Raw genomic sequence first — 144,179 nt, forward strand, 5'->3', positions numbered from 1 at the left:
TAACTTAATCGAATGCTACAGATAATACCTATTATAGGAAATTTGGAAAACAGAAAAAGGAAGAAAATAAATTTGTAATTCCAGCAGGCGGAGATAACAGCTACTGAGAATTTGCTGCATATATTTTCAGGCCTTTTTCTATTAACGTGTATGTACACACACATGGACGTATTCATACACATATGTACATATCTGTTTACATCAAAGTCAGGTCATGCTTTATATGAAGAACTTTATATCGTTCTTTTCTTTTCTTTTGAAGGTTTTATTCATTTATTTGAGAGAGAGAAAGTGTGCTGGAGAGAGGGAGAGCGGGAGCAGTGGGGAGGGGCAGAGAGGAGAGCGAGAAGCTGGAGAAGCAGGCTCCCGGCTGAGCAGGGAGCCAGAATTGACTGGTGACTCAATCCCAGGACACTAGGATGGGGATCTGAGCTGAAGGCAAACCCTTAACCAACTGAGCCACCCAGGCGCCCTATATCTTGGTATTTTCAACAAATGAAACAATGTAGGATTTTTAAAGTTGTTACATTTTCTTGGAGAACAATTTATTTCATATTTATTTATTTAGAGAGTGCCTGGGGTGAGTGAAAGGAATGGGGTAGAGGGAGAGAATCTTAAGCAGGCTCCATGCCCAGGGCAGAGTCCCATACGGGCTTGATCTAAGACCTTGAGAGATCATGACCTGAGCCAAATTCAAGAGTCAGATGCTTAACCAACTGGGCCACCCAGGCCCCCTTGGAAAACAATTTCTTTTTTCTTTTTTTTTTTTTTTTTAAAGATTTTATTTATTTGACAGATGGAGATCACAACTAGGCAGAGAAGCAGGCAGAGAGAGAGGAGGAAGCAGGCTCCCTGCTGAGCAGAGAGCCCCATGTGGGGCTCGATCCCAGGACCCCGGGATCATGACCTGAGCCGAAGGCAGAGGCTTTAACCCACTGAGCCACCCAGGCGCCCCGGAAAACAATTTCTAATGGCTACATGGATTTTTATGATATAGGCATGCCAACATTTACTTAATCATTTACTCTATTATTGGAAATCCAGGGTGTTTTCAATTTTCCTCACTGAATATTATTTTATGCGGATCTTTGGGTTTATCTCTTTTAGAACAAATCCCAGGCATAGAATATTTCTTTAGGATTTTGCTGCATATTATTACATACCCTACAAAAAGTTGTACCAATACACTCCCAGCTGTAATTCAACCTGAGAAGTCTCTTTTCCCTTATTCTTCCATTTATATTATTTGTTAAATTTTTTTTTCTTTTTATTTTATTTGTATGAGATGATGGATATTAACTAAACCTACAGTGATAATCACTTTATAATACATGTAAGTCAAACCATTATGCGGTATACTTTAGGCTTACACAGTGATGTATGTAAATTATATCTCTAAAATATTGGGAAAAAAATAAAGTTCAGCATATATATTAAAAAATCTATGGCAGCTTGATAGGCTAAATATGGTCTTCTATTTGAATATTCATTATTTTGATTGCAATAAAAATTAAACCATTTTTCCATATATTTGTTATCTATTTGTGTTTCTTCTAATGCCAGCTGTTTGTACTTTTAATTATGACATTCGTCATTTGCAAACTGATTTGTAAATTTGTAGGAATTCCCTATTTATCTTGAGTATAAACCCTATGTTTTATGTATTGACAATATTTCCCGTTTTTCATTTTCTTTAGCTTATGATGGCGCTTTTTTCCTCTAATGCGTCATGAAATGGCACCCATAACTCCAGATTTGTTTGAGCTGAACTACTTTACAGTGGGGGCGGCCCTCATTGTAGTTATCTGAGAGGATGAATGGAGGGGACACAAGGAGGGTTTGGGGAGTTAAAGGTGAGGGTTTGGAAGTCTTCAGCACCTCTGGTTTCCCATGGCTATTTCCATTCTAATTGCTGAGATTATACCTTTTTCTGGATCAACTCACAAATTATAGCTTCAAAAGCAATCATAATACAGAATCTGGTTGTATTGATCCATATGTTGTCTGTGTAAGCACTGTTCAGGCTGACGTTGAGCAGGCTAAGATGGCTGGCTACAGTCAGAAGGCCTTCTGGTTCGTAATTGTATTCTTACTCTGCTTTGTTCCAGACGCCCTGGCCCAAAGCCTATCTCCGTGCTCTCATTGTACTTCCTTGAAAAGCTGCAAGAACTAAACACACTTTAACATATTATCCTTGTTTCCAGACTATTCACTTCTTAACCCTTCTGCTTTGACATAACTATTTTCTTCAATGGTCTGTAACTGGCCCACTCACCTCCAGATACAAATTTCTAGGGTGAAACGAGAAAGCAATTCAAGGTGCTCTAGCAAAAGCTGGGGATTTATTATAAGCCTTTAGGGCAGGAAAGATAGCTAAGACTCATGAATACCAGGCAAGAAACCAAACTGTTGTTGGAAATTCAAGAAATTTTATCTTCTCTCTTGTATCTGCTATCATTTCATGTCTGCCTTGTTCTTTCTTGACTGGCTTTTTTTTCTAGACTGGCTTTCTTCTTCTCTCAAGTCCCTCCAATAGTCTAGGGATAGCTGCTCATGGTTTCCAGTTTAAGATGGGGGTCCATGAAAAGACCGACTTTCTTCCTCTCCGTCCTGAAGGGGAGCAGAATATTTTACTCAAGTACAAGGATTATTTTGAGCTGAAGGCAACTAAGAGGCAGATAAAAGAAAAGCTTGTATCTTCCCCCATTTGCCTAAAAAGCAGGACTTGAATTTACAAAGGTATCCCACTCTACCAGACAGGATAATGGCTACTCCCCAGGGACAACTTTAGACCTTCATCAATAGAGAAGGCTCACTGATTTAAACGTGCATATCCAATCCCACTGCCCCTCACTGGCCTTCCCCCACCTCTTTCTTTGTCTTCAGCTGAAGATGCGATCTAAACCATAATTCTGAGCCACCCCTTTGAATCACTTATTTTCCCCTGGGTATCTCCCATTTATACATGAGGTACACATGTTAATAAACTTCTGTTAGTTTTCTCTTGTCAATCCGTCTTTTTTTTTTTTTTTAAAGAGTTTATTTATTTATTTGACACAGAGAGAGACAGCGAGAGAGAGAGGGAACACAAGCACAGGCAGAGGGAGAGGGAGAAGCAGGCCTCCCGCAGAGCAGGGAGCCCAAGGCGGGGCTCGATCCCAGAACCCTGGGATCATGACCTGAGTGGAAGGCAGACACTTAATGACTGAGCCCACCCAAGCACCCCTCAATCTGTCATTTACTACAGAGATCTCAGCCAAGACCTCAGAAGGTTACAAGGAAAATTATTTTTCCTCCCTTACAAACTTAAACCCCTAGGATAAAGCTTCTCTAACTTTTCCAGTTAATCTTGAGGTGTATTATTATTTAATTTGTACATCATGTTAAACTTGTTTTTAAAAGGCTTATTTTAGAAAGCCAATGTAAAAAAAAAAGTAAATTTAATATTCTGTTCTAGAACAAACCCCAAACTACTAACACATAAACTTCATATTCTTAGTTTTGAAAATGTAAATTAGATGTCAATATCCTTGTACTCAAGAACCACAAAGACCAGGGAACAGTATTATCTTACAGAGGAAGGGAAAAGCTTCCTCAAATTGTTCTTTAACCTCTGAAGACCCACTGCTGTTTGGGAACAAAGGAACAAAAACTTAGGAGTCTGCGAGACTTCCCTCAAATCTGCTCTGAGAATTTTGAAAAGGACACTAGCTTTTTAACTTCTCAGAGGAACACACTTTTGAAGGATCTTGATCAACAGTAGACAATACTTGATTTTTTCCACCCTGATGAAGACAAGAGAGACCAAAGCCTTCTTAAGTGATCCTGTACTCAGGCACTCTGCACGGAGCCTTATGGAAATATTTGTTGGGTGAATAATGAAGCCACAACCAATGGCTTATGTTTGGACACACCATAGTTCCTTATATTTACATGGTCCCATTCCAAGACCTTTCACCATTTCATGGGATGAGGTATGGTAGGTAGGGAATCGGGTTTCATTGTTCTATATTTCGGAAGAGGAAACAGAAACTCCTTTTTGCTACAGGAGTAATAAAATATCAGGAAGAACATAAATGGTAACTTTGGCTTCCCTGTTTTTTAATAAATACATGGCTTTATTACAATAATCATCAAAACTCTAGTTCTCTGGGAAGACTTCCCATTTTTGATGGTACGCTGTGCTGTATGAGACGTGTTCTACTGTGTCGTCGTAGATGACACTGGACTGTATTTATTTTAGAAATAGAATGTTTCACAAGTAGGTTGCAAGAGTCCCATGTCATTTATTGAAAAGCTAGCAGTTAACTACATCTGCTTTTAAAAACAAAAAATATTTTTCAGAACTATGCAGACAAAGTCGATGTCTCAAACCATTTGTCTCACTGTCGCCAAATCCCATGAAGAAACTTCTTGCATTTCAGACTAGTAACTGAAACTCCATGGCCAGGGCTACACACACCACCCTTGGAGGGAGGGCCCGGAAGCCGAAACCATCTGTCACTCACCACGCCAGGGAGCTGCTAGGTCGGCGGGAGTGGTGCCTTGTTCTACCATTCACAAAGGCACCCAGGTTATAGTGTATAACTATATATTCACACTATATAGTGTATATAGTGTATAGTGGCTCCCTGTTCATGGCTTAACCCTCAGCATTAGACACAGAAGGGGTGGGGGACCTCCTCTCTGCTCCACATGCTCCTTATTCCCTCCTCCTGGACATGCTTCATCTCCAAGTGCCAAGTGTGCTCTAGTTAGGGCCATTTGTCATGACTAGTTCACAGATGTTTTTCATTTCTTTTTCTGGAATGACTTTCCTTCTTTTTCTCTGAAAGAGGATGTTTACAACAGGATTGGCATTGAGAATGATGGGTGGTAGGGTGAGGGGTTTAGGGGTACTGCCCCTATAGAGACCCCCAGGGCAAGTTCTGGAATTCTGGGTGACATTGTGATCAATCCTTTGGCCTTCAGTTAAATTGTCTGGATCCTGCAGAATATCTTTGGCTGAAAGTACTTCCAACGGGTGCTAAAAATACACTGCAGTTTATTTTCCTCAGTAGGGAGCATGTGTGTTCCCACTTGACCTGGAAACACAAAAAGAGCCAATGTTAAATTGAATGTTGCCCATTCCAAGATAAATTTGTTTTCTGTAGCTCAGGGGAAAGAAAAAACAACAGACATATTGGTGCAATTTTGCCTTTGCTCTCTGGGGGAGTCAGGGTCTTGAACACATTTTTTTTTAACGCTCTGTTGGTAGTTAAGTGACCACTCAGCCTTCTTAGTCAATGCTGATATAAACCGGCTTGCAGTCAAATCAGATGGTGAGTCCAAAGATGGGTAAACTTCAATTTTTTTTTTTTTTAGATTTTTTATTTATTTATTTGACAGAGAGAGTGATCACAAGTAGGCAGAGAGACAGGCAGAGAGAGGGAGGGAAGCAGGCTCCCCGCTGAGCAGAGAGCCCAATATGGGGCTTGATCCCCGGACCCTGAGATCATGACCTGAGCTGAAGGCAGAGGCTTAACCCACTGAGCCACCCAGGTGCCCCAAAACTTCAATTTTTTTTAATGTAAACAAAAGAGGTCAGATTCTTTGTACCTAACCTTAGCTTGATAATTTAGTTTTTTTTACCATTTTCATTTTTTTAAAAAATGCTTAATCCTTTTCCTAAAAGACAGATTCTGAAATGTCTTCTATTTGAAGTATAGGTTTTATGGACACTTGTATTAAATCCTTTCTCTCCAAATAGACAAACAAATCAAACACAACTTATCTACAAATGGCAGAGAAGTTCTCTTTCCCACTGGAACATTTAACAACACGTATTAAACCCATTTCTTGTAGTTTGGAGATACTGTTTGTTTCGAGCTTTCTGTTGTCCAGTATGACATTCTTCAATATTGTAAGAACAAAGTTCAATTTCTCCAGCTGGTACCACTTCTCTATAGCTAAAAATACACAGTCTGCTGACAGTGAACAAGACCCATTCCCCTCCCAAGAAATAGCACAGTGATTAAAACATGAGCTTTGGACTCTGCCTCCTTTGGAGTCTGGATTGTACCACTCAAGGGTTCTGTCTTCATTTTTCTCCATCTCTAAAATGAAGAGAAAAATGGAGCCCGCTCTTCAAGGCTATTGTGAAGATCAAATGAAATCCTGCACAAAAAGCTTACGGCACAGTGCCTGAGCACACAGACAACCTTTAATGCACATTAGCTACTGATACAGGTGATTCATCTTCAATCTCTTGGTTAGTCATGCCCAGTAGTGAAGACATGACACAACTTTCAAGCTTCTCTGTGGCTAGACTGTCCTATGCCAATTCTCCTGGCTTTATTTCTAATCCTCTTCTTCAGGACGAGCCTAAAATGTTCTTTGCCTCTCTGTTTTTCCCTTGATTTCCTCCACTTCTGTCTCCAACAAAACCAAGTGAAGAAGAAGCTTGATTAAAATCGTGGAGGTGACATTTTCTCTTACTTACCTTTATCCACGCACCAAGGAGCATTTTGTTGTTACTGGTTTTTTAAAGCAAAACATGAGCTGGATCTAAAATTATGAAGAAGGGCAATGCGGGAAGCCCTTCCCTCTTTTTATGGTAAGGGCCGCAAATACCAGCCTCTCTAGACTTCAAGGAGAGAACTAAGCAAATGTTGTAACCCACTTCTCTAGGTCTCATTTGCACTGAAGGCTTAAGGGACAGCCAAAGTTCCTTTTAAGACTAGATGGATAGTTTCCATACTCCAAAGTCAGTTAGAACCTCAAGCCTGTGACTGTCCTCTCTGATAAGTTAGTGAGCATTTATTTACTATGTAAATCAGAACTATTTGAAAGTCTGAAGCAGTTGGAGCAAGTAAAATGCTGCATTTCTGGGAAGCTGTGCTTTTGGAACTCCTGAACGGTCAAGAGAAAGCAGGAAAACAGGCTCTCTTGAAAGATCAAGTAGGTTAACTAATTGCGCCAGCTTCCTGGGATTGGCCTGGATCTAGGTGGGGAATGTCTCCCGCCCTGGGAAACCCCTCAGTCTTGGCCACACTGGAACATTTGGTCACCCTAAAATAAAGACTCGATTAAGCTGTGGTCGATAAAATTAAAATTCAGTGAAAGAGGGTACTTATGTGATTTTCCAAATTAATCATTTTTAATATAAATAGGATAGTATAAACAGAAACAGGAAAAGCATAATGACTAAATATTTTCATAAGGGGTTGTCTGTAGCTCCGTAAGTCCTAGCAGGCTTGTCCTCGTAGTTGCCGTAGTGGTTCATTTCATAGCACTTACTCTAACTGCAAACTTAATTCCTACTAGGAAATAATCAGCCTTTAGAAGGCTCTTTTTGAAAACCCCAAACTTAACGTGGCACCAAATATCCCAAGGACCAAGAAGGGACAAAGTTTCCAAAGGGTGTTGCACACCGTGTTTCACAATGGGAGGTCAAGGAAGGAGAAAGGGTGAGTTCACCTTTACAGAGCAATGCTGCTGGTGTTGTGGGGATGGAAGCCGGATTATGGGGCCCAAGGAGGGAGCCAGTGGAGAGGAGCCTGACACTGGCTCCAGACCACTTATATAAGATATATGACAGGGCAAAGAAGTAAAACAATGAGGCAATAGCTAGGGGATTAGCAAGGTCAAGAGAAAAATCTGTCAAGATGGAGGAAAGTTGAGTATGTTGAAGACACAGTGAAAGAAACCAGAGCTTACCTGGAGTTTGTTTCTAGGCTCAGCAGGGGTAAGAGTAGGGTACCACTGTCCCCAGGGCCACTTGGGCCATTACTGGCAGATATTTAAGTGGAAGACTCTTGCTTGGGTGCCCAGGATCCTCTCCTCTAGCCAGCCACCTCTTTAAGGCCTGGCTTAAGACGCAGTCTCCTCAAGTATGCTTTCCCATTCCCCAAGGTGACTGAAATGACTGGTTCCCAAGCAGGGTCTGTACATAAGCCTATCTGCACGGAATGTTATTACAATCATGGCAGCCCTGAAAATGAAAACAACCTCAGAGTAAGAAAAATAGGGTCAATAAATATCTAAATATGTTATATTAGGCTCACAAAGGTAGCCCACCCACGCCCCCTCTCATCCTAACCTGGGTCCCCTCCAGCACAGGGGGGAGGCTGCAGCATGTGGGGTTGGCTTGGGATGTACATACACATCAGCAATTTCTGAATGACTATGAAAGACTGCCCCTGCTTTCCCCAGCAGGCATGAGGCTGTTTGTACTAGGAATTTAGGGTCCTTCATACCGAGTGTATTCTAGAAGATTGAGGGGGCATTTCCATCATTCTCCTTGGCCCATCAGGAACTTTTCCACAAGGGGTGGGTGGGGGTGGCAAGAGGAAGACAAGATGTAGCAAGGTTGGATGCCCAGGGCAGGAATTTTCCTGCCTGGATTTTAGAGCCATACTGGACACAATTTATTTTCCTGGAGCTTTATTTAATCTCCTGATTTGATTTTCTAGAGCCTCACACAGAGCTCTTTCTGAAGACCCTGTGATCGTAACTGGAGCTGAAAATCAAGAACTGGTTATTGGATGCTCAACTGACTGAACCACCAAGACGCCCTTGGAAGGATAATTTTCTGATAGCTTGTATCTATCTAGATATCTATTTAACAGGGAGACACAGCGAGAGAGGGAACAAAAACAGGGGGAGTGAGAGAGGGAGAAGCAGGCTTCCCACTGAGCAGGGAACCGGATGCAGGGCTTGATACCAGGACCCTGGGATCATTACCTGAGCCGAAGGCAGACGCTTAATGACTGAGCCACCCAGGTGCCCCTTCTGATAGCTTCTAAAGCAGACCAGTTCAGCACAGTCATTTAGATCTAATCCAAACCACTTTAGGACTTCAGCTTAGCCACTGAAAGTGGGGTAGGGAGCTGATGCCTTCTCCAATCTCTTTCCTCAGGCTGAGGTTCACATTTGGGTTGGAAGGAGCTAAAAGTGGAGAATTTAGGGTCTGACTTAAGAACACTACGAAGGAGAGGTAGTCAAAGGAATAAGCCACATGGGGAGTTAGCACACCTGGGTCTGCCCTTTACCTGGCTGGCTGATTGAGAAGTCACTTACATGGGGCCTGTTTACTCTGCAAAATTAAAAGTTCAGCATGGGTAATCTAGAACTTTTCTCGGGGTGGGAGGCTGGGGGAATCCTTGAGCAATTCTATCTCCTTCAGGACACAGCTCAATTCTTCCTGTCAACTACCCACATTTCACCTGTGGTGCGGGAGCTTCTGGGACCAGCCTAGCCCCAGGAGCATTCTCCAGTTACAAGGTGTAGGACCAAGGCTGGCTAATCATCCCTGCGGCAGATTTCCAGACCAAGATGTCCAGTAGCTCTCTTTGAAGAGACAAACTATTTCTACTGAAATAACTGGACCAAATATGGGTCCCGGGAGGACAACAACCTCATGTGAAGGGAGAACAACAGTGCTCGGTGGTGCATTCAACAAATCACATCTAGTCTCCTGTCTCTGAAAGCTCTCTTCATTATTAACCAACTTAGAATCAGTGATGGAGGTGACATCCAGACACCTAATAGGCTTCCAGGTTCCAGTAAGTTCTGAAGACATTATTTATTTAGTGTGGATGTGATCTGAAGGAAACGTCCTCACAGAGGAAAAATAAACCTTAAAATTGAGCACCCTTTTCTAGAACGAACAGTAACAGAACTGTGCAATGGGGATATGGGATTTGTTTCAGGTCGGTGTTGTGAGGATAAATGGGCTAGCCCACATCGAAAAGGCCTTGCACGGCCTGCCCCCCTACCCCAAACCCCACAGTGAAGCCAGCAAGAAGCCTGCTCAAAGCCTTCCCCAGGGGAGCTGAGAACGTCTGTCTCAGCCGGTCTGGCACAAAATAGGGCCTCAATAAATATTTACCAGATGAATGAATGGTTGCCTGCTTTAGTCCTTTTGTTTGGCCACACTCTGGATCTAAGCTCCTCCAGTGGAACCCAGGCCCCTCAGTTCTGCCCTTTCCATTTCGGTGTGGACGCAGGGTCAGTGGAACGAGAAGGACTGTGAAGGATGAGGAACGGAAGCCCCCGGATCCGACACGGGAGGGAAGAGAAAGAAACGCTCAGAGGCAGGGGGCCGACAAAGAGCCCGATGCAGGCGAGCCCCACCAGGACCACGCCGAAGCTTCGCGCAGCAGCCCGCCCCCGCTCCCCGCGCGCGTCCCGCCCGACGCGGTCCAAGGTCCCGCGCCTACCCCCGCCCCGGGCGCCTTCGGCCCCGCAGCCGGCGCTCGCCTGCCGCTCCCGCCCCCGGGGCGGTGCCGGGAACACGCGGCGCCTCCGCCGGTCACGTGGGGGCCGCTCCGCCGGGCGGCGCTGCCGCTTCCCGATCGCGCCCTCCCAGCGCCGGGGACGCGGCGCCCGCGCTCCCGCCCGAGCCCGGGGAAGCGGAGACAAGGAGGCGCCGCCGCCCCCTCCTCCCCGGCTGCGCCCCGGCCCTGCGCCCGCAACATGCCGGCCGCCGAGCCGAGCGCCGCCCTCCTCCCGGGGCTCACGGAGGCGACGAGGGTGCCGGCCGCGGGGCCGCGGCGGCGAGGGTAGCGGGGCCGGAGTGGGCACCGAGGCGCCGCCGCAAGGCGGGGAGAGCGGGAGGAGGAGCCGCAGGCATCCTCCGCGGCGCGGCGGGCGGCGGCCCTGCTGCCGCCCCGGCGCGCCCATGGCCCGGGAGCAAGGAGAATGCGAGCTGCACTGCCCGCCGGCCGCCGCCGCCGCCTCCCCCCGCGCCGCGCGCCCGGCGCCCCCCGGAGCTGCTCGCGTCGCCGCCGCCCCCCAGCTGCGGGCGCCCGGCCGCTGGCTGCGCTAGGACCCCCGGCCGCCGCTCGCCGAGGGCCGGTGCGGAGAGAGGAGCGAGAGGGCCCGGGAGCCTGGCGCCCGGCTGGGCGCAGCGCGGCATGTAGCTGCGGGCGCCCGCGTGAGGCTGCCGGCCCGGGGCCCCTGCCATGGCTGCGAAGGACAGCGGGAACCTGAAGACGGTGAGGTTGTGGCGGGACGCCGCCCTGCGCGCCAGGAAGCTGCGGAGCAACCTGCGCCAGCTCACCCTCAGCGCGGCCGGGGGCTGCCCGGGGGCGGGCGCCGAGCAGCTCGACTCCCCCGACGCCCCCCAGCTCGTGCTGCCGGCCAACATCGGGGACATTGAGGTGCTGAACCTGGGCAACAACGGCCTGGAGGAGGTGCCCGACGGGCTGGGCTCGGCGCTGGGCAGCCTGCGCGTCCTGGTGCTGCGCAGAAACCGCTTCGCCCGGCTGCCCCCGGCCGTGGCCGAGCTGGGCCACCACCTCACCGAGCTGGACGTGAGCCACAACCGGCTGACCGCCCTGGGCGCGGAGGTGGTGAGCGCCCTGCGGGAGCTGCGCAAGCTCAACCTCAGCCACAACCAGCTGCCCGCCCTGCCCGCCCAGCTGGGGGCCTTGGCCCACCTGGAGGAGCTGGATGTCAGCTTCAACCGGCTGGCACACCTGCCAGACTCCCTCTCCTGCCTCTTGCGCCTGCGCACCCTCGACGTGGACCACAACCAGCTCACGGCTTTCCCCCGGCAGCTGCTGCAGCTGGCGGCCCTGGAGGAGCTGGACGTGTCCAGCAACCGGCTGCGGGGCCTACCTGAGGATATCAGTGCCCTGCGCGCCCTCAAGATCCTCTGGCTGAGTGGGGCCGAGCTTGGCACCCTGCCCAGCGGCTTCTGCGAGCTGGCCGGCCTCGAGAGCCTCATGCTCGACAACAACGGGCTGCACGCTCTGCCCGCCCAGTTCAGCCGCCTGCAGCGGCTCAAAATGCTCAACCTCTCCTCCAACCTCTTCGAGGAGTTCCCTGCCGCGCTGCTGCCCCTGGCTGGGCTGGAGGAGCTCTACCTGAGCCGCAACCAGCTCACCGCCGTACCGTCGCTCATCTCGGGCCTGGGCCGGCTTCTCACCCTCTGGCTGGATCATAACCGGATCCGCTACCTGCCCGACTCCATTGTGGAACTGACGGGTCTGGAGGAGCTCGTGCTGCAAGGCAACCAGATCGCCGTGCTGCCGGACAACTTCGGCCAGCTCTCCAGGGTGGGCCTGTGGAAGATCAAGGACAACCCGCTGATCCAGCCCCCCTACGAGGTCTGCATGAAGGGGATCCCCTACATCGCAGCCTACCAGAAGGAGCTGGCGCACTCCCAGCCCGCCGTGCAGCCCCGCCTCAAGCTGCTCCTGATGGGCCACAAGGCCGCGGGGAAGACCTTGCTCCGTCACTGCCTCACCGAGGACAGAGTGGAGGGAAACCAGGGAGGAGGGGACAAGGAAAAGAGCTACCCCGCTGCGGCTCCTTCTGTAAGCAAAGGCATCGAGGTGACCAGCTGGACGGCGGATGCTTCCCGGGGGCTGCGGTTCATTGTGTATGACTTAGCGGGTGATGAAAGCTACGAGGTGATCCAGCCCTTCTTCCTCTCCCCGGGAGCCCTCTACGTGCTGGTGGTGAACCTGGCCACCTATGAGCCCCGCCGCTTTCCCGCCACCGTGGGTTCCTTCTTGCATCGGGTCGGGGCCCGGGTTCCCCATGCCGTGGTGTGCATCGTGGGCACGCACGCAGACTTGTGTGGGGAGCGGGAGTTGGAGGAGAAGTGCCTGGACATTCACCGCCAGATCGCCCTGCAGGAGAAGCACGACGCAGAGGGGCTGAGCCGGTTGGCCCAGGTGGTGGATGAGGCCCTGGCCCGGGACTTTGAGCTGCGCTCCGCCAGCCCCCATGCCGCCTACTACGGGGTTTCAGACAAGAACCTCCGGCGGCGCAAGGCCCACTTTCAGTACCTGCTCAACCACCGGCTGCAGATCCTGTCCCCGGTGTTGCCCGTCAGCTGCAGAGACCCTCGCCAGTTACGGCGCCTTCGGGACAAGCTGCTCTCGGTAGCTGAGCACAGGGAGATCTTCCCCAATTTACACAGAGTACTGCCTCGATCCTGGCAGGTGCTGGAGGAGCTGCATTTCCAGCCGCCCCAGGCACAGCGGCTGTGGCTCAGCTGGTGGGACTCGGCCCGCCTGGGCCTGCAGGCTGGTCTGACCGAGGACCGGCTGCAGAGTGCCCTTTCGTACCTGCACGAGAGCGGCAAGCTGCTCTACTTCGAGGACAGCCCAGCCCTCAAGGAGCACGTCTTCCACAACCTCACCCGCCTCATCGACATCCTCAATGTCTTTTTCCAGAGGGATCCCTCCTTGCTGCTGCACAAGTTGCTCCTGGGCACCAGCGGTGAGGGTGAGGGCGAGGGCGACAGCTCCCTGCTGATGGCAACGCCCACCCCGGGCCAGGAACTTTTGCGGGCCACCCAGCTGCACCATTACGTGGAGGGCTTTCTGCTTCACGGGCTCTTGCCAGCCCATGTCATTCGGTTGCTGCTGAAGCCTCACGTCCAGGCCCAGCAGGACTTGCAGTTGCTGTTGGAGCTGCTGGAGAAGATGGGACTCTGTTACTGCCTCAATAAGCCCAAAGGCAAGCCTCTGAATGGGTCCACGGCTTGGTACAAGTTCCCGTGCTATGTGCAGAACGAGGTACCCCATGCAGAGGCCTGGATTAACGGGACCAACCTGGCCGGGCAGTCTTTCGTGGCCGAGCAGTTGCAGATTGAATACAGTTTCCCCTTTACCTTTCCACCTGGCCTGTTTGCGCGCTACAGCGTCCAGATCAACAGCCACGTGGTGCACAGATCCGACGGGAAACTTCAGATCTTTGCGTATCGGGGGAAGGTTCCGGTGGTGGTCAGTTACAGACCGGCCAAGGGGCTCCTGCAGCCAGACACTCTGTCCATTGCCAGCCACGCGTCATTACCAAACATATGGACGGCATGGCAAGCCATAACCCCCTTGGTAGAGGAACTGAATGTCCTGCTTCAGGAATGGCCTGGACTGCACTATACCGTGCACATTCTCTGTTCTAAGTGCCTTAAGAGAGGGTCGCCCAATCCACACGCTTTCCCAGGTAAGTGGAGGGAGGGACGTGGCTCTTCTGTGGCAGTGGTTTAAGATGTGTTCTGTTTGTTTGTTTGTTTGTTTTTTGAAGGTTCTTGTGTTTCATTTATTTGATTATTTGTTTAACCTCACAGGTTCCCAGGGAAAGTTCTTTAAGGTAAATTCAAGGTGGGTGAGGGGATAAGCAAAAGACAGTACATACATGAGCATGATGAAGTAGTCCCCAGGATCACACTCTCCTAATAAAAAGACCCAGACTTCAAAAGTGGTGTCCGGTCCCACTTTTGGATTTTGGATCTCCTTTTCCCCATTGAGCCAACCTTTCATGGAAGGAATTTCAGCTGGTTGAACAGAAGATGGGTTGTGTCTGACATGAGCCTCATGCCGAGCCCTGAGGTACTGTGCCTCTTAGACACGTCTCCAAGGGGGGCTCTCGGCTTGAGACGTCATTGTCACCATCTTTTGTTTGGATTCAGTGTAATCGTAACGTAAAGATTATTGCTCATTTTTCTTAGGAAATTCTAGAGAAGAATGTTTTGTAACCAGGGTGAATGATGGATTAGGAAGGACCAGAATTTCAGTCTGAAATGCGTGACTAAGTGCTAAGATCACTGTTACCCAGCACACTGGCAGGCAGGGAGGATGGATTACTGAAATCTCTGAGGGGAGTTTTCTGGGTATTTCCTGCCAATTTCGTGCTCTATAGAGGTCTAAAGGTTTGCTTTTTTGCTAAGTGGTAGAGAGTGGAGCTCTTTGGTAATATTTGGTCGGAGATGGAAGGGACAAAAGGCTGACAAGAGGTGTGTGTGTGTGTGTGTGTGTGTGTGTGTGTGTGTGTGTTTTCCTTTTTCTCTTTTGGGGAATGTTTTGCTACAGACTTTTTTTCTGTTTTACTTTCTTAAACCATTATAGGTGAGTGGAAGAACTCCAGGACTTGTGGTCTGAGATTTTCGGAGCTTGGTTAATTGATACCCTGAGTCTTTAGTTGGGAATGTGTCCATTTTTCACACTGGAGCATTCTTTAAACAACTCTGATTTTGCGGGTATAGGCATCGTTAACAACATTCCAAGTGACCTGAGGACAAGCCCGCATGATAGCATCATAGCCAGTTTCTCCCCTCGGTTCCCACCCCCAGGGAGCAGAGCTGTGCTGAAATGCAAGATTGCAGGCCACTCAGATCTTTGTCCTAGTCTGAATGCAACTCGTAATAGTATCAGGAAGCAACTGGACACCCGCATTTCCAAGGGTAACATCTTCCTGTTGCCCTAGATCTAGACGGGGTTTAATTCTCCAGCTTGAAAAAAAGCCACCTTATTCAGTTACCAGTCCATTGAGCTGTCCTTTGTGAGTGATTATCTGGTATCTTGTCATTGTCCCTGACACATAGACTCTTTAGTCTGTCTTATATTTGCCTTTGTACCTTACTCACAAAAGCAAATACTTCTTTATTGTGTTCCTAGATTGAATAAAGTGGTGAAGAGTTACATAGTCACAGAGTTGCTTAGTGAAGGAGCTACCTAAAGCTGATTCCTAATCTAAAGATGGAGCATTAATAAATCTGCTATTATCAACAAAGGGAAAGACCCAGATTATTGGACAAGTGACGATCTGTGTAGGGGTATTCCAGGAACTTTGAGGAGTAAACCATGAGGCCGGATTTTTTTTCCCCCCTAAACTCATCTCTTTATTTTTCGTTTTTAACAGTCATGAGTTCCACCAACAAGCATGTGTCATGCTATGGACCCTGAGAGCCCATTATCTTGCTATTGTTTTGCCTGTTTGCCTTTCAAAGGAGGCACACCTGGTTTACAATCTAGGCTATAAGGAAAGGATGATTTTTCTCAATGTAAAAAAAAAAAACATAAATGGTTGAAAATTATTGAATTATCTTGTCTATTAAGTAAGAATAAGTCATTAGGTGTTTTGGTAACAAAGATTGTGCGTTTCTGTCTTATTTGTGTTTGGAGAACTAAGTTATCTTTTTTTGCTTTGTTTAGGATTATATTTCTTTGAAAAGTAGCAAAGGGCACAGAGTAGTGCAAAAAAGATGATTATGGTACATTCATGACATTAAGAAGACAGGGAGGTAGCTGTATGTTGACAGATGTTAACTAGACTTAGCATCGCAGTCATTTTGCGATATACACAGATCCTTACGTTATTTATCTGAAACTAATATTATATGTTAAATACACCTCAATTTTAAAAAATGAGTAACAGAAGATGGGAAAAAAACACATTTTCCTCTTTCCGATTATTCTGTAACAGCCATCATTTGATAGTATTTATCACAATTCTGAACAACTTGGGAAAAGCTAAAATAATAAACTAGAAGGCAATGTACAAACAGAATTATAATGTTGAGTGTTCTGTTAGTTAGGGCATCCATGTAAAAATATGTTTGAGTCCCTAAGTCATTAAAATATATTTTCAGTCAGCAGAAACCTTTGAATTTATTGGTAGACTTTTTGTCTTTTTAAGAGGTCATTTTGTATTTTAGAGACATTGAAACAATTTGTTACTTAGTTTTACATTCAATTACAGTATCAAGTTCCTTTGTAACTATTTTTTTTTCTAAAGATTTTATTTAGTTATTTGACAGACAGAGATCACAAGTAGGCAGAGAGGCAGGCAGAGAGAGAGAGAGGAAGGGAAGCAGGCACCCCGCTGAGCAGAGAGCCCGATGTGGGGCTCGACCCCAGGACCCTGAGACCATGACCCGAGCGGAAGGCAGAGGCTTAACCCACTGAGCCACCCAGGCGCCCCGTAAACTATTTTTTTAAAGATTTTATTTATTTGTTTGAGAGAGAGAGCACATGCCCACAGGGGGAGGGACAGAGGGAAAGGGACAAGCAGACTCCCTGATGAGAGAGTTCCCAATGTGGAACTCGATCCCAGGACCCAGAGGTCATGACCTGAGCTGAAGTCCAGTGCTGAACTGACTGAGCCACCCAGGTCCCCCTCCCCTGTAAACTCAATAATTTTAGATATGATGGCATAAAATCAAAGGAGAATGTTTTGTGGACCATTTATTTTTTTTGTGTGTGGCAATTTTAAGTTATTAGTTTTTAAAATAGGTGCCTTTTCATAGAAATGACTTGAGCAGACAACTGTCAGAGAAATTTGAGACCCATTAGAATAAAGTTTACTGGTGGAAAAATTCATTTATTTTTTCCCAGTGGTGAAAAAGTGGATTTTTAATTTTTTCAACTTTAAGACATTAAAATAAGAATAAATAGCAAATTACTGTCTCTCTTGATTTTATACAGAAGAAATGGAAAGTTGCATTACTATCTTTTAAAGGTGTTTTAGGGGGTGGGAGGGTGAAGAGCCTGATTGGTCCTGTTCAGCCTTGAAAGGACACTATCCTTTCTGGCCTAAGCTGTGCTCATGTATTTGGCTTAGAGAGACATAATGCTGGATTTCTCTTTCTTGATTTCGGTTTACAATGTGATGTTTTGGAAACTCCTCAGCCAATGACCACTCGGTTTTAAAAGTTCTAGTGAGAGGCGCCTTCGGCTCAGGTGATGATCCCAGGGTCCTGGGATGGAGCCCCTGAGTCAGGCTCCCTGCTCAGCGGGGAGTCTGCTTCTCCCTCTCCCTCTGCCCCTCCCACCCCGCTCTTGCTCTTTCTTGTCTCTCAAATAAATAGGTAAGTAAATAAATAAATAAATAATCTTTAAAAAAAAAAAAAGTTCTAGTGAAAAAAGATCTCCTCATGTTGTTAGAGAGATGACCTCCTTATCTGGTTTAAGCCGAAAGGGTCGTGTGACAGAGATGCTTTTGGAAACTTGGAAGAGGTTAGAGTGTCGGTGTGTGTTTGCCTACTTTCTCCAGGTACAGACCTCCTGTCAGCTTCTGCCAGCCAGGTGTTCTCCTCGGTACTTGGTAGAGTACGTTTCTTTCAGTGGCGTATTTATTTATGCTTTTGTTCTTTTCTGCCAATCGGGCATCTAGAGCAGGAGAGCTGAATACCCCTGAGGTTGCATGATGTGTGGCATACTGAGTCCGATGTGGAAGCTAGGATATAGGTCCTAGCAAGACGCCTGTCCTTCAAAAATTCCATTCAAAGGGTGGAACGGAGGAGGGGTGTGTGTGTGTGTGTGTGTGTGTGTGTGTGTGTGTGTGTTTAAGATTTTATTTGTTTATTTGACAGACAGAGATCACAAGTAGGCAGAGAGGCAGGCAGAAAGAGAGGAGGAAGCAGGCTTCCCGCTGAGCAGAGAGCCCAATGCAGGGCTCGATCCAAGGACCTGGGATCATGACCTGAGCTGAAGGCAGAGGCTTTAACCCACTGAGCCACCCAGGTGCCCCGAGGAGGTGTGTTTTTCAATTGGAAGAGTGGGTCTTAGTGAGTTGAACTTGGCTTGTATGTGATTTTCCACTAAATATCCTACTCTCCAAATCTTTAAAGGTCATTTTTAGGAATAATTAGGAAAAGCCACCCAAAGCAGTAGACAGATACTTAGCATACGGTTGCCATTATATTTGGTCTCTTTCCTTCACTCCTTGACTCGGAGTCTTTCCCCGTCTCCTGAGTGCCTTTCGCCCTTGTTCCATTTCTTGTACACTGTATACCTCTGAGGTATTCAGCATCCTTGCCTTGCTCTGTTGGGGGTTCTGGATGTTACACTATCTCTTTGATTAGGTTGTTCACTGGCTTCCTTGGAGCAGGAGGCCTGCCTGAGGCTTTGTGGCTTTTGTAAGAGCTCAGATGTTTGCTGAATGATTGTTTGGTCTTTTGTGAGAAATACCTTTTTTTTTTTCCTTTGTTATTCACATACTCTGTCAAATTCCCAGGTGGCCCAGTAGTGATCATCTCGCTTTGTCCTGTGTCCCAACTTCCCTCTTCCACCCCACAAATGTCCCTCTGGTGTGCCCATTGTGTGTGTATTACTGGCCTTTCCTTTGAATGGGCTCTTCATTTTGACCACTGAAGCAAAGGAGAATTCTTGCCTTATTATAGCTCTGTTTTAGAGTTACTGGAATTTGAGCATGACCTAGTTGTTTGGTTTGAATTAGTCATTGTTTTTAATTTCACAAAGGTTATTAAGTATCTTTTTTGGTTTAGCTTTATTAACACGGATGCTTCTTGGCTTTTATTTTGTGAACAGTCCTCTTTGAACTCTCGCGGGCTTTGTTTCATATAAAAATCAAAACCTTAATCATGCACTGGGAGTAAGAACTATGGTGCAAAATAGAATTCAAAGACTTGAAAAGCCTTTGGAGTATTTAAATTATTTTAAGTATTAGGTTCCTCTTCTTTAAACTCTCTAGTAGAATCTCAAGCCCATCTCTGCACAAGGAGTTTAGAATTTCCTTCAAGAAAGTAGTTCCTATTCGTCAGCCCGTGTTTCACGTCATGTTCTGATCCCTGCTCACCCTATCCCCCGTGAACCTCACTTGTTTTTGTTCTTAATCACTTACTTCACTTTACCACCTAAAATGTTGTTTGGGGGATTAGGTGAGAAAATGTGTTGAGGAAAAGTGGTTTTCTGTGTCTTGGAAGAAGTGAGACGGGGGCTGGCCCTTCTCTACAATATAGGAGAGGGGTGCAGGCTGCTATTGGGGTGAACATTTCTGGATGCTTCCTCCATTCACCCATGAACTTCCTTCTCTCCATGGGAGCCTGTTTTTTGGGGGGGGGCGGGGAGGGGTGCTTCTTTAGATGAAGGACATGGTCATCCATCGTGGACAGTCCTTTTAAAAAAAAAATGCAGGGCAGGTGCGGACCTCCTCTCTTGGGCTCACTCTCCTGCAGCCCTGCACACCTGTGCCCTGGGGTGGAGAGAAGAGTTCTTTGTGTTTCCGGGCTCCGTGGAAAGGGCACTGGGTTGGGTCTGCTTGGTTCAACCGCTCTGATTACAAAACCAGGGGCTGGGTGGCCATTAGACTTACAGTCCTCTGGGGGCTGGCTACCTTTGCATTAGTGGGTTAGGAGGACAGGGCCCCATTCTGACCCACATTCCCCAGTTCTGTTCTAGCATTAAAGAAGCTGCCCTCTGATCCCCGATTGGCTTCTCATGTCTGCACAGCTGTAGCACTCAGAGCCATCTACAGGCATCTTAGACCACCACAGAGCATGTGTAGTGACATTTTCCACAAAGACTGTCCCATGTAAGGTATGGCAGTATGACTCTGTGGTTACATCCTTCCTCCGTGGTTACATCCTTCCTCCGAGTCCTGACATTCCCTGTGATAGCCCAGTACTCCTGGGCAGTGCCTGGCACAGGGTTGAGAAGCTTGGATGGGGGAAGGGGGTGGGCTCAGTAGAGATTGGTTATTTTTAAAGAACTCAAGAAATTCTGGTGTTTTTAATTGATTCCTTGGCAAAGCGCTTTTTTGGGTTGTTTATAAGGTTCTTTACCTTAAAGTGTGTATTTTAAGGTAAACTTATGTAATTTGCTCATGTGATTTTCCTGGTACCTCTATTCCTGCCTCCTCTATGGGTCTCCTAGCTCCAACAGACATGGCAGAGGGGTGGGCAAAGGAGCAGCTGGCTGGGAGGTCGAGGTGAATGAAGGGGCAGGAGCTGCTGTCAAAAAGCCCTCTTCCCCTGATCTCACATTTGCTCTCCTCCAGGAGTCAGTCAGTGAGCTCTGCCACCGCCCTGCAGGCCCCCCACTACTCCATAGCTTTCTCCCCAACCCTCCTTGACTCTGTCCCGCAGAGAGACCGAGTGTAGGTGAGGAGAGTGAAGGGGTGCTGGTGGTGGTCCTGGGGAGAGGCTCTCCCTGGTTTGTACCAGCTATTCTCCTCCTCCCCCATGCTGTCACTTTCCAGAAGCTCCGCACGGAGTTGGGGTTGCAGGTTGGAGTTCATGGAAGCCGGGAGGAGTTGCAGGCTGTCACGAATGCAGACGCGTGTCCTGCATGTGCCCTAGGTGACAGAGAACAGCCCCCAGACACCACGGCCAGCCGGCCTGACTTCTTTGCGGAGAGGCAGGAGGAACATTTTTTAGTTATTTTTATTTTTGGCACTGGAGGCTTGAAGACATTTTCTCATTTTTCCTTTCTTAGCACGATCTCTTAGCTGACCATTCTGGCGCTTGGTTTCTTAAGGAGTGAATTAGTGAAAAGCCATCAACAGACTTTTTTTCTCTTTAGCCTGGTCATTTGGAGAAGGTGAAGAACACGGAACGAGGAGGAAAGCAGGAGTTGGGGAGAAGGAGCAGGAGGGAGGGCCCGGGACACTGCTGGGCACTGGCCGTGGCTTCCAGAGGGCCTGGTAGGCCTGGAGGCTGTTCCACTCCCTTCAGGAAGGAACTGCTTTCTCTAGACAGCAGCCCCGGGCACCCGGGCTGTTCCAGCTCTTTCCGTTGCTTTTGCAGCTCTGTGCACAAGGGCAGTTGGGAGAAGCACAAGGAGGAGAGGAAAGCTGGGGTTGTCAGACGGCTCTTTGGAGGTTCTTGTTTCCTGTGGGTCATTCTGCCTTTTGAGTGGCATGGCTTACTGCTCCTTTCTCCTCCTCTAACTCCTCCTCCTTTTTTATTTTTTAAATTTTTAAAATTATTTATTTATTTATTTAAGAAAGAGAGCACAAAGAGGGTGAGAGGCAGACAGAGGGAGAAGTAGATTCCCCGCTGAGCAAGGAGCCCGATGTGGGACTCGATCCCAGGACCCTGAGATCATGACCCGAGCTGAAGGCAGCTGCTTAACCACCTGAGCCACCCAGACGTCCCAACCCTCCTCCTTTTTAAAATCAATATCCATATAACAGGAAATTAACTCTTTTTAAATAAACAACTCCTTTTTTTCCCAAGATTTTTATCAATTTTTTGTCACACAGAGAGAGAGAGCGAGCCCATAAGCAGGGGGAGCGGCAGGCTGAGGGAGAACCAGGCTCCCCACTGAGCAGGGAGCCCTATGATGTGATGTGGGACCCGATCCCAGGACTCTGGGATAATGACCAGAGCCGAAGGCAGACGCTTAACCCACTGAGCTGCCCAGGTGCCCCTAAGTAAACAATTCCATGGCATTTTGTGCACTCATTGTCAGGGCCCCCACACCTCAAGTCAAGTGCATCTTGAGGGAAGGAGCAGGGGAGGCTGCTGGCTTCCTTTCTGGGGCAAATGGACTGGAAAAGTCTCTCACCAGGCTCTTTGTGGCGACTTTCCTTCAGAAGCATGACTTGAGAAGAGTAGGGCTTTTTATGCTGGGCCTTGAGATGCCATGTTGTTGAACATCTTTTAATATGGCCGCAGTGACCATCCTCTTACTCAGTGTCGATGAGAGGATAGAGAGAAGCTCATGGGCCCTCTGGTCTGTTCTGTGGCATTTGTGATTTAATGCGGGGGCTGACTGTGAAGAACACATAGAAGAGAAGCACATATAAATACTGTGTAATCACTTTTCTTCTTCTGTGCAGTGCTGTTTTTCTTCTCTCTCTTTTTTTTTTAAGATTTTACTTTTATTTATTTGACAGACAGAGATCACAAGTAGGCAGAGAGACAGGCAGAGAGAGGAAGGGAAGCAGGCTTCCTGCTGAGCAGAGAGCCTGACGTGGGGCTCGATCCCAGGACCATGGGATCATGACCTGAGCCAAAGGCAGAGGCTTTAACCCACTGAGCCACCCAGGCGCCTCTCCTTTTTTTTTTTTTTTTTTTAATTTTATTTATTTATTTGAAAGAGAGAGCAGAGAGACATGAGTAGAGGGAAAGGGCAGAGGGAAAGGGAGAAGCAGACTCCCTGCTGAGCTGGGAGCCTGATGCAGGGATCAGTCCCAGGATCCTGGGATCATGACCTGAGCCAAAGGCAGACACTTAACCAACTGAGCCACCCAGGTGCCCCGCAGTGCTGTTTTCCTACAAAAATGTTGAGTAGAGCTCTGAAACGATTGACAAGACCATAGGCAGGAGAGTTAAGGGGATGGACTTGCATTGAAACAAAATTAGGTTATTACCAGATTAGACAGACAAATGTACCATAAGTTTATTAGCCGGATTCTGTCATTAATCACTTGGAATGCCTGCTGTATGCAGAAGTCTGTACTAAACTAGGAGTTGGAGGAGAATAAAATAAAAAAAGATATATGGTCTAGGGAGCTGAATTGGGATTTGGGTTGATTTAATTTTTGATTTTTATATATAGGGAATCTGACTACATATGGAGAAATTCATTTGCAGGTTTGAATCATTACTCAAAAAGAAAACCTGGCTTTTGATTTTTCCTGAAAAAAAAAATGTGATTGTACTGAGAAAAGTCAGCTACTACTTTGAATTTGCTTGATGTAGAGGAGTAGGTGCAAAGTGGTGCCCAAGCCATCCTCTTCCGTTAATTTTCAGTCTGGATCATTTGTTTGCAAGAAATCTCAGGCAGATCTTGGAGAGAAATCTTGAAGAAAATGCACTGGAGGTGAGGCTTTCTAAAAACTTTGAAAACAAATCCGCTTTTTTGAGGAGGAAAGTGCCTTCTGCTCAGGAGCCTTTATGTTTCTTAGAACCCTTTATGGGTTTGCTTCCTCCTGAGAGGGATTGAAGTGATCAGTCATTTCTGACACCAAAGATTTATGAACACCTCGTCCAAAGACAGTACAAATTAAATTGGATGCTGTTATAATTAAAAAATATATGGTTGCTGCTTAGAGGTTTCTTTGTTGAAGGAAGCGTTGCGGAGGTGGCGTTCTGTTATTAGCATGTTAAATGTTGAGAGAATTAAAGAGTTAATTTTCTTAGATCCTCCCCACCCTGAAAATGAGGAGTTTGTCTTAGTATGGCATCACAGTAGTCGTGAATTTGAGTGTCCCAGAACAAGCCTCTTTCTTGACTTTCTTTTTTTTTCCTTCCTTTTTTTTTTTGAAAAGAGAGTTTAAAAAAAAAGAAATAGGGAGAGAAAATAATAAAATCAGGAAAAAAAAAAGGTATTTTCCCACAAACTGTTGTTTGACTTAGCAACTTTTTTGTTGTTTCAGTACGGTTTTTATTTTTCATGCCATAAAGGCTGTGATTGTATTAATCATCACGCCAGGCTTTCTAAAGGTGTAGGCCTGGGAAGACTCTGGGAGTCAGGAACCCTGTTGAGTTCTCACCGTGGTGGAGAGAACGTGCTAAGTGCTTCTTAGCGATGATCTCATTTAATCCTCCCAGCAATGCTGGAGAGGTATTATCACTGTCCTCGTGTGCAGGTGGAGAAACTGAGCTTTAGAAAGTTAAGGGACTGCCCCTGAGTGACAGCACCCTGGGATTGCAGCCCTGACCCTCTGCTCCTACCCACTGTCCTGCTCTGTCCCTGCTTCCTACATGTGCGGACTCCCTCCATGTTCGTTTTGTAGCACTGAATGCTGGGCCTGGAGGGTCTGCTAATGCAGGGGACCCACCCACTTGGAGATCAGCAAGGTCCCAGTCAGGTGCTGGGGGGGAATGGGGTCTCAGAGAGGTTCCTGGAAGGACCACGGTGCAGCAGAGCATTAAAGGGTGATTTCCAGTTAACCACCTGAAGGAGGTGGGGAGGATATTTCAAATTAAAGTGGGATTTAAAAAGTTAGGGTTGGAGAGTGATTCAGCTGGTTCAGTGGGCCATGCCTGGGGGTGGGCGTGTGCATGAAAGCATTAAGCAATCGTATTAAGAAAGAGGCTTCTTCATTTATGTTACACTTATGACCTGGTAAAAGTGCCAGGGATCACTGCCGACCCATACCCTAGAGTTGGAAGCATCATCCTGGTCCGTTCCTGTTCCATCCGGCCGCGCTGTGTTGAGACCACAGAAGAGATTTATGGCTCTGAGAACGGAAGGGCAGTTTCCAGTGATTTGCTCAGACTTATAATCAAGTTGTTGCCAGGCGGACAGAACACCTGCCCCGTAGATCCATGTCTAAACCTGCCACCGGCCACTTTCTCCATGTCTGAGAGCCGGGAGAAAGGCGAGTTGGTTATTCTAACAGCCGGATGGCCACATGCCTCCGTAATCCCTGGGAATGTATCCGAGAACATCGATTTTCCTTCCTCTAAATCCTACCATAACAGATCTTGCAAATAGAGCCGAGTTTGGATGTAACACAATTAGCATTTGATTGTGGACTAAATCTCAGTGTCTTATCTTTGTGCTTTTTGTGACACTGACCGAAAAAGCTTTTTTTTTTTTTTAATTAATTTTGCAGTAATGGGATGCCATATTTCAAGCGTCTCATGCGTTCTGTTGCCGCTGCCCACACTCTGACAGGCTTGCGCACATTGTTAGTTACAGTGTTCTACGTCCTCTTTCCTTGCCTCTTCGTTGATCAAAGTTACATTGTCACTGAAATCCTAGGAAGTGCACGATATTTTAACTGTTTATTTTCTATTTTGTTCAGATTTCCTTTCTATTTGGAGTTGGTTGAAACATGTGGAATTTCGTGGGGCGTTTTAAAACGGCAACAGTACAATATGGTGGTCAGCAGGGGCTCCGGAGTGGAGGGCTGGGCTGGGTTCCCTGTTCCCCCTGCTCGTTAGCGGTGTGACTTGGGGCATCATAATAGTTTCTGTGTCACAGGGGGGTCCCAAGGCCTGGGTTCGTATGTGTGAAATGCTTAGAACAATGCTTGACATATTGCAGGAGCTCAGTAGATGTTAGGAAGATTTCAGAAAGCACAAGTGTAAACATACACTTGAAATCTGATAAGCTTATGGGTAAAATTCCCCTTTTTTTGTGGAAGGAGTGTAAGTACAGTGTGATCCCTAGTCATAAACACCTTAGGCTCTTTTGAAAGTGCTTTTTTCCCCCTTTATTAAAATATACATAAATTTGAAGGGTAAAGGGAAAAAAAATTACTCATGACTGGTAACTAATGTCATTAATTAACACAAATTACTCAATTTTTTTTCAGTTTTTTCCCCTTTAATCTTTTTTTTTTTAAAGCATTCTTTTTTTTTTTTTTAATTTTTTTTTTTTATTTATTTGTCAGAGAGGGAGAGAGAGCGAGCACAGGCAGACAGAGGCAGAGGGAGAAGCAGGCTCCCCACCAAGCAAGGAGCCCGATGTGGGACTCGATCCCAGGACGCTGGGATCATGACCTGAGCTGAAGGCAGCTGCTTTAACTAACTGAGCCACCCAGGCGTCCCTCTCCTTTAATCTTAAATTTATTAAAATAAGTAGCTGTGATTCCACCGTATAAATAATTAAAATAGTTTTTTAACCTAAGTGGGCTATCATGAATACAGTTTCATGTTATTGGTATCTACACATAATTATAAATATTCACATAACAATACATCAAGGGGATTTTTACCTTTATTTATTTTACCATTGGACTCTTAAGTTGTTTCAGGTTTTCGTTGTTATGTGTAATTCTCTGATGGCTGTATTTCTTTATAAAAGCTCTTGCTTATCGGGGCGCCTGGGTGGCTCAGTGGGTTAGGCCGCTGCCTTCGGCTCAGGTCATGATCTCAGGGTCCTGGGATCAAGTCCCACATCGGGCTCTCTGCTCAGCGGGGAGCCTGCTTCCCTCTCTCTCTCTGCCTGCCTCTCTGTCTACTTGTGATCTCTCTCAGATAAATAAGTGAAATCTTAAAAAAAAAAAAAAAAAGCTCTTGCTTGTTTGTTATTAATCCCCAAAGTGTTATTTGCACTAATCCCCAGAATGGAATCATTGGGTCAAAGGCAAGAATGTCTGGGGGCCTGGGTGGCTCAGTGGATAAAGCCTCTGCCTTCGGCTCAGGTCATGGTCTCAGGGTCCTGGGATCAAGCCCCGCATTGGGCTCTCTGTTGAGCAGGGAGCCTGCTTCTCCCCGACTGCCTGCGTCTCTGCCTACTTGTGATCTCTCTCTCTCTCTCTCTCTCTCTCTCTGTGTCAAATAAATAAATAAAACCTTAAAAAAAAAAAACAAAACAGTTGTTTGTTCAAAGGCAAGGATGTCTACAGTCCAGTAGGCTCATGTCTCCACTGCTCTCCATGATGGGTCCCAATTCATATTCTTATCTGTTGAGGACACCGGATTGATTTCACTGTACTTCCTTAGTATTGGGTATCATCTCAAAAATGCACTAACATTTGATGGAAAACAATATTTCACTGATGATTAAAACTTTTAATTAATGAATGTGAATGTTTTCCTCTATGAGTGTTGTCCGGTTTTGTTGCTTCTTTTGTGAATTGCTTAATATCTTTTGGCATCATCTTCATGGTACTTTTCTTTTTTCTGTTTTTTTAATCACAGTGATTTCTTATCTCTTAAAACCACAGACTTCAATTTATATTAACTTTTTGCCAGTATTCCAGATAATAACCTTTTGTCTCTCACATATAAGGTATTTATTTTCTAGTGTGCTTCCCCTTTCAAAGTTAAAAAAGTTTTGATGTCTTGATGTTTTAAATTTTATTCAATATAAAATGTTGATCATTTCCCCATGATTAAATGAAATACCATTGTTATTTTTCTAAATTCAGAGAAGTAACAGAAGGACTCACAGGGAATCATAATCTCTCCACCCATACAACCTCTACCAATAATTAAAAAAAACTAATATTTGTATGTGGATGGTATGTTCAAAAGCAAAAATCCCATCTCTCATAATGCTCACCCTGAGTTTTCTTTCTCCTCTGTAAAATGTTTCTTGTGATTTCTTCCAAGAAAGCATGTATTTGCCTATATTTTAAACTGAAAGAGATAATGCTACACTAACAGTTTTGCACCTTACATTTGGCCACTTAAAAATATATTTTGGAGGGGTGCCCGGGTGGCTCAGTGGGTTGGGCCTCTGCCTTTGGCTCAAGTCATGATCTTCGGGTCCTGGGATTGAGCCCTGCATTGGGCTCTCTGCTCAGTGGGGAGTCTACTTCCCCTCCTCTCTCTACTTGTCTCTCTGCATGCTTGTGATCTCTCTCTCTGTGTCAAATAAATAAATAGGATCTTAAAAAAAAAAAAATATATATATATATATATGGGAGATGCTCTCATATGAGTAGTTACAGACGTATGTCTGTATTTCAGCTATATTCTGCCAATGGCAGTCCTGTTTGGTTGGTCATATACTGAAAAACCTTTGATTCTCTCAAGGTTGTTTTATAAACTTTACAGTAAATAAATTCTCCAGTTTCCAGAATTTTGAGAAATACTCAATTTTTTAAAAAGATTTATTTATTTATTTAAGAGCGAGAGCAGGGGGAGGGTCAGAGGGAGAGAGAAAGAATCCTCAAGCAGACTCACCCCTGAGCGCAGAGGCCATTGCGGGCCCCTATCCCAGGACCTTGAGATCATGACCTGAGCTGAAACCATGAGTCCAATGCTGGACTCATATTTATTATGTGACAGAGGGAGCCACGTGGGTGCCCCAAGAAATACTCAATTTTATTTCCTTTGGGGTTAGTAACACAGTTTCGTGCTTAGAACAGTGTAGAGATACAATTAGAAAAAGGCAAATATATGAGTCAAAAAGGTGGGACTTAAAAAGGGGCCTGGGAGTTCTGAAAGTTTAACTTTGTGATTTAAAATAAGGGCAATCTTTTAAATTGGCTTTTGTGATGCCTGTTGGAATACCATTGTTTTCAGCATGATTATGCATTTCACACCCTAATTCATCCATTTTGTTATTTTTTTTTAAGATTTTATTTTTTTAAGTCATCTCTCCACATAACATAGCTCAGACTTACACCTGCAAGATCAAGAGTCACGTGATCTACCACCTGGGCCAGCCAGGTGCCCCTCATTCATCCATTTTAACGTGATGTCATGTTTAGACAGCAATACCGACAAACCTTGCATATCTGCAAATAAATATGCCACGGGTCAGAATAAGACAGTGACAATAAGAATAATGCTGTGTCCGTGTGAGCAATTAAAAAAAATTGATAATGATTAATAATCTCATTAATCCAAAACATTGCTCCTCCTTTTACCCCAGCTGTCACCTAAAGAAAAATCTGCCTGTGCCAGTGGGACAATCTTCATTTCTGTCCCATAACCTTGTCCTAGCGTTCCATAATGTATTTTCTAGACCTCAGCTTGGTTGTAATGCACAGGAGATGTGCCCTGGGTGTTTTATTCTGGTACCAGTAAGGGTTCAGAAATTAAGAGATAATCTGAGCTGTTGGCTCTTCTGTGTGTGTAGTGAATAAAGGATGGGTCCAGCCCAGCACACTAAAATGTCTGACCTGTAAAAATAGGAAAGAGTTCAATCCTGTTAGAGTTGCTTTTGTGTTCATTATTATTATTTTTTTAAGATTTGGTTTTTTATTTTGGAGGGGGAAGAACAGAGGGAGAGGGAAAGAATCTCCAGCAGGCTCCCCACTGAGCACAGAACTGGATGCTGGGCTCTGATCTCAAGACCCTGAGATCACGATCTGAGCCGAAATCAAGAATCAGAGGCTTAACCGACTGAGCCATCAAGGTATCTGGTGTGTTTAAAAGATACTTAATTGATGGGACACCTGGATTGTTTAGTGTGTTAAGCCTCTGCCTTTGGCTCAGGGCTTAGGTCATTATCTCAGGGTCCTGGGATCGAGCCCCGAATCCGAATCCAGCTCTCTGCTCAGTGGGGAGCCTGCTTCCTGCCCACCTCCCTACGCCCACCTCTGCCTGCTTCTCTGCCTACTTGTGATCTCTCTCTGTCAAATAAGTAAATAAAATCTTTAAAAAATTGAAAAGATACTTAATTGTGTATTTTGTTTAATGCTAACAAAATTTCCATTTTCTTAGAGAAAGATTTTTTAAAAAAGATTTTATTTATGTGACAGAGAGAGACAGTGCAAAAGCAGGGTGAGTGGCGGGCAGAGAGAAAGGGAGAAGCAGACTCCCTGCTAAGCAGGGAGCCTGGTTCGGGACTTGATCCCCGGACCCTGGAATCTTAACTTGAACCGAAGGCAGACGCTTCACCGACTGAGCCACCCAGGCGCCCCTAGAGAAAGATTTTTTAACAGGGCTCCTTGAAAGGTTTGGTCTTTAAAATTCGCCATCTCATATTAAATGTCCAAATCAACGCAGGCGGTTGAGGAAAAGAGTATGCCACATTTTCTGAATATGTTATTAAATATATATATATTCGTTGGGATACTCTTGTCCTACCTTGGCTGCACATTGGCCTGGCATTGCTGTGGTGCTCTTCATTAGGGGGGCTCATTGCTCATGAATTGCATAGGGAAGAACTAAAAAGATAGGAATTTTCCAGAAGATCACTGTAATGCTCCAACAGCTCATGGGTCTGCTGAGAGCTGGGCCATTTTGTGCCCAGGGCACGGTAACAAGAAAAAAAAAATGGGATGCAAAGCCCGTGTAAGGATGCATCTGTCCCTGTTTCTGATATTGCTAACCCCAGCTGGCGGGTTTGCGGCCCAGCCCTCTCCAGATTAGGGCAGGTGTTCTTTTGAGGTTATTTCTTTTATTAAGCCTCTGCGACTATGTATGCCTTTTCCCTTCCCGGAGAAAAACATATGCATGCCGTCTGGTTACTATGTAACCTAGTGTGCATTCTCCCTGATTACTACATTGTTTCCATCTCTTTTTTCCTTGGCATAGAGAAAGGGAAAATTTGCTTGTTTTCTGCTTGGTCATTTCAGGAATTTGCCTTGGAGGCTGTGGGGCCGGGCTTTGCTGCAGGCGGACAGAGTTGATCAGATCTTTTAGCCTGCTGCTATTTCTTGAAACCCGTTCTGGCCTCTGAGCCTTGTCCGTGTGACTTAGGGCAGCATTGCAAGCTTACCCAAAGAGCAGAGAGGGCTGCTCCCACTGAGCCAAAGGGACAAACAAAAAAACCAAACAACAACCAGGTGCCTGTTGCCAGTCCAGAGAAACTGCTGGATACTTGGCCCCAGGTAGTCCCCACACAGATTGGAATACTCAGGCCATCCCTATTCACCGTCTGTAAATCTTCTGCTTTATTGTGCCCTTTGTGATTCAAGACACGGTTATTCATGGGGGGATTTCCATTGAAATCAGAGCCCACTGTGAACCCGGGGCAGGAATCAGGAATTAGAATGACACGTGTTGTCCTTTGTTAGAAAAGAACGCTGGTTCTTCAGTTGCAGACAAATATTTGCTTTTGAAGAATCTGGTGGTGTGTAGGTGGCTTTGTTCACACCCAGGCAGAAACCCCCACGCTCCCTCGCCCTGCAAGGGGGCAGGCGCACGCGTCGCGCAGATAATAGTACGATGCTACTGAAAGTCGGAACAGCTTCTCACTCCTTTCACTCCCCCCTTCTCCTCCAGGGAATCCTGTTTCCAGAATGGGACAGGTCTTCACCCCGAGGAGTGTGCATAGTGTCCTGGGGTGGGTGACCCAGAACAAGCGTCCCGTTAACTCCAGGTGGAGATGAGCATGGCCTTGTCTCTTTCTTGCCCTATGCTAAGGCTGCATCAGAGAGAGAGAGAGAGAGGCCTTACATCTTTTATCTTTCAAAGCCAGTGGATTAAGGAGCAGAGAAGCCCGCACCTCTGGGGAACTTGCCCTGAGCCTCAGTTTCTCCATGGGAACCTGAGGAGAAATCATTCTAACCTTTCCCTAGCACTTGTTCCTGCTCACACAGCCTCCCTAGATGTTGTGGGGATTAAACGAATTAACGGGTGCCCGGTATCCATTTATCCATACAGTAAGTGCTTAATACATGTTGGCTCATGAGCCCTGTTTGTGGGTGAGGAACACTGAGGTGTAGGTTGGCTGAGTAACTTAGCCAGGTGACAGACTAGGTCCCAAGGCCCAGGATCCCCTCGTCCGGAGCATATGCCCTCTGTCACCCCGCCCGTACTGCCTTTCGGGAAAATGCTAGCTTCCCCCCCTCAGGCATGGGTGGTTGGTTGAATGAAACTCGGAGTAACTGTGGGGAAAGCAGGAGCCTTCCACCTGTCTTGCTGGCCCGGAAGCTGGCTGTCTGCAGTGGCGCCTCGGGGAGGCGACAGGGAGTCAGCGGTGAAGAAGGCCCAGATCCCAGGAAGCTGCAGTGCCGGCTGGCGGGCGAAGCTAGCCATTAAGGAACATTTGAACATTCGTAGTGACGTGCAGAAAGGGCCGAGATGAGCCCGTCTGGGGGCGGGGGCAGGAGGGGGCTGAGGCGGGGACCTGTCTGGAGGCAGGTGGGTGGGGTTGGATGCCTGAGGACAGATCTCCGCTGAGCAGAGGTGGTGCCTGGGGACTTGCTGCCACCACCAGGGCCACCGAAGTGTCACAGACACTGCAGCCCGGGTTGGGGGGAGAAGGTGGGACAGATTATCGGGAGTCCGCTCTGTTCACTGCACAGTGCCCATGCCTGTCTATCCGATTAGCTAAGATTCTTGGCACAATTCTTGGCAGCTAAATAAATAAATAATAAAGCTGAAATATTTTAATTTGATTTGATTATCCCCCACCTCTTCCCCCAGGGTGAGAGGGAAATCCTGAAGGGCCAAGTGGCCCTTTTGTAAGACAGGTCAGGGCATCAGGGAAGATGGCTTGGATGGAGGGAATAAGAAAGGAGTGGGGTTGGGGGGAGGTGGTCTGAGGTCAGTCCCACACAGTAAGCAATTCAGGTCTTGGGGAGCGAGGGCAGACGGTGTGGGGAACTGTCCAGGATGTTAACGACTAGAGTCCTAGCCCTCTCTGCCCGGTCTGAGGGCTCAGGTAGGTCAAATAACCTTCCTGGGCTTCCGTTTCCTGTCTGTGAGGTGCACAGACTCTCTCCTTGATCTGGGGGGATGGGCTGGGGTGAACTGCTTGTGAAACACAGAGCTAAGTGATCAGAGAAGATGAGCTTCAACAGGACCGATGCGTGTTGCTTGCTCACTGAATTGGTTTATGAGGGTTGCTAACCCACCCTCCTGTGATGGATACCACGTGATTCCTAGAAGAACTTACAGTCTTTGGTTGGTCAGTAACGACATTTGCAGAAAAATAAAGTTCCCCATTTGTTCATGACTTTGGAGAGGTCTTGTAGAAATCAGAGACTTTATGAATATCTAGCAACCTTTCACCACTTTAAACTATGGCGAGGATAAATGATTCTGATGGCCGCTTCCTCTGCTTCATGAATTATGTATGCAGCGAGCCCTGGAGTTCTTGATGGCTGTGCAGGACGAATCATCTTTTGTTCTAGCTTATTTTCAGTGGTGGTGCTTGCAAAAGAAGAGGTCAAAGCAGATGCATTACGGAGATCTGTTTGGTGCAGGATGATTGCCTTTTGCCATCCTCTTCTGTTAGTTGCTTTTGTTTGTGCTTTATTTACTCTCTATGGACTGGGTCTGCACTAGGGTGGGATGTGGGGGGAGTGGGAGGGGAAGCCTCCCACCCCCCATGTTGACAGCTGTAGGTTGGCTCATGGCAGAGCTTAGCATGGGCACACGTCTTCTCGGCTCTCTGGGCTTCTAAAGCAGATCTCTTCTCTCCCCGACCTCTCCTTCCTCCTTGCTGTGCCCTCTTCCAGTTTGTCAGGACAGTGAGTCCCACCAAGATCTTCATGCTCTGTGTAAGAGCAGGTTGGACCTTAACTACTGTGGAACCCAAGAATAAATAAAATAAAGTGGAATAAATTATGAAGAACACACCCAGGATCTGTTCTCCCACTAATTTGCTCTAGACTCTTGCAAGTAGAGAGGATTTAAAACCATGAAACACAGCAGAGAATTAGGCTGTACCTATTCTCCTCTCCCACCCCTCCCCCCAGCAAAGATTTCTTCCGGGATCTGAGAAAGGTATCAAAGGTACTGTTTAAATTTCACGCGGAAGTGATGATGACTAAAAGCAGAAGCCTGTTGTAACATTGCTTATTTTAGTCATTCACAACTTCTTTCTGTAGTGAAAGCGGCTCCCTACTTTACGAGGGGGAGCCTCCCAAACGCAGGTGTCACACCTGGCTCACCTGGAGCTAATTAGAAAAGGCCTGCCCTTGTATTTCATGGTGTGTTGGTGAGCTGTCTCCTCTTCCCTAAGATGATCACTCGTGGGGATGATCCAAGGCAAACATCTGAATCCTTGGGAGGGGCTCCACATCGAAGCAAGCTTGAGGCCAGTGGCCACCCCTTGAAGTTCACGTCTACTGAGGACTGATTCCGCTGTGCTAGTCGGTTTAGTTTACTGTCAATTGAAAAATGTTGCGGCTGGTAATCTCCGTGGTTAATTATGGTTCTACCTCATACTAAAGTAAAAAAAATCCAAGAAAAATCATTTTTTTAAAAGATTTTGTATATTTCTTTAGCAGAGAGAGAGAGAGAGAGCGAGCGAGCGCACAAGCAGGGGAAGCAGCAGGCAGAAGGAGAGGAAGAGGCAGACTTCCTGCTGAGCAGGGAACGCAATGTGGGGCTCAATCCCAGGACCCCAGGATCATGACCTGAGCTGAGGACGGACGCTTAGCCCACTGAGCCACCCAGACACCCCTCCAAGAAAAATCATTTAACTCTGTTCGTCAACATTATTAACCCAAATCTACAACGCTGTGTTCATGCAATATAGAGAAATGAGATAACATCTACCGTTAACGTGTAGGTAGACATTTGTCAGGATATTCGTTCGCTTAACCCTGCATTCACTCCGGAGAAATTCACTGTGGCCTTCCCGCAGTGTATGGGCACTGGAAGGATCTAGTAGGAAGCCTGCTAAGAGACGTTCTTCAGGACCTTGCCCTGGAAAGGGAGATGAGGCTCTAGTACAACTCGGGTAGATTCTAGAGTGAATCTAGACAAAGGGCCCTGGGAATCCAGAGGAGAAAGAGACTCTTTCCAGCTGAGCGGGTCATGGAGAAACTAGAATTCCACTTAGTGGTGAGAAAGGTGTGTTGTGAATAAAGAAGTTACATGTGGTCTTTTTTCTTCTAGAGAGATCAGCAGATCCGTGGGCTTTAACTCATAATTTTTGAATGACTGTTAGCTCATTCTCATTGAATCATAGTTTGCCTTGCTTTTAAAATCCTGGGGTTAAATTAATAATGCGGGAGGAGAAACATTGGTTATTTAAACATTTTTTTCTATGTGATACATGTAAGGTACATATGTACCTCCTTTTATTTTTATGCTATTTTAGGAACCTCTGAGTTTGGTTTGTTTTTGTTTTTGCTGTCGTAGGAACAGCTAAAGGCATACTTCCAGTAGTGTGAGATTAATTTTTAATTTGTGCCATAATAATGTAACAAAGCTGATATGGTGAAGAATTTAGTTGGGTCTACCTAAACTATTAACCATTATGATTTTAATAAAACCATTGCCTTTGTTTAATTGCATTCTCTGCCAGTAGTCTTGAAGAGCTACATCTATCTGCTTTATTATCGTATTTCCTTCAATCTGAAGTCCTGTTTTGTTTCCCTTTCTCTCTTATACTAATGCCTCTTAGCAATGAAAGCAGTGTGACTATGATGTGTAGCTGAACTGTATACTAAAAAGAGTCCTCTCTGGCTCAGTGTCACCTTCTAAATTTTTAGTTATTTGCAGATGATGTGATTCTACTTTAAAAATGGTCTCGTGTCAGATAAATAGCTCCCTGTTCTCTACAGAAGACTAATTATGCAAGTAAACTCATATCAAATTTCACAATCATGAAGTTCTGTCCTCTGCAGAAGACAAATGAAGCAGTTATGGTGTGTGAGACCATGTAGGAGATTAGAGGAGAATCAGTGGCCCCTTTGTATCACCAGTCCTTCCTACCAGTTCTCAGAGTGATCTTTACTAGGTAACCGTACATAGATTCCTCTTCTAAATCCCCATTTGTAACACTGGAGTTCTACCTTCTGCAAAAACAGTGGTCAGTTAGAGCGCTTGGGCAGGTAAAGTGGCTAGGTCAGTGCAGGTAAGTGCAGGTAAAGAGGCCAGTACTCAGTGTGTGATCTTTCCCCAGATTGCCCAGCCAAGTCTTAAGAGACCCAGGCGTGGAGCCTCGTTGTCATCCATCACCTCCTTTTGACATTGTTTTGGGGCTTTTGTGTGCCTCATTATCAGGGCAGCATCCGGAGCAAAGTGAGCGAGGAGCAGGTGTGGATGGAGGACCTCTGTTCTGTCGTGGGAAGAATTCCTGTCCTCGTGCTTCTGTCTTCCCGAGTGAAATGATAGGACACCAACCGTTACACAAACCGGGCTTCTGACCTTTTTTTTTTTTTTAGATTTTATTTATTTATTTGACAGAGAGAGAGATCACAAGTAGGCTAGAGAGGCAGGCAGAGAGAGAGGGAGCAGCAGGCTTCCCGCTGAGCAGGGAGCCTGATGCGGGGCTCAATCCCAGGACCCTGGGATCATGACCTGAGCCGAAGGCAGAGGCTTAACCCACTGAGCCACCCAGGTGCCCCGAGCTTCTGACCTTTTTGGACTCTGAAAGTTACATGCTTTTGAGATCCTGAACATCAGATTTGGGAACAAATAGGAGTGGGGCTAGGGGACTGTATGGTTTAATGTTGGCAAGTGGATTTTTGTAACATTCACCAGCAATTCCCGAGAAGCTGCGGGCCTCTCACCCTGAGTAGCCTGAGATTTGACAGTTGAGTGATAAAAAATTGTACTCGCCAGCCACGTTCTGAAATGAAGAGAAGTCATCCAGAGAGGAATGAAGGTCATGTGTCACGTGCTGTTTCTCAGCGTCACCCCTCAGCCTTTCCTGGGTTGGGTCTGGTGAGTTAGTGTGGCGCCTGACTTTGGGTAACTCATAATCTCCTTCTCTGTCTCCCTTCCCGCTGTGAACCGTCAGACCCAGGAGCATTCCAGCTTTTGCCTTTGGAGTTTTGTTTCTTAAACAAATGGAGCTAGTTTTTTATGAGGAAACAGCCTCCAATCTTCTCATTTTGAGGGTGAAACTTTTTTTTTTTAACCTTAGGTGGACCCCTCATTGATTAGTTTGGAAACTAGATATCCTTTTGTAGTAGCTGATCTGTGATTCATACATAAGCCAAAAGAAATCTCAAGTTATTTTTAGGATGAGAAAACTTCAGTGCTCTGTAATATAACTTCATATCTCACTTCCTACTTTTCTCTTTCTTTTCCTTCTTTCCTTCATTCCGTCTATCTACCTGCCTGTCTTTCTTTTTTTAAGCAGAACCTAAAGTGCACAGGTGAATTTAAAGGTAAAATGACTCACAGATCCTACAGGTTTTATCCTGGGATGCAGCAGGGAAAATTCGTTTTACATAAGAAAGTAAATAAATTGCAAAACCATCTGGTAAAAAGCTGGTATACATCACAGGAAGGGAAGAACTAATTTCATGCTTATCGTGCTTCTTATGAGGTAATGTAAAAATACATCTGAGTATTTTAGGGAAAAGAGATTTGGAAGTGATTTACCAAACCAGTTATTTCAATGGTTCCGCATTTTTGCCCTGCCCGGAACATATCAAAGTTAACATGAGAGTATTTAGGGTATGAACTTGGCCCGAGGGACATTAAATATATTTTTACTTGGCAATTTTTAATATGAAGACTTGTATCTAATGTGAGTGGAGGAGGGGAGCAGCATTGGCGGAGTGGGGTCAGGGCCATTGTGTTGCGCAACTTCATTGCATCAGTAGGAACCATGTACCTAGAGTTGGGCAGCGCACAGCCCTCAAGGCCATTAGCAGCAGGCGTATTGGGAATGCAAGTGGAAGGACTTTGTTCATTGATTCATTCATCTGTAAGTTATGGCTGCTTAGGGGTGAAGTACAAATTCAGAGTGAACCAGCTCCCAGTCTGGATTTAGAACCTAAACCCAGGGATGTGAGCCTCTGAGATAGGCCAAAGTTGTAGGAATCAGATGATCAATACAGAGGTTAGGAACTTTTTGGTAATATGATCTGAAAAAAATCTAAAGAGTAGAAACCAAGAATCCAGGAGGTCCTGGGTGGTAGAGCAAGAAAAGAGCTTTGGTGGTAACAGCATAGTGGAGAGCCCATTCTTGGTAAGGTCGACGGGGTTGGAATTCTTTATGCCCGGTCTTAGTGGGAAGTAGATGCAGGGCTTTGAAGCCCCACTGATATGAATGGAAGGAACCACTGTTAATTTAAACAAAAATGGGGGTGGGGGTGGTGATAGGAAGAGCAATAGCGTCAGTTAGAGGTCTTAGGATATGTCCATCAGGAGTGAACTCTCCTAGGGAGAATCAGTCACAAGTTATTAAATTATTTAAACATAGGTATTCTGGGTGGTTCAGTGGGTTAAGCCTCTGCCTTTAGCTCGTGTCATGATCTCAGGGTCCTGGGATCGAGCCCCACATTGGGCTCGCTGCTCAGCGGGGAGCCTGCTTCCCCCTCTCTCTCTGCCTGCCTCTCTGCCTACTTGTGATCTCTCTATCTCTGTCAAATAAAAAAATAAAATCTTTAAAAAAATATGTATTCTAAGTTGAAGGATTTACACTACCTGATTTCAAGACTTCCTTTGAAGCTGGTAATCAAGACAGTGTGGTATTAGTGTAAGGATAGAAAAACCTGTGGAGGGCGCCTGGGTGGCTCAGTGGGTTGAGCCGCTGCCTTCGGCTCAGGTCATGATCTCAGGGTCCTGGGATCGAGTCCCGCGTCGGGCTCTCTGCTCGGCAGGGAGCCTGCTTCCCTCTCTCTGTCTCTCTCTACCTGCCTCTCTGTCTACTTGTGATCTCTCTCTGTCAAATAAATAAATAAAATCTTTAAAAAAAAAAAAAAAAAAAAAGAAAAAGAAAAACCTGTGGAACACAGTAAACTGACATATATGGTTAATTGATTTTTGATTGACAAAAGTACAAAGAGAGGGAAGGATAATATTTTTGACAAATGGTACTGAAACAATTAGACATCTGTATTCATAAAAATGAACCTTGACCCATACCTCACACCATACACAAATTAACTTGAAATCAATCATAGATCTAAATGTAAGGGCTGGAACTATAAAATCTTACAAGGAAAACATAAGAGAAATTCTTTGTAACCTTTAGATAGGCAACGATTTTTTTTTAGCACAAAAACTGTCTAAGAAAAATTTTGATTTGTTGGACTTAAAATGAAAAACTTGGTCTTTAGAAGAACTGTTAAGACAATGAAGAGGCAATCCATAGTTCAGGAGAAAATATTTGCAAAACATATATCTGATTCAAAATAAAACTCTTACAACTCAATAATGTAATATAATCCAATTAAAAACTGGGCAAAAGATTTGAATGGGCACTCTCCAAAATAGGATATATGAAGGACAAATAAGCCAATTAAAAGATAGCAATATTATTAGTCATTAGGGAAATACAGATTAAAACCACTAGGAGAAGGGCGCCTGGGTGGCTCAGTGGGTTAAGCTTCTGCCTTCGGCTCAGGTCATGATCTCAGTGTCCTGGGATCAAGCCCCGCATCAGGCTCTCTGCTCAGCGGGGAGCCTGCTTCCTCTTCTCTCTCTCTGCCTGCCGCTCTGCCTACTTGCGATCTCTCTCTCTCTGTCAAATAAAAAAATAAAATAAAATCTTTAAAAAAACCCAAAAAACCACTAGGAGATACTGCTACTTAACACCTAGACTAGCTAAGATTAAAAAGACAGACTATGCCAAGTATTTGTGAGAATATGTAACAGCTCAGGCTCTCCTGTATTGCTGTTGGGAAGGCAAAATGATATAATCACTTTGTGAACCTGTGGTCGTTTCTTAAAAAGCTAAATGTCCATTTACCCATACAGCACAGCAACTACATACCTGCGTATTCACTCTAAGGGAGATGAAAATCTATGTTTAAAAAAGAACTTAGAGTGCTGTGAAGTGTGTAAACCTGGCGATTCACAGACCTGTACCCCTGGAGATAAAAATATATTATATGTTTATAAAAAATAAAATTAAATTTAAAAAAAAGGACTTAAATGCAAATGTTCATAATGGCTTTTTTTTTTTTTTTTCCAATTATGGCCGAATACTGGAAACAACTTGTGGGGAATGAATAAACACATTGAATGAGTAAACAAATTGTGGGGTATTACTTAGGAATAAAAAGAAATGAACTACTAGTAAAACAAGATAGTTGAGTCTCAAAAGCTTTGTGCTAAGTGAAGGGAGCCAGACAAAAGATCACACACTAGGGGGGCCTGGGTGGCTCAGTGGGTTGAGAGTCTGACTCTTGGTTTGGGCTGGGGCACGATCTCAGGGTCATGGGGCCTCTCAGGGTCATGCCCCCCACCTCCATGCTCAGCCGGGAGTCTGCTTGAGACTTTCTCTCTCAAATAAATATCTTAAAGAAAAAAAAAATAGCACCTACTGTATGAGTCTATTTGTAAGAAAATTTTTGTAGAAAAGGCAGAATGCTACATTGACAGGAAGCTAGTGATGTGGGGAGGGGATGTGCTACAAGGGAACCTTTGTTGGGTGATAGAAATATGCCACACCATGGTTGTGGTGGAGGTCACGAGGGTGGATTTGTCAAAACACATCAAATTCTACACTTAAAATCAACAAATTTTATTACATGGAAATTAGACCTCATTAAAGCTTCTTAAAAAATGATTTCCTTAGATCTCTAGAAACATACCCCTTTTTCACATGAACGCAGATGTATGGCGTGTGGTCATATTCTTTTTAGATGAATAGTTTGGTAAGTGAAACGTGTTACTGAAGATATATCCAGATTTTCTACCTTAGCTTGTGTGGTTGATTAATACTTTATTAGATTGAACCACAGGAAGTCGTTGATATCTAGTAATTTTTGACCTACAAAACAGCAGCAATTTCATATGGTTCAACTAGACATTTTGTTTGCTTTCTGATTCATAGGAAAGACTCTGGGCACAGGTTACAGCTCAAGACTATGTGTGGTAGTTAAATTCCAAGGGTTTTGTAGGACAAGAAGCCTCCATTTTTCGTTCTTTTTATGCATTTTATTTTACCTCATTGTGCTTTAATTCAGTTCAATAGATACTTTATAGATCTCTGCCATTTTCAAGGCCTTTTGCTTGGAATTAGAGTGGATGGATATACAGATGAGTTTACCGCTCCTGCCCAGAGGAATTTAGGTGATGAAATTAGAAGTCAGGTATAGACTTCGTCATAGTCACAGACAAGAGACTGAAATACAGTGCGTGATTGTCACTCTCTCCATTGTAGTAACTATAGGAAGGTATTTAGGTTTTCTTACTGAAGAAATAAGGGGTTGTGGATTTGTGTACATAAACATATGCATATATGAACCTGAAGAAAAAGTGGAAATAAGACCAACAATTCAGTTTGCTTGAAAATTGACCACTCTGCCAAGAGCAAGCCTCTCTTATGTTTTCAAGTGGAGTCAGTATAGTTTGCCCTCACTTAGTGGATGACCTCCTACTGACTCATTAGTTATTGGTTGAGTGTATTGGGGCATTGTCTTGAGTGAGATGATGAGTGCTTGAGACTTGCTTCTGGGTGTCTTCATGGTCTTTCATCTGGAGTGCAGAAGATGTTGGACAAGAAGCTGCCACTTCATTCTATGACTGAACTTCATTGTTTGCTAAGATGATGACAGGGCCCACACGCAGCATCCATGAAGAACCCTGGGAGACTCACTCCTAAAGGCATGTTCTAGAGAACTCAATGCAGCAGTGACCAGTGTCTGGTCAACTCGAGGCCCTGTTTTCTTAGGTTTCTAAGTGGAGACCCATTCAAGCAAAATGGAAAAGAAGAACAGAATGTACGCTCTTCATAGTTAGGGAACGTGTTTCCTAACTATGTTATATTTTTTCCTCTTTCTAATAATGGAGTGCAGAGGATGGGGAGGGCAGGTGGTTCTTCTTTTGATGTGGAATGGAGTTATCCTAGCAATTAGGGATTAGATTGTTGACACATAGGCTCTTGTTTTTGGACATCTGCCACAGAAGAGAATGTACCCAAGAAACGATGTTATGGAAATGGGATGGGTTTCCATGTTTTGTTCTGTGCTCTCTGTATGGAATCTCAGGTCTCTGTGTGTGTGTTCCCTCGGACAATAGTCTTTTGATTAAGGATTTGCAGCTATGAGAAGGGGCAAGCATATCCAAATGAAGCACTTAGGTAGTTTTTTTGGTGGTTATTATGGAACAGTAGAAGAGAGTACAGGCTTTGGAGCCAGACAAATATGGTTTCAAACCCTACATCCTCTGTGTAAGAAGTTTTAATTCTGAGCAAGTTATTTAATTTCAAGTTGCCATTTTCCTTACTGGAAAAATGGGATTAATATCAGACGTCACTTAAATTTGTTGAAAAATACACACCAAGTGCTAATATTCTTTTTAAAATATTCCTTTTATTTTTTTTAAAGATTTATTTGTTTATTTGAGAGAGAGAGGAAGAGCCAGCTCTCGAGCAGGGGGAGGGGCAGAGAAAAAAAGGGGTAGAGAGAATCTCAAGCAGATTCCATGCTGAGCACAGAGCCGGACACTGGGCTCGACCTCACAATCTTGAGATCATGACCTGAGCTGAAACCAAGAGTTGGACACACAACCAACTCTACCACCCAAGCATCCCCATTAAATATTCTTTTTAAAATTATCATACAGTAAAATTAACTCTTCTGGGCATACAGTTCTATGAACTATAACTCCTATGTAGATTCATATAATAACCACCGCCATCAAGATACAGAAAAAATGGGGCACCTGGGTGGCTCAGTCGTTGGGTGTCTGCCTTTGGCTCGGGTCATGATCCCAGAGTCCTGGGATTGAGCCCCGCATTGGGCCCTCTGCTCTGTGGGAAGCCTGCTTCTCCCTCTCCCACTCCCTATGCTTGTGTTCCCTCTCTCATGGTCTCTCTCTCTCTCTCTGTCAAATAAATAAATAAAATCTTAAAAAAAAAAGATACAGAAAAATTCCATTACTCCCCAGAAAACTTCTCCTGCTGCCCCTTTATAACCCTCCCTCTGTCACAAAGCCTTCTTCCTGAAGAAGAAGTTAACCTAAAATAACCCTTAGGTTATCTGCGTTTTAATTTAGGAGACCAAACTAAGGTAAAGAAGCCTTGCTGTCTGTTATAGCTTAAATTGTGCCTCCTACCCCCAAGATATGTTGGCATTAACCCCCAGGACCTCAGAATGTGACCTTATCTGGAGACAGGGTCATTACAGAGGGAAGTAAGTCAAAATGAGAACGTTACGATCTGTCCTAATCCAGCGTGACTCGTATCCTTATAAAAAGGGGCAGTGTAGACTCGGACATGCGCACGGGAGAAAGCTGTGTGGACAGGAACCAGGGGGTGCAGTGGAAGCCAGGGCACACCTGGGATTGCCAGCAGCCACCAGAAGCTTGGGGGGAGCCTGGGTCAGCCCTCAGAGTTGGGACCACCCAGCCAGCCCCTGGGTCTCAGCTTTCCAGCCCCCAGAAATGAGACAATGACACCGTCTTCCACTTGCACACCCTGTCTGTTCACTTCGGTTCCCTCAGCCCCGCTTCCTTGTCACATGATCTTTTTGGTGTTCAGTATTTGAATGTAGCCGAAGGCAAACAGCCACGCGGTGTGGTTTCCCCTTCAGCGTATGACATCACCGCTCTCTAGTGTCCCCTGAGAATGCGAGACTGCCCTGCTATCCCACCCTTGTCGGTGTGCCTTCTCCCTCTCTGGGGTGACAGTTTCTCGTCTCTGTGAGTGTGCAGCAGCCTTCGTTCCCCTGTCTGCTCATGTCTTTTGTTTTTTATTTTACTGGGAGAAAAGGAGTAGGATGAGAATGTCCTCATCTTCCTGACACTACATCTGTCAGCTGAGTGTATCCGTCCCTATATCCTGTCTTCACCTTGCCTGTCCCATAGACGAGCCACCCCCGTCCCAGCCACTTATTCAGGGACACCTACACTTGTGTCTTTTGGAGCATTCGGTTCTTACAGGGAGTGTTTTCCCGCTCTCCTGCGTATCACTTTCCCCTCCACCCACTCATTTCCATCTGCCCGTAAGATCTTTCTGGAACAACCAAAGCATGTTTTACCTGATGGCCCTCTCTTGCTCTCTCCACCTTGTTTATGGTCACTTTCCTCAGAAACATTGTTCATCCTCTGTATTTACTTCCTTGCTTCCCATTCTTTCTCTGAAGCCCCCCTGCCCTTTGCTTTAAAGGATTTTATTTATTTATTTGAGAGAGAGTGCACACACAAGCGATAGAGCACAAGCAGGGGGAGCAGCAGAAGGAGAGGGAGAAGCAGGCTCCCTGCTGAGCAGAGAACCCGATGCAGGGCTCGATCCCAGGACCCTGAGATCATGCCCTGAGCTGAAGGCAGTTGCTTAACCGACTGGGCCACCCAGGTGCCTCTCTCTGAAGCTCTGTCAGTCAGACTGTCCCCACCATTTCTCCAGGGCTTCTCTGGTCTTGGTCTTCAGTGATGCCTGTGTGGTCAGTGGCCTTGTCTCCCACTGTTGTTCCCTCCATTCTTCTGGAGACACTGCCTTGCCCTGGCTTCCTGTTCCTTTGCTGCTTTGGGGAATCTTCCTACACGTGGTGGTCTTCTTGCCGCATGGCCTGCTTTGCCCAGTCACCTTTGCTGGGGCTGCTTCCTCACCCCAGTGTCCCGTGTTGCACGCCACTGGGGGTATGTCTGTGATGGGCCACATAATGAGTCTTTTGGGCTTTGCGGACCGTCCCGTCAGGCTGTAGCTACTCCACTCAGGAGCCGCGCCATAGCACAAAAGCCATTGGAATTAAATACATTCGAGTGAGTGTAGCTTTGTCCCAGGAAGACCATTAGGGACCCTGATATTTTAATTTCAGATTTTTTTTTAGTTTTTCAAGCCATCTCAAAAATGTTGATACCACTCTTAGCTCACGGATCATACAAAAGAAGAGCTGGCCTGTTTGGCTGAACTGGTTTGTGGACAAGCGTCCTGTATCAGGGAGCAAGGTCACCCCCTCCTTGGTCTTCATACACTGTACGTGTGCTGATGACAGAAACTTGGGTCTCCAGCTCCACTCCTTCTATCTGAAGCTACCATATTTAGCTTCCTATTCCGTACCTCTCCTTGAATATCTCCCAGGCATCCTGTGTCTAAAATAGAGCTCTTGATTTGCCCCCCTTCTCAAGATGACGACTTTCCCTGCCGAGTGAATTAAACCTTGGTAACAGTGTAGGGAGAATGAAGCTGCCCCAGATTTAGAACTGGAGTGTGGTGGCGAGGACGAGTGGGGACTCTGGAGCCAGACTTGGATCCCGACTTTCGGCTCCTTGCTAGCCGCGTGACCTTGGGAAAGTTACCGGACCCACCACTCTCTCTTTAAATGTGAAAAATACTGACTTTAATGGGACGTGAGGATGATGAATAATGTGCCTAACGTAGGGGGTGGGCTCAGGAGATCATTAACAGAAACCATAACAGTAAAAGCTACCCATAACATTGATATCAGATGAAGGAAACCTTTTTTCTAGTCTATTTCTATAACAATAAAGATAGCTTACCAAACCGGAGTATCAGTGAGAGTATCGGGGAATACAGAAGGATATTCAGAGAGAGAACGCAATCTGGCAGGTTATAACTTCCACAGGTAGGGCGCATTTGTGAACTGGAAGTCTCACCAATCTCCCGCCCGATGAGAACTATAATGAAGGGTGTTCTGGGTTGCCTGTGTCCCCTCAGATTCCTGTGTTGAAGTCCTAAGTCCTGGTACTCCAAATATGACCTTATTTGGAGACCGTCTTGAAAGAGGTAATCAAATTCAAATGAATTCATTAGAGGGGCTCAATCCACCCACGCTGGTGTCCTCAGAAAAAGTGAGAACTTGGGGACAGACAAGCACACAGGGAGAACACAGCCATCTACAAGCCAAGGAGAGAGAGAGGCTTGGGATAAGGTTTGCCCTGACAGCCCTCAGAGGGAACCGACATTGCACACTCTTGGATTTGGGGCTTCTGGCTTCCAGAACCACAAGACGGTGCATTCCTGTTTCAATGTCTGGTACTTTGTCACAACAGCCCTTATACACTCATTTAGATGTGATCAGGAGGACTTCTGCAGCAGGACCTGACTTAGGGATCTCAGCTCATACCTTCCTTGTCTTCTGTTGCCTCTGAGTTGTGCTCACTGTCCCCTGTTGCTTGAAGGAAGCGGGGATTCGTGAGCAAGTGAGAGCCGCAGTTACACTTGGGGCTGAGATCGGAGAAGCCCAGCCTCGCTGCTCTCTAAACTCTCAGCCTGTCCGACCCCACGAGCCTGTGAATTAGAGCAGCATTTCCCACAGTGTGTTGTGTGGATTAGCAATCCCAGGAGATCCTCTGAAAAAAAAAGGTTTCTGGTCAAATTAATTTCAGAAAAGCTGTATTTTTGCAGAGCTGTTTTTTTTTTTTTTTTGGAAAACACCAGGTATCTCAGGATGCAAGAAAGCCTCTGAGAAGTTCCACAGTTAACAAACATGGTGAGCCTTGTCTAGACAAGCATTTCTCAAACTTAGGTTACCCCAGAACCTGTATGTGTATGTGTGTGTGTGTGTGTGTGTGTGTGTGTGTACATACGTGTGTGTGTGTAACACTTGTTAACATTTCTTAGGGCTGGTGTTATATGGTATATACTTTGAGAAATGCTGATAGAGAAATCTTGCTTGTATTCTTTGTATAGCTTTTTTGACTCAGAATACCAGTTATGAATACCAAAATATCAATTATGGATATTTTCACTTTCCTTATACCTACTTAGCTCTGATCCATGGCATAAACTTTCTTTTTATAGTTTTATTGAAGTGCAATTGACCTATAATAAACTGCACATATTTCAAGTGTACAGTTTGATACTTTTTTTTAAAAATTAATCTCTGTACTCAACGTGGGGCTTGAACCTAACAACGCCAAGATCAAGAGTTGTATGCTCTGCCAACTGGGCCAGCCAGGTGCCCCGATATAAGGGGTTTTTTGTTTGTTTTAGTTTTCGGGTTTTTTTTTTTTTAATCTATTAAGTGAAGATACAGAAAACTCTTGCAAGAGTAAGGGGCGTCCTGGGGCGCCTGGGTGGCTCAGTGGGTTAAGCCTCTGCCTTCAGCTTAGGTCATGATCTCAGGATCCTGGGACTGAGCCTCATATCAGGCTCTCTGCTCGGCAGGGAGCCTGCTTCCCCCTCTCTCCCTTCCTGCCTCTCTGCCTACTTGTGATCTCTTTCTCGCTTTCAAATAAATAAATAAAATCTTAAAAAAAAAAAAAAAGAAAGAAAAAAGAGTGAGAGGGGTCCCAACAGCATTGCCCCCGATACAAGTTTTGATATATGTGTATAACCATGAAACCATCACCAAAATCAAGATAATGAACATGTTTATCACCCCAAAAGGAATAATCATTTTAATACAGTAATTGTGGTATCACATCATCAATTTAAGTAGAATAGACCTTGTCTGTAGCTCTAGTCCCAATAAATAGTTCAATATTGAATCTTTCTTTGTCTCCAAAACTGGATGGGCCTTTTAGAATTTTCTTTTATCTCAAAGGGTAATAAAAAAAGGGGTGAAGAAAAGCACTTTGATTTATTTATGTTTAAATGACACAGAGACATCAGAGTCTTTTCCTTCAGTACATGAGCTAAATCTCTTGCATAGAGCTGTTGTACACAGCAAAGAAGAGAATGTGTGTAAAAGTTCATCACCATGCCTGGCCCGTTGTAGACACTCACTAGACCATTTCCTTCTTTCCCTTCCTGGTTCCTCAGTCACCCCCGTCCCCCTTCCAGTTGGTGTTCAGGTGGGTCAAAGGTTGGATCAAAGATTGGAAGGAGGGCTCGGAGGGAGGAAACTGACCCAGAGCAGTAGACATTGGTTACAGTGTTAGGCATTTTGCTTGGTGCAGCTCAAGTATTTGGGTCACCTTGGTTTTTCTCAATCTGTTTAAAGAAAGTTTTACCAAAAGTTGGTGTTGCTGGATTATTGGTAATGTTTTGCGCATATCAGTAAGTGGAGCAGAGGAGCAGATGGTACTGGCTAACTAGAGAGCAGCACTTGCTTTAGGTTTTAGGCAACTTTTTTTTTTTTTTTTAAAGATTTTATTTTATTTATTTGTCAGAGAGAGAGAGGGAGAGAGAGCAAGCACAGGCAGACAGAATGGCAGGCAGAGGCAGAGGGAGAAGCAGGCTCCCTGATGAGCAAGGAGCCCGATGCGGGACTCGATCCCAGGACGCCGGGATCATGACCTGAGCCGAAGGCAGCTGCTCAACCAACTGAGCCACCCAGGTGTCCCAGGTTTTAGGCAACTTTTAAAATTACTTTGTAAATGTCACGTTTTGTTAGGTTAACAGAGTTAAAAGTCATATATATTTATCAAGGTCACAAAACAGAAGACTGATTAATTTTGAACTCATTTTTTTAAAAAGATTTTATTTTAATTTTTATTTTTTTAAAAGATTTTATGTATTTATTGGACAGAGAGAGAGACAGCGAGAGAGGGAACACAAGCAGGGGGAGTGGGAGAGGGAGAAGCAGGCTTCCCGTGGAGCAGGGAGCCCGATGCAGGGCTCGATCCCAAGACCCTGGGATCACGATCTGAGTCAAAAGCAGATGCTTAACGACTGAGCCACCCAGGTGCCCCTAAGAGCTTTTATTTTTAAATAATCTCTACACCTGATGTGGGACTCGAACCTACAACCCCAAGATCTGGAGTAGCACGCTCCACTGACTGAGCCAGCTGGGGCCCCTGAACTCATTTTTAATTAAAATTATTCTTAGAATTAATTTCATTATTTTAATTAATTTCATTAGTTATTTGTACTCACTTTTGTTTTTAATTTATATGCATGTTACTTATGTTATCAATATACTACTTATGTATATATATGTTATATACAAACTTTTTTTTAAAAAAGATTTTATTTATTTATTTGACAGACAGAGATCTCAATTTGGGGGAAAGGCAGGCACAGAGAGAGAGAGAGAGAAGGAAGCAGGCTCACCCCTGAGCAGAGAGGCTGATGCGGGGCTCCATCCTAGGACCCTGGGATCATGACCTGAGCCGAAGGCAGAGGCTTTTACCCACTGAGACACCCAGGCACCCCAAACATGTATATGTTTTTATTTGTACATAACTTATTGAATGTGGTTGAGATGACTAGATTATTTGTAGCTAAATAAGAGGAAGAAGAAAGTACCCTTAGGTACTAGAAAGTACCCTTAGGTACCCTAGAAAACTGACGTGTTTATTTCAAGTCAGAAAAAGTTGGCATATTTTGGCTTGCAAGGAATCTCATTATGGAGTCAGAGATTTGAAAGAGATATTAAATTAGAAGTAAACCTACCCTAACCAATGAACGTTAAGTTGACTGTTTAATAGTTAATTAGTGGGGCCACATCTGGAATCAAATCTTTCACAAACTTTCTGTTTAAATCCTTATTGCCTTGAATTTAATGCAGTCCGCCCCCCCCCCCATGCCTACTTTGTTTAATGGCCTTTGTTTCATTTGTTTTTGGCTTAAAAAAAAAAGAACACATTTTAAAAAAAAGAATTTGGCAGTGCTTTTCAAAATGTTTCCTTCTGCACTGCCTCCAAAACAAAATTACAAACAGGTTGACTTTTTTTTTGGGGGGGGGGATGCATTATGATATCGTGTTTTTACTCTTCTGACTTGTAAATGTGTGTGGTTTGAGTGAGTTCTAAGGTCGGACCTTGAAAGCTGAGACTTTGAATATACTTCTTTTTCTTCATCGCCTAGAGAGTGATGTTAGCTGTTAGGAAGGTGTAGCAACAGAACCTGCAGAGCTGCCCGTGTGCAGTACCCGGGGAGTGCCCGTGAGAGGGGCCCTGGCCACTAGGGTTGCGACCTCGCGGGCCCCATCCAGGAGCTCGTCAGTTTATTGGACATCATGGTGTCTCTGCTATATGCCATGACAACGCCACATGTTGGGGATGCACAGATGAATGGGCTGGGGACAAAAGGCCAGTTTTATTTTTTAAGGTGTTAGTATTTTTTAACACTGAGACATGAGACCTTGTGAGTAACATGATATTAAGCTAATTACCCAGTTTTAAGTGTTTGAACTATTGTCTTAGATATGTTCTGGGTTTTCCACCAGTGGACCCCAAAGCCTTACCTAACGCATCTAGCAGCCATCATGTCCTCTTTTCCGTAGTCCAGGGCAATTCCAGCAGGAAATAGGTACAGACCACCTATTTCTTAGCTTTTATGCTTTCTTTTCTTTTTACCTTCTTGTTGCTTTTTCTCCTGTGATCTGGATGTCAAGGGGAAATGAAGTAGCCCTTCATAAGTAGGTTCAGGGGCCTGGAGGCTGGAGGCATGTCTGTGCCAGGTTGGGCAGGGGCCGCCTGCTAGAGCACCATCGAGAGAGAATCACGTGGGGCCGGGCCAGGTCGTTCCAGCACTGTCCTTGCTTGACCCCACCTGACCCGTCCACTCTGTGCCTTGCCTAACTCCCTTGGCTGCTGGCACCAAAAAAAGACCTCAAGATATAAAAGGGAGAGTTAATTTTCCAAATATGGGCCCCCAAATCTTACTTCCAGAGCTGTGTACATGAGTTGTGTGTGGGGAATCCCTCATTTCAGCAGAGGTGGCGAAGACCGTCCTCTAAATTGTACCTAAAACAGGCAAACTCTCAAACCATGCTAACTCTCAAAGCATACAAGTCATGACGATTATTTGGCATTGTAAATAACTCGGTTTATTTGTTTATCTTTCTTTCTCAGATCTATTTCATGGCTAGTATGCTCTGACTCCTTTTAGATTAGCTCTACACTAACCTGCTTTATTTTTATTTATTTATTTTTTTTTAAAGATTTTATTTATTTATTTGACAGAGAGAGATCACAAGTAGTCAGAGAGACAGGCAGAGAGAGAGAGAGGGAAGCAGGCTCCCCGCCGAGCAGACAACCCGACGCGGGGCCCGATCCCAGGACCCTGGGATCACGACCCGAGCCGAAGGCAGAGGCTTTAACCCACTGAGCCACTCAGGCGCCCCTGCTTTAGATGCAAGGAATGGCAGAAAGCCTAACAAATGTTCTTCACAATCATTGAGGTTTTTGGTTTACACATGAAGATGGTGTGGCATTGGTACAGTTCTTTTCCTTATCCAGATGATCCTTACTGAGCACCTGCTGTATGCAAACCCCTTCCCCCATGCTTTCATATGGGTTCCTTTGAAGTTACCAACACAGCTCTCTGAGTTTTAAGCAATTCCTGGAAGTTTCCGAAATTTCAGCCAGCTTGGGGATTCCTTCTTAACACTGTAGGTAATACTCCTGAAGGAGGAATGGTGGGTGATGTCCCACTGCAGGGGAAGAAAACTTGGAACGCTTAAGCAAGTTCCTGAGTCGGGATGATAGAGTTTATAGAATATAGAGAATTCTAGAATAAAAATATTCCCTAGTATTTCTTTTTATTAGGAAGGGTAGAGAATTTATTGGTGAAGCTGAATTAGGATTTAGTGGCTCCTTTACCTGTGTTTTTCAAAGTACCTGGTAAGTGCCTGTAATCCTTCGTCCTAACCTTGTCCTTGTTCAGGTCTGGTTCTCACCGGACAGTGAGCTCCTGGAGGACAGATACCATATCTTACTCATCTTTGTTCTCCAGGGCCTAGTGCAGTGGTACGACTGTCAGATAGAATAAGGACGGGCAGTAGAATTTGAATTTCAGATAAATAATAACTAGTTTGATTCTGAATATGTCCTATATATACATATATCAATAAACTTAAGTTTTATATGAACAACAAATAATTTTTTAAGATAACTATGTCCCTGGCCATATTCAGATTTAATTGGTAATCCTGTATTTTTATTTGCTACATCTGACAGGCCTCTATAATGTCCATTACTTAGAAAGTATTTTTTTTTTTTTAATCCAAACGGTATAATTCTACAATGTCCACAGCTAAGGCAAATCAAGGTGCTCAGGGGTACTGGTTGTGTCCATGAAATGTAGGATGGAACTTGCAAATAAGAGTAATTACCCTCCTTCACAAGTTGTAGTAGTGAAGATGGACCATTTCACCTGCAACAACTAGATAGCCTCGATTATAGGAATATGTAGCGAGGACCCAAATTAAAGGATTGGCTAGTATTCCTTGCCTTCCGTGAGCCAGGCACTCTCAATCCAAGTTTCTTATGTTCCCAAGCCGCCATCTTGGGAGATCATGCCTATGGCCAAATGAAGTAGTTGTCTGGGATTATGGAACCGTGGCTGTGTCCGGTACTGGCCCCCTTCTCCCTTTCTGCTTTTCTGTTCCTCTCATTGCTGGTCTCCAGCACCCAGCTTCCTTCCTGAGAGGTGAACAGGGACAGGCAGGAAGGGAGATGGCCATCTGTTGAGCTAGAGGAGCTCAGAGCAGAGTATGACAGTGCTGGGTATTTTAAACCTCCAGAGTTTTGCGGGGTGTGTGAGTATGTATGTATGGGTCAGTGTATATACAGAGTAGGCATAAGCATTCACGTAAGCATGCGTGAATGGTAATCTCTCCATTTTCCTGGTAGGAGAAATGGAGCAGGTAGGGGTGAAATCAGGGGCTTCAGAGCAGAGACACAGGCTGATTCGAATGTGGTTGCTGCTGAGACTAGAATCGGGAGCTCCTGCCTCCTTTGGGGAATACTGGTTTTTTAGGCCATCTTCCCATCCACAAAGGAAAACTCTGAAATAGGTCTGGGTATTAATGGTTTTTTGTGGAAATGTAAACAGTCCTGACCTTAAGTATTTGGAAGTGAGGACTCATGCCCTTCTCCCAGAATATAAATTTGACTCAGTAAGGCTAAAAACAATTGCAACCTAATATAAGAAACCATTTAGCCGACTTTGTCCGGATGTCAGCCAAATTAGAGCTTTGCATGGTGGGGTGTATTCTGTTGGCTGCACTCTATTAGGGAAAGCAAAAATAGAAAGCTTTTTCTCTAGACTTGAGAACCAAATCAATGTATGGGCATTAAGAGCATCAGTGGCAAATGGCCACGGAAGTCGGAATCTCAGCCTTAATGAGGGCGTGCTGGTGTCCTGAGAACACAGAATTTGCAAAAAAACAAAATGCCCCCATTGGTTCTGAAGCCGTTGAAAGCAGCAGATGCTGGATAGAAACCCTAGTTGTGCTTATCACACATGTAATGTGCCAGGCACTAAGGCCACCTCAGCTCTCTGGAGGAGGATCCCTGGTAGGGGGCTGGCTCCCTTGAGAGGAAGCTGGCATCCCACCCCCAATTTGGTCCTTTGTAGGGATGCACTCGGTGGCTGGGAATTTACACTCCAGCTTCAGCTGTGCCCAGAGAAAATATTTATTCTCCATCTCCGAGGCCTTACTGAGCATGGAGGGCACGGTGATTGTTCTTGAAGTCACCCATGCCAGAAAACCTTGTTCACCGGAGGCATCGAAACTTCCTCTTTTCCATGTGCCTTAGTTTAACATCATTGCTAGTGTTTTGCTCAGATTAACTTCCCGTGTTTGTTTTTATTTTAAGCCTATTCTTTGGTTAAAGTGTTACTTAGTGAATGGAAGGAGAAAAATAAAGCAAGGGAAGGGGTATAATATGGAAGAATAGAGTTTCTCGTTTCTATTCCTGTTCTGCAACTACAGATAAGTACTGTAAGCTTGTTATTCCCTGGTTATTGAACGAGACACTGAAACTGCATTTTATAGTATTACATGGTGTATTGAATTTGGTTAAACAGCCAATCAAATCAGTCGTTTAGCCTAGACTGCAACTCCACAGGCACTTTGAGAGCCTGTCTTGAGGCATCCAGACCTTACTTCCTGCGGCCGTCTGCACCGATCCGTGCACTCACGGAGCAGGAGTTTCGCTAAATGTTCATCATGTGTTGTCTGAGGCCCAGTGTCCTCCTCACCTGCCAGGGTTCTTCTCATTTCAATGACAGAAACTTTGCAAATATTGAGGACCAGAAATACTAAGGATACTAAGCATCAGTGTTTGGGATCAGACGATAAACTGAGTTCCTGTGCCTCATACCCAAACCTCAGTCATTGCACAAATGCAATGGGCAGCTTCTTTGGGAATCCCGAAAATAAGCAGAGCTTAATTGGGAAAACCCACTTTGGACGTGTAATTTTTGTAATTCATCTGGCTCTGGATTTTTCTCCTAAGCCCTTGAGGCAGATTTCAGTTCATAGCCCTAGGTGAGATTCTGAATTATGAAGCAGAGGAGGTTTACTCCAAGGAGAAGCTGATGGGCTACAGGCCACGAGTTCCCAGAGCAGTAAAACCATCCACGGAGCTGTTGGAGTGTATCTAGGACTTGCTAGAAGAGGGAGTTGCTAAGTGAGAGGTGGAGGAAAGAGCAGTTCTGCTGAGGGGCGCCTGCGTGGTTTAGTCGCTTAATCACGTGATCTTGATTCCCGCCCGGGTCATGATCTCAGGGTCATGAGATCGAGCCCCGATGCGGGCTCCACACTCAGTGGGGAATCTGCTCCCGCTCATGTTCGCTCTTTCAAGTGAATAAATAAATCTTAAAAAAATCATAAGAAAAAAAGAAAAGTTCTGTTGAGATTACACTAGCAGTGAAGGGTTAGGTGGGTTAATGGATGATGAATTCAGGGACCTCAGGTATTATTTCTACATATAAACTCTGATTTTGGACATTTCCACACTCAGGTCCTGCCAGCTAATCTTCAGTCTAAGCTGCTGGATTAAGTGACCTGTCAAGTCTCTTCCCGTTTAAAATTCTGCTCTCATGTGGAAACACACTATCAGGAAAATATCAGTGCCAAAGTCTCTAATACGGGAAGTATTTTCAGGTTCCAGCTCAGTGAGAGTTACTTTTGCTATCAACATTTTATAAAAGTTACTTTTGCTATTAACATTTTTATAAAAGTTACTTTTGCTATCAACATTTTCTTAAAGTTACTTTTACTATTAACATTTTTATAAAAGTTACTTTTGCTATTAACATTTTATAAAAAGTGGGAAATTATTAGTGTGTGTGGTCACACCCATGTTAAAGTTGTTTGTATTTCAGTTAATGAAAGAGAACTTGAAGTGACTATTAACATTTACTAAGGGGTATAGCTGAGGGTTGGTGGTTTATAAGGGCAAACTCGTGTAATAGGGAGCCATGGCCACTGGGTTGAAAAGTTTACAATTTGATTTTTTTTTTTTTTTGTAGCCTCAAACCTGGTCAAAGGTAGATGATTCATATAAAATTATCTTCATTAGAACAGGCATAATATTGGCCATCACTGTTGCTCAGGGTGAAGATTTCAAAGTGTTAGGTTTCTGTATTTTAAATTCCTTTGATTTTCTAAAAGTTTCTACCTAATCCTGAGAAAGTCTAGTGGCCTGACTGCTTTCTGTCTCAGAGTATTTAAGGAAAGTACATTTTCTCAAAATGGAATTTTCCCTGGGTCATACCAGGCAACTAGGGCTTTGCTCCATAAATTATCTCCCAGGGTTTGGTTCCCTTTGAGAGAAAGGGAAAGGAGATAACTTTTGCTCTTGCTGGAAAGTAACACTTATCTACCCCTACCTATTTGTGATTTAAAGAAAAGAGTAGTGTATTTATACAAAAGCGTAGGTCCCTTGACCACAGTAAAGCAGCTACTTAGGCTGCACGTTTTGTGTCCAGGAGACAGAATGTATTTTCAGGCCCCGGGAGGCTCTTTTGGTGCCAGACACAGGCTGAGGATACAGATGTGCAACTGAGTAAACACCTTTATAATAACCTCACATTCTTCTCATTGACATAGTATGTGTGTCTGTATACATAGATATGTGTGTGTATATATGTATATGTATTACATATATGTGTATGTGATATATAATACACATACTAACATCCATATATACACCATATGTATATTGCTAATATAACACAATATATATGATGTTACTGTGTAGTTTTGTATGTTACTAAATATTATATTGCTATTTAGTGATGTATCTTACTATTCTTTTTTTTTTTTTTTTAAAGATTTTATTTATTTGACAGAGATCACAAGTAGGCAGAGAGGCAGGCAGAGAGAGGGGGAGAAGCAGGCTCCCTGCTGAGAAGAGAGCCCCATGCGGGGCTCAATCCCAGGACCCTGAGATCGTGACCTGAGCTGAAGGCAGAGGCTTAAACCACTGAGCCACACAGGTGCCCCGTATCTTACTATTTTTATATTATTTTGTCATTTTTAAAAAAATATTATTTATTCGAGAGCCCTCTCAAATGAATAAACTTGACAGAGAAAAAATGACAGAGAGAGTACAAGCAGGGGGAGCAGCAGAGGGAGAAGGAGAAGCAGACTCCCAGTGAGCTGGGAGCCTGACACGGGGCTCGATCCCAGGACCCAGAGATCATGACCTGAGCCGAAGGCAGATGCTTAACCGACTGAGCCACCCAGGCGCCCCTATATTACTTTGTCATTATGGTACTATATGTTACCAACATAGAATATACCTACGCATCTGTATGTAGAGATATAACCTACGCACATACGTATGTGGCTGGCTCGGTGAAGGAATGAAAGTCTATGACCTGCTCACTTTCACAGTGTTTTCAGAGCGCTCTACTTCCCAGTGTACTTTTACCCATGGTGTGTGGGGTGGAGTAGTAAGTGCGATAAGCAATTTAAGAGGAAAGCAGGTTTAATGGATGTTTGGAATCAGAGGTAAACCTCCTTCTCACCCTTCGGGGGAAAAAAAAGAAGTTGTTTGATTTAACCACTTTTTTGCAGACCAGTCTTGTGCATGGAAGCCGACATTCCACTGTGTTCCCTAGAAGGAGCTGTGTGGACATTTAATTCTTTGTGTTAGGTGGCCTGTGGGCTAGTAGCTTGCTATACTCGGCTGTGTTTTTCAGTCATTTGGGGTTTTGTTGTTGTTGTGTTAGTTTTTTTTAACCTAAAACAAAAGTCCTAATGTAAGGGCAGAAAGCTTTTTCAGTTTTCTCCTGAATGTTTTACTTGCTGTTTAGAAATGATTATCCGGCTCTGCTGCTAGTCAGACCGCTGGCCTTGATCTCATGGAGTATTTTAATATTTCAGTTTCAAGTTTAATAATGAGAGGATTTTGAGTTCCCCATGAGTTCTGTTTGCTGATATATTTGTGTCTCGAGATAGAGAAGGAAGTGAAATTGGATGACTCTTATTTTTAAGCCTGACTGGCTCTTTAGAAAATGAGAGGAGAGTCACTCCCTCAAAATGGCTAACATGTTGAGCTGTGTGTAAATTGGGGTCATAATCCTTTCTTTGAAGAAGAGGAGGAATGCTATTATGATAAATGTGCTGGAAATCATTAAAGATGAGAGTACAGTGGGACACAAGTGGCCATCCCAGGCCATTTGCTGTCGGGTGAGACACCCTCTCCGTCCCTCTGCGCGGAAAGACCCAGAAGCGGAGGGATTAGCCGTTGCCCCGCTGGGCCACCTGTGTGTGAAACCACAGACCCCGGGTGAGTTTCCAAGGTGCAGTTACCTTGGTGTCTAGCTGATGCTTTGTCTTTTCTCACCTCTGATCACAGCAGGGCGGAAGACAGGCCAAAATCCAGGGAGGGGGCAGTTTACGTACCCCTTTGTGCCTACTCATGCTGTACCAAATATACTCCCCCTCCCAGTGGCTGCAGATTTTTTTTCTTAAGCATGAATGTGGTGGGAAATTGCGGTTATGAAGCTATATGGGGTGTAGCAAGTATCAGTGATATGAAGCAGAGCGATGTGCCTTTAGATGACTGCTATCTGACGTGGTTGAGAATGGAAATATTCCTTTCATCCTTTATGATAAGGCAGAATTTGAGTCAATTCATGATTTTTGAAGGCCTGGAATGTGTAGGGAATTTTCTGAAAAATTGTCTTATATACATGCAATGAGATGTCTTCATTCAGGTAGTTAATACATGATGATTTTAAACATGGGTGGTTTTTATTTCTTAGTATATAACTGCTGCTTGCTTATCAACAATGAATTTCTATTCTATTTCATATTTCTATATTTTAAGTAAATCCTCTCTACTTCTGAGAATCTTTATCTCTCAAGACTAGTTTATTGGAAACAGAAACTAAAAATCCTGTGGCTGCCCCTTCTAGGGACAATAAAATACATTTATGGTCCATGCATAAGTAGGAAGGAGAAAATAAAAGACCTTTGTAATCTCACCAACTCCATGAGAGTTGAGAGGCCAGTGGCAGGTTTTGAGCTGAGACTATTTTAAATTAAATATTTTTAAAAGACCCTAGAGGTTGTATGGGGATAGGCAATGGTAAATGCAAGGAGGTGAGGTAGGACTTTTGCAGTAGTCCAGGCAAGAGACAGTGGTACCTTGGTCTACATACTAGCCAATGAGCTAGTAAGATGTGGTCGTATTCTAGCTCTGTTTGGAAGATAGAGTGAAAGGGTTTGTTGATGGTTTGGCCCTGGGTTATGAGAGAAAGCAGCAAAGAGAGACAAAGGTTTTGGGCCTGAGCAACTAGAATGATGGAGTTGCCATTTATCAAGGTGGGAAAGACAGGGAGAAGAGGAAATTCTGAGGGGAAAAAATAAAAAGTTGAGTGTGGAACCTATTTATTTTTTATTATGATAGTTATTAAAAGCTATTATTGGCTCATTTAATCTTCCCAATGCTTTTCCATAGGCATAAGTGTACTTTTACTAATAAATCTCAGGGCAATGCTAAGCTTAAGCTATGTAAACACTGAATCAAAGAAAGAAAAATTTAGGCTAAAGATCAGAAAAGCCTAGTTAGGAGAAAGCACCCTCGGGAGCATGATATGAACCCCAGCAAGAGAGTCTTATAAAATGCAATTTAATTAAACTGGGGGCTTCTAATTGAGAATCTTTTTCCAGAAGGAAAAGGGTTCCTGTGTCTGGCTTTAACTGGGTGTGCACCAGGTTTGGACTTTGCTACCCAGTGTGCTGTGTGATGGGGCTAATACTACTAAAAAGGAATATGGATTTTCTGATACATCATAGATGGATCAATTGCAATCTTGCCAGTATTGGTTTTCACTGTGAAAATAGCTCTGCTCCTTTCTCCCTCCCTCCCTACCCCCTCCCTCCCTTCCTTCCTTCCTTTCAGAACTATTTCTGATTTTTATGCGAACTAATCTAGGAAACTCCATTATTTTTTAGCTGACAAAGAATCACAATATTGAAGGTAGAGTATTTTTTTTTCTTTAAAGATTTTATTTATTTATTTGACAGACAGAGATCATAAGTAGGCAGAGAGACAGAAGGAAGCAGGTTCCCTGCTGAGCAAAGAGCCCAATATGGGGCTTGATCCCAGAACTCTGGGAGTCATGACCTGAGCCGAAGCAGCGGCTTTAACCCACTGAGCCACCCAGGTGCCCCAAAGGTAGAGTATTTTTTTAAAAAAATCTACTTTGTTGTCTTTGTACATGGATGGAAGCAGGCCAGTTTAAATCTCTGTCCCTAGCTTTAAGGGAAAAAGAAATATCTGCATTTATGTCCCCAGATTTAAGGGAAAAAGAAACATATCTGCATTTACTTCTTTTTTTTAACAGTTTATTTCTTTATTTGACACAGAGAGAGAACATAAGCAGGGGGAATGGGAGAGGGAGAAGCAGGCTCCCCTCTGAGCAGGGAGCCCCATAGGGCCTGATCCCAGGACCCTGGGATCATGACCTGAGCCGAAGGCGGACGCTTAACCACAGAGCCACCCAGGCGCCCCTATGTCTGCATTTAAAATGCTGAAGGAGGTTATACCTTAGTCCATTCTGAATGTCCTCTTATTCCTCCTCTTACTGCAACTGAAATGAGTTCTCATTTTCTTCCCTTTACATGTTTTGCCATTGTTCATAACTTCATCCAAGAGTTGCTTTGTGATGCTGACAATATTTGGACCTTCTTTTTTTTTTTTAAGATTTTATTTATTTATGTGACAGATAGAGAGAGAGACAGTGAGAGAGAGAGAACACAAGCAGGGAGAGTGGGAGAGGGAGAAGCAGGCTTCCCATTGAGCAGGGAGCCCGATATGGGGCTCGATCCCAGGACCCTGAGATTGTGACTGGAGCTGAAGGCAAATGCTGAACAACTGAGCCACCCAGGCACCCCTTGGGCTGTCTTTAAAAAAAATAAAGTGACTACGTTCTAAGTATTAGAACTTAAATTAGCTGATTTAGCAGTGTTTGCAGAGCACTCCTGCATGCTAGGCACTGTGTGATGGCTGGGGATGCAGCAGTGACAGCCAGTACCCCTGCACCCAGGAGCTGGAAATCTAGTGGGGGGTGGGTACTAGTCCAGTGTGCAAATATGTGACTTCATTTGGAGAATAAATACAGAGAGCCAGGGTGTAGTGAGTAATGGCAGTGCATGGGATGATCTGAGAAGGGAGCATCTGAAATCAAGATCTGACCTTGCATGGCCTCCTGGCTTACGGTCAGCTGGCAGATGGAAGCCAACTTGCCTCTGTAAAACTTGAGGATCTTGGGGCTCCTGGGTGGCTCAGTCAGTTAAGCGTCTGCCTTCAGCTCAGGTCATGATCCCAGGGTCCTGGAATCGAGCCCCATATCAGGCTTCCTGCTTAGGGGAGCCTGCTTCTCCCTCTCCCTCTGCCCTTCCCTTGCTTGTGCTCTCTCTCTGTCAGATAAATAAATAAAATCTTAAAGAAAAAAAAAAGAACACAAAAATAACAAAAACTAAGCATCTTAACTGTGTAGTTTGAGATCTTCTCAGATAAGAACCCAGTACAAGAGTCATGCTAATTTGAAACAATGACAGGAGTGATGTATGTCCCCATGCATATTTTATTTGTATTTTTGTAAAGAAACCTGCTCAAGTGTGAATAGAGTCGTATTTTGAAGAAGGTTCTACTGTTTTCCAAAGTGAACAAATAACACATTTGAAGCCTGCATCTGGTGAGAACATCTGTGGGTTGTTTTTCCCATTTTTACAAGATGTAGTAATGTTGGAACCATGATTATATGACTTAGAATCTTACTGGTTTTGGGCTGAAAGGGAGGAACTTTTGGGGACTGTCTGGTTTGATTTCTCTCATTTCTTGGAATGGCTAAGCTGATGGCAGATGGACCGTCTGTCCGAGGCTCTCCCTCTCGTGGGCAGAGGGGCTGAGACTGCAGAGAAGGCTCCCCGCTCTCCATCCCTCATGCTCTTCTGAGTGATTAGAATTTGTGTCTCCATGTCTTTCAGCATGACGCCCAAACAGAGCCCCAGAGAAGAGCAGATTTTTAACTCTATTAAACTGATCCTATAATCATTCATAAAAATAGGTTTTTACTATTTATAGTTTGTCCTTTTAGGCAAGTAATTCTGGCCCAGATAATGATAAAAAGAGAGATAACTCCAGTTTCTTTCTTTCCATATTTGGTTCCTTATCACTGACATTAGGATAAAGGCTAAATTTAAGATTAATGTCAGTCTTGTGTTTCTAGCTTGTGAGATATGGCTGAGTTTCCTAGTGCTTGTGAGGAGGGAACACAACGTGAAGTGCAGGGCAGAAATAATCAGACTCGTCCCCTCCCTCCTCTCCTCTTCCTTTTCATGGCCTCGGGCATCCACCCTGAGCGTATCCTCCTTTCGCTCTCTTTCTCTCTCATTTTTTTGCATGGAAACCAGATGCCTACTTTCTTATTTTCCTATTGGCTAGAGCCAGACCTGTTTGCAAACCAAAATTGCTAGAACATAAGAGAGAAAACTAAGAGATGATAAGGAATCCTTATGTCTTAACATGCCAGCTGGGGAGAAATTCAAGGTAGCATCCTGGGATTTCTTTGGGGCAATGCAGGTGGTTACCAGGATGAGGCAGTGCTTCTCAAACTTGAACATGCACATAAGTCACCTGGGCACCTCGTTCAAATGGATGATAGTGATCTAGGAGGTCTGGGTCAAGGCCCGAGGTTCTGCATTCCTAACCAGCACCCAGGTGCTGCTGGGCCAGACCACACTTGTCTGTGTGCTGTGAGGGATGGACTTTTTAGCAGTGTTTATATGTTCCTTGCAAATCATTTAAAAGTTGAGTGATATACTGTGTACTGAGGGAGTGTTACAGTGTCTGAATTAGTCACTGGAAATTATGGTCTCTCAAAAATGTGTGGAGGAGTGGACGTGCTTCTTCCTGGGCTTCCCTTTAAAATCTGCATCAGGAAGTCGATGACTTAGATCAGGTTATTAAAAAAGGAAAAGCGTGTGTATATGCTACCTCTCATTGCTGCTCTCACTGTGGAATCATGCCCTGATTATTTTTAACTGCATGCCTTGCTGACACTGAGGAAGCCTTTTTATTTCTAGTACCAAGACGGAACACATACCCCTCTTTCTTTAAATTCAGAAAATCTTACATAAAGTTGCCAAAATAGGATGGCATATTTCCCAAAATCGTGCAGCAACAGAAGGGGTGACATATTCTGGGATTAGAGTAGTAAGATCAAGGTTTTTGTATGATCAACACAGAACAAATACAGAGTGGTGTGGTGTCATGGGGGTCGGGGAGACGTGGAGAAGTGAAGGACAGGGGATAGCGGGCTTCTTATTTCTGATCCGTCTCTAACCTAGACTGAGCTCCTTAAGACCCTACAGGCCTGAGTGTTGTCATTTCTGAGATAAGGATCCTCTGCTTGGTTATTGAAAAGGTCTTGGCGAACTCCTGCTGCCTCTTGCATGAAGTGTGCTTGCTTATTTGGAGCTAGTGTTTTGTGTGTGCTGCTTTCATTCCCACAAGATAACAAAAAGAAGTATCGTTGTACAGTCTGCTGTCAATATTTTTAGCAAGTATCCTTTTTCTTTAGATTTTATTTATTGAGAGAGAGAGAGAGAGTGTGTGTGTGTGTGTGTGTGTGTGTGCGTGCACGCACATGTGTGTGCACACAACTGGTGGGAGGGAAGAGGCAGAAGGAAAGAGAATCTCAAGCCGACTCTGCTCTGAGCACGGAGCCCGACACGGGACTTGATCCAATGACCCTGAGATCATGACCTGAGCCGAAATCAAGAGTCAGACACTTAACTGACTGAGCCACCCAGATGCCCCTTAACAAGTATCCTTAAGGAGATGTTGCATATGAAGCTTGATTTTTATTAGGGAGCTTTGCTTTATAATTGCCCTGCATTTTATTATTTTCTTCAGTTATTTAGGGTTAAACGAAGATATTTAAAATATTACATACAAGTAAGCTTTTAATGCTTAGCTTTACCCACAATGTTAAACCAACCTAGGGGGTGAGTATACTTTTGTATAAGAAGTGGATGAGTTTACAAAAGGATTTATAATAGGTGCAATATGCATTATCATAATTTCCTTTAGGAATTTTTTTTAAGTGTTCCCTTTCATACAGTCATTTCTGGAGCACACTTATAACCCAAAACAAAGCACGTCACTAAATTAGACTTCCAGGCAGATAGAATGACAGTAGACGGGCAGTGATGTGGGGTTTGGGGAGCAGGGATTCTAAGTCTCCGTAGCATCCAACTCATGGAATAGTCCCTACAGGAAAGTTTAAGAAATGATCGTCCATTCAAAAAGACTGTGCCTTACAGCAAGTGGAGGACACTTTGCTCTCATGTGTAGTCTGATATGTTCGGTGGTGGTCTTGTGACCAGTGATTTCATGGCTGCCCCTCCCTTGAGGTTTGGGCAGGGCAGTGTGGATGGTAATGAGCCATCTTGTTACATCCTTGGAGCCTCCCTGATAATGGGGGACTCGGAGCAGTTGGGGTTTAGATATATGTTTTGATGCGTCACGATCCTTTAAAAACGTTCAATTACAATGCACAAATATGCATGTTCTTTTTTCCCATTTACTAGAACTAATCATATACGAGGATGCATTTAGACACCTAATGGGGTTTTCCCTCCAATTACTGTGCTCATTTTGAGTTGATAACAAAATTCCGGAAATACTCATCTGGGACAGATCAGGTCCAGACACTGAAGGTACTGGATCTAAAACCAGCATTTTAAATGAATTTAGATGATTTCTATTTCTTAGAAACAGTTGGATTCAACCAAGTGATTGTTACCCCTTGGGCTCATATTCCAAGTGTATCATGAGAATATTCCATTGATATGTGTAATCAATAATGTGTTAAATTGGGACGCCTGGGTGGCTCAGTCAGTTAAGCGTCTGCCTTGGGCTCAGGTCAGGATCCCAGGGTCCTAGGATGGAGTCCCACTTCTGGCTCCTTGCTCAGCAGGAAGCCTGCCTCCCCGCCGTCTGTTGCTACCCCTGCTTGTGTCCTCTTTCTGACAAATAAATAAACAAAATCCTTTAAAAAAAGAATACTGTGTTAAATGGTCTGAACCCAACTGATAAGAATAGATAATATTGCTTTTGATTGAGAGTCTGGATGGTCTCAAGAATTCGTTCATGTGCAGTCATCAAGTTTGCAGAGCACTCTTGTTACGTGAGGAGGGTATAGATTGGGTCTGCATAAGGAAACTGAGGCTAAAGGCAAGCTGTCACTTGCCCAGGGTCACTTAGCTCATCATCTGTAGAGCTGGGACCAGAACGAGGGTATCTGATTTTTAGTGCAGTGTTCTCTCTGCTACCATGTGTGATGGTTAATTGTGTGTGTCACCTTGACCAGGCCTGGGGATGCCCCATAACCAGATTCAGCATAACTTCTGGGTGTATTCCCAGGGGTGTTTCTTACCTCCATTAGCATTTGAATTGGTGAATGAGTAAAGCAAATGGCTCTCCCTAAAGAGGATGGGCATAATCCCTTTCATTTACATAGCAAATAGAACAAAGAGGTGGAGGAAGGGACAGTTTGCTCTGTGTCTGACTGTTGATCTGGGACATCCGTCTTCTCCTACCCTGGGTACTCTCATTCTCAGGCCTTCAGACATGGACCAGAATCTATACCATTGGCTCTCAGGCCTTTGAATTGCACCCACCGGCTCTCCTGGGTCCCCACCTTGCAGACAGCATGGGAATTCTCAGCCTTCATAATTTAAATACACACACACATATTTATTTTTTATTTTTTATTTTTATTTATTTATTTTTAATATAATCTTCCTCCCCTCCAACTATTGGTCCTGTTTTTTCTGGAGAATCTGACGACTACACCATATTAAAGTGGACCATCCAAATAAATAAATAAAATCTTAAAAAGGGGGGGGCACCTGGGTGGCTCAGTGGGTTAAAGCCTCTGTCTTCGGCTCAGGTCATGATCCTGGGGTCCTGGGATCAAGTCCCGCATCGGGCTCTCTGCTCAGCGGGGAGCCTGCTTCCTCCTCCTCTCTCTCTCTGCCTGCCTCTCTGCCTACTTGTGATCTCTGTCTGTCAAATAAATAAATAAAATCTTAAAAAAAAAAGGCACACTGTCTGACTCACGATGGTAGCTTTGAAATGTGTAGCACTTTACAGTTTGACAAGTCCTTCACATTCACATAGATACCACCTTTTCTTCACAAGTTGAATGATAAAGTTATCTTTAAATGACTTAATGTCCATTGAGTCTTGAGAAGAACCAGTTTTATTTCATTTTCTTTTTTTCAGTTAATTTTTGCATAAAATCTAAACTTAAAATCCTTATTTCTTATTGTTCTTATTTTATTCTTTTTATTCATTTTACTTGTTTATTTTTATTTTTATTCTTTTTATTCACTCCCCAGGCGTGATTTTCTTGAGAAGAGAAGTTATAACAGGAACTACTATCCAGAACAAATAGTTCCTGTAGGAAATGTGCTTACTGATCTCATGAAATTTAGGGTTCTAGTTTGTCAATATTATTCTCATTTCTTAATAGCATTTATGTTTTAAAGCAGCGACTTGTGACTGAAGTTCAAGTCTCTCTTTGACATGCAGAGAGTTAAGCATCAGACAAGTCCTGTGTGTATCATTATGTATTCCTTTGCTTAATTTTCATTGTGTTAGACCAAAGAAAGAGAGAGTCCTCTAAAATAATGTCATGATAGATACTCAGGAAGGGAAAAGAGAAAGTTGAGGATATCATATGGATTTTGTGTGTGAGGTTTTTTTAGAAAGATGAGGGTACACAGAGAAGAAGGATGGGCCATTTACTTTGCTTTTAAAACTTTTTTGATTTGAAAGCCCAACTAACTTAAAAAAAAATTATTAATGAGTAATTTATGTAAAATAAAATGCACCATTTTAAATTTACCGTTCGATGAGTTGTGGCAAATTGATACACATGTATCATCACCGCTACACTCAAGATGATATAGACTCCTAAACGTTCCCCCTTTCCAGTCAGTTATTTCTTGTTCCATTCTTACCGACCACCAGTGTGTTTTTGGTTACTATAAATGAGGTTTGCATTTTCTCGAGTTTCATGTAAATGGAATCATAAAAGATTATCTTTTGTCTGCCCTTTTTACTTAGTGTGATGTTTCTGGGATTCATCCAGAATCAATATCAGTAGCTGGTCCTTTTCATTGCTGAGTGCATTTCATTTGGGACTTTACTATGGTGTGTTTGTTCATGCATCTGCTGATAGACATTTAGGTTATTATAAATTAAGTTTTTATGAGCATTCAGTTACAAGTCTGTGTGTGTCAGGCATATGTTTTCACTTCTCTTGGGTAAACATCTAGGAGCGGAATCGCTAGGTCACATAGTAAGCATGTATTTAACATATTATAAGAAACTGTCAAACTTTTTTCGAAATGGGTTGCATCATTTTATTTTCCCACTAGTACTGTATGAGTGTGCTAGGTACATTGGGTATGATCTTTATCTTAAGCCATTCTGGTGGATATGTGATTTTAATTTGCATTTTCTTGACTAATGATCTTGAGCATCTTTTCATGTGTATTGTCTACTCATGTCTTTTGTGAAGTGTTCATTAAAACCTTAAGCATATTCTCTGTTGGATAGTTTGTGTTCTTATTGAATTCTAAGGGTTCTTTATATATTATGAATGCAAGACCTTTCTTGCATTACTCCCCCACCCCCTTTTTTTTTGTTGTGGTAAGATACACATAACATAATATTTATAAATTTAGCCATTTTTAAGTGTTCAGTTCAGTGGCATTAAGTACATTCATGTTATTGTGCAACAATTACCACCATCCATCTCCAGAACTTCATCTCACAAAACTGAAACTCTGTACCCATTAAACAACAACTCCCCATTCTTCCTGTTCCCCAGCCCCTGGCAACCACTTTTCCACTTTCTGTCTCTATGTATTTGACTTCTCCAGGTCCTTCATATAAAGGGAATCATACAGTATTTACCTGGTTTATTTCACCTTAGTATAATGTCCTCAAGGTTCATGCACAATGTAGCATGTGTCAGATTTTCCTTTCTTTTTAAGGCTAAATACTATTCCATTGTGTGTGCACACCTCATTTAATTTATCCAGTCACTGTTAGTGGACACTTGGGTTGCTTCCACGTTTCAGCCAATGTGAATAATGCTGCTATGAATGTGGGTATAGTAGTGTCATTTTGAGACGCTGCTTTCAATTCTTTTTTTTTTTTTTAAGATTTTATTTATTTTTGCAAAAGAGAGAGCATGCATGTGCATGCACACAAGGGGCAGAGGGAGAAGCAGACACCCTGCCGAGCAGGGAGCCCAATGTGGGACTTGATCCCAGGATCCTGGGATCATGACCTGAGTCAAAAGCAGAGGCTTAACTGACTGAGCCACCCAGGCACCCAACCCTGCTTTCAGTTCTTTTGGGCATTTTGGGTATATTGCTGGGTCACATAGTAATTCTGTTTTTAATTTTTTAAGGAACAGCCAATACTCTGGTTTCTCTTCAGATCGTATAAATCTTTCACCTTTTAAGGAACAGCCATACTATTTTTCACAGCAGCTGCCCTATCACACATTTCCGCCAACAGTGCACAAGCCTTTTGGTTTCTCTACATCCTCTGTAACACTATTTTCTGAGTTTGGTTTGGTTTGGTTTGGTTGATAGTAGCCATCCCAGTGGATATGAAGTGGTATCTCATTGTGGTTTCGATTTATATATCTCTAATGATTACTCATGTTGCGCATCTTTTCATGTATCTATTTATATATCTTCTTTGGAGAAAATCAAGCATTGCCTCGTTGCTTTTAAAAATCTTTTGTCCTAAAAGGCCAGCAGTATAACTTATTTGGCCTTCTGTTTAAGAAGAGCTTGTCCACCTTAGCAGAACATTTGTATCATTTAAAAACCACCATGATATGAATATCTAGTTGCTGACTACATATGATAATAGTTCATATTTCAAATGCTAAATGAATATTTTTAGACATGGAATGCAGTTACGTTTTGTCAAAGTCACAGGGTCACCATTCCCCCATTCCTTTCCCTAACATAGTTAAACTTTTCTAAAAATACCTAAAGGATTTTTTGTTTGTTTGTTTTGTTTTGTTTTTTTAACCTAAAATATTTTTACATGGAACTTTGTCTTAGTCCCTACATTTAGAGAGAAAATGAGTTTCATACACATGTAAAGAGCCAGTTTAAATGAACAACAAGAGAACTGTTACTGTGGACAGAAAAGAGGAAAGCAGGAAGTTTAGTTCACTTACAGAAAAATGATGAAATTCAAAGAGGAAAAAAAGAATCAGATTTTTCAGACCCATGTAAATTGAAGGGGGACAAAGGAAAGCCATCTCCATTTCATTGTTCTTTCCTGAAATAATACTTCGCATAAGACCTTGAGTTCATGGACATAAGATCCATCACTCAGGAAGTGTTTAGAATGGAAATCTGGGTACTCTTTCTAAAAAGTTTAGAGCCTGAAATTTGCATTTGAAATAACAAACTTCTCTCCTCAATCACAACGTGCATGTCATCTTTCATTTCGGTGTTTGGTTTTCTCCTGTCTTGCATATAATGTTTTAAGTCAGATATATCCCAGATCAGGGCTCAGCAAACTTTTATGTAAAGGGTAGATAGAATACTTTTAATTTTGTAGGTCATAGAGTTTCTGGCAACTACCCAACTCTGCTGTTGAAGCAGAGTTGAAAGCAGGGTTTTACCATCTTGGAAAGAAGCCAGAGATAATATGTAAAGGACTGACAATAAAACTTTATTTATAAGAACAGACAGGAGGCCTTACTTTGCTGATACCTGTTCTCTCAGGGGGCCATGCATAATTTAATTTCAACACATGGTTAATGAGAGCTGTCTGTAAATGTTGACCCTTCTACGTGGTATTTTTGGGATCCCAGAAGCCCTCGGAGGGTTAAGTGATTTTTTCAAAAATTTTAATTTGAACCTTTATTCAATGACTCGAATCCAGGGGTAGTAAGGGAGAAAAGCTTTATAAATATTTATAAATGCTAAAAATTAAATTGCTGAAATAAAAATTGGTTCTCATAAAAAGATAATTATATAACAAATTTGGAATTCAGTTTCTGTTTCATTTCCTTGTGGAAACATCTTCATTGTGAGGACAATTGGGAAATTAACAAACAAATGTTTTCCCGAGCATGAGGTGATGCTTGACCAGGTGCTGAGGTGGCTACCAGGATGGCTGTCACACGGTTCCTGCTCTGAGGCGCTTACCATCTTGGAAAGAAAATCAAGGCCCATGAGAGAGGATATTTTTGTGAATGTATGTTTTTAAATTTTGGAGGGCATTTTCCTTGAAAATGAACTTTTTTGAGGTATAGTTTGCATACGGTACAAATGTAACTTTTTAAAGTGTATGGCAGATTCCATGAGTTTCGACATGCCACCGCCATCTCCATAAAGAGAAGGAGCATTTCCATCTTCCTAAAGGTGCGTCAGCCATCTCCCTCACCAAGGTGCGTCAGCCGTTTCCCTCACCAAACCCCAGACAACCATTGGTCTGCTTTCCGTCACTGTAGATTAGGGTTGCCTGTTTTAGAATTCATATGACTGGAATCATACACTATGTATTCTCTTGTATCTGGCTCAGAGATTAATAACTTTCTTGGTTCATAGTGTGCCCTTAGAGAATCAGTAATTTTTTTTTTCATGGTAAGTCAAAAGCAATACCCTAAGAGTTCTATTAGGTCCAGAGAACTCAGTTGAAGTACTTTGCATGGTACTCAGTTGTTGCTATGTTTCCCTCCTAAATTTGAGGTATTCTGTGGTACACCCGTGAGTCTGCTATGGTGCCCTGGGTTGACTTTAGTCCACAGTTTGGGAACCACAGATCTGGCTTCTTTTACTCAGCATCATGTTTCTGGGATTTATTCATGTTGTTAGATATATTAGTATTTCATTCCTTTTTCTCCCCCCTCTGAGTACTTTTCCATTTTCAGAAATATCACTGTATATCCATTCATTTGGTGGGGGGCATTTGGGCTGTTCCCATTTTTTGGCTATTATGACAAGGCCATATAAGCATTCATGTGTAAGCCCCCATGTGTAGGCCATATATTTTCATTTCTCTAAGATTAGAATTATTAGTTCATATAATAACCCTTGTCTGACCTTATAAGATACTGCCAGACTTTTCTGAAGTGATCATACTATTACTCCTACCAACAGTGTATGCAAATTCTCGTTGCTCCAATTCTCACCAGTACTTGGTATTGTCAGCTTTTAAAATTTTAGCCATTCTACTACTGGGTATGTTGTATATCTTTTTGTATAGTTTCAAGTTGTGATACCCTGATGAATAATATTGAAATCTTTGCATATGCTTATTTACCTGTGTGTGTGTGTGTGTGTGTGTGTGTGTGTGTGTGTGTGTGTGAAGTGTCTGTTCAAATCTTTTGTCCATTTTTTACTTGGGTTTCATATCTTATTATTGAGTTATAAGAGTTTTTATATACTTTGAATGCAAGCCTTTTGCCAGATGTATGTACAAAAAGGTTTTTCCCTTGGGGCACCTGGGTGGCTCAGCGGGTTAAGCGTCTGCCTTCGGCTCAGGTCATGGTCTCGGGGTCCTAGGATCGAGCCCCGTATCGAGCTCTCTGCTCAGCGGGGAGCCTGCTTCTCCCTCTCCCTCTGCCTGCCTCTCTGCCTACTTGTGATCTGTCTGTCAAATAAATAAATAAAATCTTTGAAATCAGGCAGTATAATGGAGAAGGATGTATTTTTACCTTTGATTTCTTTTATACAACTGTTTTTTCAAATGTATTATTCAGTATCTGTACCTGTGAAAACTGAAATAAGCATATTTCTTTTCAGATTTGGATATTAAACTGCCTTTAAAGGCTGAGAAAGTGTACTGAGCATAAGGGACAAGTGATACTGCTTCAATGTCAACTTTGATGACCTTGGGCCTCAGTTTCCTTGCCCGTGAAATGAGAAGGTTCTCAGCTTAGAGGACTCTAGAATAGTGCTCACCCATGTCCCATCTGAGTCTAACTAACTTGTAATTTTATATGGATCATCAACCATTTTCTCTTTAATTTGCACACTATGGTGTGATTCAAGTTTTAAAATAGCCAAGCAAAAACAGTGCTGAAAACCAAAGAGTTTAATGAAAACGGTGACTGGCACTTCATAACTTTGTACCCTTCTAGTGGTACTTTCCTGAAATGCTTCAGGAAATATCAAAGCACAGCTGGACTCTTTATTTTAGGAGTTTTGATAGTTTTTCCTTCCTTTGGCCTAAATTCTAGCTTGGTGTTTCAACACATAACTCTTAAGTTATTAACTCAGGCTGCGGGGCCGGCTACCTCTCATGTCAGGGTCTGTGGATAAATCTCTGAACTGGAGAAAAGCAGAGGCCAGCTGGCCTCCTGTTCTACAAAGTGTTCCTTGGCCCAGCAGCTTTGGCATCACCCGGGAACTCATTAGAAGTGCAGACTCTCGGGCCACACCCCAAACCTACCGAATCAGACATTCACAGGTGTGTGTATTAAAGGTTGAGAAGCACTGTTCGAGTTGGACAGCAAGAATCGTCTTCCTTGGCCTTCCCACCAGACCATCTGGCCTCTAGACATTTCTGAAGGTAACCCCACAGAGATGGTCTGTTCCATGGGTGGATAGTTCTTTTTTTTTTTTTTTTTTAATTGATTTGTAGTCTGTGTTCCCAGTGTTGCTTGTGTGCCAGGCACGGAGAACACAGAGATCAGTAAGACACAGTCCCATTTTTTGAAGAACTCCATCTAGTATAGGAACAGGAATGTCCATTCGTGCCATGTATAACCTCCTTGAAGCTCATGGGTCAGGTGCTGGTGTGGCACGAAGGAGGCAGGGACTGATTTCTGTCTGAATCGGGGCGTTGGGCAAGGCCTCCAGGTGAAGGGTTGAGTTGGAGTGTGCTGGATGTGGGGAAGGGGTTCTGGAGAGAGACGAAGGTGGGATGGCTCAGACAGAGAGCAGGGCTCTGCAGAGGCCATGGAGAGGTATCAGGTGCTGGGGGACAGGGAGAAGTTTGATACTGCTTGTGTAGGGGGACTAGAGACATGGACAGTGGCACCTCACAAAGGCCCCATCTGTGCAGTGCCCAAGGTGTTAACTTTATTTAATCTAGGACAGTGGGGGAGATAGATGTGTGTTTTAGGAAGGTAAGCGCTAGCTGCACGATGCCAGAGGAATCTGAGGGCGGCGAGATGGAGGCAGGGGGCACTCTCAACCCGTCATTGACAGTCGGAAGGAAAGATGATGAGGACCGAATTGGGGGTGAGTAGCTAGGGCTTGACCTCTGAGGGCCATGATGGCTCTGCCTCAGAAGACCAAAGAACAAATCCTTTCCTCTATGTTCCTCACGTTGGTTCAATACCTAGTTATTACAGGCCAGTTCTTTCTAGAGACTTCGCTTGGGCTGGGGGATATATAAATAAAGAAGGCATGGGCCTTGCCCCCCAACCCCAGAGTTTCACTGTTTAATGGGGCAGGGGGACATCTCAACTTGTTCCTTCTTCATGTGATACTGTTTTATTTTTAAATTTTTTGGTCATTTAAAAAAAATTTTTTTAATGTGATATTGTTTTAACTGAAACAATTTAAATTTATCATTTGCTTTCTTCCTCATGGAGAGGATCTAATCAATATTCTCATTAGAGGGTGGTGTCCAGAGCAGAATTAAGTGCTTCAGATAATGCAGGCTACCTGAGCAGTCAGTTGCCTCCTTTCTATTAAAATGGCCTAAGATATGGACCTGCTTCTTTTAAGATCATGTATCATCACTTTTACTTTTTAACAACCGTACATCAAAGCTACTCACAAAATTCCAAAGAACACTTGACATGTCTTTGCTTCCATGTTACCTCCCATTCTGTATTTGATGCTGTTAATTTCACTGCATCTATCTGTAGGCTCTAACTATATTCCTATCAGACATTATCTTATTACATGTTTCCTGTTGCTCCAGGCTTTTGAGCTTTGTTTTGTTTTTTTAATCTCTGGTTTCATCCTGTTAATTCATTGTCTTGGTTATAAGCTAACTGAATGATTTATGAGCTCCCTTGTATATTTTCACCAGCATCATTGAGATGCCTTTGAGGATAGGACCTGAATCTGAGTCCTGCCAGATGTCACCTGCTTTGCACTGTGCCTTTCGGTGTGAACAACATGGCATTTCTAATCAGTGGGAGAAGCAAACTCATCGCTGCAAGGTGTTTGGGACAGCTGGATACCTGTTGGAAAAAGAGAAAGCTAGAGTCTGTCCTCATACTTTAGATAAAATATGTAAAAATAAATTACAGATGGCTCTAAGATTTAAACTTTAATAACGAAATCATAAAGACTATTAGAAGAAGCATGAGTAAATGTTAAATATGGCCTGGAATGGAGACAGAAGACTTTTTCCCCCCCTAAACATGTCCCAGAACACAGAAGCTGTAAAGGAAAGACGAACTTTCCACATTTCATATGAAAATTAAAAGGTTCTGTTTGGCAAAAATTCCATGAATGAAGTCAAATGACAAAGAATGTACTTGGAAAAACAATTGTGGCATGTACGTCAGAGGGCCAGTTCTTTTCATGTGGAAATTCTTAAAAATCAGTAAGAACAAAGATGGACAATGAGGAGGTTGAACTGATGTTGACAGAAATGAGCATATTAAAACATCCTAATCTTTACTCTGTTTAGAAGTGCAGTTTAAAACGACAAGATCTCACTTTTCTACCCACGAGAGGACCATGACAAAGTTTGGTAATATCCATTATTACTGAGGATACAAGGAAAGAGGCATATGTATATAGCTTATGAGTGTTTTTGAAGGTCATTTGTACATTATCTATCACAATTTAAAAGGTCGTTATCCTTAGACTCAGGAATTTCACTTAGACCCTGTAAATATTTTCCAGCAAGTATGCAAAAATAGCTACAGAGATATTTGATGTAACAGTGTTTGTAATAGGAAAAAATGAAAGCAAATCATGTCAGTTAGGCACACAGTGGAATGCTGTGTGATGATTACAATGTTGCAATTTGGGCTCAGTGGGTTAAAGCCTCTGCTTTCAGCTTGGGTCATGATCCTAGGGTCCTGGGATTGAGCCCCGCATCGGGCTCTCTGCTTGGCAGGGAGCCTGCTTCCCTTCCTCTCTCTCTGCCTGCCTCTCTGCCTACTTGTGACCTCTGTCTGTCAAATAAATAAATAAAATCTTAGATTTAAACAAACAAACAATCAAAAAACAAATGTTGCCGTTTTCTGGGGCGACCCGGCTGACTCAGTCGCGACTTGATCTCAGGGTTGTAGGTTTGAGCTGCATGTTGGGTGTAGAGATTACTTAAAAATACAAAAAAAAAAAATTTTTTTTTGTTTTAAATTTAAAAAGTTGCAATTCTATATCCTGACTGAGTCAAGATATTAAATGGAAAAGCAAACCAATGTGTATAGTCTGATGTCATGTGTTTTATAAAAAAAGATAAGTATCGGTCAGGAGGGATTAAATACAAATCATAAAAAGCCTGAGTGGCTGTATTTATCTTATGCTGCAAGAAATCTGCCTGTGATGGCCATGCACGGTTGGTACAGGGACCCAAGTATGCCACCATCTGTGCCTCACGCACGCTCCATCTTTCATTTCCACGTTCCTAATTGTGTGGGCCTCTGTCCTCATATATTTTTTTCCCCTTCATCACAGCAAGATGGCTGTGCTCTACCAAGCCCCATCTCTAGATTTCCAGGTGAGAAAAAGACAGAAGGAGAAAAGTAGGAGGAAGGGAAGGCGTCTTTATCACAAAAGCCAAAACGTTTCAGCAGACTTCTGCTTACATTTTGTTGGTTAGAACTACCCCATGGCTCTCTAGATCTTTAAAGGAATCTGCGAAGGTAAGAATTTTAATTAGGCACATGTTTCTTCCTCTTGTGTAATCCAGGGTTCTGTGATTATGGAAGAAGAGGAGAAGGATTATTAGGTAGGCAGCTAGAAGTGTCTCTCTCTCTTTCTTGCTTTCTCTCTCTCTCTCTCTCTCTCTCACACACACACACACAATCTGTGTTTGCATACGGTATTTCTGGAAGGCACTAGAGAAATGGATAACAGTACAATCTTCCTCAACCTACAATGGGGTTATGTCCTGATAAATCCATTATACGTCCTGATAAGCCATGTCGTAAGTAGAAAATGCTTTCAATACACCTAACCTCCCGAACATCATAGCTTAGCCCAGCGACCTGAAGCAAGCTCAGAACTCTCGCATTAGCCTACAGTTGGGCAGAATCTAACACAATGCCTATTTAATAAGAAAGTGTTAGATACCTCGTGTAATTGATGGGCTACCTAAAGTGAGAAGCAGGGTGCATGTGTGGGTGCAGAACGGTTCAGGCGTATGGCTTGCATACCCTCGTGATCACATGGCTCACCGAGAGCCACAGCTTACTGCCATGGTCACGCGAGAGGATCACACCACAGGTCGCCATCCTGGGGGAAGGATCCAAATTCAAAATTCCAGGTATGGTTTCTACCAGATGCATATCGCTTTCGCACCGTTGTAAGTCCTGGGCTATCTTTAGTTTCCTCTGTGGGACCAACCAGCAGTCAGGAGAAAGAAGGACATTTATTTTTCACTTTATGTTGTTAATTCCCACTGAGTTTTTGGGCTAGGAGAGGTCAGGCACTGCCCTTTCTCCTCTCCATATAGGTGTGCAGGTTCTCAGGGTCCTCCAGTCCTGTGTCCTCCTCACCTGCCGCTGGGATGGTCTGCACGGCAGGGGCTCCCACGGGCTCCCCGACAGCTGGGCTGGGGGGTGGCGGGCCCCGACGTCACAAACCCTGCCTACTTACGTTGCCTCCAGCTTCCTTTCCGGCTGGGTTGCTCGGATGCTCGAGCTGCTGGTGGTGCCCCCAGCAGGTGCCTGCGGGGTCAAGTCCTAGGACATTTTTTAAAATAAAGAATAGGTGTTAAATGTAAAGGGAGGAAGTTGATAAGAAGTTGACATCAGTATATCATCATAACCCCTTGGGTACAGCTGTCCTGCTGGTTGTTGGTATCTTGGACTCCTTCTGGGTCTGAGCCTCCTCAAAATATTCAAGTTATAATTTATGCTTCTCTAGGAACCTAAGAAGAGGATTAAGAGTTGGTCTCTTTTGTCGCAAAAGAAACCTAGCATTTTGAAGACGTTCTGATTTAGTCGTCTTTGTTCTGGGCTGAATATGACCCCCTCCCCAAAATTCATATGTTGAAGTCCTAGCGTCCAGTACCCTAGAATGTTACTATATGTGGAGATAGGGTTTTTCTTTTTAAGATTTTTATTTATTTAGTCTGAACGTAGAGCCCAGGGCTCAATCTCTCCACCCTGAGATCACGACCTGAGTGGAAATCAAGAGTTGGTTGCTTAACTGACTAGCTATCCAGGCATCCCAGAGATAGGGTCTTTAAAAAGGAGATTAAAGGGGCACCTGGGTGGCTCAGTGGCTTAAAGCCTCTGCCTTCGGCTCAGGTCATGATCCTGGGGTCCTGGGATCAAGTCCTGCATTGGGCTCTCTGCTCAGTGGGGAGCCCGCTTCCTCCTCTCTCTCTCTGCCTGCCTCTCTGCCTACTTGTGGTCTGTCAAATAAATAAATAAAAATCTTAAAAAAAAAAAAGCAATTAAAAAAAAAAAGAAGATGAGATTAGGGGCACCTGGGTGGCTCAGTCAGTTAAGCGGCTCAGGTCATAATCTGGGGGTCCAAGGATCAAGCCCCTCATTAGGTTCCCCACTCAGTAGGGCTGCTTCTCCCTCTCCCTTTGCGCACGCACCCCCCCCCCCCCCCCATGCTCGCTCTCTCTCTCAAAAAAAAAAAAAAAAATTTAAAAAAAAAAAAAAAAAAAAAGGATGAGCTAGGACCCAGACACAGACAGAGGGAAGACCACATGAGGCCACAGGGAGAGCAGGGAGAGGACAAGATGGCCATCTGTGAGCCCAGGAGAGAAGCTTCCAGAGAAGCCAACCCTGTTGACCCTTCCGTCTCAGACTTCTGGCCTCCGGCATTGTGAGAAAACCACTTTCTGTTCTTGAAGCTGCCGGTCTGTGATACTTTCTTATGGCGGCCTTAGCAAATGAATACATTTTTCTATCCCTTTAAACTTTGGTGGGAATAGGTCCGGGGTTTACAGAAACAGGTCCTGGGATCGAGCCCCGCATCGGGCTCCCTGCTCAGCAGGGAGCCTGCTTCCTCCCTCTCTATCTCCCTGCCTCTCTGCCTACTTGTGATCGTTCTCTCTGTCAAATAAATAAATAAAATATTAAAAACAAAAACAAAAAAAAAAAAAGAAGAAACTTAGGATAGTCGAGTGCCTAGGCGAGGCTACTCCTGTCTTCTTTTCCCTGGTGAAAGCTGGTCCCAGGGAGTCTAGGCTGGGAACCTGGAAATCCTGAATGGGGGCTGGGACAGAATCTCTGACAGGCCCTTCCAGAGGGCCTCCGTGCTGTGAGCACACCATTCCCAGGTTGCTTGGAGCCCTGCCTCCAGCTTGCTTGCCTGGTCTCTGATCCCTTTTCTTTCCTTGAACTTTAGGACCGGTGGATGCTGTCCCTCCTTCTGGCCTCTGATGGCTAAATCCATCTTGATCACACACAGTTTTGTCTCTTACAGATGATCTGCCCCTGATTGGTTGGGATCCCGTATTCTATGCATCGCCTTAAAGTACATATTGGCAGGAATTATATTCCACTTCTCATGGAGCGGGAAAAGGGTGTGTGTGTGTAAGATAGAGATAGAGAACCCTTGACCTTGAAGTCTCAGTTTTGGGGTCTGCACACCTCCAGCTTAGTGCTCTCTGCCTGAGTCAGGGCCTTGGCCTCTGCCAGGACCAGAAGACTGAAGTGGTTTGCAGTGGTCCTTGTTTAAGGGAGACTTGAATTTTTTTTGGGGGGGGGGCATGTTCCCTGCCCCAGTGGACAATGACTGCAGGGTTACCCTTGCGCCGGGTTTGGAGAGAGCCAGGCCTGCATTTCCAGTAGATGTCAGTTGACGGAACGTGAGCAGAGGTCAGCCTCACGGCGCTCTGGTCCCTGCTGAGCCTCTGGACAGGGAGGCCTCGTCTGTGGGGTCTGCTTGTCTGCCCGCCGGTCTCTTCGCAGGAAGTGTGTAGCCTGGGTGGGACCTGGCTGCCTCGTTGGTCAGCAGGTCTACCTTGAGACAGCCCGGTGTTAGAGCACAGAGCCGCACCCGTGGACATATTTCCGTCTGGCTTGATGCTCACAACTGTGAGCTCCTGGAAGCTACTGGTTTTTACTAAGTGGGGAATGAAAAGCACTTTTATTTATACAGAAAATTAAATCTTGCTCTTTTTGGACAGTTTGTGATTGTTTTTTTCACTCTGGGGAACTTGGCCATGTTAGAGAAGAGTAACAGACATTTTCTGTGAGCACTCAAACTCCTGTATATAGAGGTGGCCAAGTTCTTTGAAGCCTAAGGAGACAGATGAATCTCTGAGAAGAGGGCTTTACTGGCCATAGGATGTCTTTTCTCGGGGCCCTGACTGTTCTCTGTGCTGAGCGTGAGACTGAGCCGTGGGTAACTTCCTTCTGGGTACCAGTGGGATGCCGTCTCTTGTTTGGAAGCATGAGGGCCATAAAGTAGGGAAGCAATGAGAGGGTGGCTGGCAGGGGTTGGGGTGGGGGGGTGGCTGGCGGGGGTGGGGGAGGGGAGGCGGGCCATGTTCGTTTGGCCTCTTTCAGAGATTGTTCTACTTCATGCTAAATTTGCGAGTCTAACTTGAGAAACCTAGAAAATTCAGTAGAAAATACATATTCACAGTATTTTAAGCTGGAATGGACTATTTTAAGCCTAACAGACTCTCAAGATAAACCAGTTCAGCTTCTTTCCTTTGCAGCTGAAGGACCGGGGCCCAGAGGAGTCCGGGGTTGTCAGGAACTTGCAGGAAGTCAGTGTGGCCCTGGGAGCAGAACCCAGGTCTCAGCGTCGTCCCTGCTCTCTCTCCTTTGCAGCAGCGATGCTCACCGGGCTTCCCCAAAGCACCTTCCTAGATGCAGAGAAATACCTTGTTACTCATAAAGCCAAGTCTTCAAAGTGGTTTTTATAATAACTTATGAGAGTTTTGTAATTAGTTGCAAATAATACCCGTAGTTAATGAAAGAAACGGCTATGCTCAATCAAAGCCGTTTATTAATTATGATGTTCCAGTCAGCATTTGCAAGTTAATTTAAGGGAAGAAAAGCAGGATTATGTCAAGAGTACAGCGATCCTCAGAATCCAAGGAAAGGAAACAAGTTGAAGTTTTCCTTACATTGATTTGGAACTTGGGACTGGTTTGTGTCATTCTGTCCCTCTGTCCCCATCTCTCTCTCAGTCCACCTCCCACATCCCCTGTCTGATGTGCCCTTAGGTCCTGTCATTCAACTTTTCAGTCACCAGACTCCCATCTTTAATCCCCTGACTTGATCCCCTGCCCCCATCTCGGTCCCCTGCTTGGTTTCCCTTCCAACTTCTGTTCCTCTGTCTCTCCCTAAGGACTTGCCCCCATTTTTTTCTCCCCTCAGACCAGCTTCCTCTGCAGCCGATGTGTGAGGCAGGTGACTGCCCCAGCCTTTGTCTGCTTCACTCACTAAATCTGTCACTCACCCCAATTTCCAGTTCCCCACGGAGCCATCTGATCTACCTCCTTCACCTTTTCTCACCGGGCTGCAAGTTGCTGCCACTCCTCGGAGGGGGCCGCCTGTGGTCAGGTGGCCAGCCCTGGGCAGAGGCCAGGGACCCCGGGGGGCTCAGGAGCCCTGGGAAAGGCAGCTGACCTCTACCTGGACACCCGTGTATATGACTCACGACAGGCCTGCGTGGTGTGCAGTGTCCTCTCTCGGGGGGGAGGGGGGCGGCAGTGCGTGGAGACCTGGGCTTAGTGTCCTTATAGCCATTTGCTCAAGGACCTGTGGCCGGTCGGTGGTCCAGATGGGAGCCAGCCCCTGGAGTCAGCGCCGCACCCTCCTCCTCTTCGTGCTGGGCTCCTCTGGAAGCAAATCCATGCCTTCCTCAGAAGTTGCCGTGCCCTGATGCTAGGTAGACCCAGCTGTCTTCTGCATGTGTTTAAGAAGTTTGTTAAGGCCCCTGGGCTGTCAGTAGACTTGAGATTAGTAGGATTTTATGAAAACCTTGCTTGAGACCCTGCGTGACATCTGCTAACATCTTCACACACTTGGGGTCCGAGGAGGTTTTCTTGGATCTAGGTCAAGTCCTTATAGAAATGCCAAACTGAGATTTCAACAGGATGAGCGGGTTGTCGGGATTTTTAAAAGCCCCACCCCCACCTCTTTTAAAGAAGACACAAAGCTCTGGGAGAAATCAAATTTTTAATCAATGGAGGTTGATTTATATTTTCATAGCCTTTGGCATCAGGAAAGATCTTACATGGACAGACCTATAAGCGTGTTTGGGAGGGGGGTGATCATTTGTGCACTGTCCTCCTTGCTGAACAAGGATTGTTAAGTACTTCCTTGAATTCCGTGAAATTTGCTGCCATGAAATCTAAGAACTGGGAAGCAGAGGGTGGAAATGGGCTTAGCAGTGAATGACCCTCTGTTTCCACTCTCTCCTCGTTCTTTGACCTCCTGCCACAGGGACCTCGGAGGCACCGTAAACTCCACACAGAAGCCGCTAATCCCCCAGCCTTTCCTCCTGGCTCCTTCCAATCCATCCAGCAGCTGCTCCCTCTCACCCCAAGGCCAGGCAGGGAACCCCTGAGACGCGGCCAGGGGCCAGCTGTGTCACCTAGACTGGACCTTCCCCTTCCTACTCACACGCTGGCTCATCTCTGCTGCCTTGTGAAGGAAGAGGGGTAGGGAAGGATACGGAAGCCACAAGCCTCTGATTGCTGGAGGAGCTTTTCTCGGTCACTTGTGCTGTTTTTTTCTTAGATGTGTGATCTGGGTTTGTGAGAAGCTCCCAGGGGTTTCTCCTGTTAGATCGCTCCGCTCCATGATGCATCACCACTGAGTCTGAAATCGTACTTGGCCAGAGCCCCGGCTTCTCTGCCTGGCCAGCTGGCTGCACTTTGTCCCAGGGCTCCCCTGACTCCGAGAGGCCCCCAGCACAGGAGCCAGCCCTGGCCTTGAGGGTAAGGGGTGTTGGGGGTAGAGACTCCCTGGGGAGGACCACAGGGTGGGGACCTGGGCGTGCAAATTCACCCTCCAAGGGCATGAGACACTGTTCAGGAAATGGGTGGGAATGGTGGCAAAAAGCAACCAAACCAAAGGGCTCCATTAAGAAATGATTGTGCGACATGAGTCTGTTTATGTAAAATTGTGTGAGCGTGGGCCGGGGAGGGTCAGGGAAGAGAAAGGCGTTGATATTAGACGAATGAAGAAATGGGGAACAAATACAGCCCTCGCTCTAACACCGCCGTCAGGTAGTACGCAGTCGGATGGAAGACGAGAACATTGCTTTGTGCTCTGGTATGCCTCTGCCTGATGGAAAAGAAGCCAAACAAACAAAAATCCCAGGTGTGTAGAGAAGCACTCAGTATGTCGAGCTGAGCAAGGAGAGAGGAAAGGAAGGGGACCGGATGCTTGCGAAGAGGGCAAGGGAGGAAAGTGATTCTCACCTTTCTTTTATACATTTTATGTTCATGACTTGTTGAAACCAGCAAGTGTTAACTTATTTATAATTGAGATAATAAATAGAGGGACGCCTGGGTGGCTCAGTCCATTAAAGCATCTGCCTTCAGCTCAGGTCATGATCCCAGGGTCCTGGGATCGAGTCCTGTGTCACACTCTCTGTTCAGTGGAGAGCCTGCTTCTCCCTCTGCCCCTCTCCCTCTCACTCTCTCTCATATTCTCTCTGTCTCTTGAAATAAATATAAATCAATCTTTTAAAAAAAGAAGAAAGCTATTCTAAAGAGAAAAAAGGAAAAAATTGAACTTATACTGGGGTAGATTATTTTAAGTTTTATCTTTTTTTTATTTTAAATAGTCTTTTTTTCTTTTCTTCTCTTCTTTTCTCTTTTCATTTCTTTTCTTTTCAAGTAATCTCTGTGCCTGACATGGCGCCCAAACTCACAACCCCGAGATCATGTAGAGTGCGCTCTCCTGACTGAGCCAGTCAGACTTGACTTAAGTTTTATGTTTACTTAGTAGTCTGTGTAAGTGGTGAGTACCTTTCAAAAGGCACAAAAGGCTCTGTGGGAAGAAAAACGTCTTCTCTCTTGTCCATGGCCATCCATTTCCCCCGCTGGAGACAGCCAGGATTCCTGGGTATCCTTGCCCAGATGCTCTGTGTTTTTACAAATATATATTTGCCTGTATAAATAGGGGAAGAGGGAGGTTACCCCTTCACCCCCTGCCAAATGGTAGCAGAATAGAGACACTGCTTTGGGGCTTCTTCTTCTTCTTCTTCTTCTTTTTTTTTTTTTTTTTTAAGTTAAAAATACACTCAGGGCATACTAATACATAGAGAGCTATCTGGTTCTTTTTTAAATTATTATTACTGGTTACATGATATTCTATTATCTAAGCTCTTTTTATTTAACCAGGCTTCTCTCATGAGCATTTAAGTTGTTTTCAGCCTTTAAAGTAGGAAACCATACTGAAGAAATACTTGGGACTATATCCTTTGACCTTTGTGGGTATCTCTGTAGAATAAATACCTTGAAATGGAATACAAAATTTCTCTCCAAAGAAGGGGTACAGATTGACTCTTCCTCCAGAAATGTACGAAAGTGCTAGATGTCCTTTAGAGGACCCGTGCTGCCTTTAGAGGCAGGATATACTATAATGGTAGCAATAGGGATCTGGGGTAAGGTAATAGGAGAGTCAGGCCTTTTCAGTTGCTCCTGCTATAGGCCCATCTCTTTCCAGAAGTTATTTTTGGATAAACCTTGGTTTCAGATGAGCAAGGATATGAGGAAGAAATGAACATTTAGTGAGCTGCTACTGTGTGCCAGGTAGAGGGGGTCACGTCAGTTTAATTCTTAGAGCGCTCCTGTGAGGTATATGCTTGACATTTCTTATCCACACTTCAGACATGAGAACAGTGAGGCTCAGAGAGGCTAGGTAATTTCCCCAAGGCCACACAGTGGTAAGTGGCAAAGCCACTTTTCAGACTTTGTCAGTGCACTCATGCTCATGTTGATCCTTCTCCCCTGTCTCTTAGAATAAAATTAGAAATCTCTGTAGCTCTTATGTTGCAGAAAATCTGGGGGTGCACTGGAGCAATGAGCGAGTTATAAAAGACCAATGTCACCTATGGTTGACCTCTAGACATGTGATATTGTTTGTGCCTAACAAATCCCTTTATATGGGTCTGTGGTGTGGAAGGACAAAGTTTATCGTTGGTTTATATGGATCGTCCACAACCTACAAAGGGCTGTGTTCCAAAAATTCTTTTTTGTCTGAAGACACAGCCCCGTAGTGACAATGTTCTAAATGCTGGTTTGGCGTCCAGGCCGAACCACAAAGTCCATATAACCTACAAAGTTATAAAAGAACATTTATGGCCACATGTCTTGGCACTGCCAGTCCATAGTGGAGTGTGTGGCTGAGGACGTTGGGATAGATACGGGCAAGAGCCCACAGTGAGGACGAAGATCGCAAAGGCCAGAGCTCCCACATCTGAGGGCTGGGCTGGGCTTCAGGGCTGTGGTTGGCTGCAGTGAGTGGGGCTGGGACCCAGGAGACAGGGAGGTAGAAGGCTTGCTGCTTGGAATTGTTAAAAGCATCACTGCTAAGAGCAATGAAGCCACTAATTATTTTCAAAAGTCAAATATTTGTAGGTTGGCAATTGCCCACACTTTTTTGGTCTCAAATGGCTTTATTAGACTAGTCAACCCAATGCAAATTTGGCTTCAGTTAAAGAGTTTAGATATAAACGGTCATACTTTCTCAGCTCAAGAAATAAATGAGATTTTTCCTCCCATAAAAAGCAGGGCAAATTTTCTTATAGATGCTAGAGATTATTATGGTCGCTTTTTCTTGTGTACTTTCCAGTCTAAGTGGAGAGACAGTAGTGGTCTCTTGAGTTGACTTTGTGGGTCAGCCCCTGCACTACTCTGTGCTTCAAGACTGAAAGGAGACAGTGTCTTTACCCTTAGCCTTGTCTTCTAGAAGTTTGGAATAGCGTTGGATGAACTAAAGTGTATGTCTCACTTCGTGTGATAATACTCTTAACCTTGTAATAGGCAGAGAGTAATTTTCTGAAGTGGAAGAGGAGGAGAGGAGAAAGAAACCAAGCTTCCATGCCTCTAGGTGATTAAAGGTATGTGATTAAAGGTGTGATCTCCTGACTTACCTTGTAGGTCAGCTCTTGCATGTGTGTCCTGTAGAAGCTGTCATTGGTTATTGCCATATTATCGCTCTTTTCTTCCTCAGAAGTTGACAACCGTCAATTCCCTTTAACTACTCTGACCTGCTAATTCTATAGCCATTGGTGGGAGGCATCACCTACCAATTATTATTAGGTATTAGATGGTATGTTGTTTCTTTAAAAAAAATATTTATTTATTTGAGAGCAAGAGAATACAAGCAGGGGGAGCGGCAGGCAGAGGGAGAGAGAGAGAAGCAGACTCCCAATGTGGGGCTTGATCCCAGGACCCTGTGATCATGACCTGAGCCAAAGGCAGTCACTTAACCGACTGAGCCACCCAGGTGCCCCTATTTAATTTAATTGATTTATTTATTGCCCATTTTTAAAATTGGGTTGTTCATATTCTTAGTGAGTTTTGAGTTCTGTTCTTTATATAATCTAGATACAAATCCTTTATCAGATATATCCTTTGCAAATACTTTCTCCCCATCCGTGATTTGTCTTTCGATTCAGTGTCTTTAGAAGCACTGGAGTTTTTAACCTTAATGACAGGCTAACCATTTAGAAAGAAATGACTTCATTCCTGATGTAGAAAGTACTTCAGGGGCGCCTGGGTGGCTCAGTGGCTTAAAGCCTCTGCCTTCGGCTCAGGTCATGATCCCAGGGTCCTGGGATCGAGCCCCGTATCAGGCTCTCTGCTCGGCAGGGAGCCTGCTTCCCTTCCTCTCTCTGCCTGCCTCTCTGCCTACCTGTGATCTCTGTCAAATAAATAAATAAAATCTTAAAAAAAAAAAAAAAAAAAAAGTACTTCAAACCCAGTAGCCACACTTCCGCTTTCAGCTGGGACAGAGTAACAGAGACCGTATTTACCCTCGCACCTGTGAAAAACAAAACAAAGCAGCAACATATAAAATGATGATTTTCAAGACCCTGAGCAGCAGGCGGCAGAGGACAGTGAGCTTGAGAGATGGGGAACAAAGGATGTGAGCCCCGTAACTTCCCCAGCTTAGCACCCTGGGCTGCAGGGCAGGGAGGGCACGGGGCCTGCTGGCAGCTCAGGGAAACCAGAGCTTTAGAATTAGCAGGACAGAGGAGAGGGGAAGAGAGGCAACTCCAGGGATCCGCGGGAACATCCCCACGGAAAACCCAGAGTGATACGCCCATGAGAGGAAACGAGGCGACTGGGAAAGGAAGGGGGCACTAAGAACTTATTTCCGCTGGAGTCTCCCCTACCCCACATCCAGAGCACTAAATAATTTGTGGTACCTCTGCTCCCTCCTGTCTCCCCCGCTCACCCGTACTACTCTCAAACGAACCCATTTTAAGCTACAGTTCAGAAGAAGACATTTTATGCTACACTTAGAGGTTTCCATAATGTATCTCTGAACTATGTCATCGTTTAGAAAATATTTTAAGATATTAGCCTTAGACTCCTCCCAAATGGATTTAGACTTTGTCGTGGCTTTTTTTTTTTTTTTTTTTTTTTCCAGTTTGAAAATATGGCAGGATCAAGTAAGATAGAAAAGCAGGGTGAATTCCTGGAGCCCTATGGGTGATTGCCTCCGGCCATGGTGCATGGAAGAGGCCGCATGTGGGGGGATGTTTGGAAATGGCCCCTGGCTTGGTTACTTGTATACCCTTCGGAAGAAGAGGCTATAGACTTGGGCCCTGAGGGCGTGACTGTGCACTGACCAGTGTCAGATTTGGAACCACAGACCTGAGGGAACTTGCGAGGCTGCCATGTATGTGCCCTCCATCTGTGGATTCCGCCATTGCTGAGGGCCTACTGTGCGCCAGGTACCGCTCTGGGAGCTTGAGATCCAATAGCGAGCAAGAAAAATCTCCATAATTGTGGAGCTTACGAGCTGTAACAAGAGACACACCATCAACCCTTCTATGTCAGGTGGACAGAAGTCCTGTGAAGAAAAATAAATCAGTAAATGGAATATGGAGGGACTGGGAGAGTGGTGATGCTATTTTGTACAAGGTGGTCAGGAAGATTTCTTTTTCTTTCTTTTTTTTTCAAGGCAGTGATAGTTGAGCAGAGACCTGAATGAAATGTATATGGGAGACGAGGGCAGGGTGCAGATCAAAGTCAGGCCAGGGAGCTGGATGAAGGTGCTTGGGCAGGAAGTAAACAGGAGCAGATCACATGGGACCTTGGAGACCTTTGTGAGGACTTGGGCTTTGTTCCCAGTGACACAGGAGGCGTTGGAGGGTTCTGAGCAGAGCGGCATGACCCGATCTGCTTTCTAAAAGAACCCGTCTGGCTTCAGCAGGGAAATGGACCGTGGGGGCCAGACGTGGGCTAGAAGAGCACCACGATAGTCCCGTTGATGGTGGTGTGGGCAAGGGAGCTGATCAGGTGGTTGGATGGGCTGGGTGGGATTGAGTTGGAGCAACAGGACGTGCTGATGCTGTGGGCTGTGGTGTGGGATGTAAGGGGAAAGGAGGGTCAGGGCTGGCTCTATGTTTTTTGTCAAGAATCACTGGAAAAACAGAGTGGACATTTATGGACATGGGGAAGCCTTGGAAAGGAGTAACTTTGGGGAAGTAGGGCCAATGGAATCAAGAGTTTGATTTTGGACGTGTCAGTATCCAAGTGACCGTGTTTAGTAGGTCGTCATATCTTAGTCCCATATTCAGTGAAAAGCTCTAGACAAGATAAATGGAGGCCCAGGGAAGGCAAATTGGCCTAGTTGAGTGGAGGGTTCTACACAGACCGAGCTGCTCGGAGAACTGGCTTCTCCCTGGCGCTACCCTTTCCCCATGGGAAGCCAAGCCCATTTGGGCAATCCCATACTTCCTAATTGGCTTTAATGCTTTCATGATTATGTTCCTTCCTTTCTTTCTTTCTTTCTTTTTTTTTTTTTTAATATGGAACCCTTCACAAATTTGCATGTCATCCTTGCCCAGGGGCCATGCTAATCTCTGTATCGTTCCAATTTTAGTATATGTGCTGCCGAAGCGGGCACTATGTTCTTTTCTTTCTATCTGTATTTAGCCTTCAGTCTGGAAGCTGTATCTACGTCAAGATGAGGTGCCACTGAAATATGAAGAATTCTTTCTTGTTCATAATTGCAACTTGTAAGAGATTAGAGAGGCCAAGGAGTTCTGGGTTTCTATGATTAGGGCCATTTAATACTTTTCAGATCATCATGGATGCTTATTGTTAGCTTATAATGGCCCCAAGTCCAGTCTGGATCTTCTGGGAATGAGACTTGGGTGGGGGTGGGGTAGGTAAAGGGACTCTCGTATTGGGGGGGGACACCCCCCCACGCACGCTATAGGTTCTCCTGTAGTGTTTGTGTCTGCGCATGGGAGATAACAGCCGTGTGCACAATAAGCAAGAGGGAACATCTCAGCGCTCCTCCCAGCCTTCCTTTTCTCAGGTCTCCCAGGCCCCTGCAGGGCCTCCTTGGCTCCCTCCACCTCCCCTGACCCAGCCTGACATTCACTCCTTTTCCCTCCAAGAAAAATGAATTTGTGGAAATCTTGTCATCTTCCCTGTTAGGAGACAAGCAAAGCTATGGCTTCTGATCATCCCATCCCTTCCAGATCAGGTCGATTTTGATAAGGCTGTTGGGCCTTTCCTGTTTCAGTTCCAGTCCTAAAAGTTCCTCCCATGTTCAGCGGACAGGAAAGCTACGGCTGGAGAGCGTTCTAGTCGGAATGCTTTCGTGTTGTCCGCGTTCACTTCTCTGAGCCTGGAACCGTTTCCAGTAAGAAGTCGGTGACAGGCTATCCAAATAAAGAATAACCTTTCGAAAGCACTTCTGTCCAGCAGTGTGGGCTTTTTGTAATCCTCACTTGCCTTTTGAGAGAGAGAAGGCCGGTTGGGTTTGGGCCCTGCTTCCCCCCCTCGCCCCCCTCCCCCGCCACCGTCCCCCCTACACACTTTGATCTGTGAAGCATGTCTAATCCTTAGCCAAGTCTCTTGGAACTTTATCCAGAGCAGGAAAAAGGGAAATATTTTTCCTTTCTTGGGGTGGATTTGTATTTATATAAACCCTTAGCAGTGAAAATGGAGCCAAGTGGCGGGCGCGTCGTCTGAGGAGAGGCGAGTTGAGTCTGTGGTGGAAGAGGCAGGGGCAGTCAGTCCCTCAGCCCCGGGCCAGCTTTGATTTGGGTCAGACCCTGGCAGAACTTCTAAGGGTCAGTGAGGACATAAGTCCTTATGGGCGTTTTCTGAGGGACGCGGGGCCATCCCCAAACAGCACGCCTGAGCCAGCAACCGACTAGCTAACTTCAGATCGCAGCTCGGGTGGGATTTGTGTGCACATGGAGGGGATTCATTCGCTTCATGTTTGTTGTTGCTACTGAGAGAGCCGTGTCGTAGGGGCCTTGCTGTCCTCTGTAGTTTCAGCTCTGGGTGCCTCACCTTCCCACAGTGTGTCCCTGATGGATTTCCTCGCATGAGTTTGTTGGCACTTTCTGGACCAGCCCTTGGCCCTCCCTGCGGGTAGTGAGTGTTTACTCTGTGCTTGCTGTGGTTCGAAAGCTTTCCTGTCAGAAGCCCGCCTCATCCAAGCTTTAGGGGGTGCCTCATGGTTCTGCTTTTCAGGATGCGGGGTGCTTTATTTTTAGACACTCGAGAGAAATCGTGTATCTAATCCAAAGATAAGGTGTCTTGTTTTCGTGTTATTGCAGTTTGTGTGTTATCTGGGCTAATCTGGGACTGATAAAGGCTCTGAGACCAGAAAGGGTAAAGAACTTTGATACAATCTTTTATTTTGCTCGGGTTCACTCTTCTAGATCCAAAGGCAGAGTCTTTGGAGCTCGAGAGCCCTTAAGAGGAGGCTCGCGAGCTCCCCGCAACTTGGCTGGAGTCATTTCTCCTCTGTGTAGTAAAGGCCACCACGGCCAGGTTCACCTGCTGTTCCAGCCCCAGGAATGTTTATCTTGTGTCTTCTGGAACCTCACTTGAGAGGGGAATCCTCCTGAAGCTTCTACCTGGCATCTCGTCCCAGTGCTGGGATGAACACTGGGAGAAGGACACTGTAAGTTCGGAGACCCTGAGGCTTTTCCAGCAGGTGCGGAGTCTAGGCAGAGCAGCAGCCTGGAGGAGGGATGATGGGGCTCGAATTCCACGGCTGGTGATGGAAACAGGGGCTGAAGGAAAGGCGACTGCATCGAGCCAAGCATGAGGAAGTGAGTGGTAGGAAAGAAGGGTACAGAGGATTGGATGTGTGTGAGTTAAAAAAACAAAAAAGGAAAACAGATTTGACGACAAGGAAGTGTGAGCTTATAATGTGAAGAAAGTGACAAAATTCAGGCAGAGATTGGAAAAGAAATCATGTTAACCTTTTTTGGTTTTGTTTTTGTTTTTCTTTTCTCCTGGTTCAACTCCAGTCGGACGCTTTGGAAGGGGTGCTGTGATCTTAGGTCACAACTGTTTAGATCCAGAAGAGACCAGAGTCCTTCTCCATCAGGGAGGGTCTGAATGCAGCCCCGCTTGACATAGCCTGCCCGAGATGCTAGTCACCTCCTTCTGTCCCTCAACAAACAAACAAAGCTTTATGTAATTAGTAAGCAGACATTACTCTTAGGACACTCATCTCTTGGGAATTGGGCCAAACAAGGAAAAGCTGAGCGTGTTCACTCCAGACGGAGCATCTTCCATAAAAGGCAGAATTAAAGGTATCAGTCGTTTGTGCCCAGTGCAGGGCTCCTGCTTGGCTTGGCTTCTGTTACTCATTAGGACAATCTGAAGACTCCGCAGGTCAGAGTCATTGTGTGAGTCACGGAAGTCATCAAGAGTGTGATCTCTGTTTCTCCTTCTGCCTCTGTCACCGCAACCACCACCTTGGAGGATGTTGGGGAGAAATGGAAGCAAAGTGTTGAAGTTCACTTTGTTTAGTGCCGTCTGATGAGCAGGCCCTGAAAACTCGCTGAATGTGGGAACTGACTTGCACCTTTAGTTCAAGGGCACGTCCAAGAACCCCAGCTGACCTGCTTCTGTTTGGCTGGTAGATTGTGCTCTCTTACTGATAAGACTTTACAAATTGTCCCCGAAGCATCGAGGCACAGAAGGGCATTTGCATTTTTCTTTTCTTTCTTTTTTTTTTTTTTTTTTAAGAAATCCCAGCTTTCAGCATCAAAACTGGTCTTGAGAATTCAGCAAATGGCTGGAGACAGAAAAGTCTTCACCTTGTTAAATTGCGCAGAACTCGGTAGTAGATTCCCACATTTCGAAGAATTGCAGGGCTTTTTGGTGAAAGTGGAAACACAATTTACGAGAAGCTCATCATTTCTGACGGTGTGAGTTTTGCGGCTGCCTTTGGAATTCATCCCTCAGGATGGATCCCGTTATTAAGTGGTCTTATCATCCATTGACTCATTTCCAAGAGGTACTAATTGAGCCAAAAGCAAACTCCGCTCCCAGGAAGCATGGAGCTTCCCTGCAGTTTTGGGGAGCCTTCTCGGAGTCCCAGAACTCTCTACAAGTTCATGTAGCCAAGGGCTGGACAATGTGTACAGACATCCCTGCTGACTTCTGGAGTCAGCCAGAAGATGCCCGCTGAATCTCCAGGGACCCAGCCGCTTTCCTGGCAGGCTCAGCGGGCAGCTCCTGGGGAGTTTTGAGGCTGTCCCAGCTGGCTTTCCCATGAATTCAGCAGACCATGGAGGTAGCTTTCCAAGGACTCCAGCTGGTGCCCCCCCAGCTTCCGAGTGAGCTTGACAGCTTGCTCCCCAACCCTCAGACAGCTTCCAGAACCCAGAGGATAGGTGCCACAGCCTACCGGCTTCGGCCAGCCAACCGTGGACTCGTCTGACCTGTGGTTCCAGGGTATACCTTACCCTGTCCTAAAAAAGATGACGGTGAGAAAGATGACTGCCAGAGATGAACACAATTCTGGACTCCGAAACAGAAGACCCAGATCCATTTCTGCTCTTTACAAAGACTCGTTACCCTCCTTCCTGCGCGTCATTTTCTCCCCGCCAAAAAAAAAAAAAAAAAAAAAAGGAATTCATAATCAAAGGGCTGAGACCAAAGCTGATTAAGAAAATGGAATTTCTTTTAAAGACTACTAAAACACACAGCCAGGTCTATTTACTTTATTTCTTTGGAGCAGCGGCCAGTCAGGAGCCGCCCAGCCGTGATCCTGAGGGAGGCACCGGTTGGAAGGGGGTACAGGCACGGGGGACCGTCCTCTCAGATGCAGCCGAGTCTCCAAATGGTTGGTTATGTTGGAACCAGCAGGTACCGGGAGATCTCTTCCGCCTTTTCTCACACTTGGAAGTGTGCACAATGGCATGTTTTTAAGTTGAACGTTTGGATGTTGCAGGTTTACTTCTCTCGTGTATACACTTTCTGGGCTTTATTTCATCTTAAGACAAGGTGTCCTGTTACCTCTCTCTGGCTCTCCTCCTCCATATGAAGCGACCGTGGAGTTCTCTGGTCTTTGCTGTCTCTGACAACTCAGTGGGCTTGCCAGGCGGGGAACCTTCCTGCTCATGGTTTCAGACGATGCTGCCTTTGCCCTATGGAGATATGGGAAACAGGCATTCACGTATCTCATAGCCGCTACTCAAGAGTCACACTTAATTACAATACAGCAGTGGACTTGGGGGCAAGGGGTGTGAATTTTAGAAAGTAGAGCTCAAGACGCTCCGAAGACTTCCAGATCATTCCTTCCTTAATAGAACCTATATCATTGTTTTACTATCTAGACCTCTTTGACTGTTTTGAGGGATATTCATAATTTAGATCTTTATCCCAGATCAGGAAGTGGGTTTCATTTGCACTGAAATGTGCAGGGCGTTTAATATTATGATTTGAGTAATTAGTATGATCAATTTGTAGTATTTTGAGTAATGTGCCCCACATTTGAGAATTCTGATGCTTAGTAGAAAAAGATGGAGAAGAGTTCATTCCCCTCACCTTCTGTTGATTTTTTAAAAGAATCATAATAAAACTTAGTGTTCTGTTTTTTATGGCGGGGGTGGGAAGGGAAACAGTTGATGTGGTAGCTTTTCAATGCCAGAAATCTTGAGCCGGAGTCATTAAGAACAGTTTTTCATAACTTAGTGGCCTAATACTGCTTCAGAGAATGCAGTGTTCTGTGCGTCAGGCCAAATTTCTGCTCCTTCGATGGCGCTGTGTGCTTACTGCCCACGGACGGAAGATCTCCGACAGAAGAGAAAGCATTAGCATTTACAGCTGGCCTGGTCCTTCAGTTGTGAAGGACCAGAAAGGTCAGTCTCTTAATTTTTAACGACCACAGAGGAAGGATCCCCTCTTAATAGCATGTCATAGTTTTTCATCATGTCCCCATTGTTGGACACTTGAGAGGGTTACCCAAGTTTTCACTGTTTTATAAATACTGTGGCCGTGAGCAATCATTGCATAATTTTTGTCAGAGAGGAAAGGGCTTGAAACAAGATCCTGAAAATGGGAACATGCCAGGTCACATGTATATCTGTCCTTACTTTATATCTGTCCTCACTTTACTAACATATTTTCTATAAATGTAGCTTTTTGTTTTGTTTTGTTTTGTTTACAACTCCTACCAACTTTGGAATTTATTTCTTATTTGCTTTTGCTAGTGATGACAGATGTGTAATAAATCTAATTTTTCTTTTTCATTTGAAGTTTTCAAATCTCTGGGGACGTGGTGTTTTGCAGGCAGATAACTTATGGTCTGATCCTTGCATATTACTTTACTATAGAGAATCTGGTTACTGATCATGTATTTGTAAATGAATTTTTTATATAGTTGGAAAAGTGAGCTTTTCAAAAAGAAATTTTCATCACTATAGTAAGAGTGTCAGGAACTTACTAGATGCCAGATACAACATTTAGTACTTCTTATGTTGTCTAATTTAATTATCACGATATTGCTGCCCAGGACAGTAGTGTGTGGTGGTTAAGAGTGGAGTCAGATAGTCCTGGGTCCAAATTTTGGCCCTGCCACTGCTTCCTTGTGAATGTTGGTGAGTAGTTAACCCCTTGAGACTCTCTCTCCTGAAAATAAAAATTGTACCTACCTTTGTAGGGCTCTATCAGAACTAAGTGGCATAATGCATTTATAGCATAAGCACATAATAAATGCTCAATCAATGTTAGCTGCAACTGTGATCATCGTTTTTCCTTCTGGGATCAACAGGTGTCATTCACCTTGACATATATAACAGCATGATGATAAGGTAGAACACATGGTCATGAACGTTACTGGGCTTCTGAGGTGGTGTCTTCCACTCTTTGAGGTCTTTTCTAGTCCTGCAAATCAGCATTAGTCTGTCCTCCTCATTGCTCTTCTAACATTTCATAACTTTGCTTGGGAGTCCCTGTCACAGGGACTGTAGTTCTTTTTACGGATGTTTGACTTTCTCGGATGGGGGAGACCCTCCGTATCAGAGGCCTTGACTTAGACTCCTGTATCCCCTGTGTCTCCTCACACACTGTAAGATCTCTCTATTTAGATACTCAGTGAATCTTAATTCAGTATTTTCAGTATTTTGGTTTTTTTTTTTAAATATTTTATTTATTCGTTTGAGACAGAGAGCATAAGTAGGGGGAGAGACAAAGGGAGAGGGAGAAGCAGACTCCCTGCCAGCCAGGAGCCAGATGTGGGACTCCATCCCAGGGCCCAGAGATCCTGACCTGCGCCCAAGGCATGGCACCCTTTAGTTTGAAAATCAAGTTTGTGTTAAGGAAATCTGAGACTATGAGCTTCTATTTCAGTAGACAACACGAGTTATGTACCACTTTTTGTATTTGTGGTACATTTTTTGAGAAGAACAAGCTACTTGCCTTATTTTCTCAGTCTAGCAACAGCAATTTTAGCCAAATCTCCCATCCTAGGAATGCCGGCAACATGCAGTAGCCCGTGGGAGAGCACAGACAGGCTGGAGATAGTGACCCGTGCAGCCCCGCTGCTCCGTGTTCTGGAGCATTGCGTGGATTTTTTGTATGCGTGAGCCCTCTCGGTGCCTCCAGCTTTCATGCCACCTCTGTGGCTGGAGGTGCTGCTGGGAGGAGGGGGACCCAAACAGAGCCGCTTACCTGGTTCTGTCTGATACTAGGAATCTGGGGAGGGGAGCACTAAAGCTGTTGGTTTAATAAAAATTGATAACGGATGCTTAGTACTAAGTCTACTACAGATTATTTCAGCTCTGGCAAACGGGTCTGCTCATGGAAACCTGCAGTAGAGCCAGCAAGGGAGCCCCTGTGAGGGGGGTGGGTGCCCGAGTGGGGTCTGGGCACCCACAGCTGGATCCTGGGCTCTTGGGCCACTGAGAGGCTGCATGAACTTCCAAGCAGGAGAGTGTTCTCAGGAGAAGCTTCTGGCCTTGGGGGTAGTCTTGGGACAGAAAGTGCAAATTGAAAATATTCCTTAAGGATCTGGGGAGAGCGGTCCAGGACCAGGGTGTTACCAGGCCTGCAGTGTTCGGGGCACCCTCTTGTGGTCCTGGTTGCGTGGAGGCTGGGTTGGGTCAAAGACTGCAGCTCACTGTGGGACTTGGAACAAATACGTTAAACTCAGGGAGTTTCTGACTGAGAACATGGTGTTCGGGCCCGATGACTTCCAACTTGCATCCAGCTCTAACGTGCTATTACTTTGGTTTGTTTTATTGCTTTGATAGCATTTAGCGTTTGCATTCTTAACTTGCATTTTTATATTTTGGACTCTTTTCCTAGTTGGTGTCAGAGCTTAGCTCTGATATCCATGTATCCATGACATAAGCTAGTCATGCTAAATTAACTTTGCAGTAATTGGGTGTTGACAGTAGTTTGGTTAAGGAACTTCGAATTCTATTCAGTTCATATCATCCAAAACCATATAAAAATGCTCAAAGCAGGAAACGAATGTCTTATCATAAAAGTACAAATATGTCAATGCTTAGTTCATTATTTAAAAATAGTTGTTTTAAAAGTACTCCTCTAGAAGACGTGTTCTGGCATGAAGAAGCAGTTCCCACTCTGGGAGGTCTCGGAGGGTGAGGGCGAAGAGTAAGCTCCCCAGAAAGGACTTCCCAAGGTCACATCCCGAGTCTGCCTGCTTGCTAGCCCTTGACTCAGGGTACACCATATAACGTCCTGACCATTAGCTTCCTTATCTGTAAAATGAGGGTAACCCTTATAGAGACATCACACAGATGAAACGAGATGTACATTTAAAGCTCTTAGTTCGGGATGCCTGGGTGGCTCAGTGGATTAAGTGTCTGCCTTTGGCTCAGGTCATGATCCCAGGGTCCTGGGATCATACGCTGCATCAGACTTCTTGCTCAGTGGGGAGCCTGCTTCTCCCCCAGCCTACCACTTCCCCTGCTTGTGCTCTCTCTCTGACAAATAAATAAATAAAATCTAAAAAAATTTTTTTTAAATTTAATTTAAAAATAAATAAATAACATTTAAAGCTCAAGGTTCAAAGTTCAAGGGCCAGCACATGGCTGTGCTTTTATTACTGTGGGTTCTGCTGAAGGTGGGGCCTTTAGAAATAGGATATTTTGAGGCAAAGGATTTTTTTTTTATTATCCTTTGTTAGCTTAACTTGGGGATCACTAGAATCTCAGGTCCATTCTATAAGTGATGGCTGCCAAAGAATTGACATCTTATTTTCAGTAGTATCTTTGCCTAGTTGACATACATTTTTGTGTCCTTAGTTTGGTTTATTTAACGTCTCGGTTTAAGTAGGGAGACTTAGGCAGTAACAGCTCCCATCCTCAGCTAGAAGCTGGTTATTGCATCTTCTGTGAGTGAGAGCACCGTGCTAGCCAGGAGAAGAGAGAGAGATGTCAGGCAGCTGCCCAGTAAGTGGACGAGAGAGGGGAAACTAAGGAAGGGAAGTCATCACTGCTCTTAGGGATTTAATGATCTAGTAGGAGAGAGATTATATCCCAGGCATGCAGAGCCCTGGGGGTATTCTGGTGATCCATTCAGTTAATTGTCTGTTTTTACTAGACCCCTTTATTCATAGTATTTAAGCTGGTGCTTTCAAATCCGCACACACACCTACCCAAGAAATCCTCTTGCCCTCTTGCCCGTGTGGAGCTGGGCTGTTTACCTTGATAGCACTTCTAGTGGGCTGCATTTCGAGACCATTTCTGCAGGTCTTTGTCAAAAGGCTGCTACGGTCTGCCCCACTCCTATCTGTCCCGAATGCTAATTACAGGAAGCTCCTTAGCAGCCCTTGCAGTCCCAGGGCTCTAGGGATCCTGGCTCAGTTCTTGGCCGTGACATCTAGATAAAGATCTCCGGCGTCAGTCTGTGAAAAAGAAGGTGAGGAAAACGGTGGCAGAGGCTGTCTTTGTTTGGAACGATGGCCCTTTTGCCACAACCACAAGAACGTTCTCCATGGTGACACAGATGAGAATTTAGGCAGTGGAGTGGGAGCGAGGCCAGTTTTGTGATCCCCGGGGGCATATTTGTTCTCGGACTCCATTGTCTGCGGACCCTTTGCTTCCTCCGTACCTGCTCTCCTCCCTGCTTCCCCACCCCCCAGCGCTCTAACACTCAGTGAAACGGTCCCATTCCTAAGGTGCATCTCATGAATGCATTTTCTCTCTCTTCCTGCAGGGGAGCTGCTGAGTCAGCCCAGACCGGAAGGAGTGGCAGAGATCATTTGCCCTAAGAATGGCAGCGAGCGAGTGAATGTTGCCTTGGTTTACCCACCTACACCGACTGTGATCAGCCCTTGTTCTAAGTGAGTTCCAGATGTGGTACCCCCGTCCCTCACTCCCCATCCTGCCTCAGTGGTTATGACAACAGAAAGCCAAGTTCAAGTACGTGTTGGCAAACCCTGACGACTCCCCCCGGCAGACCTAGATCTCTAGGTGATAGAGACACTGTGGCTTGCTTATTCCTAGCAAACTAGGAGGTGTGTTTTTTTTTTCCTTGTTTGTGGGTTTTTTGGGTTTTTTTTGGGTTTTTTTTGTTTTTTTTTTTTTGCTTTGCTGATAAAAGAGCGTTTAGCAGCTTTATTGAGCTATCTATCATTCACATACAAGACAGTTCACTCATTTAAAGCATGCAGTTAATTGACTTTTAGTATATTTGCAGGTATATGAATCCAAAAAGAGCTTTTTTTTTTTTTTAATGGATAGTGAGAACAGTGAGGGCTCATTAAATAAGAAAAGCCTACAGAAAATCTGTAGTAAATTATTTTTCTCTGTGGGTCTCTGATTCTCAGTCCTTAATAATCAGGGATTGTGCAGAAGGAAGCTTTCACCTTCCCCCAGACAGACTTAAACATGGAGAACATACATATATGAGCTAACTCGGACACAGGGTTAGCTTAGTAATTATACATCAGACTCATCCTGGGTTCAGTTTTTGTTTGTCTCTTTTTGTAGCATTAGGAAGCAAACAGGGTACTGCTAAACTGAGGTGAAATACCTTTTCACCGCAGATCTTGGAAAGTGGCAGCCACAGGCTTCTTGGAGCAGATCTCATTATCTGGGGGACGGCAGCCACGTGATTTGTCCCGCAAAGTAGTCAGACAGCAGACTTTCATTTTTTCTTTCTAGTTGACACATAGATTTTTTTTTTTCTGCATATATATAAGCTTTTTATAGGGTGCTTCCAAAGTTTGCGTTTGAAAATAGTGACCCGTCCTCCTCATCTTGAGACATTTACTGTGAGGCTGCGTTCCAGAGAGCCCTGGGTGGAATGGGGCTCATGCTTCTGCCCTGAAGTGTCCCTTTTCCTGACTCTGGTGTGTCGTCTGCAGAGCCAGGGGTCAGCGGGCGCTCATTCCTTCACAGCTATGGAAGAGGCACCCCTTTCTTTAAATGGGGTGACTCATTAGAACACCCATAATTCGTCTTTGCTGGAAAACATCACTGAGTGCCCGAGGGGGGCGCTTAGCTAAGGCTGGGTGTGCAGAACGCTGCTTCAGCGAACCTGCTGCACACGGTCTCCTTTGTCACTAATGGGCCCCCAAGACACTGTGAAATCGCGAGGCACTTCTTAGGATTACACAGTAGCTTCATACTAACCAGAGCATCCCCTGCCCCGAACCTGTCAAACGACAGCAATGGGATTGCCCCTTTCTGTCAGACACACATGGGGAAAGGCTAAGGACGTCGCAGCTCTGACCTGGAGGGCAGTAGTTTGCACTACGCTTTGCGCTGGCGGAGATCGTCCTGAGCTCAGCCAAGGCTTGTTTTGCCATAGCTGTGTGGCATTAAAGAGGCGAGAGAGATAGAGGTAGAAGTTAACATGTCCATTTGCACGAGAAGCCGCCGCGGCACCGAGCCCACTGATCGGCGTTCTCCCCTGGGCTGCTCGCCATCCTGCCGCAGAAGGACATTTAGGCCAGCCATAGGCTGGCCGGGAGAAAGCTCTCTCAGCCCGTCTGTCTTGCACGCTTTGTTGTACCTACATGAATAAGCAGCTTTAGGTCTTGGGTCATCAGAGCCATGTAGCCTCCAACGTCTGGATGCTGAGAGAATACCTTTAGGGATCAAGCTACTTTTGACCTAGCTGTGGGAGTAGTTTTATTTCAAAATGCATTTTTTTTTTAAAGTGTCGTACAGTGGACGGCAGGGTTGACGTGGAGTCTCAGTTCTACACGAAGGAATATCCATGGAAACCAACATACAGGCAGGCCCGGCCCTGCCCAGCAGAGGTCTGATGTACACACAGATGACAGGGCATGGAAAGTAGGAGATTGGGGGAACTGAGGAGGAAAGCTGCCATAGGAGACAGTTATTGCGGGGTCACCGCTTGGGTCTGACCCCAACAGTTAGACTTGGGGCTACCAGCAGGCAGGAGAACTGGGGAGGGTGGGCTGTTACTGCACTGCCTTTGGAACTCCAGCCAGGTTAACTTGAGCAAGTTGTGGCAGAGAGATCTTTTAACTTCTCCGTCGTCCCAGAAAACGCAGGTGGGTAGTGGAGAGCTGTCTTTCTGAATCAGGCATATGGATAAAAACTTCCAGGAGGAAGGGCCAGGCGCGGGTCTGACAAATGGTAGTCCCGCTGCTGATCTCAAGTGTGTGCACGCTGCGCTTTCTGATTGCTGGGGTCCCCTCCCTGACTCTAAGGGGGTGCTCCCTCGCCAGTGGTCTTTATCCTTGGCTACAGAGGCTCTCTCTGGTCCGTGACCAGTTGTCAGCGCCAAGGCAACGCTGATCCGTGCTACATGGGTCAGTATTTTACTGCTCAAATCAGGAAAGGGTTGAGGGCGACAGGAGCATTCTTAGTAATTTCGCCAGCCCAGCAGGCCTCAGCCCGAAAAGTCTTCCAGAATCCCATCAGAATCATCACCCTCTCCTCCAGCACCATCAATCTCGATCTCATGGTGGTTTCTGAAAAGACAGTCCAAGCTCTTTAACCAACTTACTCCTCTCCTTTACTGGTCAGAACAGAGACTTGCCATCTAACTTGGAGCCTGCCTCTGACCATGTATAAAATAATGGGGCTACCGTGTGCTAGAAAAATCATCGACCACTGTTCTTTGATGGGCTCTTTCTTAAAAATTCCAAGCTTTTCTAATTCTCATCTAATTCACATCTCTGTGTGTTATTTCCCTGTGGGAAGAGACAGAGAATAAAAGAGTAGGTTAGTGGTTTTTTTACGTCCTTTTCCCTTTTGCTTTGGTGATTGGCGAGCCAGCTTTCCATTGGGAAAAGGTCCATGAATGAGATGCCTCTCTTCTCCCTCACCCTCCGGGGGAATAACTGAGGAGCTCAGTGGCTTCTTGTCCTCTTTGCCGATTACCAGATAGAAATGTGAGTCACCTTCAGACTTTGGCTCTTCGGAGCTGATTTTCAAGGATATTTACCTTTGGGATGAGGGGAAAATTCACCTCGTAGCACATTGGCTGAAAAATTCTGTCCTCCTTAAGGATATATGGATTCAGTCTGGTATGTTTTTTTAAATAATGTGGTGGCTCTTGACACATTATTTTGTGGCACACAGCCATCACCATGGTCTAGAGGTAGGATGTCATTATCACTCCTGAAGGAAACATGTGCCCGTTTGCAGCCGCTTCCACCTCATGCAACACCTAGTTCCGCGCAGTCAAGAAATGTCTTGTGTCACTTTCAGGAATGGCTTTGCCGCCTGGTGTGTTGATATGAAGCAGATTTATGAGTTTCAAAGCAATTCTTAGAAAGTGTTCTTCTTGGCCTAGTTCAGTCTTTCGCCCACCCTGCTTCCAGCCCCCCATTTGTTGGACATCCGCGGTGAAGTGGGGGACGTCCACCTTCTTCAGATCATTTTTTCTTTTTCTTTTTTTGTAGTATAGATGACGTTTTTTTTCAAAACACAAACTTTATTTTGTAGAGCAGTTTTAGGTTCACAATTAAACTGAGCAGATGGTACAGAGAGATCCCACGTCCCCCTGCCCCCACACACTGTGGCTTCCCCCGCATAGATGTCCCCCACCAGAGGGGCACACTTGTGACAGTGGACAACACTGCACAGACACATCGTCATCACCCAGAGACCACAGTTTACATCAGGCTCCACACTCGGCGCTCTCCATCCCATGGGTTTATGGAGCCTCCAATATCGTGCCCAAACCGTTATTTCCAGTGCCCTGAGAGTCAGAGGACGCCTTCCTCTCCCTCCCTCCTTAACCCCTGGTAGCCACTGGTCTTTTGTTTTTTTTTCAGCTTTAGTGAAGTCTAATTGACAGCAAAATTGTAAGATATTTAAAACGTTCATCGTGGTGATTTGATACATGGTACGTTGTGAACAGTTTCTCGCCATCTCATTTGTCAGCCCCTCCAACACCTCACACACTCCAGGAATTCCGAATGGCCAGCCTAACTGATGCGGAGACACGAAAGGGATACTGAGTCTTGGACATTACACGTCTCACAAGAGGCGAAAATATCCTTTCAGTGGGGAAAGTAAGGAGAAAGTCAATTCATTTTAAGTTTATTTTTAAAAATTTTGTTTGTAAATTCCTACCTTTATCCCACCTGCCCTGCACGTTGAGACACATAAAATTCCAGTTCAGAAGGGACGCGTGAGCTTCTTTAGGCGAATGGCAGCTCACTGTTCGTTTTTTATTTTTAGGTGCCTATAGAATGTTCCTCTCTTTCATTTCCAGAGAGGTTTAGTCCAACCCCACCGCTAGCAAGTAAAGTATAGACTCCAATAAACGGCCAGATGACCCAGTTATATCTCCTGAGTTTCATTTAAGAGACAGAATTCAGTAGGTCAGCATATAAAAACGTGTTACCTTAAGGCATCCTAAAATGCAGTCTACATTCTTCTATGTGATTGGTTGGTTGGTTTCTTCCTTCCTTCCTTCTTTTTTTTAGATTTTATTTATTTATTTTTCAGAGGGAGACAGAGAGAGAGGGAACACAAGCAGGGGACGTGGGAGAGGGAGAAGCAGGCTTCCTGCTGAGTAGAGAGCCCAATGCAGGGCTTGATCCCAATCAGGACCTGAGCTGAAGGCAGACGCTTAACAACTGAGCCACCCAGGCATCCCTTCCATGTGGTTTCTTAATGGACTCACCCTTGAACATACAGGAAATGGGACTAGATCATTTTTATCCTGCCAGCTGCCATTTCTCTGGTGGAATCCCACATCTGTGTGGGGTGGTGGACACGACCACGGAAGTCAGTCGGGATCGGGGCAGTTCGTATGTGGCCGGATTGGAAAACACTGGCTGGTTTGAAGATTGTTGAGCTAATAAGCTTTCTCCTTTTCCAGAAAGTATGACTGAGGATGAAAGGCAGGGCTGAGACACTGCCTTTCAGAGCCACTTTTGAAACTTGGGTCATTGCGTACATACTGTAGCGTTCCCAATTCAAGCAAGACCCCAGTAAATTCCAGCTTCTTACTGTTTATAAGTAGTCCCAAAGATATAGTGATGACCTCGCATAGGAATTTTGGCATTCCCATTGTTATGACATAAGGATATTTAAGACCAATGGAAACAGCCTTTTATAAAAAATAGAAGGAAGACCGTGGCCTTTATTTCATCCGATAACAGGCAAAATATGTTAGACAGCCCTCAGATTAGTTAGTAGGGACTTGATCATTTTCTTTCTTTTCTTTTTTTTTTTCAAATCAGTGGAGCAACATGACTTTGGCTTTATAACGATGGAGAATCTTTCACTGACCACAGAGCAGTAAAACACAACGGGTGGGGATGGTATTTCAGAAGGAAGGGAGCTACATGTGGAGGTGGCCTGGGGAGTGTATCACGTGGATGTGCTATGTTTTTTTGTAAGGAGTAAGACAGCTCATTGCCTCGCTGTGCTCACAGGCCAAGAGAAATAGTGTCTCTCGGGTGATTTAGTGCCCCGCCAGCCACACTGATACTAGAATTTGTTCCCTCTCTGCTTAGGTATCTCCATACTTTCTTGGAAAATTAAGTGGAAAAGATAGTGCTTCTCTCCCCTTTGTCATCATTTTTACTGTACCCAATCTGTGACTTTAGGAGCACCAGTTTTTAAGGGTAAGTGTCTGGGAAGCAGAGAGGGTTTCTTAAATAGATAAGGGCTTCCTAAGGACTTGCGAATTTAGGGAAACGGTGGGTGGGGTTTGGGATGAAGCCGTCTTGTACAGCGGTGCATTTCAAGATGACAAGCCCTGCGCTTATCCAGAATCAAGAAGCCTTTGGAAATTACGAATAAGGAAACTTCTTGATTCTTTTGCCTAAAAACGATGATATTGCATGCATGAGTCATCTTCTTTCCTTGCTGGAAAAAAGAAGTCATTTAATAAAATTCATGATGCATGGATGTAACATCAGGAAAATCTCAAGTGGATCACACAGCAAATAGCTTTTTAAAAGTAGTGTTCACATTTTGTTCCTCAAGGCCGTTTGGGCTCTGGACTTACCGCTGCCTGAGTTTGAATCTTCGCGATTTCTTGGTGCCATGACTGTAGACCCTGTCAGCTGCAGGGTCCAGAAGCGGTTTCTTGTGGGGCTGTTGGGAGCATTGAGAGAGACCATTGCGAGGGGAGCGGTCGGCACGGCCAACAGAGTGCACAGCACTCAGTAAACTCGGTTGCTGTTTTTCCTACCAGGAATGTTGGTGGTGTGCCCTGTGGGTAGCGTATCAAGGTACTCCTAAAAGACAGAATTTTGAAATGCAGATCTAGATCCTAGAATGAAATGTGCTCACCGACTTACCTAGCAGCACTTAGTCCTTGCCCGGGGAAGGTAAACATGTGTGCTGGGTAGGTAGGGAAGAATGTTGGCTTCCCTTCCCCTTCACCCCTTGAGGATCTGTGTCTAAGGGCTCCTGCGGTGTCCTAACCCCATCTTCATGGGAGAAAGAGGAGATGAGTGGTATCATTTCTTTCATATCATCATCACAAACGCCTGCGGTGCCCGATGGACCCTCAGAGCAAAGCCCCCTAACCCATAATGCTCCTAACAACCCTTTATGTCATATCAGGTGGGGAGCTCTGGGCGCCAGACGAAGCCACATTCTGACAGTCACAGGTACCGAATGGCGCACCTGGGCCTAAAACCCATGTCGTGGCTCCCAGGTCGGTGCTGTTTTCACACCAAGTTCTTACACGTTTGTTTGAAAATGTAGTGTAATAACAGAGTGCCATGGAAAAGATAGCTTGTGGTGGACGGTGCCCTGCGGAAGCGCCGGGGTCGGGCCTGAGGCAGAGCAGGAACTGGGCAGGAGCCTGTATTGTGTTTTCTGTGGGAAGATGCTGGCTGGGTGTGGCCAGGCAGAGTCGTTTCAATGGGCTGTGGGGCATAGGAGCAGTCGCTAGGTGTCTGGTATGTGGCCCTGGAGTGAGGAGGGCAGATAGACAGCGGCCTGTGCTGTCGGAGCCTGATAAAGGAAGTGGTCCCAGGGTGTGGGCTCTGCGGAGTTGGTCTGTATTGAGAGGCACACTCACACTGGAGTTGTTTGCCATCTCTATCCCTCCAGGGTCAGCCAGGGCCCAGATGTCAAAGCATCAGAAAACAGAAAATAAGAAACCTGTTGATATAACATGGGAGAGCTGCAGTTTCAGCCTAAGCTTCTTTTTTTTTTTTTTTAAAGATTTTATTTATTTGACAGACAGATCACAAGTAGGCAGAGAGGCAGGCAGAGAGAGAGGTGGAGGCAGGCTCCCTGCTGAGCAGAGAGTCTGATGCAGGACTCGATCTCAGGACCCTGAGATCATGACCTGAGCCCATGGCAGAGGCTTTAACCCACTGAGCCACCCAGGCGCCCCCCTAAGCTTCTAACTGCCTTGAAGAATTGTGCTGTGTTCCAGGAAAAGCAGATTCAATCACCTGGGAGGATTGTGGATCTGAGCCTCCGGGCGGACCTCTCTTTCCAGCGGCCCACTGCAGCTCCCTGGGAGACCGCATAGGCTTTGTGGGTGTGAATAACGGCCTTTGCCCTCCGTGTTCTCCATCAGTCTGTGCTTCCCGCCTCGGGAGTGGCGCTGCTTTGCCCCCATCTGCTGTACTAAGAGTCCATCAGCTGCAACGCCATCCTTTCCCTCTTCCCCCCATGCGGCCTTCTGCTGAGGCCTGTCCTCCCATCTCTTCAGTGTGCCTTGACATGAGACCAGGTGACTTTCTCTTTGGCCCTTGCTTTCCCCTCGATGCACCTGTCCCTACCAAGATATCTGTGTTTGAGTCCCAACTCGCCTCCATCTCTCTAATCTTTTTTCCTTCAAACCAATATTATCTTTCAATGTCAGATCCTGCCACTTCTCTGTTTAAAAGCCTTACATGGCCTCCTGGTGATTATAGACCCCAGTTTAAACCCCCAGGCACGACTCACAGCCCCCAGCCACCCTGCTGACACACGCGACAGTCCCTCACTGTGGGAAGGGTCCACCATAGGGCATGCCTGGCTGGCTCTCGGCTCATGGCGAGCTGCCACCCCTCCTCTCCTACCTGGTGAAGGCCCATCGTCCTTAGGGCCAAGGGCATGTGTCAGCTCCTTGGAGACACCATCTTTCACCCTTGTGCCTGGAATCAGTGACTCCTCGCCTCACTTCCTACATGCCACCGTGACAGTAATGGTCTCGTATCTGAGGTGTTTTTCACCCGTGACTTTCTCATCACATCTTATTCATTATTCTTCAGCAACACTCTGTTAAGGATTTACCCTCCAGGCATCGTGCCAGGCGCCGAGGCTGCAGAAATAGCCCGCCAGACCCTGCCCTCACGAATCCAGTCGTCTCTTTGGGGAGAAGGGGAATCAGAGACGTAACCAAACAAACTCAGGAGGCTCTAATTACAACCAAAATGTGATCCCTGCCACAGCAAAGTCCTGTGGGCACCGAGAGCAAAGAACACTGCCAGGAAGGATTGAGAAAAGTTCCGGGAAGTAGCGTTGGAGGCGGGTCTTTTGGGATGGAGAAGCAGTGTGAGGTGGGGAAGGTGGGTGATGTGACGGCTCTTTCCTTTCCCCCAGGGCCTGAACACGAAAAGTGGTATCAGTGGGGAAGTACACTCAAACTGGTTTTCCTTTTTTTTCGCCCCCTCTCTTGAAGAGTGGACTATTTCCCTCTGGGCACCCTTGCTTAGACATTCTTGTGTTTCTGTCCTACGTGTGGCTCAGGGGAACAGACAGCCAGACACAGCTGTCTGCGTTGCTGAAGGCTCATTAGAGTCAGCGGGAAAATGTTTGCCCAGCATACACCCCCCCCCACCCCACAGCGCTCCGACGACCAAAGGTAAACTGCTTGGTGAAGGCATGAGTTCCACACTGCCATCCTCTTTAGAATTAGGTTTATTGTATTATTACTTGAATTTGAGTCAGTTTTCAAAACTTTCTCTACTGGGACGTTTACTATAATAATAGGCCTTCACAAGTCCTCAGGGCCAAGTGCCAGAGAAACAGGATACTCTCCGGAGGGCCCCAAACATCCCCACCTTGCTTTTAGCTGTCCAGCGCTCTCGGGAGTCCAGTAACCCTCGTTAAAGGCTGCCCTGCCGCACACGTCTACGTCCCCGCAGGCAAGTTCTTTACCCTCTTGGAACCTTAATTTCCTTCTTGGTGAATGCAGAGGGGGATGGGGTTTACCTCATGGGCATGTTACGGGATCGAGGAGTCATCAAATAAGGCACCGCAGTGAGTGGTGTGAGTCCTAGCATGGAGTAAGCAGTCAGTAAACGGAAGGTGCAGATTTTTGGTAATGTTGCTAATATTAGACTCAGTCTCCTTAAAAATCAAGCAGCCCTGAGAGAGGGGGAGCATGGAGGGTCTGCGTGTCATTGTAGGAAAGCTGATATAAGAGATGGGGGCCTTGGACATTTTTCCCTCTAACCATTTGGTCTGAATTGAATGTCACTCTGTTTAATTAGGTGGCGGTGCAGGCATTTCTTCATTTTCTGTTCATCTGTCTCTGGCTTTTGGTTTGACAGCCTTGCCTCTGACACTTTCAGGGAATTCATGCCTTTTAGGTGAGATAGACATCCTAAACCAAGAGTTCTCACTTTTCAGGATAGATGCCTACTCCTAGCGGGTTATTACGTGCGCACACGTGTGTGTGTGTGTGTGTGTGTGTCTCCCCGTCCATCCATCTGTGGATGTTCCTTGAAAGGACCCAGGGTTAGAGTTTGGGGCTCTTGATTAGAAGTCTAGTTCAGCGGTGGAATGACAATGGATTAGGTGGTTATTACTGATTAGTAGAGTTCGCCTGTATGTCTGAACTTCGTGTTATGAACAGAAGCCTTTGCCTAGCTTTCTATGAAAAGACGTTTTCCTTTGAAGAATCATGAGTTGCCTGACATTTACATTTTTTCAAAGATTTTATTTATTTATTTGACAGAGAGAACGATCACAGATAGGCAGAGAGGCAGGCAGAGGGGGAGGGGGAGCAGGCTCCCTGCTGAGTAGAGAGCCCGATGCAGGGCTCGATCTGAGGACCCTGAGACCATGACCTGAGCCGAAGGCAGAGGCTGAACCCACTGAGCCACCCAGGTGCCCCAACCTTTACGTTTTTATAAGGAATTCCAGAAGTAGAAATTAAAATCTGCAAAAAACCCAAGTCCTATGATTGCTTCCAGTTCTTATCATTGAGACGCTCCTCCCTTCACCTTTTGTCATTGCTCTGCCTTCTTCTCATCTACCCATATAGGAAGAATGTTGGTGAAAAGCACAGAAACCAATGACTTCTATGGCTGTGGAATTTCCGTGGAGAAAAGACAGCATCCGAACTCACCTGGACCATCTTTCACACCTGGCAGACCCTCCACGCTCCCGCGCGCGTGTCCCATGAACTCCAGCAAATCGACGCGTGGGGTGCTTGCAGAGGAGGGCACAGACCTGGCCTGTAGAGGGAGCGGGGAGGGCAGGGGGGAGGCTAGGGGAGAACATGGAGCAAATGTTTTACAACCTGAACCTCAGAACTGTGATCCTCCGAGGAGAGCGCTACTTGAAGAAAAGAAAAAAAAAAAAAAAGTCGAATGGCTTCTCAGGGATTTTGTTTTCTGTCCACATAAAAGCCATAGTTCGTTTAGGTGGCTGTGTTTTGAGCACTCAGATTTCAGTTCTGTTAAATGTGAAAGAGGGATCGACTGACCGTTCATTGCTGTTCCGTGACTAGTGTAAAATATGTATATGTTTATCTTTATTTTTATAATATGCAAATACATTTAAATTTATACAGTTTGATGCTTCTAGCGTTAGTTCACACTGGGTGCGATATTCTGCATGAGAACTGTGCCAAGATGGGGCTGATTTCTTATTTTAGCATAAGACCTTTTTGTTCATTCTTTATTCTTTAATCCTTCTGAGATTACAAAAAAAAAATCTCTCTGTCCATGGATTAAGTGTGGAGGTCCTAGAGGTTACCAGTAATCAGCAAGAACCTTAAATGTGTATGGCAGGTGTCTCCTCCCCTTGTTTTAAATCAGGGTCCCCTGCCTGTAAGCTGGTTTGATGGGTGGCCCGTGGGATTCCAGGGTCGCTCTGCCCGCCTGTCTACCAGCGCCGGGCCGAGTGGTACTTGCTCCGGGCTGGGTTTCCTCTCGACAGTGAGTTATCACAACTGGTGTGCTGATGGAGGCCCGGTGCTGACATTCTTCAGGGGACAGGGACAGAGGGGTCAACGAGTCCATGGGAAACCTTAGTCTTTCAATAGCGCAAGGTAATCAGGAGTCAGTTGTGAATTGTGCAGAGGGCTTTGCTAAGGAGTCCTTTTCTCTGTCTCTCTGCAACAGAGTCTGTGAAACTTAGCAGAGCGCCCTGATAGCCCTCCACGTCTGGCTGTCAGACCTTAAGACAGTGAGTTGCCTCTGATAGGATGGTCACCTGCCAGGAACTAGTAAAACCTTTGTTGTTCAATCTCCACAGAGTAGAACGTGAAGAGCAAAGCAAATTGCTCTCTTATCCATTCCAAATTGGGGCCAAACGTATCAGCCGCAGTAGTAACACGTTCTTTGACGAAGGTAAAGGACTCTGTTTGCAGCTGTCTCCTCTGCGTGTGGATGGAAAAAGGTGTAAAACAAACTGTTAATCCGCAGTGTAAGGCATGAAAAGTGAGTAAGCTGGTGTTTTTCTTTTCCTTCTATAAAGTATTGACTCTTGCAATGCCAATATACGAGGTCTCGACGTATTTTTAAAAAGAATAACCAGCTAGCAAGTGACTGCCCTGGGAAAGTTCCCTAGCTGACGTCCATAGATTGGGTGCCCCAGGAGTCGACTTGACTAACGCCAGAACCTCGGTTAAACGAGTGTGATTTCTCACAGTCATAAAATCAAATGGGATCTCAGACTATTTCTGCATTTTTGGATACTTGAATATGCCACCTCGATTTTGAGATCTCATCTCCTGTTAGAACACAGTCACAAGTTCACCTGCTTAATCCCTTGGTCACAGTTCTTGTGTGAGCGTGTGCATGCGTGCGCCTCTGTGTGCGCGTGTGTGTACGCGCGCGCGCGTGTGTGTGTAAGCCAAATGGTAACATTTAATTGCTTTAGGGACCATCGAGTTGTTGGGCATAGGAGTTTTGTAATTGGCACGAGAGGGTTCCGAAACTGTCAAATGAACTGACTTTGACCAGTCTTTTGCAAGGACTCTGAAGAATGTGACTTTGGGCTAACTCCCCAGGGGACCATTTTAAGTGAAAAAAAAAAAAAAATGCTCCTTTGGGTGACATATCCTGCAAAATGTGTGTTATTCTTATGAACGTAAATGCCCACGTTCTTAATAACTGCTATTTTTGGACAAGTGATGTTTTGTGCTGTCATCTGAACCCTAGAGAAGCAGTATAAGGAGAAATCTCGGTGTCACACGTGACCAGAAGCAGCTCCAGAAAAGCCGTAGACCTTGCTTCGGGGTCGGGGGAGGGTTGGAGATAACAGAAAACACTCTGCTCTACTGGAACGGTCAGGGTTGATGCAGGTGGTTCCGTACCTGGGATGACACAGCCAGCCAAGGCCAAGCACAAGGGGAGACTTTGCAGATCGAGTTGTCCCTTGCCTCGCAAACACCCTACATGTTAGTTATGGTTTCCTGCAACCTGTGGTATCAAAACCACTTCCTAGAATTGTAAGAGTCCTGCCAGGATAAATGTTTTCCCCCCTTCCAAGAGAAAGAAAAAAATGACAGTGCTCATGTTTGACATTTGTGCATTTGGGCTCTTTTGAATTAATAAAAAGGAAAGGGTTTGGTATAATTCCCGATGGGGTGTGTGTGTGTGTGTGTGTTCTTTTTCATACCACAGTTTGTAAATTGTAATTGTGGTTTCTCCTTGAATTGTCTTGACTGGGCAGAAATTTAAAAAAAAAAAAAAGTCAAAAAATTCAATAAAAATACAAAGAAATGGTGAAACAATTCTATTTGCAGAGTTTACTTATTTGGGTTTTTTTGTTGTTGTTGTTGTTTTCTTTCATTTCAGTTCTAGGAATAACTTATATTTTTTTAGTCGCTTTTGAACTGATGGGATATGGATGGTGGCCATGCTACTGGGGGGTGAAGCCCCCACGAAGAAAACTGACAGATCCCTGTTTAAAATCCTGCCTCTTTCCAGAGCAAAGATTCAGTGCTTGAATATGGGCTCTCTCTTCAATCAGACCCTTTATCAGCAACTCGCTGTACTCTTCAGTCTAACTTGGGAATTGAGCACACGTTTGCAAGTTCCCTTTGCAGACCTTGCTTTCCAGAGAGTTCTTTTTTTTTTTTTTAATTTATGTATTTGTCAGAGAGAGAGCAGAAGCACAGAGGGACCCAACTGAGCCACCCAGAGCAGAACTGAGCCAGAGAGCAGAACCAACTGAGCCACCCAGGCGTCCCTCCAGAGAGTTCTTAACAGAAGGCCTTGCCACCACTGCGCACATTGCCGGGGCCGCAGGGAGGGGTCTGTAGTCCCCAGACCTGCAGGTACCGGCTCAGAGGCAAGGGAAAGTGTCAGCTTCCACAGGAGCCCAGCCTCCAGGGAGGGACTGAGAGCAGAGAAGCCCACTCTGGGCCCCTCCACCTGAGAAGGCAGGTGGAGCCTCTGGGGGCCGGGGACGCACCTTCTCCCCGCTGGAAAGCTGATGCCCAGGTGTGGCCATCAGAATTTTCCAAAGGCTGGGGAAGCTGGCCCCGGGCCCTCACAGCCCTTGGGGAGGGGGTCGGGGAGAGGGGGGCAGTGAGTCCTCTGTCCTACTGCTGCTGCCCCTTCTGCTGAAGAGAGTAGTACAGGGAAATAACTCATCATTTGGGAACCTCGTGTATTTTTGGTTTTCTTTTAAACCAAGAAACTCAGGAGTTCTTTAAACTTGCTGAGCACATAAATTAACAATGACAGCACAGAAAAGCATGGGAGAAATGGAGTTATGTAGGAATAAAGTTTCTGTATTTCCTTGGAATTAAGCTAATAGGAATCTGAAATAGATTCTGGTAAGTGAAGACATATGTTGTAAGATTAAGAACACCCCTTAAGAAAGCAATTTTAAAATATATTCAGGGACGCCTGGGTGGCTCAGTTGGTTAAGCAGCTGCCTTCGGCTCAGGTCATGATCCCAGCATCCTGGGATCGAGTCCCGCATCGGGCTCCTTGCTCAGCAGGGAGCCTGCTTCTCCCTCTGCCTCTGCCTGCCATTCTGTCTGCCTGCACTCGCTCTCTCTCCCTCTGTCTCTCTGACAAATAAATAAAATCTTGAAAAAAAAATATATTCAAGAAGTTAATGGAATTAAAATGTTATGCTAGAAAATATCCGCTTAATGCAAAAGTAGACACCAAAGGATGAATAGAGGAATAAGAAAGTGGGATATAGAGAGGATAAAAATCAATATGACAGATGTGAATCTAACCATATCATTAATAACCATATCATTAATATCAGGAGATTATTTCTTTTTAAGATTTATTTACTAGATGGTGCGCCTGGGTGGCTCAGTGGGTTAAAGCCTCTGCCTTCGGCTCAGGTCATGATCCCAGGGTCCTGGGATCGAGCCCCGCATCGGGCTCTCTGCTCAGCGGGGAGCCTGCTTCCTCCTCTCTCTCTGCCTGTCTCTCTACCTACTTGTGATCTCTATCTGTCAAGTGAATAAATAAAAAAAATCTAAAAAAAAAAAAAAGATTTATTTACTAGAGAGAGAGAGAGAGGTTGAGTGAGGAGGGTGGAGCGGCAGAGGGTGAGGCAGAGAATCCTCGAGCAGACTCCCTGCCGAGCACAGAGCCTGATGCAGGGCTTGATCCCATGACACTGAGTCAGCCACTTAACCAACTGAGCCCCCCAGGCACCCTAATGAGATTAAACAACTTAATTAAAAGACAAAGACTGCCTATGTGGATTAAAAATTTATGTTCTGCACAGGAGGCAGATTTTAATGTGAAGATACAAATAGGTGGAAAGTAACAGGATGGAAAAAAATATACCAGGCAAAAAAACAGCCAGGCAGAGCTGGCTCTGCCAATATCAGACAAAATAGACACTGAAGCTCACCCACATTTCAAGACGCTACTAGAGACAAAAGGGACACTTCATGGTGAAAAAGTCAATCCATCAGGAAGGAAAGGAAATTTGGGACATGAACAAAAATATGATGACACAGGGGTTGATAACCAATGGGTCAAAGAAGAAAACGAAGAAAATGAAAACACAACATACCAAAACTTGTAGGCCATAGCTAAGGGAATCTGCATATAGGCAGACCTGTAAAAGGAAAATCTCAAATCAATAACTGATAACCTAGAGGCACCCGATGGCTCAGTCGGTTGAGCAACCCACTCTCAATTTTAGCTCAGGTTGTGATCTCAGGTTGTGAAAGGAGAAGTAGGCGATGACGACTACTGGGGTAATGGATTTCTTTTAGGGCAGTGTGGTAGTCAAGGTACACTAGAGAAATAGAAACAATAATATATATTAGAAAGGGATTCATGATAAGGAATTGGCTCACACAATTACAGAGGCTGGCAAGTACCAAATATGCCAATGTCTCAGTTTGAAGGCCATCTGGAGGGAGAATTCTCTTGCTCAGGGGAGGGTCAGGCTTTTGGTCTGTTCTGGCCTTCAACTGATTAGACGAGGCCCACTCATGGGGGGCAATCTGCTGAGGGTACAGACTTATATGAGAAAGACTCAGAGAACAAAGGGAGTGATGGAGCCAAATTGAGGATGGAGTGATAAGGTTTGCAAGTGAAGACGCAGTACTGAAATAAAGGAAAATATTATAGGGCAATGAGTTGTTAAACTGCTGGCCCACAGCATGATAGAGTCTGAGGATTCAAAAGGATATGGAGCCACCAGGCTGTGCTGATAAAAGCCTTCAACAACACTGTGCCTACTGAACACAGTTCACATTCCTTGGACAATTGGGGTAAACCTAACTCAACTCTATTTCCTCTGCAGGTGTACTTAAGACACTCAGGGCAACCACGCCCTAATTCTAAGGGAGACACATTTGCCTGCAGCTCTTGTTGGCCCTCTGCCAGCCCGGCATTGCTGATTGAAGGAGGCAGGGGTGTCTGGCATGCTGGCGTGCAAAAATCGTCCAGGCCAGCAAGTGTCCCACTCTTAGCACTTTACATGGAGGAGACCAAGCCAGCCAACAGCAGGAGCAGAGGGAATGCTATGACATGGAGAGCGGGGTCAGAGCGGCGACTGGAACCACTTCCACACTGAGACTGGGCTGAAACCGAGGACACTGGCTGGAAGAGAGGAGAGCTGACCAATCCGAAAAGCATTCCAAGGACCGCACTTGCTGTGAGTGGGTCTGGAGGCAGTCTGGGATCCCTAGAGTTGCCTCCATTGTTCCAGTCCAAATACATTATTAAAATGAGCCACCCATTGCTAGAAGTAACTTGAATGGATCTCTGCATATGCACCAAAAATACCCGGCCGGAGCAGGACCGCTTTCCCAGGAATTCCCTCACTCTGTTTCTGGGCCCTTGTGACATGCTAAGTACTGTTTGGCCCACTGGAGATCCAGCACTAGATGAGGCACATCAGACCTCGGCATAGACCTGATCTTGTGGTCAGAGATGATAATATTCACGCTCATGCTGAATTCCTCAGCCCCAGCCCCGTGCCCTGCCCTTGCACTCCCTGGGCCGTGTGCCTTTGACTCCTACTGTTCACAGTGGTTCCTCTTCATAGAATTCCCTTCCCCTGCTAAATGCTACCCCTTTCCATGTAGCCTTCCAGAATCTCTCAAGCAAAATTAATTTCCCTCTTTGTTGTGCTATGTAGTGTTTCCATAGCCATCATGACACTCCTGCTGTTCTGCCTTGAGTTAGAGTTGTTGTTGTTTTTTTTTTTTAAAGATTTTATTTATTTATTTATTTGACAGACAGAGATCACAAGTAGGCAGAGAGGCAGGCAGAGAGAGGGGACAGGAAGCAGGCTCCCCGCTGAGCAGAGACTCCGTCCGATGCGGGGCTCGATTCCAGGACCCTGGGATCATGACCTGAGCCGGAGGCAGAGGCTTTAACCCACTGAGCCACCCAGGCACCCCGAGTTAGAGTTGTTTATATGCCTACCTCTTCTACAGGAACTTGAATTCCTTGAGAACGGGAAGTGGGCCTGATTCCTCCTCCCGCCCCGGCCTATCATTGAACCTTCCACCCAGGATTCCTTCAATGCAAATTGGTTCAATTGAATTAAATTCAACCTAGAGGAACAAGGGAGCAGGAAGGCGAGGATGACGTTCACCCTTTTCCCTTATTCCCAGCTTCCACACCCAAGCAGATGGCTACAGAACTGTGGCGAGCATCTGAAGGCTTGTGCAGCTGCCTTCCTACAAATCCAAATCATCACTAACTGGGACGAGCTAGTTATTTTATTTCGTTTTATGTTTTTTTTTTTTGCCTTGGCATGTGGTCAGTATTGCCTAGCTATGAGGAAGGCATAATGAAATACTTCCAAGTGCTTTGAACCAGCAAACCTGTGTTTATACAATTACACGACAAGCTAATGGGATGGCCTTGCGGAGGTTTAATGATGTCGAGGACAGGAAATTACAGTCCCCTGACTACATGCTTCACTGCAGATCGGTTTAAATCTCATCGGAAAAGAATCTTGATTTGGAGCTATCCCCTCACATAGAGGGGGTTTGCTATAAATAAGGGGCCAGAGAACTGAATTCTTTTTTTTTTTTTTAAGATTTATTTATCTGACACAGAGATTACAAGTAGGCAGAGAGGCAGGCAGAGAGAGAGAGGAGGAAGCAGGCTCCCTGCTGAGCAGAGAACCTGATGTGGGGCTCGATCCCAGGACCCCGGGACCATGACCTGAGCCGAACGAAGGCAGAGGCTTTAACCCACTGAGCCAACCAGGCACCCCGAGAACTGAATTCTTAAGTGCGTTTTATTTCTTCCTGAGAGACGCACATGAGGATAAGTGGATGACTGTTAGCTTCGGGGCTGCACCAGAAAATTCTACTAACTATTTTCAGGTGACAGCAACATAAATAACAAGGGAGGTCATCTCACGAGTCCAGGCTTCTCTCTCAACCCGTTCTGCCAAGCTCCTCTGACAGTGACAAGACTTTGCGGATGTGGGCCAGAGAGGCAGCCAAGGTTGTACTAGAAGGAGTACTTAGCTTACAGTCAGAAGACCTAGTTCAAGACCCAGAGAGCCACCAACTAGCCATGGGATCTTGGGCATGTCTCTGACTTCTTAAGATTGCTTATCTGCATACTCAATAATTCTTCAAGGTCCCTTCCATGGTTTGAGTCACATCTATGGGAGTACATTAGACTGTTGTCCCACCACTACAAAATTACTGGAGGTGACTCATCAACTTCAGGGTCATTTTTCTTTCTTTCTTTTTTTAAAAGATTTTATTTATTTATTTGACAGACAGAGATCACAAGTAGGCAGAGAGGCAGGCAGAGAGAGAGAGGTGGAGGCAGGCTCCCTGCGGAGCAGAGAGCCCTATGCGGGGCTCGATCCCAGGACCCTGGGATCATGACCTGAGCTGAAGGCAGAGGCCTAACCCACTGAGCCACCCAGGTGCCCCCAGGGTCATTTTTCTAATTGCCCTGAACCACACACAGATTCTGGCCTGGTTCTCCTTGTGACTAACTGCCTCAGTCACACAGTGGCCTAAGGAAATGGGATTTGGTTGGGCCGTGACACTTTTCCTCTTACCCATACACGGTCTGAAGGAACCAGCCTCTAGGACTCATGTCTCCTCAGCAGCAGAGTCTAACAGCTAATGAACCAATGCATGTGGTCATTGGCCTTCAAGGATTTTATCATAGTGTTATTTTTAAACTCAAGCAAAAAGAACTAAATGTTCAAGTTCTTAAGTGGAAGGGTTGGAGGAGTGATACATTTTCTGTGCAAGGGTGATGTCTTGTAAAAATTCAACATAGTTAAAGGAAAGCAGCAAATCTGGCTTCATCGGTAATATTTACACCCGGGGATGTCTGTAGAATGCTGTGCTTGAAACCCGTGTTTTTGAAACAGACTATAATGTGAGCCATTTCTGAGGCTAAACTCCCCAAATGGAATCTAAAAGAGACTTGTGTTGCTTTGTTTGGATTGTAGAATGTAGATGCTAAGAGGGACCATGTCAGTAAACCCACCCAAGTTTTGACATCTTGTATCATCTAGTGTTATGAACATTCTGGAACAGTGCACCTTTCATGTTTGGTTCTTTTGCACTCAAACACTGAGGTCATGGTGGTGGAAGTTGGACCATTCTGGAAAGCAATTAGGAATATCTATCAAAGCCATCAGTGTATCCGAATTTTATCCCATTCTGAGAATCTACCCCAGCTTTGCAGAAATACGGCCAAAGCTATATATGTAAGAATATTTAGCAAAAAAATTGGTAAAGAAAACTAAAACGTTCATTATATGCAGATGACATGATATTATATCCAGAAAACCCAAGACTCCACCCAAAAACTTCTAGAACTGGTAAATAAATTCAGCAAAATCGCAAGATACAAAATCAATCTACAGAAATCTGTTGCATTTCTATATACCAATAATGAAGCAGCAAAAAGAGAAATTGAGAAAATGGTCCCATTTACAATTGCACTCAGAGTAATAAGATATCTAAGAGTAAACTTAACCAAAGAGATGAAAGACCCTGTACTCTGAAAACTATCAAACACTGGTGGAAGAAATTGAAGATGACACAATGAAATGGAAAGACATTCCATGTTCATGGATTGGAAGAAAATATGTTGTTAAAGTGTCTATATTAGGGGCACCTGGGTGGCTCAGTGGGTTAAAGCCTCTGCCTTCGGCTCAGGTCATGATCCCAGGGTCCAGGGATCGAGCCCCACATCGGGCTCTCTGCTCAGCAGGGAGCCTGCTTCCTCCTCTCTCTCTGCCTGCCTCTCTCCCTACTTGGGCTCTCTGTCTGTCAAATAAATAAATAAAATCTTTTTAAAAAAATGTCTATATTATCCAAAGCAATCTACAGATTTAACACAATCCCTATCAAAATACCAATAGCAGTTTTCACGGAGCTAGAACAAACAATCCTAAAATTTGTGTGGAACCATAAAAGACCCCCAAAGAGCCAAAGCGATCTTGAAAAAGAAAGCAAAGCTGGAGGCATCACAGTTCCAGACGTCAAGTTATATCACAGAGCTGTAGTGATCAACACAGTATGGCCCTGGCACAAAAACAGACACATAGAGCAGTAGAACAGAATAGAAAATCCATAAATAAACCCACAATTATATGGTCGATTAATCTTTGACAAAGCAGGAAAGAATATCCAATGGGGAAAAAGATAATCTCTTCAACAAATGGTGTTGGGAAAACTGACAGCCACATGCAAAAAATGAAACTGGACCACTTTCTTACTCCATATGCAAAAATATACAAAAATAAATTGAAAATGGAATAACGACCTAAATGTGAGACCTGAAATCATCAAAATCCTAGAAGTGATTTCTAGGATTCTGCATAAGCAGTAACTTCTCTGACATGCAATGTAAAAAGATGGTAAAAATCTTTGGATTAAAATAAAATCTTTTGCTTAAAAAAAAATGAACAAAATCAAACTGTACCTGATAAAGCGCAAAGAGATATTTGCAACATTTATCACAGATTAAGGGGTAATGTCCCCTATATATTAAGAACTGTTTAAAATTAAGGGAGAGAAGACCAAAACTAAAGAAACAAACATAAAAGATCATTTACATATAAAAAAGATCCCAAAATAGCTTGAACAGATGAAAAATATTTGCTCCCTTAAGAGAAAAAATTCAACCCCACCCACAATTAGGGAAATACAAGTTACAACTTCACTGAAATGCCAATTCTCACCTACCAGATTGGTGAAAATTAAAAGTATGACAATATACTCAATTTGGGAAATTGTGGGAAATAGGCAGGCTGACGCGTTGCTGGTGGGAATGGAAACCAGTACAGTGCCTTGGAGGGGATTCTGGCAATATCTACTAACCACATTATCTAATTAAAATTACCTTTTGGGGTGCCTGCGGGGCTCAGTCGGTTAAGCATCTGACTCTTGGTCTCACCTCAGGTCATGATCTCCCATTTGTGACCAAGCCCCGGCGTGGGCTCTCCATTCAGCGGGGAGTCCGCTTGAGCTTCTCTCCCTCTGCTTCTCCCCCTGCTTGTGTGTGTGCACGCTCTCTCTCTCAAATACATAAATCTTTAAAAAAAACTAGCAACCAACCAACGAAGAAAAAAAAAAAAGCTATAATTTGACCCAGCAACTGCACTTCTAAGAATTTATCCTGCAGATAAACTCCAGCAAAATGAAAGTACATATGCGCGAGGTTATGCACTGCAGCATAGTGTAAAATATCAGAAACAGCCCAAGGGTCTGTATACAAGAGGGGTTGAATAAACCGTGATATATATCCACTCAATGGGTACCATGCAGCTATAAAAGAAGAATGAAAATCTCACAATGGACTGATACAGAATAATTTTGAACATATACTGTTGTGTGACAAAGCTGGGTGCCAAGGAGTCTCTATTTTTTACTACTTTTTGTGTAACAAAGAAATGGGAAATGAGAAAATATTTACATATCTGTTTGTGTCAAAAGAATCATAGGAAGGATAGCCCAGAAATAAATGAGATTGATCACCTGCAGGGAGGTGGAGGGAATGGGGTAGAAGGGATGAAGGGAGTCGCACTTTTCTGAAGAAGCTTTTTGTATAGTTTTGACTTTGAGAAGCATGTTTATTCTTCACACCCTCAAAGAATAAATAAATAACTAGAGCACATTAGTAAATAGAATTCACTGGAATGTGGGATAAAAACTGCAAATAGAACACGAGCAGAAACAAATAATCCTAATGGTATTTAAGACAAATGACAACCATACAGAAAGGGAGCATAGGGAATTAAGTAATTCTTGAACACAGTAATTTGATTTTATACCCTCAGGCTGAAGACAAAAACTATTGAAATTATTGTTGTTAGTGGGGGTTTGGGTCCCCCCCACCCCACAGTGGTATATGTTAGCAATTCTGAGACTATGTTATGGAGACTCTTAGATTGAACAAATAATGGGATCCAGGTTTTTCACCATCAGAGAATAAAATTACAAATACACGAAAGGAGAAGCCTAGAATGTACGCTGTGGGGTTGTATTGGAATTGGAGGTGTTAGTGTAAATATGGATATAAATACATAGATTCAGAAATGAACATGACTCTCAGGACACATATTCTTGGTTCTGTTTGCTGAGAATGTCTGTAACAATGGCACCCCAGGAACAATGAACACCTTTAGGGCCCATGGTTTTTAAATGGCTGGTTTTTAAATGTCGTTCTCCACGGAAGGGACCTAGAGTACTTGGAGGACTGGCTGATTCCAGGGCAAGAGCTTCTTACTGTGCAGATAAGTAAGGATGCCTGCGAACGATGTTGGCCACATCCCAGAAAGACACTGGAGCCAGATTGAAGGGGCGCCCATGGACCAAGTCAACCAATGTGAGCATCAGAATAGAGACTAAAATGAGAATCCGAGAGTACTGATATTGAATAAATAAGTGAATAAGTAAACAAATGAGGAAGAGGGAAATCATTTCCTTACAGGAGAATGTAAGCTAGTAAATAGGAACGATGGAATTAGAGAATTATCAGTATTTATAACCACCATAATGATGATTGATTCAGGCCAAAATCAGCCAGGATGGTAAAAATAGTAGGTAAAAGTAACACAAGAACCATGGGATATTTACACAGTATTAAAGTTCTAACCCCACAAGATAGTTTTTAATTACAAAGGGTAAAATAGTATCATTTACAGTAGAACATGCTGGCAGAGCCCCACTCAACCGACCAGCCACCAGTAATGCGCCACACCCTGGCATCTAATGGCCCGAGGACAGCACCGCCTTGATGCTGTGCAGTTCCTGCTGAAGACAGAGACATGTGGATCTAATTACGAGGAAACAGCAACAAACTTCGAACTGTCTTACAGTATAACTGGCTCATACTCTTCAAAAATGTCCAGCAATGGGGCACCTGGGTGGCTCAGTGGGTTAAAGCCTCTGCCTTTGGCTCATGTCATGATACCAGGGTCCTGGGATCGAGCCCCGTATTGGGCTCTCTGCTTAGTGGGGGGCCTGCTTCCTCCTCTCTCTCTGCCTGCCTCTCTGCCAACTTGTGATCTCTCTCTCTCTGTCAAATAAATAAATAAAATCTTTATAAAAATATATATATATAAGTGGCGCCTGGCGGCTCAGTGGGTTAAAGCCTCTGCCTTCGGCTCAGGTCATGATCCCAGGGTCCTGGGATCGAGCCCCGCATTGGGCTCTCTGCTCAGCAGGGAGCCTGCTTCCCCCTCTCTCTCTGCCTGCCTCTCTGCCTACTTGTGATCTCTGTCTGTCAAATAAATAGATAGAATCTTTAAAAAAAAAATAAGTGGGAGAGCTAGTGAGGGGGAAAAAGAAAAAATGTCTTTTTCTTTCCCTCCCTCCCTGCCTCCCTCCCTTCTTCTCTTTTCCCCTCTCTCTCCCCCTACCCCCTCTCTCTCCACACAAACACACAGGAACACGTCTGAAAAAAATGTTGCCAAAGTGCAAATCGTGTTTATATCTAGATGGTGGGACATTACATTCAAAATAAATTTTCTTGCAAAGGAAGCAAAGGTGAAAATAAACAAATGGGACTACATCGATCTAAAAAGCTTCCGTGCAGAACAAGAAACCATCAACAAAATGAAAAGGCAACCTACGGGGTGGGAGAAAATATTGGCATATTATACATCTGATGAGGGGTTAGTATCCAAAATAATGAAGAACTCATGCAATTTAATAGCGAAAAAAAACAAGCAGTCTGGCTAAAAATGGGCAGAGGATCTGAACAGGCATTTTTCCAAAGAAGACAGACAGAGGGCCAACAGGTACCTGTAAAGATAACCAACGTCATTCGTCATCAGGGAAATGCAAATCCAAACCACAATGAGAGATGACCTCACCTGTTAGAATGGCTAGGACCCAAAAAAGACAGGAAATAACAAGTGTTGGCGAGGACTGGAGAGAAGGCAGCCTTGTGCACTGTTGGTGGGAATGAATTAAAGCAGTCACTATGAAAAAGCAGTAGGGAGGCTCCTCAAAACTTTAAAAAGAGAACTGCCATACGTTCTAGCAATTCTGCTTCTGGGTGTTTATCCAAAGGGAATGAAAACACCAACTCAAAATGAGATCTGCCCATGTTCACTGCAGTATTTTTGCAATAGCCAAGACACAGAAGCCATCGAAGTGTCCGCTGATAGATGAATGGATAAAGAAAATATGGCTTTAGACACAAAAGAATACTATTGTGCCTTAAAGAGGAATGAAATCCTGCCCTTCATGACAACATGGATGGACCTCTGAGGTCATCCTGGTAAGTGAAATAAGTCAGAGAAAGACAAATACTGTACGTTCTCACTTAGATGTGGAATCTGAAAACAACAAAACTTCCAGAAACAGAAGGCAGAATCGTGGTTCGTTTCCTCAGAATTGGGGTAATGGGGCCATGTTGGTCAAAGGGCACACACTTCTGGTTATAAAGGTCAGTTCTGGCAATCTATGGTACAGCATGGCACCTATAGTTAGCAACACTCTATTGTATACTCAGAAGTTGCTAAGAGAGTAGATCTTGTATGTTCTTGTAATTACATGAGATGAAGGATGAGCTAACGACCCTAACTGTGGTAAACATTTTACAACTTGTACTTGCATCAAATCAAGTAAGGTGTCCTGTTGTACACCTTACACTTATACTATGTTGTCTGTCAACTGTATCTCCATAAAGCTGGGGGAAAAGAAAAGAAAATTCATCTTCTTTATGCTTTTATATTTTATACCTAGGCAACCATGGGCATGTGTCTGTTTCTCTTACATACACTTATTTAAATTTTTCAAAAGTGCCATCAAGGGCTGTCCCCCTTGATGTGACAATGGCACCTTGTCAGTTCAGCTGTCTTGTCCTTATCACTACTCTCCTCATGCCTGGTTACACCCATCTGGGACCTCCCAGCAGCTGTGGCAGGGCCAAAATAGTTCTGAACGGGATCGTGACAGTAAGACAGCTGTAGTCTCAAATGAGTGTCCCATGTTTGTCCCCCGAGGCCATGCGTATATCATATAACAGAAGGAATCCTAAGAATGTGCATACTCTGGTGCAGAAACACCCTGTCATTTTCTGGGGGTGTGAGAGTACCAGAGTGATGAACTTGAACTTGTCTGCATTGTCAAAGAGTCATTGTTGTTGTTGTTTCTTAAAGCAAATTGTTATTTATTACAGATTTATAGAACCTGCCTGCTTAATCTTTGCATATCTTGGAAAAACATTCTTTTTCCTTTAGTGATAGTTTTAAATATAAATTTTAAAACAGCATTTCTCACAATATGGGGCAAAAGTCATAAAGAGCCATTAAAGAAGAGTTTGATTGGCTAGTGAATCAAAAAAGGGTGAGGGAGTGGGCATGAGTAGAACACTGGGCAGTCTGAACTTGAAAGTCTGGATGAATGCAGTAGGTTTGACCGTCTCTGACCCATGTAGTTAACAGCTTTCCAGTGTCTGCTGGTTGGAGGTGACCCTGGTGGTTCACTGAGTTTTCCTCTGGCTCCAAGCAGCAAAGCATTAAGACTTCGGGATCTCAGAGGGTAGGCAGTACTCTGACATTCTCCAGAACTTCCACAAAGGGCTTTTCACAACTAGGTGCAAGTGGACATCCTCAATTTCATATCATGCAAAATTCAGTCCTAACGGATCAAGCTCCTCACATCACAAAGCTGGGTCTTTCATTTAATTTCTGATTTTGGAAGAGAATCACATGTCTGATCATTCTTAATTCTTGTCATTCCTTTCTGTCACTATGAGAGATCATTCCCCAAATTTATTCTCGAAGGTTGCTGCCATTCAGATATAGTGAAGAATCCTTAATCCCTCGTTAGAGGCATTTGACATGGAGTTTCTATGACCCCAATTTCTGAGCAACCTCTCTGTTTGACTCCGACAATTTAAAATACACTGTTGGGGGGCGCCTGGGTAGCTCAGTGGGTTAAAGCCTCTGCCTTCGGCTCAGGTCATGGTCCCAGGGTCCTGGGATCGAGCCCCATATCGGGCTCTCTGCTCAGCAGGGAGCCTGCTTCCTCCTCTCTCTCTCTCTGCCTGCCTCGCTGCCTACTTGTGATCTCTGTCTGTCAAAAAAATAAAATCTTTAAAAAAAAATAAATAAAATACACTGTTGGGTTAAATGGCATGCTTTTGGGAAAACCCAACAGATATTCTGAAGTTTATGAAGTATCTAAGAAATCTGGATACAAGCCTTTAGTACTAAGCCCTGTACCTTTAAACTTACTTCCCAAATATTAAGAAGGGAATGTATGTCAGTAAACATGTATTATTCTGGACTGAAATTTGACATTGTGTTTAGTCTCTTTCCAGAAAATAAATTTAAATCACTATGTGAAATTAAATGCAAAAATGTGGGATGCCTGGGTGGCTCAGTCATTAAGCATCTGCCTTCAGCTCAGGTCAGGATCCCAGGGTCCTGGAATCAAGCCCAGCATCAGGCTCCTGCTCAGTAGGGAGCCTGCCCCTCCCTCTGCCCTCCACATGGCTTGTGTGCATTCATTCTCTCTCTCTGTCAAATAAATAAATAAAATCTTTGAAAAAAAAAATGCAAAAATGTAACAAGATTGATAGATGGTCGTAGGGTGGTAGAATTCGAGGGTGTTTCTGCTCTTTACATCATCATGACTTTCGCTGCAGCTCTGCCCTTAATCTCCAACACATGTAGCTCTTTCAGGTGCCTTACACGTGCAGGAATTCATTGAGTCCTTACAATGACCTTATGATGAGGTAAGGGAGCATTACCTCCTTTTTACAGATTAATAGGCACCAGGGTCAGTAGCTGAAGGTACAGACCTAGCAGGGGGCAGAGCCCAATCCTGACTGCAGAGCACGAGTTTTTAGCTGCTGCATTTTGCTGTGTCTGAGTTATTATCAGACGCACATGGTAACACCCCTCCCCTCTCCCTCTACCTCCAGGCACCATTCCTGTGTAGTCTCCCCTCTTCCTCGCCCACCGCTGTCCGGTGAATGTTTCCCAACCAGCCCTCTGAAGAGCCGATCTGGAGCATTTGCCAGTTTCCGGGGCCAATTACCAAGTGGCCAATTTCATGTGACAAAAGACGGTCAGTAGCACTCCCCAACATCTAGTATTTATACCATTTTATAGTATCCTCTCGCTATGATAGATGTGTATAACCTCAAGAGCACAGAACGTGGGAACACGTAATAAAAGAATTAGGACACAAGACATTTTGAGTGTTCCCTGCTTTTGTTCTAAATATAATCTAGTTAATTGTAAATTTATGTAATCTGATTCTAATTTTAAAAAATTCAGCGATTGGCTTTCATGAGTCAGGTCTATCAGAGTGTAAAATTGGGAGAAGGATGAAATTAAGGTGTTGGGTTACAGTCTCAGGGGTGTCTGACTCTGAGCCCTCCTCCAGGCAAATTTCCGTTTCCCAACCTTCTTTTCTTTGGGGAGAACAGCCGAAGGAGGGGTTTGCCCTGTACTGCAGAGCGTTTAGGGTTCTGCTGCGCCACCTGGTGGTTACAGTGAGCAATTGCTAGATTCTCTGCTTGCTGTCTTGCACTCCTCCCTCAGGACCTTCCCGACCTTCCTCACCCACCAGCCTTTCCAGCCCTTAATTCACCAGGCTTCCGGCGGGTAACTTGACTCTTTTAGTTTACAATCTCCTATATGAAGGGCCCAAAGATAAATTCGTAGACGTGGGGCCGAAAAGCACTTGACCAACAAATAAGCAGAGTTTTTTTGTCCTTCTCTGGGATTACCGCCCCCCCCCCCATTTCAGAGGAATAGTGAACGTTCTGAGAAGTATCCCGAAGTTCTTGTCACTATTTTCTAAGAGGATTACAGGGTCCTCAGCAAATAGGTGTTCACACATTCCACTTTGGTAGCCCATGGTTCCAAAAGTTGAAGGCAGGACCCTGACCTCCATTCCATTATCCTGCCCTTTCCACCACAGACCCTGTCTCAGTACCTAATTTTAAGATACTAGAAAACAAATGTCATCCGATAGAGATGATCCAGAGGCTACCTTTTGGTTGTGAAAATCCTATCATGGATCTCTTCAGTGTATGCAATTAAGTACTAACCTTATATGGTGGCAGTGGGGGGAGGGTCCTCTCTAGTCTTTCCATCTTCTTCGTTTTTGTATTTCCCACTTAGTACTAATTTATTCACACAACAAATATCTCTTGAGCATAAACATGCGTTGGCCTCTGGGCTGGGAGATACGGAAATAAAGAAGAAGGCATAGATCCCACCCTGAGGGCTCCCCAGGGTTGTGATGGAGGCAAAGGAAGGCATTTGGAAGCATTAGGCAAAGCGGGATTCTGTGGGTGCCAGCGACAGGAGCAACTGAGTCCAAGCAGAAGGGCGGGCTTCTCGGGGGAGCATGCAAACTGATGCTGACGTCTGTGTAGAATTTGGACAGAGGGAGACTCTAGGGTCAAGTGAATCAAGGGATGAGATGCCAGACTGGGAGCATTTTCAGCAGAACCACTGGTGCACTTAGGCAGCAGGGAGAACGGCGTGTTCATGAGCGATAACGCCAGAAACCAGGCTGAGAACAGGTCTTGATGGTCTTGATTACAGTGCAAGAAATGTGGACTTCATCCAAGTTGTAATAAAACATTAACCTTTCAATGTTTGTAAGCGAAGAAAAAAGAGAGCCAGATCCATGATTAGAGAAGCTATCTGTCCAAGCTTTGTTGGACACATCTGCCAAATGTGGGCTTCTTTTCCTCTTGGGCACACAGGGCATTCAAGCTCCTTGCCTAATAAAGATAAGGACTTGGACATTTTTAACCAAAAGATAAAGAATGTTGTTCACTACTCCAGCCACTTCTGGAAGGCTCTGTGCTATGGAATGGACAATTATTCACTCATTAAAAGAGGAAGAAAAGCTAATTTGAGTATAGGGAAAACAAAATACTAAAAAGAAAATATCCCAGTTAAAAAGAAGGAGGAGGTGAGAGTACAGAGGGAGAGGGGCAGGGGGAGAGAGGAGGAGGAGCAGGAAGAGAAGAATCAGAGACCAACCCTGGTACGTAGTGAAGGCTCCCGACAGCCCAGGTAAGAGATGGCAGGACTTGAACTAGGGCCGCGGGAATGGATAAAAGAAACTTGCAGAGGGAGAACTGAGGGTTTTATTTTTATGGAGTTTGGGGAGCTAGAGAATTAAACAAGCTTCAGAGAACATTTCTAGAAAGTGAAATGGCACAACATCACAAAAGACTTACATGTTCCTACCCATTGATCTAGTGATTTTGCTTCTAGAAGTCTATCTCAAGATGATCACAGGTGAACATAAAACATGAGTATCATATGCTTATCACAGTATTGGTTTAGCAGAAGATAACTAGAAGCAACCAGAGGAGATCTATATATTTTGATATATCCAGAAGAAGGGATACATAGGTTAGGTTTCTCAAGAATATTTAATGACAGGGTTAAATGCTTCTGTAGATAGAATCATGTTAAATTTTCAAATAAGTCAGGATTTACAGCACATAGTATGATTTCAAGTCTGTAAAAACAATAATAACAACCCCCCAAACCCTGAAAACTCCCCATATATACAAAAAAAGAAGGAAAGAAAAGCAAGAAAATACTGTGACTGTCTCCGAACGATAAGATTGCAGATCGATTCTTCTTTATACTTTTATCAGGCTTTCTAAAATTGTGTATAATTAATCTATGTTATTCTAAAAAACAAAAAATAATAACTAACAAGATATAAAAAAGAAATAACTAAACCTGCTGGCCTAAGTTACATGCAGAAAGTCTTGTGAAATACTTAGATTTCAGGGGCCCCTGGCAGACTCAGTCAGAAGAGCGAGTGACTCCTGATCTTGGGGTTATGAGTTCGAGACACATGCAGGGTATAGAGATGACTTAAATCAATAAAACTTTTAAAAAATTTATATTTGAATATTATTACAAAAACACAATGACTTTTTAAAACTGATGTACAAATTCAAGATCAGTAAGAAAGAATATCCCTTTTTTAATTACAAAGTTCAGCATAGTTGATGTGATTAAACTTTAAGTTAACTTAATGAGCTTCAGGCAGTTAGGGCAAAAAAAAAAAAAGAAAAAAACAGGGTCAACGCATTTTTGTTACAATGTGTTGCATCTCATGCCAGACGAGTAAGGGAAATACTGTATTTCTAAGCATTGCTTTCTAAATTAAATTCCTTAAAAAGACTTACGGTGCAGGAGACAGAGTGGCAGAGACATCAGTGTGCTCTATAACAATGTAATAAACTGATGTGAGGGTATCATACATACATGTGTTCGTAACTTTTACAAAATCTTCAGACATAAGATGAAATTCAGTAAAGGCAGCGGTGGGCTAAAGATACAGCTAAGTACACGCCCTCTGGTGCTTCAGCTAGATAAAAAAAAAATAGAAACTAGATGGCCAAGAGAATATTCTCCAACTTTACTGTGCCTAGGAAACACAAGGCTTGCTCGTTAAAGAAAAACAGGTCTCTCTTCCTAGATTCCAGGTCAGTTGGCCTAGGGTGGAGTCTAGAAATGCTTATTTTAAACATATTAAATAAACACCGAGGTCATGTTGGATGCAAGTGACCCCGGAAGTCCATTTGGAGAAACATAGACCCTACAGAAGTGCATCATTGCCAAGTGCCTTCCCATCTCGCCTAACTAAGCGCTTCTCTTAGCATGCTGTACTCTTAGCAAGATCTTGTAGTCCTGGAGTTCCGAATCAGTAGTCTTTGAACAGAGGTATGCATAGCCCTGACCTTGCACGGAAACTTTAGAAGCACTTCTTGCAAGGTGGTTTTCAGACATTTGTTTACAGGTAAATCACTTCCCTTTGTACTCTTATCTAAAATCCTTCTGCATTGAAGGTGCGAGGCCACCAGGGGGCGTCTCTTCCCCAAATGCCCTTTTCCTCACTCCCCACCCTCTCAATCCCCACTCCCTGCCGGGCCTCCAAGCCTGTTCATTGCCCTGGAGAGCAAAAATCTCTGCGGTAACTGGCGGAAGAACAGGTTTGTGTTGGTGAATGATGGAGTCTAATGTCCGGGTAACAGATGCTTTTGCAAATCAGGAGCAAAATGAAAAGGAGAGATTTGTCAGCTGACAGATGATTGGCAATGATGATATGATAGACCATGGTGAAGTTCTCCGTGTATTATTACAGAGGAATTCAAACACGTGGATAACACTTTGGTAACAACACACCTGGCATTTCCACTTATTTATGTGAATGACCTCTTTGCTTAAGTCTTTTTCTGTTTTTAAAGATTTTATTTTTGAGAAATCTTATACCCAACGTGGGCTCTGACTCACCACCCCGAGATTAAGAGTCTATCCCTCCATGGACTGAGCCAGCCAGGTGTCCCTCGATTAACTCTTTAATAAGGAAAAATAGGAAGAGATTGGATGCTGAACCTTATTTTGTTCAAACTAATTTTGATCTATGGATACACAAAGTTCGCAATAAAAGAGCCACATTCATTTAAGTAAATGATGTCCTTCCAATGCCTCTTCACTTCTTCTGTTGACTATCACAATTTGAAAGATACTGATGTTGCTTTGTTTAAAATTATTGTAAAGATAATCAATCCAAAGGAAAAGAAGCGTAGCGCTTAGAGTTCTATGATGACAGGCAACAACAACAACAAAAAATGCAATTTTCTTTTTAGATACATGTATTTTGATGGCCAAAAAACATGAAGCATGGTTGAAAAAAGACTTGTGAGCTTAAAAAAGTGTTGCCAAAGGATACAGTTCTGCAAGAAATGAAATGGCGTGGAGGAGGAAAAGAAAAAATGTCAAATGTCTTACTATGAGAGGAGCTCATGCATATTTAAAATGAATCGTGGTGGTTATTAAATAGCTAGAGTGCTTGGATTCTATTGAATATATTAGAAGACAGAATTTTATTTCTAAATTTCAGCATTTACAAATACATCAGAAATGACATCTTTTGTAGCACCTTAACTGGGATGAGGAAATATCTGTATCAGCTTAACCAGCTGCAAGGAAGTGCCTAGTTTTTACCAGATTCTGTTTGAGAAGTGAAAAAGTTGGAGGTCATTCTTCGAATGGTGCACAACCCTAGAGTCGGTCTCTTCCTGGGAGGGCTTGGCTACAGCCTGAGCCTGGTGGGTAAGGAGGGGGTATGGTGGAAATCTGCATGTATTTGCATAAGAATTTTGTTTTTGTGTCGCATAGTACAGATCACCAAAAAAGCATCAGTTGTTCATATCCTAAGAACAGCATTAATAATTTCATTGTGGAATTAGAGGCTCTATGGGAGTTTTTCTCATGAGGTTTCTATTGATTCATTCCAACAAATGAACATGTGCTTGTTGGGGCTCGTGGCCTTTTCACTATAATGTAAGAGACACAGTTTTTGCTGGAGTATTTCTCACGCGTCTCTACCCCTTGCTCACCTCCTGGGATGACATCGGTAAAGCTCGGTAGACCCGCTGATTAGGAGCAGGAGGAAGGAGCTACAGGAGGGGCCTCCCGAAAGCAAGTGAACGTCGCCTGCGGTCATCTGACGGATACTGATGGCTTATCGAGAATTCCGCCCCGTGTTGGAACTGTGTGGTTGGAGTTTAAGGAAGTTGAGCCTGGAGATTTCACACTCGTCCGCAGGAAGGTGATCGCCGGTGTCATGGGCCGTCTTATGTTCTCCAAACCATTCATCTGGGCTTCTGGCTCCCCGCCCCAATAGAAAATGGAAATTCATTTAAAAGTCTGATCTTAAGTAGGTTGTTGGGATTTTGATTTTTTTCACACTCTCTCCTTCCTTTGTTTTTTGAAGACCATGTCCTTATTTTTTCCATTTCTGACTTCTTTTGGTTTTCAGACGTGTACCCAAGAGGGCAGTGCCTGCTGGCAGAGGGGATGTCCTGCCGCCACCTCCACCCCCCCCCCCAATTCTCAGAATTATGCCTCACCGTCAGCTGAAAAGATGTGAGGTGCTTTGAATTTTAATTTTGGATTTTGTCTGGTACTAGAAGCTGACTATGAGGAAAACCTCTATTTCTCCCTTCCTGGGTACCTCCCTCACTACTTGCGCAGAGCCCTTCGCTTCTCTACTTCTGACACTTCTAGCCACCAAATGTGTGCATTCCTGTCCTGCTTCCTGCCACGATTCCCTGGTTCATTTACCTTTCACCTCCCCTTGTCTTTTAAAAAAAACTATCTCAGAGATCTATTTTCTTCTTTTTCAAAAAATATTTTATTTATTTATTTGAGACAGAGCATGAGCAGAGGGAAAGGGAGAAGCAGACTCCCCACTGAGCAGGGAGCCCGACTCGGGACTCGATCCCAGGACCCTGAGACCATGACCTGAGCCTAAGGCAGATGCTTAACCTACTGAGCCACCCAGGTGCCCTGAGAGATCTATTGTCAACACTTGTCCTGATTTTTAGAAATATATAGGCCATCCGATTTTTAATTTCCAAGGCTTTCCTTGTTCTTCGTTCTTTTTAAAGGTTTATACTCATCTTGTTTCGTCAGATGCTGCGCTGGCTTATGTCACTGACATATTCAACATTTCCATGGAATTTTTTTCACTCCCTGCATTCTCTCTGTTTCTTCTGAATTTCTGGCTTCTACTTGTTTATTTTTTGTCTCTTTTACTTCATTTTTGCTTTTGTGTTAGATCTTCTCCTGAAATACTTGGAAAGTTGTGCCCAGCTGTGTATGGGAGGGACTTTTTCCTGAGCTGATTGTAAGTTGCGTGTCTTCTGAGCTTAGTGTCTGGTGGGCTTTGTGGTAGCATGGCTGGGAAGGGACCTCGATGCTTTACTGCTTCGCTGGGTGACAATACCTCCCTGGAAGGATGCACCATAAAGCCCAGCCTCCTCAACCGGGTCTGCAGGTGGACAGACCTCCAGAGCCCAGCCCCACACTTGCTCCAAAGGTCCCATGGATCTGAGTTCTCAGTCCCTGAATTTAAGCTGGGCCATGTCTATTTCCTATCGGTCCCCCAGGCCGACCTCTTCATGAAGCCACCTAGGTTCTTTCTGCCGCTGGGTGAATGTGGGCCTTGGCCAGGCTGGAGCAGAGTGGAGTTCCAGAGCTGAAGCAGGGTCAGAGGAGCCCCAGTCCTTGGCCTTGGCCTGGAGCAGTCTGGAGAGGAGATGCAGGGCGGCCAGTCAGCTGGTTCCTTGCAGGAGGAGGTCTGGGCTGTGCACTTCCAGGGCCCTCACACTTGGGGACCTTTATCATTCAGAACTTTCTCATCCACGGGGTGCCTGGGTGGCTCAGTGGGTTAAAGCCTCTGCTTTTGGCTTGGGTCATGATCCCAGGGTCCTGGGGTTGGGACCCGTATCGGTCTCTCTGCTCAGCGGGGAGCCTGCTTCCTCCTCTCTCTTCTCTCTGTCTGCCTTTCTGCCTACTTGTGATCTCTATCTGTCAACTAAATAAAATCTTTAAAAAGAAAACAACCAATTTAAAGAACTTTCTCATCTTGCGTCACTGCATTGTTCCTTTAGCCTGTATGGTCATTAGCGACCATCATCGTTAGCATTGATGGAGCATCTATGACAGCCAGTTAGTGCTTTATTTGCAAAAGAGAAACAGATTGCTCAGGTCTCAGACACAAGCCCTTCCCGTGAAATTTATCAGTTATTTTTTAGATCTGAATTCATACTTGGGCCCACACGCCATGGAGAGTTGGAACGCCATGTTAGGCAAGTCAGGTTTTCTGCTGTGAATTCCAGGGTTCTCACCGCTACCCCCCAACCCCCACAGCATTGCATCTAAGTTCCATGGGGGTTCAGAGTCAAGGTGCATGTGGGGGCATCTGGTGCCTCATCTGGCATCTTCTCCGTTTGGGGGAAGGGATGCCTGGTCTTGCTGTCTCCCAGGATCCACGCAGGAGGTAAGATAGGGGCGACTTCCTGTCTTCAAATCTTCAGCTCCTCTGGGGGCTTTTGTTATTTCAAGCCCTACGGTTAATGTGGGGACATGCGATGTGGACTTAGAACCCCCTTCTCCTGGTCACCCTGTTGCATTTTCCTGTTTGCTTCCCTTCTGCTTCTCTCTGCCAAGCCAAGGGGAGCATCTCTTCTGGGGTAGAAAACTGGGTCAGCAGTATTCTTCTAAAATTTATCACTAACGCCCGCGTCTTGGCTTTTGCGAAGCACTTTGCATATATTATCTCAATTGTGAGATAATAAGGAGTTTATAATGTCTACACAGAGGCTCAGAGAGGTGAACTGCCTTGACCAAGGCCACACAGCCTACAGGTGCGGGGCTGGGTTTGAGACTTCAAAGCCTGGGCTCTTTCCATTCCTTGAATTTCCCCTGGAATCATCAGTACTTTCTCCTTAAGGGTAGGCTTTGTTTTCTCAAATAACTTTTAAGGATTTTAGAAACACAGGATCCAATAAATATTTACTCTGTAAAATGGATTTAAATGAAGCTGGAGAGTTGTTACTTAGATGTAAGAAAACATCGTATCTGCCTTAAAAGGCAAAACACAGACGTGTTTGGGTTCACCTGCCTGGCCAACACTAAGCCTTTGATAAGGAAGATTTTTTTTTTTTAAGATTTTATTTATTTATTTGACAGAGAGAGAGCAAGAGATCACAAGCAGGCAGAGAGAGAGGGGGAAGCAGACTCCCTGCTGAGCAGAGAGCCCGATGTGGGGCTGGATCCCAGGACCCTGAGATCATGACCCGAGCTGAAGGCAGAGGCTTAACCCTGTGAGCCACCCAGGTGCCCCATGATCAGGAAGATCTTTAAGAGAAGAATAACCCAAGGTGGGGGCTTTGCCTGTCACTTGCCACAGGCAGGGGTTGAAGCAGGTGGCTTCTGGAACCTTCCAGCTGCAGGGGAACACAGATGCTGAGCAGGTGCAAGACAACAGCCAAGCAATAGTTTGCACACTTTATAGGTACACGCAGAAAGAAGTGTTCTCTTGACTTTTCTCCTCCCAAAGGTGTAAGGATTTATATGTCCACGTGTGAATATAGAAACGTGGAGGAATAAATGTAATATTTGCAGTATGTGTCATCCTGCTAAGTGGGGGCTATCCTGAGGCATGTGGGGCAGGGAGAAGATAGAGTGAAGCCAAGCCAAGCAAAAGGCGGAAAACTGCGTGAAAGTGGAAAAAAGTAAGAAAATATAAACTCTGAAACCCATACCAATAAAAAGAAAGGTTTGTATTACCTTTGTAGTTTGAGGAAGATATCAGACCATTTTCATGAAGAAGGTATCTGAAGAAGGAAATGCAGTAATGGACTCGAGATGAATGGTGATGGATGATAGTGTATCACGTTGCCCACCCCCCGGACCCCACACGCCCCTGTTGGTGCAACCACTGCATTGTATCCTGGTTTGCTTTCTGTGGCCAACACAGCTCCAGGAACCTGTTGACATGAATGAATGGGGGACAGAAGGAAGGAAGGGCGGGGAGGGAAGAAGGAAGAAGAGAAGGAAAAAGGAAGGAAGGAAGGAAGGAAAGAAGGGAGGGAGGGGGGAGGGAAGAAGGAGGGAAGGAGGAAGGAAGGAAGAAAAGAAAGGAGGGAGGGAGGAAGGAGGGAGGGAGGGGGAAATGGTAATGTCTTTTACCCGATGAACAGCTCACTGACGCTAGTGCAGTCACCTAATATGGCCATTTTACTAATCTGACTTCTCAGATTAGTGAATTTAGCAATTTCATGCACCCACTTGCTCCAGTTTCTTTTTAAGATTATTTATTGGGGGGGGGGGAGAAGGAGAGAATTTTCAAGCAGACTCTGCACTGAATGAGGAGTCCCTGGGGGGATTGATCTCTGGAATCAGGAGATCACAACCTGAGCTGAAACCAAGAGTCAGACACTTAACCCACTGTACCACCCTGGCACCCCACCCTCGGTTTTTTGAATGGGACATTTCTCTATAGATACCATCAGGAAAATAAAATATGGAAAAGCCTCATGGTGAAAGGACATTTTACCATTCGTGGGGGGAGTGGTCATCCTGGTTGCTCAGCTGTGGGGTGATCTTCCCAGGTACATGAGGGAATCAAGCACGTCATACTATCAAGAGCTGTTGACTTTGAAACCCAAGATTTGTGTTTGAACCTGGGGCTTATCATTTACTAGTTGTATTATTTTTTTTTTTGGACAGGGAACTTGATTTTTCTGAACCTTGGTTTGTTTCCTTGTTTGTAAAGAAGGGGTAAGAGTAGCTATCTGATTGTGAGGAGTAGATGGGATGATGAACGGACGAGAGGTCTGGCTCAGAGGAAGCAGGAAATAGATGCTGGTGTTTCCTGTGAATTTTGTCATTCTTATTTCCACTGGGGGGTCGGGGTGGGTGGGGTGTGGCCTCTTCTCAACCTCTGGCTAACTCAGGAGGGGTAGTGTGGACTACGTGGAATTTCCAGGCTGAGAATGTGTGACCCTGGGAGTCTACACAGGCGTCATCTCAGGGCCTGGCATGGGAAGATGTTCCCGGTATGAATTAATTGTGCCATTTCCTTCCTGACACATAGATGTATGTCTGTAAGTCCTGGATACACACCATATTCACTGTGCAAGATACAGCCAATACCGGTGTTTAAGGGACCATTTGGCAACTGTGAAACAGCGCCAGAAGGCAAAGTGCTGTGCCCAGACTAGACTGTAGGTGGCAGCAGAAACTCAGACATGGAAAAAGGAACCAGTCCCTAAAGCCTTCCTGGGAACTGCCCTGTAGGGGGTTCGCTACTTGCTTTTAGTAATTTATAAAAAAGACGCGGAAGCCTTAACAGCTATAACTTTAGTAGATCTGACACACCATTTGAAGCTATCTTATCTGTTCCTCAGCATGAATGAAGATATCCGAGATCAGTAATACAAACTCCCCCAAAGCATGAATTTGCGGTCCTTTACGTTAAAAAGAAAATCAGAATGCCTTCAGCAATAGAGCATTATGAGATTAGGTTCAACATTTAATGAGGGATCGCTTCCAAATTATGGCCTGTGACGGCCATCATTCATGTTATTCATGGCTAGACAAATTCTCCCTTTGGGGGGAAAAGTTATTTATTTATTTATTTAGGGGTGAAGGGCAGAGGAAGAGAGAGGACCTCAGGCAGACTCCGTGCTGAGCATGGAGACTGATGTGGGGCTCGATCACATGAACCTGAGATCAGATCTGAGCAGAAAGGACTGCCTTGGAATTTCTTTTCATCTGATATTCTCTGGTTTGCATATGTCTGATTAATATTTACCTACCCCTTTTCAAATTTTCTGTGAAAACATGTACAGTATGTGTCTCCTAGAGATCGTAGAGCGCCATATTGTATCTTAACCCAGTCTGAGAGTCCCTGTTGTCTGATCCTGGACTTGCCCCCATTCCCATCTCTTGTGGTAGTTTGATTCCTTCCTTTTACTGTATCTTTGCCATTTACTATATTTATTATTGTTCATGCTTTTCCCCTTTTCACATTTCTTTCAGATAAATTGGGACATCCATTTTTCAAATACTTTTCCCCATCCTCCTTCATCTCAGGCAACACACCCGTTCCTCTATAGCTCTTACTTTTTGCATCATCTTTCAAGTTGGAAGTCCCCATCACTGTGCTGGAACCACGGTGTCCCCTTGGTGCTCCAAAGATTTAACATCATCCTTTTCCCCTGTCAACCATTCCTGACCTCTATATTTTGTTTGTAAAATTAGAATTTGTAGTTGTGGATCCTTTCTTCTAATTTTTTTTTTTAGATTTTTATTTATTCATTTGACAGACAGAGATCACAAGTAGGCAGAGAGGCAGGTGGAGAGAGAGGGGGGAAGCAGGCTCCCTGCTGAGCAGAGAGCCCGATGCAGGGCTCGATCCCAGGACCCTGAGATCCTCACCGGAGCCGAAGGCAGAGGCTTTAACCCACTGAGCCACCCAGGTGCCCCTCTTCTAATTTTTTTTTTTAAACAATTTTACAATTGGAAAAACAAAACTAGGTGTGCCTGGCTGCCTTGGTTGGTGGCCCATGTGACTCTCTATCTCAGGGTTGTGAGTTCAAGCCCCACGTTGGTATAGAGATTACTGAAAAATAAAATCTAAAAAAAAAAAAAAAAGGAAAAGAAAGCTAGTACAAAATGCATCTGCAATGCCCTTTGTCAGACTTCTTATTAACATTTTTACCCCAACCTCCTCTATCGTTTACTTTCCTGTACACACATACACTGGGATATAATTATTTTTTGAGGGTAAGTTACATATATACCCTTCTATCCACTCTTATCTCTAAACACTTTGTGTGTTTGTCGAGCATTTTTAAAGGTGTCTGCTGGCTATCTGGATGTCTTCTTGGAAAATGTTCACATTTTATAGGATCAGAGTTTCCCTTGACATTTAAAAAAAATAGAAGGTTGCTTATTTTGTGCCTGTCTGAGTCTTCCATCATGACTAATTCAGAGTACACCTCCTCATCTCGCTCTCATCAAGGGAACTTGGGTCTCCCTTAGCTCCTCCCATCTGCCCTCACACAATACGGACCTGTCCTCTGGAGCTGATGTGAAGTTTGATCGCCTGTGCAGACCGTTGTCTTATTTTCTGTTCTGTCGTTATGGTTTTCTTTCTCTCCCTCACCACCAATAATCAGTCAGAGTGCTATACCTCATTGCCATGCAACTCTCCTGCTCCTTATCAAAATCCCCCCCAGATTGATCATTTACTGATGACTCTTGCCTGATCCAGTCATTACTTCCGATGCTTGCAAAATAGTGATTTTTCCTGCTCCGTCACCCCCTGCACACTGACCAATCAGCTCCTGGCATTCTGCTGCAAACTAGAGCCCTTATTTCATCTCTCTGTTTACCTATCAGTCTAATCTATTAGCATGGACTGGTGAATTCCTCTGTTTTCAATGGAGTGTAATTCAGTACTGTGCTTAATTATTTTGGCACTCAAATTGTGTCAGATTTGGCAGTGGGAGTCATATCTGTGTGTCCCTTCTTCCGCGGTGAGAACTTGGCTCCCAATAACCAGCGCGTTTAGTCAGCTCCATTCTTGAATCCAGCTAAAGTAGTTTCAGAATTACTTTGTCCATGCCGCTAAAATAAGCAAATCACTAAAAAGAGTTCAAGATTCATCTTCAATTCTGCCTTCACCTCAGTGGCCTGGAATGAGGCAATGTAGGCAAATATTGTGTTCACAAGTTACTTGGATTCCTCTCTTCCTTCCTTCCTTCCTCCCTTCCCACCGTCCCTCCCTCCCTATACATACATACATACATAATAACAATTTGAGCAAAGGGATGTTTAAAAAGTAGTATTGGGATAATCGAGACCAGAGGCAGAACTCCGGATCCGACAAGACAGTGGGGTTGCCCCCACAGGATTATCAGGGAAACAGCATTTGCTGGCAGAACCAGTTCCTGGCATAAAAGCAGAACCAGATGAGAACAATGCCTGTTATTTTCATAGGGTCATTGCTGGCCCCCCGGGGTCCCCCTTTGAGGGAAGGACTTTTAAGCTTGAACTATTCCTACCAGAAAATTACCCGATAGCAGCCCCTAAAGTATGTTTCATGGCCAAAACTTATCATCCAGAAAAGTTGGGAAGAACATGTTTAGATATGTTGGAAGATAAGTGCTCCCCGGCCCAGCAGATCCGCCCAGTTCTGCTGGCGATCCAGGCTTGGTTAAATGCTCCCAATCCAGATGATCCATTAGCAAATGATGGAGCGGAGCAGCGGGAGACCACCGAAGCCCCCGCCGGAGAGCTGGAGCATAGACTAGGCTGTCTGCCGTGAATAATTTTTAAAATCAATCTGATCCTCAAGTGGGCATCACTTCTTCTGTTCTGCCAAGACGTCTTCCTTTTTTGTCTGCATTTAACGGACACAGTCTTAGAAACATTACAGAATAAAATCCCGGACATCCTCAGCCCTTTGGTGATTAAATGCCCATTAGCGAATCTCTGTCTTGTCCTGAGTCACTGCTGGAAAGCAGGAGCAGAGGCTTGAAGTACCATCTGGATTGTGGTGAATTGTTTAAAGGCAGTGACCCTTCTCTTTATTCATGTCCCCCACCCTGGTTTAAGCATAAAGCACTTCAATGAAGGTAGTTAGCTGTCAGGGTTAGCTGCCAGAGTGTGGGTGTCTTGTTGGTTTTTTTTTTAGGGGAAGAGGTAGTTTTATTTTAATTTTCTGGGCTCCTTTCCCCCTTTTTATGGTAATCTAATTGCATTGGTTAAAAGCAGCAAACCAGTTCTTTCAAATATGCTCTCTAGCCAAGTCTAACTTTATTGAGATGCTGTGGATGGACGAGCTTGATTTGAACCAAAATGGGAAACTAAACAGACCTCATAGCCCTCACTAATAACACTGCGACTAGAATCCTTCCCTCAAGAAAAAGCTTGGGACCATTTTGTATGGTGTGTCTGGAAACTTCTGTAAATCTTAAGTTTTAGTAAAATTGTTTTTTGTTATTCTAAAAAGAATAAAAGTAAAAAGTAGTATTGGATTAGGACAGAGGTGTAAAGTAAGAATCCCTCAGTTCCTGTTGATATAAATACATGCTTGAAGAAAAAAGGAAGGAAGGAAGGAGAGACGGCACAAATATATATCATTTGTGCTCATTTGCATTTGGCTTATCGTTTTAAATTTATACATTTTATAGGAATATATATGCTTGTCACAGTTTTTTATATTCTCACATTTTTTGTCATTAAGTTTTGGAATCGAATTAATTTTTCTTTTTTTTTCTTCCTTCCTTCCTTTCTTTTTTTTTTTTTTTTTTTGAGTATTGTGTGACTTCCTTGGTAACAAAACAAAGGTGATACATTTCTGAATTCTTGAACGTCTGCAAATCTCCTTCTTCCACCCTCGCATCCGAATGGCACGTTTCTGTCCTCGGCTCCCAGATCGCAGGCCTGGTCTACCAGAAGTCTGCACACGAACTATTTGCTCTTAGCCTAGATTCTCTTATTATGCAAGCAGTGTTTTCTCTGTCTGAAACTTGTATTTTCTTCATTCTCTGGGTTCAGAAACTTCAGTGATGTATAGCTAGATAGAAGTCTGTTCTCATTAAGTTTGCCTGGGAATTGGCAAGCACCTTCTGACAGAAAACAGTTTCTCTTCAGCTTAGGGAAATTTTCTTCTATATTTATACAAGCATTAATTTCTCCCCTTCTAGTGCTTTTTCTCCCTCAGAAACTCTATTATTCACATAATAAATCCCCAGGCAAGGCCCATTCTTATCTCTTCCTTCATTTTTTTTCTATTTATTTGTGTTTTGTTCAGTGGGCTCAGCTCTTTTTTTCCCATTTCTTTTCCCAAAATCTGAGTTCGATTCTTGACAGGGACCATTGTATTTCTCATGTCTGCTGACTTTCTAAATTCGTAAATCGTATTTTGAACTTCTGAAAGTCTTCTATTTATTCCAATTTTATCTCCAAAGGGTTATTTTTATGTATTTATTGAAATGTCCTTCTGTCTCGTGTGCTGGTTCTACCTCAGCAGGAGCCCCCTGTTCTCAACGAGTCTGCCCACTCTTCCTCACTCACCACCTGCTCATGGGCTCGGGGGGCATCTCTCAGCCCCCACCGAAGTCAGGCTGTGGAAAACCACGGCAAGGGGTGAACCGGAAGGACATTTTGAATGACATGACAGATTAGTTTGATAGAGGATGGGGGAGCTTGTGGTTTGGGGAGAGGGGAAGCCATGCATGTTGTGTGGAAGAGTTCCAGGGAGAGGGAAAGTCTCTTCTGGAGTCAGGTGGAGAGCAGTTCACTCCTTATGTGGCTCAACTCAGTTCTGAAGTCTTCCCTGGGACCACATGCAACAAACACGCAGAGTGCCAGAAAGATCCATCGGATTCTCTCAGTTGGGCTTTCTCAGACCACCTCAGCTTCTGCAGTCTGGATCCTGAAGCTTCTCTATGGGAGACACAAAGTTTTCTGCTTTCCACCAAGCATGTCCAAAGTCAGTCTCTGCACCTATCCAGCTCCTGTAGAATTTAATCCTCAGACGCGCTCAAGAATCCCTCAAGGGACCTACACATGCCCAGCAGCAGCTGCCTTACCTGGGAGTTAGAAATGCAGATTCTCATGCCTCGCCTCAGATCTACTGAAAAGGAATGTACGAAATAACAAGACCCCTAGATCATCTGTCTCTATTTTAAAGCATTAAAAAACCATGCCCTGGGCCACGGCCCCCAGCCATGGACACCTGCTGGTACGTCAAAGTCATCTTGGTTGTTGGGTGGCTTTGGAAAGGAGGTGGGAGGCTGGAGGGTCCAGAAATGTACACTTCCCCCGACATTTTCTCAGAATTCCATCCTTACAGGTTTGCAAGAGTGTTTTTAGATGTTTGTAACAATTTGGTTTTCAATTCATAGAATAATGAAGTTTAGAAAGATCTGGAAGAGAGTCGGTTTTCCATCATCTGATTTTCTACATGAAGTCCAAAGAGGCCCCAAAGTTTAATAACTGTCATAGAGCAAATCAGCAGCAGAGCAAGGGAAAGAATTCAGATCTCTTCATTTCTAGACCATAGCTTTCTTCCCTCACTTCACCACCGAGATGGTCCTGGGCGGTAATTTTTATTGATGTTCTATCAACAGATGAGTATGATCTTCAAATATTACTAGGACAAACCTAAACTAAAAGCAAATCAAGACAACAAAAACCACCACCACTTGGGGTGCCTGGTGGCTCAGTAGGTTAAGTGTCTGCCTTCAGCTCAGGTCATGATCCCAGGGTCCTGGGATAGAGCCCTGAGTCAGGCTCCCTGCTCAGCGGGGAGCTTACTTCTCCCTCTGCCTCTGCTGCTCCCCCTGCTTGTGCTTTCCGTGCTGTCTCTCTCTCTTACTTGCTCTCGTTCTATCTCAAATAAATAAATAAAATCTTAAAAAAAAAAACCCAAAAACACCACCACCAGAAAAGATAAAAAAGAAAAGAAAGAAAGAAGGGGGAGGGAAAAGAAAAAAAAAATCCAGTTAGTTAAAAAACAAGCCACACTTCCAAAAGTCTAATAAAATCAGATAGCTGTATCTTTCTCTTAGTCACGATCTTGCAGTATTTGGTAAAAAAGAAACAGAGAAAGAAAATTTCTGAGACAGCAGGGTCTGTATTTAATTGCGTGGAAAAACGCTTATGGCCGTGTTGGAGAGCAGCCTGCTGCAGGGACAGGAGCGGCTCACAAGCACACTGGTGCCCACACAGACACTGAGCACAAGCCTCTGAGAAGGGCACATGAGGGACGCCACAGGGGCCAGAGCTGGGGTGGGGCCAGGGGACATTGCAGGGGAGGGGGGTGGATGGGAGAGGGAGAAGCCGGTAGAATAGGTGGAATTATTTGACCTCATGAATACGTACTTGATTGAACCAGCAAGTCAACTGTTAGCAGGGTATAGACGAAATTCACTAACAAATGCTTTTCTTCTTCTTTTTTTAAAAGATTTTATTTATTTGAGAGAGAGAGCGTGAGAGAGCATGAGTGGGGTGTAGGGGTAAAGGGAGAGGGAGAAGCAGGATCCCCACTGAGCAAGGAGCCCAATGTGGGGCTCGATCCTAGGACCCCAGGATCATGATCGCAGCCAAAGGCAGACACTTAGTGGACTGAGCCACCCAGGTGCCCATGAATGCTTTTCTTGTTAGAAACTTAATATGTAAACAGAACACGCTGGCGCAGAACTGTCCCCAAACGTTCGGCTGCAGCTCGGAAGTCTTGCTCTATCTGTACCTTCTGTGGTCCCTGCTTGCGATGATTCCATGCTGACATTTGCCACTATTTTTAAGAGAAAGACTAATAATGCTATAAAAAAAAAATAAATGAAATGCCAGTACGGAACTTACTATTTTTTTCTGCTCTATAACTTCAAGGTCTTTTACTCTCTGGGTTTCAGCGTGGGTGCCTCCAGGCATACTCTTTGGAGAAACACAGCAAAAGGAGTTAAAAAGACTCATTTTTACCAGGGACGATAGCATTTGAATGACTCTTTAGAAATGGAAAGTGTGACGTTATAAATGGAAATAATCCATGACACACGTTTGGGTAAGGAGTGAAATCAAAGGCTCTTTAGAATGGAGAGACAGACCTCACCCAGAAACGCGGTTAAAGTCATTGGTGGGAAAGCAGGTCGCCGTTTTGGAAACGTCTCTTGTCACACCAGATTATTTTAGCAATCTGTTTATCGGATGGCCCAGATGGACACCCGCAAGGGAGGCTGGGAAAAGGTGATTCTCTGATATTTATACTCGAACAGATGGGTGCGTCCAACGTGCTTCAGCCTCCCGCTGCTGTCAAAGTAACAGCCAAGGAGATGAACACAGATCTGACTTCCTGTATAAATGATCCTCTGTAGCATGTACTTTCTTCTTTCAAATGGCTGCTTGAATTTTACCTCTTTCATGAAATCTCTCCAGGCTAATATCTCTTGGCATGTCATCATTTAACATTTATTCCTTTTGGCTGCTTGACTTAACGTGGACACCCACACGGCTCTCTGCTACCCAGCTTTGCAGGGGAAATCAGCTCACTGACGCAGATTCAAGATGCTTAAACGTACACAAATTAGCAAATTCCACAATTAGGAGATAAAATACGTACGACACTAAGTTAATAACTTTAGTATCAATCATTGGTATAAAGCTTTGGAGCAGCTTATCCCATCATTTTATTATTAATAAAATAAGAACAGTAATTATTATAATAAGAACCACAAGGGCCAATCTGGCCACAGCATTGGCTGAGAAATGTCCGTGGGGGCTGTAGGGAGCAGAGGGACCCTTCAGGCATTTCTACTTGACAGGCTGAGGCCAGCCCAAAATATTGGTTTAACATCTGCAAATAGATCAATATAATAATCTATCATACTAGTAGGAAACAGGATTTTTAAAAAACCACGTGACCACATCAATAGATTAAAAAAAAAGCACTTGACAAAATTTAACTCCTTTCATGATAAAAATACTGAACAAACTGGGAATAGAAGGAATTTTCTCAACCTGTTAAAGGGCATCTATAAAAAACCCATAGTGAACATCTTATATAATGGAGAAAGCCTGAATGCTTTCCCTTGAGATTGGGAATGTTGCTGGCTCAAAATTCAGTCCCAGGGGAGACGAATCAGCCACATCTGGGTCACCTACCTGCTCCCTTACCCTACTGCGGAGGACAGAGAAAGAATCTGACCCTGGCCATTAGTGGGAGGCAGGGACTAGGCTCCCACCAAGATGCCCTCACAGCAGGGAGGAGGGAATTCCACAAATTCCATTGGCTTTGTGGAAAGTGTTGCTGTTTGGTAATATTCAGGTCTCCTCACTCCAAGTTCTTTGCTATGTCACCACATTTAAGTATATCTTTGATAGTTCAAAAGATTTTTTTGAGATCTTACTTATGAACTTCAATGTTATTAAAGAATCTATGGCCAATGGATTTTTGAAATAAAGGCTATTGTTCATTCTTGCCTCCAGACCATTCCTTCCCTGGCAGATTCCATGTCTGGTGACTCTACCCTTCTCCTGGCACCAGGGGGAGGGAAGCCAGCAGTATGTGTCTGGTTTCTTACTTCTAGTTGCTGGACCAGGCATCCTCCAGTTAGAACTTCTAGAATGGCTGTACCTGCAATCCCTTTACCAACACGTCCCCTCCCACTGGATCTCCTCTTTACCTCTGGCAGCCTCAACCTGGGTCTAGTTTGACTCTCTGTACTCCTATGTGGATGTCCAGAACTTCCTACAGTTTAGCTCATCAGCCATCTCATGCTGTGGGATCTACCTGTCTGTCCAACTTCCTTGCCTGCTGCCTCCTCATGAGAACCCTTCACTCCAGCAATTCTGGATTAATGGGAATTTCTTAGAACACATCTTGGAGCCTTCATATATTCTACTCTGTCTGCCTGGAATGTTCTTTATATAGATAACATGTCTTTCAAAAATTAGCTCAACATCATGACCTCTCTGAAGCCTGCCCTGATGGTGTGTCTCCCAGGTCAACCCTGTGTCCTCTCTGCGTCCATGACATACCTGTGTGTTCCCACTGTTATATTTATACTATATTTGTATTATATTGTATTATATTTATATTTATATATATTTATACTATAGTCCTTGGTAGGCTGGTAGGCTGCTGTGTTACCGTTGCTGTAAGTTGTAGGACACGCATCCTAAATTATTTTGAATCTTCGCTTCTCGGTGCTCTGTAAAATTCTTTAAGTGTCTATTGCCTGGAGCGCAGAGTTTCACTTCCTGGCATTTTTTTTTTTAATCAACCAGAGCTGAGAGGGAGGGCAATTTTATTAATAACAATCAACTAAATCCATGAAGCACTTTAGTTTTCATAAAACAACCCGTATTTTCTAGATTGGATCAGAAGGCTGAGGCATTAAAATAAAAAGTGAAAAATAAGAAAAAAAAAAAACCTTAACAGAAGAACAATCATTAAGAGCAGTTCAACTTGGTTT

At 44.6% G+C, this 144,179-nt stretch overlaps 1 protein-coding gene and 1 pseudogene across 2 annotated transcripts; both read left to right on the forward strand.

Moving 5' to 3' along the window:
- The first annotated feature begins 10,876 nt into the window (after positions 1-10,876).
- Positions 10,877-107,273, forward strand: LOC111144507 (malignant fibrous histiocytoma amplified sequence 1). 2 transcript variants are annotated; one of them, XM_022498820.1, is made up of 3 exons: positions 10,877-13,944; positions 96,515-96,641; positions 106,967-107,273. In XM_022498820.1, the coding sequence occupies exons 1-3, from the start codon at positions 10,947-10,949 to the stop codon at positions 106,998-107,000; spliced, it is 3,159 nt and encodes a 1,052-aa protein (XP_022354528.1). In that variant the 5' UTR covers positions 10,877-10,946; the 3' UTR covers positions 107,001-107,273. The 2 variants fall into 2 exon arrangements, with proteins under 2 accessions (XP_022354528.1, XP_022354529.1); XM_022498821.1 differs by lacking the exon at positions 106,967-107,273 and adding an exon at positions 102,255-102,282.
- A 29,337-nt stretch (positions 107,274-136,610) lies between these two features.
- On the forward strand, positions 136,611-137,535 carry LOC111144461 (annotated as a pseudogene).
- Positions 137,536-144,179: the final 6,644 nt, after the last annotated feature.

Source organism: Enhydra lutris, unplaced genomic scaffold (genome assembly GCF_002288905.1).
Source record: "Enhydra lutris kenyoni isolate GAN:26980312 unplaced genomic scaffold, ASM228890v2 scaffoldscaffold11, whole genome shotgun sequence".
In the NCBI taxonomy this organism is placed as follows: Eukaryota; Metazoa; Chordata; class Mammalia; order Carnivora; family Mustelidae; genus Enhydra; species Enhydra lutris.

What these genes read in the sequence shown, in the direction of transcription:
- LOC111144507 (XM_022498820.1), top strand. Translation starts at nt 10,947, where the DNA reads ATGGCTGCGAAGGACAGCGGGAACCTGAAGACGGTGAGGTTGTGGCGG. An exon ending in CAATCCACACGCTTTCCCAG is followed by an intron (nt 13,945 to 96,514) that starts GTAAGTGGAGGG and finishes CTCTTCCTGCAG; the next exon opens with GGGAGCTGCTGAGTCAGCCC. An exon ending in GTGATCAGCCCTTGTTCTAA is followed by an intron (nt 96,642 to 106,966) that starts GTGAGTTCCAGA and finishes CTACCCATATAG; the next exon opens with GAAGAATGTTGGTGAAAAGC.